The 144,179-nt window shown below is 40.3% G+C and overlaps 2 protein-coding genes across 2 annotated transcripts; both read left to right on the top strand.

Annotated features, from left to right (window-relative positions):
- Positions 1 to 51,206: 51,206 nt before the first annotated feature.
- ATP10A (ATPase phospholipid transporting 10A (putative)) lies at positions 51,207 to 118,541 on the top strand (the record flags this gene model as incomplete). Its single annotated transcript, XM_084200994.1, has 17 exons — positions 51,207 to 51,325; positions 56,134 to 56,338; positions 73,752 to 73,837; positions 80,195 to 80,301; positions 80,403 to 80,534; positions 82,867 to 83,000; positions 84,561 to 84,813; positions 95,034 to 95,251; positions 96,741 to 96,935; positions 98,348 to 98,909; positions 104,164 to 104,267; positions 104,439 to 104,565; positions 106,650 to 106,834; positions 108,204 to 108,525; positions 110,616 to 110,692; positions 114,006 to 114,131; positions 118,326 to 118,541. 17 exons carry the CDS (start codon positions 51,207 to 51,209, stop codon positions 118,539 to 118,541), a joined length of 3,168 nt encoding a protein of 1,055 aa, XP_084057120.1.
- A 1,741-nt stretch (positions 118,542 to 120,282) lies between these two features.
- Positions 120,283 to 123,132, top strand: LOC311166246 (phospholipid-transporting ATPase VA-like). Its single transcript, XM_084226111.1, has 4 exons — positions 120,283 to 120,815; positions 120,906 to 121,010; positions 121,356 to 121,543; positions 122,198 to 123,132. The coding sequence occupies exons 1-4, from the start codon at positions 120,714 to 120,716 to the stop codon at positions 122,901 to 122,903; spliced, it is 1,101 nt and encodes a 366-aa protein (XP_084082237.1). The 5' UTR covers positions 120,283 to 120,713; the 3' UTR covers positions 122,904 to 123,132.
- Positions 123,133 to 144,179: the final 21,047 nt, after the last annotated feature.

Here is a 144,179-nt window from a genome sequence, read left to right as displayed (position 1 = left end):
AGAAGACCTTCAGGTAATGAACCCTTCTGGAACAGCCCTGCAACAGCCCCCCTCAGCCGTATGTTTGTTAGTGGGTAGTATTTCACAGAGTCACAGAATGTTTGGGGTGCAAGGGACCCCTGGAAATCATTTAGTCATTTGCTCCTTAGCAAAAGGACTACAAGCTCTGCAGAAGTTCACTGGAGACAACTACAAACTGAGGTTTCTTTCAATATAAAGGGCTAATAATTCTGACAGGTTTTCCCAATTAACTAAAACCATTTCAGGGAACCCAGTGTTAAACTCTCATTTAGATAGCAGAAATGCCAGGTTTCTTCCATCTGCACATTTTTTAGTCTTTTGAGGAAATTATGCCTGGGATAAGATAACCACATTAACCATAATGCTACTTACTCATTTTTCCCGCATCTTTTCCTATGCATGGCTTCTGTCATAGGAGGCACAACCAGTGATAAAAGACAATTATAGCACAGCATTTTTCCAAGGTAGTTTTTGGCTGCAATTTTGCTTCCAAACTTATCATCTGCATTCAGACACCTGGCACTGTTCTAAAGCAGACAAAATGGTTCAAGACTATGGAACTGGTAAATGGCTGTAGACAGGTCTAAAGTATATTATTTTTAAGAAGCTCCTTGCTCAGAATGAAAAATGACATCAGTTATTCAAGTGTGAGCCAAAATAAATCCATTTTTAAATGGTGATGTTTCTCACTGAATAAAAATTGAAGGACCATACTCAGACAACGGAGAACAGCCACCTACTTATGGCATGTCAGAATAGGAGTAAGTGACTCACTCACCCACCTACATTCCAAGGACACCAGGGCCTGATGTCTCTATCACAAAGTTGTCACAACACTGAATTTAGACAAACAGTTTTTCCTGCTGCCCACAGTCTGTACAGTGCTTACCGCTTGCTCACTTTTCCAGGTCATCAATTCCTAAAATACCTCAAGGTGAAAATGAGTGGGAGTGACACTACACAAACACTTCCCTTTTATTAGTAAGCCTGTACTAATATTTGCTTTAAAATCTGTTTGTTGATAAATGCTAATTAAATACCAGCTCAAAGCTTTTTTTTTTACCTTTTCCTGGGGTCTTTTGGACTCCTTAATTTGCAGGGCAAACAACAAATCTCACCTAAAGTTTTCTGTAAGGTGAATAAAACCACCACTAGAGGAAAAAAAAAAAAGATCATTTTATACAGTGGGAAGAAAGTGGATAGAAACATCTGGTGCAGAGGGATGAGTTCCCAGCTGTGCCACAATTTGTGGAGGATGTGAAAATGCAGTACAGCAGTGTCTTTTTTGTGTGATGGCCAAAATTCTGCAAAGAATATTCTATCTGTAAAGAGATTCAAGGACTAGTTCATCCAACAAAAGATCAGCAAATGCTTCCTGAGCTTTCTTTATTCTTTGAGAGGCAAGTATCTGCCAGGAGTTAGTGCCCTCCCTAATTCTGCTGAGTGTTACATGGATGTGAAAATTAGGGTGAATGCTGTCTGCAGGTAAGAAAAATCAGTTTCTTTGTTCACTGTGTGGACTAAGAAAATTAGGTGAAGAAGACAATATAAATGAAAGACATAAAACTCATGGGTTAAACAGAAGTGTGAAAGGACAGAAATTCAGCCTCAGAGGCTACCTGTATAATAATCAATCAAATATGCCAGGCCCAATCTCTGCAGGCTATTAGCACAGTAGTATTCACTTTTGAAGAGCTGAACTGTCTCTTTTATAATCCCCTCCCAAAAATCTGGTACACATTATGGTCCAAGCCATTGGCCATCGCTTGAAAGAGTGGTAGGTGGCATCAACCAAAATAATATTTGGGACCAAAAACTGAGCTAAAAATTAACCATTCCAGGCGATCATATGCCCATGGTTTATTTCTGCTTTGTTTTTAAGCATGGAGGAGTCAAGGAATACAGACTTCTGCACCAAGGATTGCATCAGTCAAACTGAGTCACGTCATATTGACATAACATATTCTCATGTAAGTTCAGTTTTGCAGAAAAACCTCATAGCTTCATGCATACCTGGTAAAAGGTGGGATTTCAGGCGTGGCAGTCAGTGACCATCATGTCATGACAATAGATGAAGCCCCTTTTATGAAGCACTCCTTACTTTCTGGGTTCTTAGATCCTCACTCAGATGTTAAATCCTCAGTACACCAGCACAAGTGTAACCCCTCAGGCTCACCCTGCATGCACAGCAGAACCAGAAGCTCCTCTGTCCCTCTGACACAGAGAGACATCTTTTCCATCCCAAATCAGCTCCCTTGTGGTGAATGGTTTCTTAGCACTGAAGCTGGAGGGTAACTCTTCAGCTCCAGGGGCATTGTGTAAATTGTTGATCATTTCAGTATAAACAGGCACAGCAGTGGAACTGCAGCTCGAGTCTGGGTGCCTCCTCTTGCCACTCTCTCTCCTCATTGACATAGCTTTGGAATCTGAAGAGGGATTAGGTGGTTTTGACTGGTTTTAAGCAGAGAACAAATAAGTGCTGTAGGATTTGAACCAGTTTGTTCTGTAAATGACAGGTGATGAAAATTAATTATCCTTAAGCCCCCAAATACTCAGATTGTATTATTAGTTGAGAATATCAGTATTCATATAAATACTAAAGCAGGAATTTAGAACTGATTACATGAAAATAAGTTCCAACATTCCAAATGCTATGTGACAAGTAAAAAAAGACCTAAATATGCTATTTTTCTTCTGTATATTATGGGAGCTTAGGGAATCAAAAAATTCACTTTTATATGCCTTGCATTAGCAGTCTGATACAAAAATGCTCATATCCAGGAAATAGGAAAATAATTTTCTGAGTGCAGGCAGGAGATACCAAAAAGTGTGTGGAGAATGTGACAAAAAAGATCAGAGTACACAGAACAAATGGTGGTGAGGTGAAATTCAAAAATATGGGTAAGTTTGAGAGAAATTATAGAGGCCAAAGCAGGAGAGTGAGTGAGGAAGAGCAGAGAGCCATGGCCATGGCATGAGTTTAGGAGATATTCTTATTAACCTCTGAAGTGCAGAAAGCTAAATTTATGCTAAGTGTTGCATGAGACAGTTTGGTGTTGATAGGCTACATTTGGGCACACTGTTCATACTCCAGTTGCACATTAAATTGAGAAAACTCCACTTCTGCTGATAGAACTTGTTGCTGACCTTATGAGAAAAAAATTCATTCTGAAAAAAAGCACTTTTGCTGATACGTCTTAAAGCACTTTTGCTGATATGTCTTAATCCATACTAGAGGGTTCTGTTGGCAGAGCTGTGCTGGCTGCAGATCACACTTCAGCACTCCCCTGATTGATGCACATACCTTGCAACAGTTTGTCATGCTGCTGGCCAAGGTCTGTGTTAGGAAAAAGGGAGTTAGAGGAGCAGGAAAGGAGGGTCAGAAAGCAGAAGAGCAGAGAGATTTTCATCCTGTAACCAAGCAAAGAGTGAGTAACAGTGGATAAAAAAATCAACAAATCAAGAACAAACAGAATAAGCAGTACTCACCAGGGTTTGTTTTTTTTTTTTTTTAAGTGTGTTTTTCATTGCTGTGTTAGCTATCTGGTGTTTTGTTGAAAGAGAATTATAAACTATATTCTTTCTTAATATGGAACATAGTAGCTAGCCTGCAAACTTGAAAGGCAGCTTGTGGCTGTTGAATGCACGGACCTTTAAAAATGGTGGACTCATGCTTCATTACACATAAAAATTACTTTATTTTGATCAAAACATTGAGTTGCTATTGTAACTCTCCTCCACCCTTTAAATTTATTATGCTGGCTGCTCTTCAGATTTCTCCTAACTACTCTTGATACACCACCCTTTCACTGGCATTCCTTCTGTTTTCCCACACCTTATTTATTTAAAACATTAGTTATCTCAAGTCCCCTGCTTTTCTTGCAAGCAAGGGATACAGGAGCTTGAGTTGCAGTATGAAATAACAGCCTTTGCTTAATGAATGTAACTAAATTACTGGAAGAAAGCAATGGCCTACAGAAATCTCTCAGATTACAATATCATTACTACACACAACAGATTACTACATCGCTGAACAACATCAAAAGTCACACTTTGCAGAGATCAATCCAGTGTGTGTCCACAGAGACTGTGTATGCATACAATGGGTGCATGTGTGTGTTCATATTGTGCACATATGGTGGGTGCTGTATATTATATATAGAGCCTATTTATGGTCACTCTCATTCAGGTCGGCATTAGTAGTGTTACCTGATAATGTAAAAACACAGACAATAAAAACCTGCTTAAATTAAGGCCAGCAGGGAAGAGTAAGTAGGGAAAGGAAAGAAACATGGATCACTGATACAGCTGACAAAGCAGACACAGCAATTTCCCAAGTCAATAAACCAGCACAGCACCATGGAAGCACTGTTATGGGGAAGTGGTTGGAACTTTCATCTTCTGGACAACAGGGTGGAAGGAATATCAATTTTTTCCACCACTGAGAGTTACTTTCAGATCAGAAGAGAGCCAGCACTAATCCTCTGTTTTTCCAAACATAGCAAAAGCTAGTTTATTATAAAAAGCCTCCCCTCCCATTTTAATATACTGTCCTATATACAAGTCTTACAGAATCTTAATATTTAGTTCACTAGTGAATGCTGAATTAGAAGGCATCTTTCAGCTGTTTCTGTGATATACATTCTCTGACATAACTGATGCTCACATACACACTACTGTCATACAACCTTGACTAGCTACTGCCTGCTACATCATGGAGAGGTCTACGGAACAGTCACTACACACAGAGGATTACACCAGGAAAAAGACCCAAACAAATTACCAAAAAACAAATAATGAGTCTCTCTGAATCGTTATAGGTTTTTAATCTGTTGGAAAATTATAGGGAATTTGTAAGTTAGAATTGGTCTCTCTACCCACTTCAGTAGAAGTCAGATCACATCTATTCTAGCACTCCAGAAACACCTGGTTAAATAGTTGTTAAAAGCAAGTCTCCACTGAAGTTCATTAGTTTTAGTAGGCCAAAAGGATGAATTATGCTTATGGTCAGTGGCATATAATATAAACAGAGACAGTAAGTTTGACATTCACCACAGTGTTCTTAAAAGTATGTAGCAAACAAATGTATGTTTGGATCTAGGCATTCGGACATGAATTTGGACACAAGGATTAAAACCAGGACTAGTCAGAAGCTTGTGTTGCTCTACTACAAGTAATTTTCTACTCTGGACTATATTAATTTATAGATAGTCTGAACTAGTCCCAAAGCACTCCTTTACTTGAAATATTTTTCAGGATGCAAATTACTAAAATACTGCATTTGCCAGTTTCTCTGGTGATACTAGCAGACACATTAAGAAGCCTACAAGCTTCCAGACCAGCTAGAATGGCCCCAGCTACCAAGACGAGTGCTGCAGAGTCAAGGATCCCATACATTAGGGCATCCCTTGCTGCCGGGGCAAGTAGAAAAGCAGACTGGGCAAACCCCGCCTTAAGCAGTATCATAAGACTCCTGACAAACCCAGCAGTTGCCACTGAAAATGTTGCCTTAATTTCAGCAGAAGCTCTCCAGGCTACTAGATTCCAACAAAGCAGTCAGGCTCAATGAACCAGATTTTTTCCCAATCAGTTCTACTTATAGATGAGTTCCCCAAAGGCGGGAAAGTCACCCTTTCACTGTCCTGCTGTTGAGGTTTTTTCTTCCTTTTCTTTTCAAATCTGGTTGTTTACAGCCCATTTACACCATTTTGTACTAAGCCTGGCCATTCTGAGTCAGCTCTAGGCAGGAGACAATCAATCAGTGCTGCCCTAGACCCTCAGCAGACTGAAAGCAGCACCCGGCTTTCCAGAACTAGTAAGAGCCTGCAGCTACTTTGCATCTGAGCTGAATGAAAGTCTTGTTTTACCGTGCAGAGTCACAAAATCCAGAGGCAAATCTGACTCTAGTGACTAGCCAGCAAGAAAACATTGGCTTGCACAACTTTCTCTTAAAGCAATCCTGACTAACAACCAAATAGCAAAAGAGCCCTAGCTTCCCTTTGTTAATTCTCCAGCGAAGGCACAGCAAGCTCTCCTCAGACAAATTCTTGTAAAATCTCAAGTATCTTTAATTAGCTTTTTTGGGCAAAGTTTTTAAGAAATCTAGATATAGAAAAATATAAGCATGACAAGTCATTAAATATCTCTTAATTTGAAGAGACACACAATTTGCTATTCAGGAACAATATTCTGAGTCAGTATTTTTTTTCTAGAGAGATGTGAAATATGTTTTGACTCCACACATACAGGAAATCCCACAGCAGCTCGTATAAGAAAATCACTTCAAGTCCTTGGTGTAAAAAATTACCAGGATTTTAAAAAGTCATAGAATTGCTTTAAGAATCACAGCATTTCCAAAAACATTAAGTCTTTTTATATTCTCTTTATTTTCTGTTGCTTTTTTCCAACCATGTTTTTTTGCCTTAGCAAGCTGAGCTTGTTGCAAGATCCCATTATGCAAGGATATTCAGCTTTAAGAACAGCAACAAATACTGTGAGACTCACCATGAAATAGCAAGAGTTGGCAGCTCCACAGTAAGGATATTAACTTTCATTTCCTCACAAACTGCAGTTTCTATAAATAGCGTGTCTGTTTTGACTCCTGCAGTTAATTACATAGGTTTTCCTGCATTTCCTCTTCTGCAGTGTCCCTGTGTATGTTAGCTGATGGACTGAAGCAATGCTTATGGATTTCCCCCTGTAAATGCCTCGGATATTAAAAAAAAGCATTTCTGCGAGTGGGGAGGTTAAGTAGGTAAAGAGCTGTCTCTGACTTCCCACTGCTTAAGGGGACAATTTGCCGCTGTGTATTATCATTTTTGGCTGGTGTGCCAGGCACATCTGAGTGACCACAAGTTTCTCACATGGCTGGGGTTTCTCTGGCACTCATCTTGTATAGTGAGTGCCCCATGCAATTCAGCCTTGTCTTTTACAGTGGAGTGTTGGTTGCTCTGCTGTGGACTGGCTTAGGCAAGATATAAAGGAACAAGTTTACTTTGCCTAGCTTTGGATACCACCAAGGAAACACCTTCCTCTGCACTAATCACTTATGACTTCTGCAGTCAGTGGAAAATGAAGTGCTTTTTTGAGCATGGCTTCAGTGATCCATTTACCTACTGACACATTTTGGGATGTTCTTGGTGTCCTAGAAGTGGCAGTCTTTCTCCACCAACTGTGGCAGCACTTTTTCAGTTGAGATTACTAGAGGAAACTTCCAGATCTAACAGCTCTAAATGCTGATCAATAGCTCTGTATGCTATTCCTTACATCTCAAATATTACTAGTTATTAAGCATTTGAAAAGTGGTGTTTTTCACTAATACCATGTCTACAAGCTAACTACAGATACCTGAATGTTTTATGTCTTTAATTTAAAGCTGTCCTACACCTTGACTAGTTTTTTATCTAGTTTATTATACAGTACTACCAATTTCCAAATCTGCCATCCCTGAGGCTTAACAGGCCAGTTGGTTCATTTGCCAGGGGTCTGCATGCAAACAGGGTCATAGAAAGGACACGGCTGTTCAGGTGGTGGAGGAGAGGACAAGGCAGCCCTCTACTCCCTGAACAAGCTTCTTTCCACACAAGACACCAATCAAATGTATGCATTCCACAGTGTTGTAGCCTCCTTCCCCCTCCAGCCCCCTGCACACCAGACAGCCTCTATGAATCCCTCATCAGAAACAGCTGGGAACAGCTGGGTGTGGTGGAGCAGATCCTGCAACATGTACCTGGAAGGATGTGAGATGCAGGTGCCCTCAGTGCATGATAGAAGGGAAAAGCATTTCAGTGAAATGTATGCAGAATGTGAGAAGCTTGCTAGGTAGCACTGCTCTTGCTTCCAAAAGGTAGAAGCTGCTCCTCAATAATGTCTTATCATTGCACTGAAAAGGCCCAGCAGGCTGCTCAGGCCCTGAACAGGATCGACTTCCCTTAGTACTGCAAAACTGAGCACACCTCCTTGTCACATGGCTCCTGCACACCTTGGGACACAAATCTCCCCTCTCTGCCAATTGAGAAACAAAGGAGTGGAATTTCTCTGGATGTAGGCAGAGTTGTGCTCAATGGCTCCATGTCCAGGTGGAGGTCATTGATGGGTGGTGTCCCCAAGGGCTCTGTCTTGGGACCAGTATTCCTCCATATCTTCATCAATATCTTCATCAATTACATGGATAGTGAGATTGAGTCGCCAAGGTGACACGAAGTTGCATGGTACAGTTGACATGACTGAAGGAGGGAATGCCATCCTGAGAGACCTGGAAAACCTTGGCCCACAGGAACATCATGAGGTTCAACAAGACCAAGTGAAAGGTGCTGCATCAGGGTCAGAGCAATCCCAGAGATGAGTACAGAGTGGGAGAACTTATTGAAAGCAGCCCTGCAGAGAGCGACTAGGGGGTGGAGGAAAAACTGGACATGACCTGTCAATATGCACCTGCAGCCACAAGTCAACCACATTCTGGGCTGAATGAAAGGAGGTGTGGCCAGCAGGTCAAGGGAGGTCATTCTGCCCCTCTACTCCACTCTTGTGAGACTCCACCTGAAGGATTGTGTCCAGCTCTGGAGTGAGTCCTCAGCACAAGAAAGACAGGGACCTGTTTGAACGGGACCAGAGGAGGGGCATGAAGATGATCAGGGGGCTGGAACACCTCTTCTAAAAAGTCAGGATGAGACAGTTGGGGTTGATCGGTCTGGAGAAGAGAATGCTCTGGGGAGACCTCATTGGATTCTTCCAGTACTAAAAGGGGGTTTATAAAAAAGAGGGATAGTAACTTTTTACATGGGCAAATATTGACAGAACATGGGGGAACGGTTCTAAACTAAAAAACAAGAGATTGCAAAGTTACGAAGAAATTCTTTACAGAGGCGCTGGGACAGGTTGCCCAGAGAAGCTGTGGATGCCCCATCCCTGGCAGGATGCTCAAGATCAGTTTGAATGGGGCCCTGAGCAACCTGTTCTTGTGGGTGGCATCCCTGCCCATGATGGTGAGATCAGAACTAGATGATCTTTAAGGTCCCTTCCAGCCCAAGCCATTCTATGATTCTGTGAGACTGGTTGTGGTGTATATATACATTAACACACACAGACACTCACATACAGCTTCTGTATGCGCATGCGTGCGTGTGTGTGTATCTACGTATCTCCTGCAGACTAGAAGGAAATGAGGAATAATGCCATTTTGGCTGCTGTCTCGCCTCATCAAATTCTGGCATTTTCAGCAGGCTGTTCACACTGAAAGCCTCTTGCCTTTTTTCTGCTTGTTCAAAACATGTATGCCTGTCCCCTTTACAGGAAGCCAGATGGGATACGCCTCATCTGCAAAGGGCAGAACAGATTTTGTCTGATGTGTGGTACCATGTCTTTACAGTTATTTTTATAGTTCTTAAAGTCCTAGATTCCAACTAAGGCCTCTGGGTGGTTCCATAATATTAAGCATGTTAATATTAAAATAACTTCTCTGGACCAAAGGAGAATCACGAGTAACTTGACAGATGTTTCTGGCAATGTCCAACACAGGAAATCTTTATTTTAGGATCATATAAATATTACAAAAGTGGCCTAGTAAATTAGACTATGTTAAAATTAGGTTTGCTTCACTTTCTTATGATAGGAAGAAGCTAATTGTTAAAATGGAATAATGGTAACTACAAGCTTTCAAAAAACATGACAAGTCAAATCAGGAGTTATATCAGTCATTTATCTCTATGTCTATGGTGTTTTCATCCTTAGCATGCAGGCGGATGCCAATTTCCAATTGTTTCACACAACCATCAGGCTAAAGGCATTTTTTGGTTGATGTAATGATTCTTGCATACTGACAAAACCTCATGCCAAAAAAATAGTTCAAATGTAATCAGGGCTGAGGACCCTGAGAAGAAGAATAAAACTGGTTATCTGGTCTCTGAGCAACCAGCCTGTTCACACAACAGTTCAATAGTTCAATAATGATTTCAAGCTCTAGCACGTGTGGCATCTAAAAGTTGGCCAAGTTAATACAGTATCTTGGGCCAGAAAATCCTGTAGTTCCTTCGAGCCTTAAAGGCAGTGCTATACCTTAAGGCTCAGCTTTTAGTGGTCCAGGCTATCAAAGAGCTCACTAGGTATATCACCGGCATAAGTGATCCTTAGAATATCTCTCCTTTTTCAATTTTAGCCTTTGATCTGAAGAAAATGTGCACAGTTGAAAAAAAGGAGTTAGGCACAGGGAAAGGCTTTGGAGAGAGCTTGAATTTCAAGAGATATTGAGCATCAGAGGCTGGATTCAGGTTAATGGCAAGAGAAATAAGAGAGCAGATACCAAGCAATATGTAGTGAGATGAAGGACACTGAGAAAAAGCCATGTGACAACAAAGGAAGAGTTCTGGATGGGAAGGAGACATCAATGGGTGCAGGGAGCAATTAGAGCACAGAGCAATCTGCAGACATCACCTGGGTTTAGTGCTTCACTGCAATGACCCTGAAAAACAGTAAAGAGTCCACATTTTAGTTCAGGTTATCTGGCAAATCTAGTCTTTGGCTCTTGGCTCCTCTGGCTTTTCAAAACAGTTTGCTTCTGTTTCTTGAGGGTGATACTTTGTAGGATCCATGAATCATCCAGAATGCTTTTAAGCCAATTTCTTTTCACCTCTTTTCCTCCAGAAGACTCCATAAAAAGGAGATGCAGGTGTACTGCAGTTGACAACAAAAGCAACATACTTGTCCTTTTGTTTTCAAAAGCTAAAGCCAGACTTGTGCATGTGTATTTTGTACCAGTTGAAAGCTGAATTTGCTGCCTGCCTGCCTCTTATTCCAACCTCACATACTTGAACTGTGTGGGCAGGGAGAGGTCAGATATGAGTTTAGATACAAATAATCTTGCTTTCTCAAACCCTTTCTTCAGAGTTTTATTTGCAAATGGAAAGACTAAATTCTTGGGAGTGTCTAAACTGACAAAATTTTTGGCTAGAAAAGCCTAACAAACATTAGCTTTTAAAGGCTTTTTGAAGTAAGGTTAACTCTTGTTTTTATTTATCATGAATTACATTTTGTCAGGATTTAGTACAAATATCCAGAATTTTGGATTCCTCATGTGACTACACAGAAAGCTGAGGGGTGCCACATCCTTTCCACGTGGCACTCCCTTGCAATACTTTAGCTTGCCTGTATCAGTTAAAAAGCAATTTACTAGCAACAAAGAAAGTCCTGGTCAATGACAGGAGAAGAGCTTTTTAGCTCTTGACCAGTGTGGGGGGGGCATACTTTCTACTTTTATTTTATGGTGAAAATTTACAAGGGTGGCACTTAACTCTGCCAATACATACTCAAATACAAAGGCTTTAAATTGCTTTTAAATAAACAATTTAGCAAACAAATGCATAATTTTTCAGAGGCTTCCACCCAACTGTTTATTATCTTTCTGCTGCTATATCTGTTTGCAAAACTCAGCTGATGGGAATTACATAAAAACTTTCAGCTTCTGTTCAATATCTTTAAGTGTCTCTCCTGTTATTCTGTTCCAAAAGAAATCTTGCTAATGTGAATCCTGAGCAGTCCAAAACTATGCAAGTAAAACAGGTTTTAAAGTCTAGCCCACTGACTTATAGACAATTTCTTATAATTGTGGGATTGTAACTGACAATTTTGGGATATCTGGTGTCACAGGTTTGGTCCAATACCACTAGGTGTAAGTGGTATCCTTAAATAGCATCCCAGGTTAGGCCCTCCAGACTTGCACAGGTATTTTCCTTAAACAAGTAGCTTAAGGGGAATGTGAGAATTGTCTTTTACCTTGCCTTGAGCACTCTGTTTGAAAGTTTAATGTTACTAAATATTAATTTACTCTCAGTTACTGAAAGTTTACTGAATATGCACTGCTAAACCTGATCTAGACATCATTTTTTGATGATGTACACATCATTTTTATATGGTGGATTCAGTGACTGAGGAACTGGCTTACTTCTCCTCCCAGCACAGGCTCTCACTACTCCACAACACTTGTGTGTGCACCATCTTTCCACGCAGATGTGCTATGCTCATGCCACTTGAGTATACCTGGCAAGCCAGGTGGATCACCTGGCATTGATAAAGATATGAACAGTTTATTCTAAGAGGTGATGTGCTTTGGCAAGACAAAGGAACAAATATTGCTTCTCCTCGACTCTGTGTAAACAAGTTGGAAGGCCATCTAGAGGAAAAATGGAGCCTGAACAGTGTTTCATCTCCTGGAGGCCTGGGATGAACCAGAGACCTACAAAATAGTGGGTTGTAGTGGCTGGCAGGCCAGTGGCAAAAAACCCAGCAATTTACTTTTTGGAGTATCTGCTGCTGCCTGCAAGGAGCCCTTGGATGGATGAAGCTCAGTTTATGGGAATATTACACAATGACAAAAAGTCCTCCTCATCCCATTTCAGCATTTCCAAAGCACGAAAAAGGATGTTTGTTCATTCCAGCTTCCCCTTTAAGTTAACCCAAGTGTAAGCAAACAAACAAACAAACAAACAAAAAATACCCACTGAAAATTGAAATTAGGAGGGATTTTTAAATTTGTCTTGTTTTTTCTTCTCTTAACATTTTGTACTTTTCCTTTATCAACAAAGGAGCAGACTTTGCAAAAAAAAAAAATAACCAAACAAAACCAAAACAGGCCAATTTTCCCTTTTTTCCTGTGCACTAACTAAAACCTTGTTGTGTCTATATTCCAAGAGCTGAGAAACCCAGGAAATCCCTGCTAAATTTGAAGTAGCATCAGAAGAGTAGACAGCAGGATTAGTAAAGGGTTTGTGGCTTCACACAGTACCAGTACCAGGTCATGGGCTGAACTAGCACTTACATAGTGCCTCAGGGGCTGAAAAGGCTCCTAATTAACCGGACCCTTCAAAGAGCAATTGCAAACATAGTGCAAATGGGAGAAGGAAGGATGAAAACACAGCAGCACATACAATCTGTGAGGTTCTGGTAGTAGCTTTTACTTCTTGGTCTTCATGGAATTTGACATGGCAGCATCCGAGGTGTAGGACTAGGTATTTTCCCAGAAAATGCCCCAGTACTGTCCTGACCAGACCTCATATCAAGACTAGATGTTTATACTCTATGCCTATTTTCTGTGACAACAAGAAACATGCTGAAAGGTATGAAGGGCTTGCTTTTGTATTCAGTATAATCCCACCTCGGGATATCACAGGATCAGGACCCCCATAAAATGCATCTGAGCTACAGGTTAGACACAGCCTGGAGTGATCTGTGTCAGCCTTTCAGCTGCCTGCGGAATCCCATATCCAAAGGGTTTGCTCTTAAATCCCAACCTAAAGCCATGCAGTAAAGACTCATGTCACACCTAATAGCAAAAATTTAATTATTCTCTTATCATGTGTTTTTTAAATTTCTGCATTTATTCACTACATCTGTTCACTTGTGATTTTAGACTAAATCTTTCAATCTAAATTATCTTCCCTTCTGTATTTCTTGTCTATCCATCATGACCCATAACCGTATCTTCCTCCAGAAAGCGCAGAGCGTAAACCACAGAGCAAGAGATTGGCATTTTCCAGTCCTTGCTGGTAAGACCTACCCTACCACGAGGGAATAGGAAAATCCACAGAGGAGACCGAGAACGTGCGTTACAGCACACCGCTGCCAGGGCGTGTGCGGAGGTGGCGGTGCCGAATGCTTTCCATCGGAAACCTCCTTTTTCTGGTTCCCACCTGCGGGGCTGTCCCAGGCACCACGGCCGCCGCCAACAGCGCCGGCGTACCAGACAGACGTGAAGAGCTGGCAGATGTTGTGCTCTAGCTTCCAGGCTAAGCACGGGGATGGGTATCAACGTGGCACACGGATTCGGGCAGAAAGCGGGGTGTTTCGCCGTGAGTCAGCTGGTAAAAACTCCCACCAGCTGCTGCTGGGGCACCCTGGATAAAGGCCAGCGCCCAGCGCCGACGCTTCAGCGGGAATTTTCCCTTTCCCCGCTCGAACCTCTTTCCCCGTCCCACACGCAACTCAAAGTCAAAAGCCGGCGCTAAAGTGTGCTGCCGGGTGTGTACGGCGGGCCGGGCCGGCGCTCGGGGCAGGCTGTGCGCGGAAGGGCCGCTCCCGTTTCCCTCTCCCCCGGCCCTGCCGGACGGCGGCCCCCGCATCCCCCGCGCCCGGGACGGGGAGAGGCCCGCGGGAGGAGGGCTCGGCTCCCCGCCTGCACACGTCCCCTCCCCGGCCAGGAGGAGGAGTAGAAAGCGAGAGAGGTCCCGACTGAGCGGCTAGGAGCGGGTTCGAGAGAGCCCTCCTCCCCCCGCCCGCCCCTGAGGGGAAGAGGAAAGGAGAGCCGTGGCGGGCGGCGGAGGATGATAACTTAGGGCCGTGCCTGCCCGTGGGAGCTGCCCGCCCTGCCCGGGTAGGACACCGGGGCGGCAGCGATGTCCCAGGGCACGGCAGGAGGAGAGGGAGCGCCCCAGGTGCTGCCGGAGGGGAAGGAGAGGCAGAGGAAGAGGAGGCGGAGGAAGAAGAAGGAGAGTAAAACGCGGCTGGTGCGCTCCAGCCTGCTGTCACCTGAGGCCGAGCCGGAGAAGTCCAAGGGGACGGTCCTGGCCTGCAACCGGCTCAAGACCACCAAGTACACGGCGTTGTCCTTCCTGCCCAAGAACCTCTTCGAGCAGTTCCACCGCCTGGCCAACGTCTACTTTGTGTTCATCGCCCTCCTCAACTTCGTGCCAGCCGTCAATGCCTTCCAGCCGGAGCTGGCCTTGGCCCCCGTGCTCTTCATTTTGGCGGTGACCGCCATCAAGGACCTCTGGGAGGATTACAGCCGCTACCGCTCCGACAAGGAGATCAACCACATGGAGTGCCTGGTGTACAGCAGGTGAGGCAGGGCGGGTGAGGGCACGGCAGCGCCCTGGTGGCACACAGCGCTGGGGTCCCGCCTGGCGCCAGCTCCCAGAGGACGCAGGGCACTGAGCAGGTCCATTCAAGCAGGGCTTGCGTTTCCACTTTAAGTGCATAGGAACTTCCAGTTCTCATGGAACTGGTGTCTCCCAACTCTTAACTCAGAAATGCGGGAGTTCATACAGTCCTGTACCTACAGGTGAAAGTGATTCCGCTCTGACCGGTGGGGTCTGGCAGTAAATCACTTTATGCAAACACTTCCCAGCGTGTGCAGTAAATTACACTCGTGTACAGTTTCAGGCATTAATTTCATTATAATAACATGAGAACTCATGCAGTCTGCTATTAAATCTTCAATGAGTGAAGAAAGGATAGGGGCCAGAGGTTTCTGAATTTCAGTTAGGTGTGTGAGATTCCATGACACGAAATTGATGAACCCAAACTTTGCCTTTCTAAAGAATGAGCCAGTCTTTCCATTGAACATTTACTTTTAAGCGAATGTTTTTAATATATCAAGTGTCATCATCCCCTGTGACCGCTATTTCCCAGTGCTCGTGATGGAGCATTAGGTCATTTATGTCTCTCAGAATCAGTTTTTCTAATGATCTGGACAATACATTTAGAGCCTTACTGTTTGTAAATCAGACTGAAATGACTTTTGCATCAACATTTATGTGCTTAGAAACCAGCTTTACAAAATTTTTGGTTTGCTTTCCTCCAAGTGCCAGTCATCTCCTAGTAGTCTAAGGCTAAGGTATTCTGGGGAATGAGAGAAGAATATATTCTCTGAGAAAGCAGATTCAGTTTCATTTCTGATGCTTCTAAGTCTAAAAGAAATTAAACACGTGCCAAGAAACTTACACTTGGATTCCACAGACTGTCTGGGAGGGTCTGGGCTGACGTAAGCATGAGACAGAGAGCAACTCTCCTATTGCAGGAAAGGCATGAGAAAAAAAATACACTGAAAAAGAACTCAGAAAAGGCTGCATTTCCAACATCAGCAGACTCAGCTTGTTATTTCACAGACGGTATCACATAAGAAACCCAGGGATATTCCTCCACCAGTAGATATGCATGCATGAAAACATAAGTAAAATGGCCTTATTTCTGTAAACGAAACCAAAAACAACACAGTCAAGTCACGCATGTAGCTACTGCTAGCCTGTGCCTAGTGCCTGGCTTGTCTGTAGAACTCTGAACACTTCTGGTGTTGAGGAAGATTGATTGCAGAAGGTCTTGTAAGGGGCTATTCATGCAGAAAGTAAAACAGTGATAATAAGGATGGGTAATCTAACCTTTTCCAAACAAAATCAGCTGAGAAATAAGCTCTTGTGTCTCCTAGGTTGAAAAGCACTAAGTGCCCAGTGCAGAAGATGTTTAAAATATTAACAAATACCAATACTGGGATATTAATTCTGGAATGTTTTTCCCCCAGCAATTTTCCAATCCCTCTCTGCTGCCAAAAAGTAAACATGACTATGAGAAAAGGTGTACCTTTGATGTTAATATCACTTGAAGTCTTTTGTGAGTCGCAGCTAAGTGCACTACCCTTTGTCATGCTTGTGCTTTTACAGAGTAAGTCAGAATTGTTCCTTTTACTGCAGAGTTCAGATTGCTGCTGAGCGACACACAGATTAATTTGGGAGTGGTTTTCCTTTGCATTGGCATCAAAGGCCCATGTCAGCTGAATCCCTGTGGGGCAAAAAACATGGAAGTGTGAGAGCTCTGTTACCTATTTAGACACAGCTTTCTGGCTGGATGCAGAGCTGAAGGGTGTGTGCTTACAGCCTGCAACAGAAGCGTGGTCCCCAGCAGCAGCTCACCTATTTTCACCTTCCAGCAGTCCCTAGGGAAGGCTTCCCTCCCGCAATTAAAAAATACACCCAAAACATGTGGTTAAAGTAATTTGCTCACATGTTTTTAATCTGCCCACTTTTTGTTCTTTTGTAGCTTTTTATAAACTCCACCAAGTCACCTTTTTAAACACCCTCCAGCTCCAGTGAGCGAGATGAGACTAGAAACTTGCTACTTCTGCAGATAAGAGCTAAGATTCTTGCAAACTCCTGTGACGGGGTACCAAGATTGAGAGATTTGTATCAAGGTCATTGAAGTTGCTGGGCGTGAGTTCAGAAAAGCTGTTTTCTTAGAGAGGTGTCATGCCAGGAGAAACACAAGGGATTGATCCTGACTTTTACTTTGTTTCCTTAGTCTCTTTGTTTCTGTAAAAATGTTGAATTGTGTCACATAAGGAAGTAATAAATGACAGCTTTCTCCTCAGATGGATTTAATGCTGATCCCTTATCAGTTTTACTACCTTTTGAGCACACCAGACTGTCTCTGCCTCCCCCTACTTGCCACTTCCTTGTGGTAGGGACAGACTCATGCAAATGCTGTCCTCGATAGAAATGCTGCTGTAGGTTAATGAACACTGCTGCAGTCCTGTGTTGCCCTAGCACTGTCAGGGAGCAGTAACTCTTGCTGGTCAGTCATTCACAGCTTGGAAAGAGGCCTTCTTCAAGATGGGATGTGTCTGAGTTCCGGGACTCTGTGCTGTGATGGGCTCCCTTTCCTGCCAGCCTTCCATACAGATGCTACAGCCGCCTCAAATACAGACTGCAGCATTCAAACACTGCAGCAAAATAATGTTGAATTATAAGTCAGCAAATGGAGGCAGGGACTTTTGCTTCAATAGTAGAGAAAAGCCCTCTGTTTCATGTTCCTTGTTGTTTAGTCACCAAGTAAAGATTCAGGTTGGATACTGTGTGTTCTGCCATGTATCTTTTTTATGTATAATCTATACATGCTTTCCTGGCTGCTGAAGTACCTGTCCTCTGTTAGATACAGGCAGCATTTAGTGATGCAAAAGCTGCAGGATAGAGAGAATGTAGGATAGGCAGAGCCTAGGGCAGCTCATCAGGAGGAGGTTCTACACGGCTCCAGCAGTGCCTGGTGCTCTGGCACAGCCCATGCAGGCAGATCATGTCAAGAACTGGTCTGGGGCAAAATACTGTTCTCTGCTCTGCTGACTGCTTGACAGCTGGCCTTCTGCCTCCTGCCTGCCCAGTGGACTCAGATGACCCGTTCTCATACAGCCACTTGGAATCAATGACTCTGTGGCTCAGAGTTGGCAACATTTATGAGACAACAAAACAGCAAAGGATGATGCAACCTAAAGTAAGAAGTTGAAGAGCAATGCAACTTGTTTTGACAGAAAGAAGACAGTTTTCATTTAGGAATCCTGGATGTTGTGGAGAGTGGAAAATACCTCAGAAGATCATTGCTTTCTAGAGTCAGATGGAAAGGGAAAAGACCTGATTCTTTGAATAAATTGAAAGAAGCTATTGAGTTTGAATTGGCAGCTTATGTCAAGGAGTGAAACACACAGGAGAATTGCAGACTTGTGTTGCTCTGTGATGGACTTTGCAGGTCTGTCTATAAGAGCAGGCAGTGTTTTGAGGAAGATTTCTTAGCCAAGAGGAGCTAATAGGGCCTCTCTCCAGAGGCCTTTAGGGCACCTCTCTCATTTGGCGATGCAGAGGAAATGAGGCACGTACTTTAGGAGGATGGCTTTGCAGGTCACCTAGAATTTCAATTCTGTACAGCTGCTTAAGCTAGGAATGCTGGATAACAGCCAAAACTCTTAGTTGATTTAAATGGAGGGAAGTTACAAAGGCATTAGAGCCTAGCCTGCAGAAAATTGTTTTTGCAAACCTGTGATTACCTTAGTCTCCTCTCTTTGTTCCTCTTCCTCATTTCTATCACCCGTGGATTGAGGTTGAAGATTGGAGATTATAAATTTGCAATCCTAACAGCGAAATCTGTGTTACTATCTTGGACTTGGGAGGATGGAAGGGTGATGTTTTTCTTTGCAGTTACTGTCCTCCAGTGCTCACCGGCTCTCATTGGAGTTGTGGATGGCACATGTAAATGTCTGCTGTTAAATATTTGATAGAACTAAATTTGTCACTGGGGCAGAAGCTTTGATTTCAATGTGCTGTTACAAAATATGGTATATGTTTACATGACATGTAAATAGAAGATGAATAGTGATAACTACAATCACGGCAAATAATGGCACTTGTCCATCACAGAATTACATTTTATTGCTGTCTCAGGGCTGTGCTGGTGAAATAATCTCTGCTAACATTTTTCTAGGAGCCATATCTTGAAAACCAAAGGGCTTTGCTTTTTAAATCTATTCTTTAACTCTTGCTGTGTCCATCAAAGAGTACTGCTAAAGAGTGTAATACCTCTACTTACTGATCAGAGAGTGATAAACTGCTTCTTGTGTCAACCTGTGACTTAGAAAATCCATGAAAAATTGCAGTTTATGATTGGATACTTGTCACCCCTGAGGTGTGGAAAAAGTTTAATGGTGCATTCAGACAGCTATCAAAGCAGCCTGTTTTACATTAAATGTTAATTTCTTTCTGCAAAACTGAAGGGGCGGAGAGCAGAGAGTTTGATGTGGGCAACGTTTCCTATCATTTCAAAAATACATTCCCTTCTTCCCTTTGCCAACCCACCTGTGAAAGTAATTCCAGCCTTGGAAGAAAAAGATACAGTAGTATTACCAAATCCTCATGAAGGCAGAGTAGATCCCACTCATGGCCTCAAAAATAGCCAGATGATGACTTGCTTGCAACCACTTCGCCTCTTAGGTGCCTTATTTTGTAGGCAACACCAGTCAAATTAGGTTGTATCTCCCACTACTACCATAATCAGGAGCAGCTTCTTGTCCCAAAACATGCTGGCAGATAAGACATTTCTCAGTAAAAGAAACAAGCTTGTCCCCCTTCCAAAACACACATATCACTAGATGTGATTCAAAAGGAAACTACCTGGGATTAGTCAGTTTCCTTTGTGAGTGAATTTGGTGCATAAAGAGCTAAAAGCAGAAAGTACTGGTCTGAATCTGTTGAAGTCAATGTTCTTCCTTGAGTTTCAAAAAGATGCATCTCTGTTCATCTTACTGTGTCTTTGTGCTTCACTTCAGTTTGAGCCGGGATGGCAATGAATAAACTCAGTGAGCGATGCAGTAGAGGCTCCTCTGTTAGACTGATAGGGAGCGGTTTTATTCTGCAGTAGAGTTTATCCAAGTAGCAAGGGATGTCTGTGCTAATCTTCTGAGATGTAGCCAGCTGGAATGCACAGGAGAACCCATCTCTCTGTCCAACTGTATGTATGCAGTTTATTTGCTGTTCAGTGTAGGGTAAATTTTCTAAGTGCCTGAGCTTCTTTATTGGAAAAGAAAAATGCTTGACTCTTGTTGCTAAGCTCTTTCATTTGTATTGGATGTCATGAGAGCTGTTGTAGGCTGTTTCACATGCCTCTGGCTGACTGCCAAAGAAGATGCTGTTAATCTGCACTGAAAGACCTGGTGATGCCCCCAAATAAATTTTTGTTGTTACACGCTGCCCCTCTGGAGAGACACCATAGTCTCTTGTGCTAAGCAGACCACAGCCCAGAATTATAGGTAGCCACCTTATATGCAGATCTCCTTGCTGTTGTGTGTCTTTATTAACTTGAGATCACAATTATTGTTAGAGGTGGCCAAAGAATAACAGTTCTATTTGATTTTGTCAGAGTGGATTTCCAAAGAAAATACACAAAAGAAGAGAATTGCATGTAGTGTTAAACTTTGCCTGGTACTGTGGTTCCACCTTCCATGTGTCACGTAGTCAGCAGAACTGAAAACCAGAATCGAAACCCTTGACAACTATGCAAAAATCAATAATTATGGAACTGCTTACTAGCTAGCATGGCATAACTTAGCCAGAACATTCCTCTCACAAGCAGATCAGTCCTCCAGAAATACTAATTAGAGAAAGAAAGGTCCCTGTCACTGGGAAGGACTTTTACAAGTACCTTCTCCAGGCTTACACAACCCTCATGGGTGGGCAGGTTGCTTTCCTTGACTCAGCACCAGGAGAAGTCCAAGTGCCACATCTCCCTGCTGAGTAATCCAGTATGCCTCCAATTTGTGGGGTAGTTACTCTATGCAAGAGCAGTCCCAGGGATACCTCTCCTGTTTCCCTGCAGCACCAGGCCTTTTGGGAATGTGATACTTTTGTGTATGGACACAGTAAGGTCAATGCAACTGAAAATACGAATGCTGCACAGCTTCAGGATTAAATCCAGTTTGCAGGATTTATGCAGGCTTGGTTTTAGTAATTGCATATATTGAAAGCAAGTAAGTTCATGAAAAGCAGAACAATTTCTTTCACTTCACGTAGTTGTGGAGGTGAACCAGTTTCAATGGCTTACCTTCAGCCTTAGTGCTCTTACTTTGGGAGTTAATGTGGCTGTGGTAGCAGCCAGTCATGTTTGTACCCAGAAGAGATCCTCAGCAGGAACTTGATTTGTACCCACTGGCACTGCCTCACTTTGTCTCAGCAGAATGTGGAAGCAAGACAAGATTCTCCATGCAGTGGACCAGGGAGAGTGCATTTCAGTGAATGGCATAAAGTGAGGAGCCTGCTAAAAACCAGGACAGTTGCCTCTCATGGGTAAATTTAGTAGTTATTGGCAGCAACTTCCTCTGTTGCACATCAAGCACAAAAGTTGACTCACTGCCAAAATTCAGCCACAATGCATACTTGTGAAAGATGCTAGCTTATAGCTTCTCCTAAGCAGGTGCTAGTGATGGTGTGCAGGGGAGAAGAAATGCAAAGGAGGAGGTTGAATACCCCTAACATTGAGATCAACTGAGAAAATGTACATTTCCAAATATGTCTTTGATTCTGAAAAATCAGATAAAGCAAACCTCAGATTTAGTTGGAAATGACCTGCATGTTTCTGAGCGAACTCGTTTAATCTTTGCCGTCTGTACAGGAAGTGGGAGTGAGGGGGCTTCAAAGAGCTTACAGTGCCTGTCAGATGTGAGCTGAGAGGAGCATCTTTCTCTTTTTTACTGTTTCAAGGATACAGATACATAGCCTGTCCATAACAGGCTAGCCAGTCAGCTAATAGGGTGTTCTGTCCTGTGGACTGCTGGGGATAATCTACCCCTTTGGAGCTGTCAAACTACCATGTAGTTCTTTGCCCCAACAGGGGCAATATTTAACTCTGTTTCAGAACAGTTGCAAGTGAACATCTCTGCCATGGTTAGCCCACATCCTTCAGGCCACACTGGTTAAAGGACAGTCCTAAACTGGCAAGGCATGTGTTTTCGAGGGTGGGAAACATCTTCCATCTCCAGTGCTATTTTGTCTGACCACGATTTCTCAAGAGTGACAAGTAGGTCACTCTTCAGTTCAGTGGCCAACATTTGCATCATGCCCAGTCATTTTATAAACCCAGCCTCTGCTGGAGATTTATTTTAACAGGCATGGAGGTCACTTGTTTTGTTTTTATGTTCTGGTTGTCTGGAAATAGTGACCTACTTCAAGGAAGAGTTTAACTCCTTGAGTGATAACTGACTTCAGTTCTTACATGTTTGTGCTGCCACATCAACACTGAGTGTGTGAACACTATCACAGAATGTTTGGTATTTCTGTATTTTCCATGGAGGTTTTAGTTCTGACTTTTTGAATAAAAAGAGAAAGTCCACTATGAAGTGACAGCTCTTGTAAGCAGAGGTCTTTTATCTTTGTGTATTATCTTATGCTTCCTGGGCTTTTTCTGGGTCTCACAGCCATATACCTATATCCTCAGCTCCTGTCTGTTCACCTTCCCACCTTCCATGAGCAACCTGAATATGCCTGTTTGGGCCATGTTAGCTGATTTTATGTGTTCACTAGCAAGTCACTGGGAAAAAGTTGTTGTGAAATCTCCCAAAATATTGACGCCAACACAGGAAAGTCAGAACAGCAGTCACCTTAATACATCTGTGAGTATGTTTTCAATATCTAGACATGGAATAAGATGCCTTAGAAAATTTGCCAGTGAACAAGTTTTGAAATTTTAGCAGGCAGATCAGCAGCCAAACCCTTAGAGATGCAGAAAGTTCATTAATTATGTTAGAAAGATGTAACCTGTTTTGGGTGAAAGTAGATTATAAGAAATCAAGTATAATCCTCCTAAGTTTGATCCCGCAGTTGTAGCGCATTATTTTTGAATTGGCCTACACTTACATTTGGAGTTTTGGATGGTTCTTGTATTTTCTTTTTCTCCCTTTTTAGGATTCTCGTTGTCAGCTTCTCCTTGCTATACTTCTCTCTGCTGTATAACTGCAGAGCTGCGAAGCTAAAGCCTGATATTACACCCTTTACCAGAATAAAGACATATATTGGTTTTATCTGGATGTTTGAGAGCAGGTGGATCTTCCTTCCTTCACAGTCCTAGGTTCCAGTTTTATCAGAGAAGCATGGACTGGCACACCTATTTCCCAAGAGAGCCACTGATTTGCATCTTGACTCTTCTGCAAATGCCAGTAGTTGCTTCCCCTGTAAACAGTAGTGAGCCAATGATTGTAGCTCCCTTGCAAGAAGCCTTCTTTAGTGCTAATTACATTCTCTCTTACCTGACAAGGGCCTTTCCTAAAGGAATTTGTAATATTCTTTCTGGAATATGAGGTGAGATTCATTTCACGTGTCTTTTAGCTAAAAGGTACATGTCCAGTCCGACCAAATCATCTATGCTTGTGCCAAAATCCGTGGAGAGCATTGAATGGTTTCAGGATGGAAGGGGAAATCTTTCCAGCTTATTTGAGACATTTACGTTAGGTAAGTTTGAATCAAGAGGCTCTTACCACTCTCCAGTGGTGATACAGGTGAAGCTGAACTAGATGGTCACTTACACAGCTAAGTTTAGGTGAGATGAATCCCATTAGTAAACTTAGAGGGGATAGATTTTACTTTCTCTCAATTAACACTCCATATGATTTTTTTGACTGTAAAAGAGTAAGTAGCTTATCCTGCTCAATATACTTAGTGATTTATTTAAGAACTATTATTTGAGAGTCATAGATATGAGTAAGTTCACCTGTCAGGTGAAGGGGCTAACCAAATATCCACTGTTTCATCTCCTGCCACGTTCTGCCTTCAGCAATAGCCATTAATTTATTTTTCCTACCCCTACAATATATCACGGTGTTGAGAAACGATATAAGATTAGATGTTGTCAATGAATAATTTTCTTCTTTGAATGACTGATTATATCTGCATTTCTGCAATGTTTGGAGTTTTCCAGACTGTCTTCATAATGTAGGGAATCTTGGTATTTTGGGATCTTATTTTTTCTTTAACTTCTAAAGTTCAGAGGGCAGTTGTGTGTTGGACATAATCATGGATGCTACAAGAATGAAAGTGGGGCTTCGTCGTCAGGTGTCTCATAAATATCAGATAAGGCTTCTGGGTTTTGCCCAATAGGTTGAGATGTTCAGACTTGCAGGTGATATTGCTGGGTGATCAGGGATTGAATCAGAGGGATCAATGGCAAAATTCTTCTCCTGATTTTGAGAACTGTGGTTACCAATTTCTATGCTGGAATTTCAGTGTCCATCAATATAGGAGCACAGGCTCTTGCAGATATACCATGGAGCCATATAAGAGGTGCAGTGGCATAAGACATCATGACACTGTTTGCTGTCTTCAGAGCCCTGAAATCTGTTTGTCTAATTGCAGCATTTGACACTCTGCTCTTCCTGATCCTTTTAGGCTTAAATATCCTGAATCCCATCAGGTTTTTCTTACATCTATCCCTCCTTTATTTTCAGTGTAGTTCCCTGCGTGTCTGCTTTTTTGTGGATCCTGGCTGTGTGGAAGCTCTTCTTGCTGTCAGATCCTGTGGGAGCCTTCTTAAATTCAGGCTCAACAGAAAGGGTGTACCACAGCTAAGCCAGCCATCAGTCTAGCAGTACTGGTGTTCAGTCTGCTACATCCAGTTTCCAGGAGTCCAGTTTAAAGTCTGTAATAGACTTTTATGGACTGAACAATCCATGACATATTTTCAGGAATACCACAGTGGACTGATATCTGCCAGCTCATGCCACAAAAGTGTGTGTGAGACCAGTAAGAGCCATCTGCAAAGAATATTGCAGTGCAGGACACCCAGACTGGCAGTGTATCTCCGCACGTAGAGCTAACAAAGCTAGCACTGAAATATCATCTAGGTTGGAAACCCAACAACCAGTGGATTTTTTTTTTTATTTGCAAAGTGTTTGGTTTTTAATGTGGTTTTTATTTTGTTGGTTTTGTGTGTGTGTATGTATTTGCTTTTTTCTTCCAGTTAAGAAAAAGTAGAAATTATCATTTAATACCCCAGTTTCAAAACTGTTGAAGAATCAGCCTGATCTCTACCAATTTCACTAAAGATTAAACTAATGAGAAAACTTCTGTCCAAAATACTTATTTCCTTTTAAACAGCATTACTGAAGAAGAATCTAGAATGATTAATAGTGTGTTTGAAGCACATACAGTCTCTAACTTTTAAAGCCTTTGCTCTGCATTTAAGTGTAAGATTTCCCTAAAATTCCCTGTGGTTGTTCTAAATTCACTTCTCCTTGGAATGCAGTGAGCAGAAAAGGGGGAGAGTTCCTGAGTTTATTTTCAATGGCATTTGGTTTGGCTTGGAGGATTTTTGTAATGCTAATTTGGTCTTTCCATATTAATTCATGTTCTTCCTCTGCTGCTCCTAAATTGGAAACTTTCCATTTTACATCTGGCAGTCTTGTCTTTAGTTGTTTAACCTTTATGCTTTATCACTAGAAATAGCTGTTTTGTGCATGGAATTCAGCCTCTTAGTCATAATAACATTCCATTCAGCTCTCCTATCTGGCAACTTCTAGAAAGGTTTTCAAGTTTGGGTGGGGTTTTTTTGTTTTGGTTTGCTTTTTTAACCACCATTTGCATTTGCAGAAAGCATGCCTGAGTTGACAGTGCTGCACCCTAGCAAAATTTTCAAGCAAGAAAACTACAAGGCATACTCTTTACCGCTGGTAAGGGAGTATAGAAAGACAACCAAATGTAGACACAGAAGTGGTCAAGACCTGTGATCCATTGTCCCTGCTAGTTGAGCAGTGTACAAATTAGATGCAAACTTGATTGGTGAGTGCTTGGGAGCACAGTTTTTATTTTTGCAGTTACTGAGCATATATCCCATATGCCCAAGACATCTTTGGGATATGTCCTCACTGATGTCTAACTCCTTTCTGACCTGCACTTGTAACTCACGAGCTCCAGTTAGATTCCACAGCAGTTCATTCCACCGAGAGCACAGACAACATGAAAACATAGTCTGTGAAGGAGAGGTTCTCAGTCAGTGTTTTCTGTAACTTTTATTACTGTGCTGTAATTACTTTACACCTGTGCATGGTTAATGGAGCTCTAAGGTGATGTGCAATATGCACGAGGTATTTAGAAACCTTAGTCTTTGCATCTCTTTGCCCAAGTCTAACTCAAATAAGAGGCAAAACCCAGAAGAAGAGGTCTGTCAAGTTCTTTTAAGTGTGACTTCTTACGCAGCTGGTTACAGGAGTGCCAGTTCTTAAAACTGTCAGCTGTGAAAGGTGTGTTTATGCAGCACACACTGAGCACGAATCACGGCTGTCCCAGCTGGTGTATCTCAACACCCTCAGAGCCCCATGCAGAGGGGCTTGCTGCTCTGGAAGCAGTTTGGGTCATTACTTCTGTCCTGTCTGTTAGCAGAGTGTGTCAGCTCAAACATGGCCAAGTTCACATGACTAACATTTTCTGTTTGTGGATGGGGCACAGCTGGTAGGGACAACCCTGCACCCTCCTCTGATTTATTGTCCTTAGACTGATAAAACCCAGTAAGGAAAAAATGTTCAGTAAATGCATATACAAATTACATGGCTCTGCTTAATTTGGGGGGGTTATTTCAATTTAACTGTGACCAAATGTATAGCAAACCATGTATCTGGCAGTTAATGCAGCACTATTTCCTTAATAACTTTGGATCAGAAAGTAAATTTGATGAAATAAAATCCTGTCAAACATCCTTTTCTTTTTAAGACATGCACAGATAATAAGTGTGATTTGCTACATCAGCACATACCAAATTACCAGGAGACTGATGATTCAGGGTTGAAAAGCAAATGAAACAAGCTGGCTATAAGCTTAAGATATTCAAGTGAAGCAGATGTAAGCAAGTGCTACTGCCAGTAGTTATCCTTATATCATATTTCTGCCATCTTAATTTATTTTTACTGAGAACTTAAGTGGAAAAGCTGCTGTTGAATTCTTAGGAACACAACACAACATTCTTAGGAGTTTTATGAAGCTTCAAAAAAGTCGCCTGTTCATGTCACAGCAGCATAGGCAGCTCATGTTCCACAGTAATGTTTACCCTGCAAGAAGTCTGCAGGAGAACTCTATTTGAGCCATGAGTTTTCACCTGGCTTTCAGAAATAAGACACTTTTTGCAAGTCAGACCTTCCAGATGATTTAAAGGATCACCTTCCATGGCCTTAAACATCGCTGGCTTTCACACTTGACGTCTGTGTGCATCTGTCTCTATTGTAGGGTCCCTGGTGATTTGTGTGGGGAACTCAGAGGCATGTTCATTCCACCCTGAAGGTCTGCATGGGTGCTGCAGCAAGCTGCTGTGTTGGTGTGGGCACAGCCCTACACAGAATGCCTCTGATGAGCATCTCTGAGCTGCTCAGTAAGCACTGACAGCCAGCGTGAGATGCTTGGCACAGTCACGCTGCTTGGAGAGGAAAGCTCGCTGTACAGCCCTTGGTTCAAAAGGCTCCAACTGGAGTTTCAGGATTATTTTGCGCTTCAGAAGACTCTCTGAGTCTCATTTACATACACCAATCAAGTAGAAATATTGAGGTTGCAATGTTTACAGCTGTATATAGCGCCGTGAAATCAACAGTCCTTGGACTGAGAAAGTATTAAAAAATATAATTGGGAGTTTAATAAGTCTTTAAATGGATATAAGTGTAGTCATAGTTTTTTCTCTGTAAGGAAGCAGAGGTGTTTTTTAAACATCAGTAGGGTGCTTTACAACAGGGTAGGTACAAGAGAAAATGGCCAAGGTGACAGTTTTGCTGTCTTGTCAAGAGAAAGTGTGGATTCACACATAGCAAGTTAGCAGTTTGTATGCTGGGACAGCTGTCTTCTTGCATAGCTGCACTATATCAAGAAATCTCTGAGCAATGGACAGCAAACAGCCACTTTTGGGGAGCCATGATAAAATAGCAGAGATAGGTCTTTTTTCCACAGGCCTTCAGTGTCCAGAAACTGATGGCCGAAATAACTAGTGTTTTCATGGTATTGAAGATAGGCAACACACAACAGCCAAGAAATTGGAAATCCAGTATTTTTGTCATATCCTGGGATTATTCTTTGGCCAGCTCAAACATTTGGTCCTGGTTTTACATTTCCAAGAGAGGCACTTTACTTCTCAAGTTGTGTTTTGAACTCTCTGGGCACAGAGAGGGCTGATGGTTGACAAAGAGTTCAGTCTGCAAGGGTGGTACAGGCAGTTCTTAATTCAACCTGCTAGGAGAAGGAAGAACAGAGCCAAACTTCATGCATCAGTAGCAGTGATTCTGTCTCCTGTTTCAGGTTATTAAAATAACTCTTCAGTGGTTTTTTAAAAGGCATTTTCCTAAATGCTCTCTAATGCCCATAATAACTTTAGATGCTGGGAAGTAAATATTTTTTTGCTACTGGTAAGTTTGTTTTGTTTTGTTTTGTTTTCCCTCCACTTGGCAAACACTGGTATTTGGGGGGTTTTGTATTCTGTTTTGGTTGTTCTTCTATAATATTTTGGATGAACTAGAAATTAGCTTTGCTACCAACACCTTGCAGATATACACACACAAAATACTTTAACTTGCCAAAACAAGTTATTTTTTGCATCAGAATTCTTGAGTTTATTTTCTGCTTACGTGTTTTCACAAACACAATGCTTCTTCCCAGCTGCTGTGGGAAGAACAAGACATTGTATCTGCAAGATTGAAAAACCAGTCGCTTTTTAGTTAGTACTGTAGAGATCAGCTATGGAAGTTGAAGAAAAATATGTAAAATTTCATTATTACAAGGCCCCTTAAGACCAATGTTAAGATAAACTAAAAGCTAAGGAAAAGACAAATGTGGTTCCAGCCTTTAATATCAGTAAAATTAATTTTTAGTGCTTTATATCTGGGTCTTGAAATGAGCCCTGGGAATAAACTAGGGCTCTGGGGTTTTGATTTACATCTAACTCTTGATTTCTTTTTTGATTGACACTTTTCTATATCATGACAAATTAATTTCACCTCACAAGCACATTAACTCCTTCCAGCAAGGTGGGAAATCTATGCAAAAATCAGCAGTCCCAAGGCAAGCTATATCGTCCCCCCAAGTTAGAGCTTCAAGGGGATCAGTGAATGAAGATGTGCTTACTGTTTCCATCCTGTTCACCCAGAACACTTTTAAGTAACCCATTTGTGCAAGAAATGTGTTCCCTCCTGCCCCTTTTTTCCTTTTCTTGTTTGGTCTAGTGTCTTGCTGAATTGCTTAAAGGATTTGGCAATTATTTTTGGAAAGAGGACAGTGTTAAATCTTAAAGACACTTAAAGGGAGTTACCAGGTCTCCACTCGGGTCTTCAAAAGGCAAGTTGCACGACCCTTCCTGTGTGTCAGTCATAGTCCTCAAAATGGGAAAACTGTGATTTATTTCACAGAGTTTTTGCAGTTTGAGGCAGGGCTTTTAAAAGAGGTCTTTGTTGTGATTTGATTCCCCTTAAAGCCGAATGAGAGTTCAGAGTTTTGATTTTCTCATTTCAGCAATATTCAAATCTGCTATCTTATGCGAAAATGTCTGTTTTGGTTTATTCTTGGACTTTTGGGTTGTGATTTGATTTCACTACCGTTTCAAATGGAGTAGCAAATAGGTTATGGGAAAATTACGGTTTCAGTTATAAAGAAATCTGTATCTACCATCTGTAAGGGCCAGATGAGTATCAACACTACTGTGGTAAATGGATTATCATTATTGTACTTCTCCCACAATCCTCAGGGAAACTCTGAAATAAAAAAAAAAAGTTAAAAGGGCATTGTCAGGCACCCCAGAAAAAAAAGGTGATTATTTAGTTAAGACAAAACAAAACATTTGGAGGTGCCATGTGCAGAAATAACCACTTCAGAAATGCCTCTTTACTGAAGAAATGTTACTGCGCAATAACAGTTGCCAGCTGGTAGAGATGGAACACTTTGGAAGTGGAGGTGCAATTCAGAATAAAAACGTATGTACAGTAACAAATTACAGGCAGAAAGAGAGAATATTTCAAGTTCTCCATCATGTTTCTGAGCTACAAATAATCCTGTGAAATATTTGTTCCAAAGGTCAAATAAAAAAAGACTTCAAAGCAAAAAGGGTAATACTAAAACTGCCTCTAGAATGTTTATTCTGAAAATATTTCAGGAGTTGAGAAACTTTTCTCATGTAATAGTCTTACAGGTTTTAACTCTAGGTAATGGGGAGTTCTGCAAACACCCAGGCATGAGGATCACTTACACCGTCAGCCTGAAAACAAGGGGGAGTGGTTTTGGAAAACTTGTTTGAAGAAGGTGCTGATAAGTGAGGGAAAAGCTAAGCCAAAGTCAGTGCTCACTTACCTTCCCTAGGGTTGGACTGTGCAACAGTTTTAAACTCCAAGATTAGATTGGACATTAAGAAGAGATTCTTTAAGGGCGGTGAGTCGCTGGAACAGATTGCCCAAAGAAGCTGTGGGGGCCCCATGCCTGGAAGTGTTCAAGGCCAGGTTGGATGGGGCTTTAAGCAACCTGGTTCAGTTGAAGGCATCCCAGCCCACAGCTGAGAGGTTGGACTAGACTGTCTTTGAAGATCCTTTCCAGTCTAAACGATTCTCTAATTATATGCAGCAAAATGAAGGACTTGAACATGAATATCTGCTCAGAGGCAAAGCTGGGATTCTCAGAAAGGGTGAGATTAAGGCATAAATTAGCTTCTGTATCCACCTGCCAAACTTTCTTTGTGTTGTTGAAGTTGCTTGGTGTTCTCTGAAACCACCTAGATCAACCTGAGATTTCTCTTGCAAGTCTTTAGCCATTTGTATATTAGTCATCCAGTCCCACTAAACTGGTAGTCCTTCACACTGTCCTGGACAAAAAGATGGGCATCTCCAGAGAGCTGTCCTATCCATCTTCTGCTAAGAAGAATCACCCACCAAAGTGTCCTCTCCCCTCTTGCCATCTGATATGGAGACATCTAAGCAAGTAGGACAGATGAACTCCCTCACATCTGGACAGCTTGAATAAGGTGGAATGAAAACCTTGTGTCACCACAGGGGGGTAGATGTGGCTGTGCATAAAGGTGGTCTTAACAGGACAGTATTTTATTTTTATACTGATGATTAGAATATTGAATCATACTAACAGACACATGCCCTATTTTTTGTGAATATCAAACATTGTTACCAGTTTTAACCAGAATATTAGCAAGTTTTAGGCCTAATTAGTGCTGTTCTATTGCTTTATATAAGCTGGGATGTACAGGTCTTCTCAAGTAGCTGCAAGTATCACTAAGATGCTTTGTAGTACTAAATTCTGTGCTCCATTATAGGCCAAATTTTGTCAAAACTCTTGTATTTGTTAGTGTACCTGGTGTTTTTCTAGCAGTTGTCATGCTTCATTTTTCACTGGAGAGACCTTACTTTTCCTATCAAGTGTGATTGACGCTAGCAAACTGAGCAGCAAGTCCAGACCCAGCCTGCATCAGCACGGTGCCAAGGGAGCCCTCAATGTCAGTCTCGTGTTACCAGTGGATGGAGCCTTTCTTCCTGCATGCCTCTGCCACCATTCTCATTGAAGAAACAGAGCCTTTCAAAAGTTGTTAGCATATCTGAGTCCTACCACTCCTGCAGAGTGGCTTTGGACTGTAGCAGTGCAGGTATAGAAGTACTGGAATGCTGGGGCTCAGCAGTGTTAGAGTTCTCAGCTCTGACAGTCGGCCTGTGTGCTCTTGGACATCTCCTGAAATGCACCCAGCAGTAATTTTCCACCTGCATCTACACAAATCCCAGGAGATGCGGGAGGCATTACACACAGGTTCCGTGAAAGATAAAAACAAGCTTGTTATCAGTAGGCTTGAAGTGCTGGATCTGTACTTCACGAGAAAAATGCTTGCACATAAAAAATAAGAGAAATCACAAAAACCTCTGCTATCACTTATTCCAAGTAAGAGAGTAAATTTCCTGCTGGCTTGCATTTGGGACTGCAACTGCTTCCAGTCTGGGGGCTGAACGCTGCAAAGACTATGAGACAGTCGCCTTATTTGATCCTATCCAGTTCAGCTATTTTGATTCATCTCAGTTAAGTTGCTGCCCCAGCACCCTTTTGCATGATTTTGGAACATTGCAAATATAACAAGTGGATAGACTCTAATTTAGTGAATTCTACTGGAAAAAAAAACCAAAAACTGTATTCAATCATTTCTGTTATCATGCCTACTGCTGTCATGCCATTGTTTATTTCCAGATAGGGCAGTGTTGAACAAAAGAGTTTTTGGTGTTTCTTCAGGTTGAGAAGCTGTAAGTTTATTCTATAAATACAGTCTAAGCTGACTTGTGCATTTTCTTTAAGGAGGGCTGTGTGGCATGCCTCAAATAGGAGGATCTTTACTCAACAGGTAAGGGTGATGAGTTAAGCCTCTTTACTCCAGAGAGTACTTAATTGCTTTCTCTTGGGGGAAAAAAAAAATTGCCTAACAAATAAACAGAAAATGGAAGTGATGTTCCAGCTATCTGTAGAAGGTTCATTTTCACATTGTGCTTCAATCTCATTACAATTTTTGAGGAGTAATATTGGTAGTCAGACATTCCTTGGATGGGAAGTGATTAGAGTGCGAATTGCTGTAGAAAAGCACTATTTCCAGTAATAACACAGCAGGTGTTTTGAAAGAAAGCTGCTTTAACCTTTCAGATTGCAGAGGCATCCCAGTAATTCTAAGAATCACAATCAACAAATGCCTAATTTCACTACTGTTTTCCTAATTAAGAGGGAAAATGGTGTAAGGAACCTGAATTTTAAAGACATTCTCCTACAAATTAGCAATTTCCTATTTCTGATCTGTCACTAGAAATGAAGTCATTTACATGTGGTTTCAAGACCTCCATGCTGGAGCATAGCATGTTGCTAGCATTGATGGGCACACCAGGTACAAAAACCTATGTTTTATCAAAGTCAAAAAAATAGAAAGGCAGTGCACCATGGAAAACAGATTACAGTTAGTGATATCAAGATAATTGTTGTCTGATAATTATGTTGTCTTCAAGACATGGGATGCAACTTTTTAGAAAGATTTCTGCATCATTTACTGTTTGATGTGGAAAATTTTGTGTTAAAGATTACAACTGAGTGCAGAACCTTTTGAAGTTATCCTGGTGGTACAATAAAAAACTTGTACATTGTTTTCTGTCTGAACTTCATTTAGAGTTAGGTCTTAACCAGTATACCTTGTTCTTTCTTTGCCTCATCACTTCCCTCAGAAAGCCCTGCGCTGAGTAGCTCTTAACAAGTTTTGATTAGGTCAATTCTTGTCCTTAATGAATTAATTGAATTGACCCATGGTATAGAAACTTGGCATTATCTCCATTATGCACAAGGTCAAGGTGTAGTTAGGTTTTCCTCCTACATAGCTGCATATTATCTGTTGAGATTACAAAGCAAAATTCTTCGCTTAACTGTTAATCGATTCTTGACAACCCAAATTATGAATAATACCAAAAGAACCTAGAGACTGAATAGCAAAAGTCTCAGTATTCCTAATGGATGCAGGATTAGTTTCATCTTTTAGCATTGTAAAATCGTAAGCATCAGGAGAAATGCAAACAGTTAAAGTAAATGATTCTATTTGTCATGTTTTAAGACCATAGATTACACATTACTTTGCACATGTTCTGTTTTTCACTGCTATATTTTGCCTTATAGCCAGTCATCTATTAATGTAGGGGAAAATTTGCAGTGTCAGACATTGTGCAAGATATTCTGAGCACATTCCCACCCATCCTAGCATAGGGGTTTGTTCAGAGACTCTTGCTTGACAGAAGTCTGAATGCAGCAGAGATCTGCTTCAAAGCACACAGAAATCTCAGTCAAAAACCTCAGTGACATCAGTGAGTTTGGGATAAAGAACTGGAATTTCCTGAAAGGAAAATAAATGGCAAATATTTCTAATTGTAAGTAATTTTAAAGCAGGCCACTTTGTTCTCCAAAATCACTTTTAAGGAGCTGCTAGAGACCAATAACATGTATCATTTGATTAGTTTGATGTCTAGGATATTTTTTTTCCTGCTTACTCGTTTTAGTTGATGGAAAAAAATTATCTGACAAACTTACTCCTGATTGATCACAGATAAATTAAAGAGCTTTGATGTGGCCAGCAAAGCATACTCACTGATCTAATAACAAATACAAATGTTTTTGGAAAAAAAGCTCTTGGGCGTATACTGAAATTACATGTTTGTTTTTCTCCCCTCTTTTGAATAATAAAAAAAATCAGACCTTTTTTTTTCTTTTAGGAATGTTTCCTCAAGCTGATTGTTCTGCTTCAGCTATGCACACACTCTATAGCAGAAGGGATAAACAAGTACAGCTTTGTACTTGTTCCAGAACAAGAAAACCTACATTCAAAACTGTTTTCATAAAAGCCACTGAGAACTTAACCTGTCTTAGGTTGCTCTTGCTTGGCTTTTCTTTCCTGTAAGACTTTCTGATACCAGACTTATTTGCTCTAATAATTCCCAGCTTTAAGGAAGAAGATATAGAGATTAGTAAATTCTCTTGTTTTGTTGTTCCTAAAATTCAAGGGTAAGTTATCAAATTTATGTTCCTCAGGTTTTTGTTAGGCTTTTTTCTATAGAGGGAGGAGCTGTGAATTGCAGCAATGCCTGATGGTAAGTTTCTGTGTGCTCTTTTAGCTGAGCATTTTAAAATTGCTGGTGCTCAGCATATCGGAAAATAAGGTACTGGAAAGACATGAGTGTCAATGACTTACTGAGCTCAGTAAGGACAGAAACTTGCCTGCCAATAGAAGCCCAGGGCTGTCTCGGGTTCCCTGTAATGTCAGGGTCTTCATTTTCAGAAACTTACTGTGTGGCTGAGATGACATGTCGTGTGGCTCATGGCACCCTGTCCATGCTACCTGTCAAACAACCTCCTTCATGAGTGTGCCACACTCTGCCTTGAAGTGCCTGTGCACCCACTGCCCTCCTGTACCATGCCCCAGTCCTCAGAAATCCCATTCTTTCCAGCCTTAGTTTTTTCATGGACACTTCTATACTTGGTCTCATCCAAGGATTTACCCCTTCGTGGTTAAACCCCATTCGCTTCCTCTCAGATTTACTCTGATGGGAGTAATGGAGCAACTCGCTTGGCTTTGTTTTCTTCCCCAAGAAAACCAAACATAGTGGTTTTGGTTTACTTTTAGATCATTGTAAAAAGTCAAAATGAAACCAGAAGCAATGCAGTAATGAACACAGAAGGATCACTAAAAAACTTGAAGTCGTTCTTCACTCTGGATGAAGGCCAGGTTCATTCAAGGCCAGGTTGGATGGGGCCCTGAGCAACCTGATTTAATGCATGACATTCCTGCCGGTGGCAGGGGGCTTGGAACAAGATGATATTTAAGGTCCCTTCCAATCCTAATCATTCTGTGATTCCATGAAGGACTAAAATGATTAGGAAACAACAATTTGAAACAAAAATTATTGTAAACCAGAAAAGCATCCAACTTGTGAAAATGACAATTTGTCTGCCATCAGGCATCTTTAAGATTCAGAGTGTACTGTGAAATAGCCTTCTCTTGAATTTTTCATTCTAAGGTAATCACTGCTTTTCTTCTCTAGTAATTTCATACCCCTCCCTGGACTCTCTGATGCTAATTTTTTGCTGACCTCCTTTCTCCCCCTACTCCCTGGGCCCTGTGTATATACAGCAGGGCCTTGTAGCCTCAAAATATTGCTTCTCTACCTGTCTTTGACACAACAGCTTTTGGAGCACTGGGGTTTGGAAGGGTAAGGCCTCTCTAATACTCAATTTGTAGTAAATTATCAGCTGGTTTTCAAAATGCAAATTCCTGCCTTCCAGCGTTTAAGTTCCATTTAGAAAATTTTGGGTTTAATTTGATCCAGTTGTCATTTTGGTTGGGGAAATAACTTATCTGTGTGCTGAATGAACAGTGGCTGGTTTTATTGAAAACTAGAAGCCCAAGTGGGTTTTTTTGTTATTTTGGTGTTCCTTTTTTTTAATACCCTGAAGCTATCTAGTTAATTTATGTTGTGGCTGACTCCAGAACTTCTAATGAAAGCCAGAAAAGAAAGAAGTTTTTGGGAGACACATAAACCTAATATTAGTTTGGAAGGAGTAAATATTTATCCAGGCAGAAGGAGATGACTTATTTAAAGACTGACCTAATTTATTATTTAGGAAAACCACCTTTCTGTATCCACCCTGCAGCCAAAAACTGTCCTTTTTTCCTTTTTTTTTTTTTTTTTTTTTCTCTAGGGAATATTTTAGTTTAAGAAATGAGCCACACAGCCCAGAATATACTGGCATACTGGCAGGGTCAGTCTCCCAGAATGGAACTACTCATTAAACTCATTTATCCCACTAACAGAGCATTCTGAGTGTGTTATAGTGCATTAGGGACAAAGCTGGATCACTGAAAGGTCACAGCTCTCAGAGCCAGTATGTGTAGTGGAAGTCACTCTGGTCAGGGTTGGGTTTGTACTAACAGTTTCAGAGATGCTTGTCCATGACAGACATCTTCCTTTAGCAGTTCTGTTCAACACCTCATTTCTGAGCTACGTGCCAAGTAAACCTCCAGAAAAATAACTCTTGGAGAATGTGGAGAGGTCAGGGAGGTTGTTTTTGTTTTCCTCATGTCATACTCAGTTAAGGTAAAATAATAGATGAGGCAGGGTATCAAAAACATGGTAGAGTTTCTTATTTGAGGCGGATTGTCTGGTTTTGTTTGTAGGCTTCTTTTTTAATCCTGTGCAGACTGGTGACAATAAGGAGCATTCCTTATTTGCTGGTAGTAATTGAGGTGTTGGGTAGTTTGTGGTCCTAGCTTAGTGAACAGTGGACAGGCCACCATAATTACTGGAAACTGTGATGCTTTCTCAGCCAAAAGGGCTTGCACGGGCTGGAAGAAAGAATTGCTTGCCTCTAGTATAAACATACTCTGTGGCAGAAAGCAGAGGACAGCAGTGTGGTTACACATCCTGTTCCAGTTTCAGCTGAGCACGGAAGGTCTGGTTGCCCAGGACCCCCTTCCACTCCTTCAGCTGCTCAATTTAGCCGCTCTTAAGGTTTCTGCCTAGCATAGTTCAGTCAAAATGTTCCAGAAGAACTCCAACACTTCTAATAGTGGAATTCTTTTTTGTTTCTAACTGACCTGACCTAAGAAGCAGCAGTTGTTCCAGAAATTGAAGTGATGATCAGTCACATCTTACAGGAAGGCAGTGGTGAGCTGTCTGTGGTGAGCTGCAGAAGCTAACCATTGAACTTGCCCCAGCGGTACTCAGAGCAGGCAAGCCCTGTACTTCTAAAGCACCACAGGGCAAACGTGAAGTAACACAAAGTAAGTTTCTATCAACATGTGTGGGTGTTGTGCTGCTTGGGCACAGTAGCAGTCCTGATCTTGTAGCCCCAGTCTAATGGTTAATATTTGTGTATTTGCTGCCCAAATGCAGCAGATGGTCTTCTGAATGGTTTTTCATTCTTTTGCTCTGTCTTTGCCTCTTTATACCACACTTAAAATGCCTTCCCTCTTTCACTTGACAGCTCCAGTATTTGTAAGGTTATCACACCTCTGCAAATGATTTGAATGCACTGTGCAACCTACTGAGTTATTTTTATATTTCCTAATAAAGATCTTGCCGTGTTTGTGTTCTCTGAACTCTGCCCAGATTCTCATCCCTTTCATTCCAGGGACTGCTGAGGTTCCTGGCAATATTTCAAACTGCAGAGCAGTCAGAGGAATAGAAATCCCTGCTATGATGGAATAATCTCTGTGTTTAGCTACAAATTTTGCTGACCTTCAACTGCTGTGTTTAATGGTAGCATTGCCATCTACACCCTCATCTTGTGTGCGTGGGACCTGTGCTTTGGTGTGTTCTCCTGTCCTAACCCCTGTGTCATCTACACCTGTGACATAACCAGTGGATATCTCAGCCCTCTTCCCCACATGGTCTGCAAGTCCATGCTTAAGTGTTGTATTTAGGAGCTTATTTAATTTCTTCTTCATATGCATAATTTTCAGAGGGTTTTCAGGAGAGCAGTTGCATCTTTCTGCAAGCACTGAATTAAGAACTCCTTTCTGAAATGAGAGAGCTGAAATGAAGGAGCTGTCTTAAAACCAAACTCAATACAGCCTAGTGCTAATAAAACCATCAGTTTAATTTAACATGGCTATGCCTGTGTAATAAAGCAGATAGAAGATAACTTACCTCAGTAGGTCCTGTACTTTGTATTTGATAGGTCTAGTTTACCATGATGCATGCACTGCCTACAGATCATTAGCTTTAATGGTGACTAAAACTGGAGTTAGCAAGCATTCCTCTGTGACTCTTTCTTTCTACTGCCTATGCTGTCGTTTATTATTAACCTGTGTCAACAGCCCTTCCAGTAATTTATAAGCCATATCACACTGCTTTTTACACCTGATGCTATTGAAAGTAACATTTTCAGAAAGCTTTTGTGAAATACTATATTGATGACAGCACTTAGTCAGACTTTTATGTCTTGTCTTTTCTTTTTGTACTTTAAAGCTTTTGGAAATGCAATCGCATTTAGAATGACGCCCTTGTAGGTGTTTTTCTGCAGTTGTTTAATGCCAGAAAGGTCAGCCAAAAATCTGCAGTTGTCATCAGTGAGAATTTTGACATGAAACTCTTTGAGAAGTCTGTGATTCTTTTGATGCTGTTCTTCATTCTGACATTTAATGTATTTCATGTGTTATACCATCACCCTAAAAATATGATTGCAAGTTTTGAAACTCATAGTCTTTTTTTAAGCTAAAAAAAAAAGCCCAACCAAACCCAAGAAGATTTTGAGTATATCTGTATACTCTATTACTGGTAACAAAATCTAGACTCACATCTCTCATAATGCCACTTCAGTTAATAGATGTAATTTTGACCACCATAATAAGTTCACATCTTTACATAAACTCCAGTTTCTCAGAGACTGCAAAAAAAAATTTTTTTTAGTTAAAAATTGGCCAGACACTATAAAATAATAATCAGTACAATGCAAGCAGTAGTTTTATTCACAGGAATTTATTAGTATAGCCAAGGACATACATGGTAACTTTGCTGAGTCATCTACTTTAGGACCAGAGTTGAATGAGATGTGTTAACAGTTAAATAGTCTGTAAACAGTCTGTAGACAATTATATCTGTTCTCATTTTTCCACTAAGCTATTTTAAAAAAATAGCATATGATTCTTCTTGAAGAAAGGATTGAATATCTTTGTATAAATAGGAGCCATAGCTTTTTAGTGTAAAGAAATCAGAGAATTTATATTTACCTCCCTAGACTGTAGACATTAATATTGAACTTGGGCTAATTTCTTAGATTTGGTCAAAGTAATTGATTAACCTCAGAGAAACACCTTTTTGTATTTTCTGAGCTACATGCAATAGGTTTTGTTAGACTAGGAATAATAGATCTAGTGATGCTTAGAGATGGTATTCCATCCTCTGTTGAGATACAGACATTCTGTTTGTCAGGAAGCCTTTAAGACGAGTTTCCATTAAAAGCAAAATGACAGCATGATCATTAAAATGTCCTAGGTTTTTTTGGATAGGGAGATTTGCCACCTGAGGAGAATATGCAAACCTACTTATGCAGATTTGTTTAAAGTGAGGTTACATGATTTTAAAATACTTTGTTCCAGTGTTTTATGATCTGGCAACTTTGATTGTTTTCTGCTATTTCATATGTTTCTTTTTAGGAAAAAAAGTGTCATTTTTGTTCTTTTTCACTGTATTTCAGATGATGATGGTTTTAGCCTTGTGCCAAACAATTTATTTTGGTTTAGGCTAACCAGTCAGTTCTAAGCGCAGCCTGTCACTACTTTGACGCTTCTGTAGCTGGTAGATGCTGGAGTTTGGCTAAGGCTCTCTCAGTTTTAGTGCTTTACTGGACAGATTCACAGCCTGTGATAAACGTAAGACTGCCAGAGTCCCACACCCATATTTAAAACCTTCCATTTTTAAGCAGTTAAAGTGCATGTTTGTGACATTCACATTCTCTGAACAGAGACAGACATAATTCTCTCTCTCAAGTTTTTTCCTGGAGAAGCACAGAGATCAAAACAATTCTTACCTCATTTACTACTCCTGTATTTGTGTCCATGTAGAATGCATTCTAGAGATTGTTTATCCAAGCTAACCAATTGGATCCACTTGTGTGGGTCGAGACTCTCAAGCAAAGAATCATGAGTTTTCAGTTAGTAGTTAGTTAAAAGTAAGTATGATGTAATATAATTATAGTATAATATCTCTTTAATATAGTTATAATGTAATATAATATAGTTTTAATAAAGCAAGCATTCATCATTCCAAGGCCATGGAGTCAGATGCCAATCATTCCCAGACTTGGGGTCACCTGATTTTACAATACATGCTAGTTCAAATAAATTGTCACGATACAAATAGGTTTTGCAGTCCAATCTGGGCTTGTGTGGCTTGAAATGACTTGTAATGCTTTGCTGGGGAATTACTGAGTCCAGCCTGAGTGCCAGGTACCTTAGTCCAGCTAAATACTGGGTAACTTTCTGGGTCAGCTGACAGAGCTCTGCTGAGCGCAGCACTGAAGTTTGAGGTGGTTAAGCTGAGTGCAGAACGTTCACTTCACTGCAAGGTTAAATCATTTGAGGCTTTCTAACTCAAAGCAAGCTATCAGTATGTGCATGTGAAAAGACAAAATATTTTCACAGAAAAATGGGATCCTGCTGGATTCCTGCTTTCCCTCATGCTGCCATGATTTACTTGTGTCTCTGTTAGGATTGAAGGAGACACAGAGACTACTGTATCTGGGCTGACCAGCTAGAATGATACAGCCTCATCTTGATTTTGATTGCTTGATTTCTTTACATAAAATTCACTCTAATAAGAAATAGTCTGCTAATAAACCATATTAATTTTAAAATCCCAATCTATGGGTTATATCGTTTTACTTCTATCATTTGGTAAGACTTTTTAGTCTCACCATTCTCAGTTTCCAGATTGATTAAAAATACATTCAAATTCATTCTAAATCAAAGCAGGAAAACTGGATCTATAAATTTTCTGTAATGTTTCCCAATTGAACTGATGTGGAAGTAAAAGTGTGATTGATAACAAAGTCCAGTAGGATTTATTGTACATATTGGGCATACAATTATTCCTGTTTCCTTTACTTTTATATATTATTAAATGTACAGAACTAAAGATGCTTTACCAAGTGAACTAAGGCTGGCTGTGATAGACACAAATAGAGAAATCTCTTTTACCTTCTTGTGTTTTTTGGGAGTAACTGCACAAGTCTCTCTGCTCTGAGGTGGATCTTTGCAGCATTGACAGTAAAGTACATTTTGCTTTAGTCTCTCTCTGAAAACTAGTATGCCCTGTATGTGAAGCAGAATATGAATAGTCCATTGAGATTATCTTTAATGTCTCCTGTCAGCTTGGATGGAAGTCACTTCAGAAGTGCAGCCCTTAACGTATGTGCATGTAAGTTTATTTCACAATCTATATCTCCAAAGACCATTGTGGCCCACAAACTGATAGGGTCTCAAAAACTAACGACAGATCCAGAAGACAGAGCTGCACAGTACTGCCCTGTTTTGCAGGCTAAGCAATAAAGCTCAGAAGTCCCCAGCAAAAATAGAGTCAAAGAGATAATCTTTTATTACTTACCAGCCTTAGTTTCTCCCCACTTTAAAACTGGACTGAATTTTTCCTAAACCAAAACTTCTGTGTTCTTGTTTCAGTTAAATTATTTCCTAATAACCCTTCCTCTATGTTTTCAAGTGGCCAATACTTCCCTTTCTCTGCTTTTAACCTTTTTTACACTTTCCTCCATGTAAATCTCACACTTTTCTGTGTGTGTCTCACGTACCTTTTCTCAATTCTCATACACTTCTCATTTCTCTGTTCCCTTCTAGCAGACTCTTCTGCTGTCTGTCTCTTCATCACTGTCTGACATATGTGTAAAATCAGAGTTCTCCTAGAAAGATATCGATCTGTCCTGGGAGGGATCTGCTTATTGATGCAAAGATGGTAAGAAAGGAGAGAAATTCTTCATTCTTCCTAGTCAAGGGCTAAGGATTACAAGGATTAGGAGCCTTCTTTTAGTCTGAATTGTGAAGTAGTTCTATTTTAACTGCTGGTCTGATTCTGCAGGTACCTTTCCCAAATGTGGCTTCATGCACAAAGTATCAAATGGAGTTTCTTGCAGGACTCCCATTTGGCGATGCTTCAGACTAACTCTGTATTACAAACAATGGTCTGGTCTTTTCCAGTGGGTTGCCAGCTGCAGTGGAGCAGCTTATGGGCAGTAGCACAGGCTGTAAAACCTGTTTGCTCGAGAATGCCTCCCTTTCTAGTGGTCCATTTGATAGTCTCCAGAATCTAAATATTCCTGTCATTAATATGTTCTAACAAAAACTGTTAGAAATTATTATGTATGTGACAAGCCCTTTAACCATTTCAGAACTCAGTGGTTTGCTTTTGTTTTTAGAATTTATCAGGTTGGATTTTTGAAGGCATTCTCTGTAGTCACAGGAAGTATTTGGAGAAGCCTACAGCATTTTCCACTCGGATTAAGATCATGTCGCTATTTCTGCTGTGTCTTGTTTGAAAAGATGAAGGAAAATGATGCTCTGTATGTCAAGTTCTCAAACAAGGTTTTGAGCCAACAGCCATTTTTTTTACTCATCTTAAACAAAAAATGACTAAAGATTCTTTCGAGTGCTTTGTAAAACATTCTACTTATTTTCATGCAGAATAAATTACTATAAAAATGTCAAAGAAAAATGCTTGTTTTGATTACATTAAAAAAAATTTAGATAGCTTAACCTTGAAGAATTTATACATCTTTCTCATACCACACTCTTGCTCTGATGTCATAGCTTATATGTAAGTCAGGTTTCTGAAAGTGCCAGTGGTGTATGGCTTTTGTCTCCTTAGACAGACCAAGCTGTAGGCAGCATACAAGCCAGTAGCATGCTGACAGAGTGACCTCCTGTATTTGGAACGTGTCTAGACTGGATTTCTGTCCTGGTGGCAGAAGTAACTCTTGACATATGTTTACACAAGAAATGGATTGTGTCGAGGGTAGTCGGGAAAGCATTTACAGAATTTGTGCTGTGCATTTACAAAGCAGCTTGGTCTGAACTCGTGCCTGCAGATGAAAAATTATTTTCCTCTGATGAGTAAGATCCACATCACAAGGGGATTGTAACCATGACTTTCAGTTTTAGGAATTTTACAAGCTGGGGTGTCTTCCTTACAAAGGCTTCTCCTTAGTTAACCTCACAGATACGGAGCTAAATGCAATCCACTTAATGTCTAGAAAAGTGTTTTATCCACTAGAAGAGTCCTAAAAACAGATACATAATCAATCAGGAGGTGCTAGCAAGAAAGATCACTGTCTACAGAGATATAGCAATCACTAGATAAGGAGGAGGAAGGTGTTTTGGAGAGGATTTAGCACTCAACTGGATGTAGCAATGAGGAGTCATAGTGTTCAAAGCCATTAATTGCTGCAGATAAAGGAACATGTAAGCAAAACAATTATGGAAAATGGATGGAGAAAAGACTGAAAGTGAATGTCTTGATAAGAGTTTGCTTAAGGGAGAGAAAGAAAGGCACACATTTAAGGTGTGGGTTTTTTAGGATGGGGTTAGGAGTCAAAAATAACTCTCAGTTACAGCTTTGCATAACAGAGTTGAAAATGGTCATGTGCCAGCTCTAAAAAGCTGAGATTCAAATATTTTCATTTCTTTTGAATTTCTTTCAGACTTGTGGGGAAGGGTTCTGGGTAAAAATTGCTTTCATTAGGTCCACTTTTATCTGGATGACTAGACTGGTTTAATTTGGAATACCCTATTGTGAGATCACATTGAAGCTCAGTTTGAAAACTAATACTCTTACCTTTAAACTAGCTTCTGCTTAGAGGTTGTGACACATACGTTTTGGTCTGTGTCTGCCAGGCTGCTTAATACTGGTTTTTCTGTCTATGAACAGGATGGCTGCCACTTGCTGAGGTGCTTCAGATCTCTGGAGCTCTTTTAGCACCTCTTTTAGTCTGCTTGTCCCCCTTCCATGATTCAAACCCTTTGAATAAACATTCTCTGAAATTGCTTGCTCTAAGTTCAGTTTCTGTGTATTTCAAAAACTAGTCACTTTCTTCTTCTGGCTACAAAAAGGACCTTGAATTTTTTTTTTCCCCAGGATATTGAATTTCAGTGTTTTATCATTTTTCCTGCAAGGAAGGTATGAGTGTGAACTACAGAGAAGTTGTCATTATGGAGTTTGGCCAGAAAGAGTGCTTTTCTGCCTGAGTTTAGACGTCTGTTTAGATATGTTTCTGAATTTGGCCAAGATTTGTACCCTGGTTTTGGAGTTCAATGAACAATACGTGAAAATCATGCATGGAATTTTTTTTTTAAATGTTTTTCTAAATGTGAGAACGATATTTGCCAACAAATTATTCAGTCATTTCCAAGAAAGACTGAGCTTGATGAGGTAGCCTTTCATGTAAAAAGAAACAAAGGACAATATCCGTTCCTATTAGTTGGCCTGCTTAAATTTTAAATTCTTCAAAATTAATTAAAAAAAGAGCTCCTGTGAAACAGTGTTCACAGATGACAGTTTTTCTTTGTAATAGGGCAGTAGTGAAGAAGAGTATATTTACAAGCTTTTTAAATATGTACAAATCTGTCAACTAACAAGCTCTTAAAAATATCTGGGTTATAGCTGACAATGATTTTTTAGAAGTGTGGATAATTGCTGTGGGAATTATTATGGTAATATAAACTTCATTTTGAAAATATATTGTCTGGTAAAGTGATGGGAACAGGCTATCAAAATTTGTACTGATGGTGTATTGTTCTTTATAAATTAGCATTTTTATTGATGATAGTTTAGTAGTTGTGGACAAGTGGAAAAGATGATGTGCTTCCCTGCAGAACTCTATAATTACAAGGTCTCTGAAGAACTATGTTAACAGGTTGAGATGTACTGTCTGCATGAGCTGACTGTATCTCATAATGCCATTGGAATTATGAGCTACATAATTCATAGTCATTTTGATTGTAAATCAGTGGGACAGGGAAGGACTGCATTTCTCTCTGTGAAAACATTATTGTGAAAAGTATTGTTCTAGCTTAGTATTTCATATTCAACTATACTCATTGACTGGGTATGTTTGGAATACTAATGAAGACCATCATCCTTATATCAGAGGAAACAGCAGGTAGTGTGAAAACAGTCAAGTTGACATTAAAAGCTATAATTGAATTTTTATCCCGATTTTTTTTAATGTAGATACCTGCAGTATCAGTCTAGTTTTGAATCTGAACTACTCAAATGTTACTAAAGGCAACCTACATTTCCTTTAAATAGTAGGGTTTTACATTTCCTGGTTCTCACTTCTTCAATATCTCTATTATTTACTTTCACCAAGAATTTTGAATATAAAATTTGCATCTCTAGGCATACTTGTTTTGACTCAAACCTTCAAAGATTCATATCACTGCATATGATTTGCATGGAGTTTGGTCTTCTAATTCTTCTTTGATGGAAGTGAGGAACATTTTTTATATTCTGTGAATTTCTGCAAGATGGCCTTATATAAGGCTGAATTCAAATTGCATTAGGACTTAGAGCATAGCAAATTGAGGCTTACACACATCCAGATTTCAGTCTAATGTAGGATCCAGCCCAGTCTGTGTACTCGGGTAGGACTGTTGGGAAGTGTTCCCAGGACCCAGTTTAGATGGGACTGTAATGATTGTCATCAAGAAAGCATTTTTGGGAAATACGTCATTATTATTTTACACCAGAATTTTAGAGATTTTCATATTTTTAAATTTTGTTTTGAGAACAATATGCTAATTTAAAAATGTCTTAGTACTAAGATAGAGCCTGAGGCTGTTTGCTTTTCCTTGCATTTGTATTCTTGTCTTGTTGGGGCAAGCAGTGATCCAGAAATGTAAAGACAGGCTGTATAACCTATGAGAGCAGCTAAACACAGAAAAATTGGCCAGATACAGTCTAAGATAAATCACTACATTTAAAACTTTAACTGTGCTTCTCAGATCAGCCTGAAGTACAAGTTAAGGCTTATTCTCTACCAGCTACATGGACAAATTAGGATTCTTGTGAGTTGTAGTGCCCTTTACTGCTCCTTTCCTCTTGTAAATGTACTGATGCTGGAGATGTTTCTGCTTCAGATCAGGGGGTCACAGTGTTTGTGCATCAGATCAGGGATTCGTCATAGAATCATTGAGTCCAGCTTTGTCCAAGATTGGACAAGATTGTTGAGTCCAAGTGTAGCGCTGCCAAGTCTATCACCAAATCATGTCCCCAAGTGCCACATCTGCATGTCTTAAATACCTCCAGGGGTGGTGACACCACAGTTTCCTGAGCAGCCTGTTCCAATGCCTAGCCACCCCTTCACGGAACCAATCTTATTGAACAGCCAAACTAAAACTTCCAGGCACAGCTTGAGGCCATTTCCTCTTGTCCTGTCTCTGGCTGCCTGGGAGAAGAGGACAAACCCCACCTGGCTACAACCTCCTTTCAGGGGAGAGAGCAATTAATTCCCTCTGACCCTTGTTTTCTTGAGACTCAACAACCCCAGCTCTCTCAGCCTCCTCTCATGCTACCTGTGCTCCAGAGCCCTCGCCAGTTCCACTGCACTTCTCTGGACACACTCCAGCACCTCAGTGTCTTTCTTCTCGCACAGTGACTTCATAGAGCTAAATGTAGCATTGCACCCTGGAACCCGCTGAGATCTTAGCATGTACTCAGTATTTTTCCTACCCTCAACCTGTACTTTAGATTGTCCAGATGAACACAGATGAGAACATCCAAATGAGATGGATCTCATGGATGGATGTTGCCCAGACAAGAACAGAACTGGAAGGAAAATGTACAACTTAATAGTTTTAGGAGGACCTGGAGAAGGCTGAACACTTATATCTGGTCTGGCATGTTGGTTTTGCCTGTTAAATGTGAAAGTGATGAATTATTAATGTTCTGGTTAATATTAAAATAGCCAAACTGTATTAATTTCTAGAGTGCATTACTGCTGTGATGAGGTAAAATGTGGCCTTCAGAGTTTTAAAGGAGATGTATGGCACAGTTACATACAGAAAAATAGTCTCCCAAGCTGAGTATCACTGAACAACTCCATCAGGACTGTGAATGTAATTAGCTGTGAATACCTTTCCTGAAAAAAATTCTTTCATTTTTTACATGTTTATTTAAAATAACTGGAATATTTTTTTTCAAATAAAAGCAGCTGCACTTCTTAAGAAGTACTTATCTTTAGAAGGTCTTTGTAAATGGCTTTTTGTGTATATTTAGTGAATATATTAATGCTTTTTTTATGTCCTGGGTCAAGCTGTCCTGAGATCAAATGAGGCAGATGTGCAGAACAAGAGGAATGATAAGGAATAAAATTTCCGCTGAAGTGTCTGAAACTTTTAAAGAATGGAATTTTCCTCAGTAATTGGGCAGAGCCATGCTTAATTTACCTTTTAAAATGCACCTTTAAGATATGAAGAGCTCCTTTGGAATGGTCATCTGGTTGCGCTGCCTTAAATGTAGTGGGAATGCACCAAGAGGAGGGTGTAGTCCACCAGATTTGTTCATCTATTTTGCACCTGAATTTTAGGCACTCAGACAGTATTCCTAAGTCTCCTCAAGCCATTAATTATTAGTTTAGAGAACAAGGACCGTGGAAAGCTCCTGCACAGAGCTCAAGTCTTACCAAAATTTGTCACCTAGGTTCTCACTAGGAAGATTTCCTGCTCTTTCTTTAATTGTTTAGGCAGCAGGCACAGATACAGGAGGTTTGTGTCATTGGGTGTCTAATATTTCAGTGAGTTCCCTTCAGCAGGGTGTTATTTCTTCTGTGTTTTCAGAACACCAAGCTCTGCTGAATCTTTTACAGTGGTTTGGAGCAGCACTTTAATGGAAATATTCAATGTTAATATCTGTGATGGCTCTGAAAATCAGGATGAGAATCTTACCTGGCTGAGAGCCAGGCCACATCCAGGCTGTTCTTCCACTTCCACCTCCTTGTGTCATACCATTTAGAAAGCCTCAATACTAACCATGATCTATCTGTCTTGCTCTATATAAAGCAACTGATATTCTTCTCTCCCAATATATGTGTATACTGGTAGAGTGATAGGACTTTTTTAGCATTTTTGGCAGCAAAAGTGCTTGAGGTTGAGAATCATGCCACTTACAGAAACCCTAATACTAGATGTCTCTCTGGAACAGTCTTGTTTTAAAATCAAGTTCTAAAAGACAGCTTTCCTTTCTTCAGTTTGTGTAAAATCTCATTGCATGTTCTGCTTTTATGTTTCATGTTGTTATCACAACAAGTTTCTTGGCTGAAAAAATCATTTATTCTGGGTAGTAAATGTTTCATTATAGTTAACGATAGTGAGGTTTCTTTCAACATGAGGTATAATGGAGATAATACTGCCAAGAGAACTTAAATTACTACTTTCACATTATAAGCCTGAATCTATGAGGTTTCCTGGGTACCTTTTCATAGCAAGTTTCACTAGTAGCAAAAAAATTAGCAGTTTCCAGAAAGTATGAATTGGATAAAAGGCACCTCATCACCACTATACATGCACATTTGCTTCTGGCAGCTGTAACGTACATTTGCACATGCTCATCCTCCTAAAAAGAAAAAAAGGATATTTGAAGTGCGTGAAAATAATAAAATAACGTGAAGATTATGGAGTCTATTTAGAAACTTCAGTTATGGAGAGATTTCATTCTCTTCAGTGTTTCACAAAAACACACTCTACTAATCTGTTTTGTCTGATTAGTATCAGATTCAGAGTCTCTTAGTGATTTATTTTCATAGAAACAGATGTTATCATTTGTGGCGGAATGGAGACATATTCTGGGCATTATGTAACCTCCTTTGGCATTAACTTATGCTACATGTTTTTCCTTCATTTTGCCATAACATTGTAATTGTACCCAAATGGTTCTCAACATGTTTCTGTAGATACTAGACATGTTCAGGCTTTGTGCAGTGTATGCCTTGGTCTCACAGATAGCACTTGTTTTTAAACTCTGAGATCTTCTACACCCATAGTTTTCAAATCATAATCTATACTGATTATAACACAGCAGTTTTGTTCACATATTTCAGTACTGTCTGCCAGCTCTTCTTTTTTAGCTTGTGATGAATTTTGCAACATCTCTGCTTGCCACTGAAGTGTTCATAGAGTGCTATGGGCTGCCTTAGTGGGAGCCCTCTCCACACCAGCAGGTCTAGGGACTGAAGGTGGAGGCTCCAGACCAGGCAAGAGAATGAACTCATGATTTGGGAAAACCGTATGAGCATAAAGGACCTATGGAGTAACAACTAGATGCTGGGGCCTCCCTAAAGATAGTCTGGGCTGATGTGACACTTCTGTGTTTGCCTCAGTTTGATGTTCTCCTTCAGAAGTTGCTGCTCTGTTTGGGCCCTGCTAATTAGCTCCCAAGTTTTTTTAGTGAGCTCGTACCTAACCAGAAGTGTCACAGCACTTGTAGGCAATTGATTGGAACATATTTTAAATCACTGGGAGCAGAGATGTACCTGAATCATTCTTTTGTGCTACCCCAATCTATTTCTACCTCCTGAGATGAAAAGGAAGGACCTGGCTGACATCAAGAACAGATACAAAGTATGCTTTGTACATGCACAACAGCTCTTTGACTGTGTTTTGTGGAGGGCTTTTCTCTTCCACAGACTTAATTTCTTGCTGTTTCTTTAAAATCCTACTGGCCAACCCCAGCTGGCAGGGAAGGCAAAGGAGTCAGATTTCTTTTGAAGTAAAGACGATTGTTACTTCAAAAGCAGGTCAGCGGATGGGCTTGGACTGGGAAATGACATCTTATCTGGATGTTTTGAGAGGCTTGAAAACCTCTGGGTTGCAGCTGGAATGCATGCAGGAAGGGGTATGCTCTATAAGCCAGGTCAAACAGGTTGAACACCCCAAAAAGTACGAGAGAACATCTTCCAAACTTCTGGTTCGTGTGTTTTACAAGCCCTGCTGAGGTGAATGTAGGAGCCTGTGCTGGGACTAAGCTAGGGCAGTACTACTTTGAAGCACGGGTGCCCCAGCCACTGGATCTGATGGAGCGAATCTGCATCAGCCATTCCCACTCATTAACTGTAATTTCTGTCAGTGGAGAAGTACATGAAGTAAGAAATTATTACCTATTAGTCCCCATCCTCTCAATTCAATATAAAATTTCTAGCATGCAGACCTTACACAAGTGGAACAGTTTACAGCTGCATCACCTTCATATGTCTTTGCCAAGTATTGCTTATGATAATTTTCCCAAACTAAAAAAGATATTCTAGAGAAAAAGCAAGACATATTTTATCTTAAGTTATTGTTATATACACACACACGCATATATATGTATGCTATCTTAAGTAATTTTTTAAAATTCCTTATTGAGCCGAAGAAGTTAAAATGCATTCAAAAGAAGTAAACAATTATTTTTGTGATTTCTGAATTGAGACAGTTTGAAAATCTTCAGCCTTTTGTAGATATCAAGTGATATTAAGTGTAGATATCAAGACAGACTTGATAGTCTGTCTTCTGGACACTCTGCATGTCCAGAAAGCAAAATTATGAGCATGATCTTTATCAGCTCATGTTGCAAAGGAGACCAGAAGAAGAAAAAGCATAACAAATATGAAAAGAAAATGTCATTTATGAGTTTCTGTGTTTATAAATTAGAAACTATCATTTTTTAAAAAAATAACCAATAGTTTTGGTTTGTTCAACTTTTGCTGAACAAAGTAGCAGTTTTGCTGCTAACTGAAGTCAGTCTCAAATTTGACACTCACCTGCAAGCTGTTCTTCAAAACGGAGCATTGGCCAAATATATGCAATAGACTAATGGTAGACTACTACAAATTTTTAATAGCAAAGAAAGTATTTTTCTATGTGTCCATACACTTGAAAGGCTGTTTCAGACTTTTTGTGTGTATATTCAAGAGCAGATATGCTGGGATCAGTGTGCTTTATCATTACAATTAGATTTTTCTCAGGGCCACATTTGCTGTTGGCCAACAAAAGTGTTGATGTCAACGCCGCGGCTGTATCAGCTGACTTTTGAGCTATTCATCTTTATATTTCTGTCAATGTTTACCTGTAACAACATGCTCAGAAATGTGAAAGCACTGGAAAGTTCTACTTCCAATTGTGGCAGAGACAAGCATGAAGATTTACGTGACTGTGGGTTTAAACCACAGCTGACAGATACATCCTTTGCGTGCAAGTATGTTGATAAAGATTAGGCTGTGTGCAGGAGGATGCACATTTTTAATATTTGACTTCAACAGAACACATTACAGTAGCTGGGCATAGTGTGTCTGAAATTAATAGCTCATCATTGTGATTTAACTAGAGAATAACAACAATATCTATTCCTTCTGCAGAATGGCATTAGTTCAAGGCAGAATATTGATTTGTAGGACTTTTATCTAACTCTCCTATCTAACTATCTAATGAAAGATTTAGTATCTCTGACCTCTACCTGTGGTTCGTCATGGTTTGAGGTATTCATCTCTTGTAGCATCAGACTTAAGTATATTGTGGGTAATAAAATGTATCTTCAGGCTCATGATAAATGAGGGCGTGTAGAGCTAGAGTTGTGGGGTGTCAGCTTCTCACCTAGATATCCATGTCACAGTTTCCTGTGACCATTGTAGGGGACTGGACTCACTGAGATGCTGCCTCCCATTCCTGTGTTCCTGCCAGAATTCTTTGAGCTTTTCTACAAGATATTCCAGGAGGTTTGATGATGTTGAAGTAAACTTGCCAAAAGCTTTTGTTAATAAGTCCCTGCAAACAGTGCCTGCAGCTGTCACAAATGAGTGGTTTAGGCCACTTCAAGAGTAACTGTCAAAGGTATTACCAAAAGCAGGTTTTAATATAAATTTGTGAAAGAATGACTTAAAAGAGTTCGATGGCAAGGTTCATTTTACTACAAGGTTCATATTACTACAGAGATGAAGCATACAGGAAAAGTAGAATTATAATGAATTTTGCATATTTTTACACAAGGACCAGGGTAAGGGTACAGAGGGTAAGGGAGATCTCCCTGTCGAGTCCTGAGTTATGGAGTGGGCCCCCTTGCTTTCTAAACTTGAGATGCAGCCTGGGTGTGGCTGAGTCCAGTCTAAGGCTCCGACCTGGGAAATGGTTTAGGTCTGAAGGATTTAACAGCACTCAGTAATTGACTAATTTAATATTTACAAATTGATTAAATAGGACTAACTTTAACCCAAATAATAACTCAGTTATCTGTAGGGTGTTTAAATCAATTCATACATGCACGCTCACAGACACAAAGATGTGTGTGTGCATGTGTGTGTATATATTTATATATAGGCACAAAGGTACTTGTTAAAAGTTCCACTTTGTTTCACTGCAGTGTCAGTGAATTAGTCACATGGAATGTCTTGGCATTTCTCAATGGGAGAGGCTTGAGTGTCGAGGACTGGGGGTGTTGGCCCATGCCAGTTCATCAGCTTTTGGTGACAGTCCTCTGAGTCTTGATAGTTTGCTAGCTCTGAGTGGCATCCCACTCTGAGGGACATGGTGGTACAGCCTGCTGTGGTCTGGTAGAATTCAAAGGGCCTCACATAGGACCACTGTCTATAAGGTCACAAGATGACTGGCATTTTTTTCATTAGTCCATTTCCATCCTGACTGTAACCCAAGTTGATAATTACTGAAATTATTCAAGAGCCCCGTTTCATTGGAGTTATGATTCAGGTGGGTGATGTTCCAAGGGCATTAGGGAGTGACTGATTATTTCTCATTGCCCTCCTTGGTCAGACGGCACATGTGCCTGATATGAACACTGCCACTCCACCTTAGCTGTCCAAAGGTTCCTGGTATGGTCAAGGACCATTTCACTGCCCAACTCATTACACAAAAGCCAAGGCCTAGCGAGAATTATTGAAATTGTAGGACAGGCTTGAGGAGGTAGAGCAGACCCCATGGGGGTAGGGAATGCACCACCACAGAAGCCCTGTACTGAGACTGCAGAAGACTGCCATCCTTTTGGGCTCTTTCTCTTGTAGAAAGTCTGGCTTTTCTAACTCTTTATATTATGTAATCTTACTGGCACAATATAACAGGAAGAATAAACATTTAGTAGGTAATATAAAACTTGGACAACAAAGTCCTGTCTCTGCAGAATCAATAGAAAAAACCTTATCAATGGGGTTACTTGGTGTGTTTGTACTGGCTGCAAAATATGATGGGTGTCTCAAGGTGAGTTAAACTGCATGTTCAGAGGACTAGGCTGAGAATGGTAAAGGAAGGCTTCATAGGGCCTGATTTAGTCATGCTCCAGGTAGTTTCTGAACCAGCCCACGTGAAGACTGTATCATTCCATACTCTGCAGAGAAGGCTTGCAGTGACCACTCACTGGCTGCAGTGAGACAAATCTCAGTTCAGAGCTCTGCTAGAGGACACAGAGCAACCCAGTGTAAAGAGGATTAGGAGGTAATTTTCCATGAAGACAGTAATCTTCCAACCACTATTGACCCTTGTTAGCAAAGAGCTGATCAAGTGGAATATGGGGCCAAATTGTTCCCGTGTGCCTAATGAAGGGGGCTGTGCCCTGGGCCCTGGTGCATATCCAAGAGGTCTTACATTCATAGATTTATTGAATCATAGAATGATTTGGCTTGGTAAGGACCTTTAAAGATTGCTTAGTCCAATACTCCTGCCAGGAGCAGGGACACTCTTCAATATATTAGGTTGCTCAAAGCCCCATTTTGAACACTTGGAGGGACAGGGCATCCACAGCTTCACTGGGCAACCTGTTCTAGTGTCCCAGCAGCCTCACCATAAGAAATTTCTCCTTTATGTTTAATCTAAACCTATCCTTTTTCAGTTTAAAACCATTACCCCTTGTCCTGTGGCTATCAGCACTGGTAATAATTGTGTTTTTTACAAGTCCCCTTTATATACTGAAAGACTACAAGAAGGTCTCCCTGCAACCTTCTGTTTTCCAGGCTGAACAACTTCATTTATTCCAGCAAAGCCATTTGGCCTTGTGTTGCTTAATATCCACCCTTCCTGCCACCGTGTATATAGTTGTGGCAGTTGCTAAGCATGTGAGGGATGAGGAAATGCTAAAATAGCAATGCTATTTCAAACAATAGAAATTAAATAAAAAATAGTAGTGCTTATAGCATAGTATGGGACTATTTGCTATTTTTATCCTGCTCGTGCTTTTGTGCTGCTGCTCCTTGTACAAGCATTTGTACATCACCCAGTTTCACAGTTAAATTAAAAAGGATGAAGAACAACAGACACATTTAAAGGGATTTGGAGTTACAGACTGCAGAGCTAACAAACCCTTCAGATCTGCAGTGCGGTAATTTGTACTGTATTATGGCACACTGGGTTTCAAAGCAATTCATACTCATTAGCAGAGAAAGTTAAATGTTTGTTTCAGCCTGATTATGAAGAAAATGTGTAATTTCAGCACCTAGTAGGTGTATTACTTGCTTTGTTAGAGATTATCATGTTTTACATTTGGTATGTACTAATCCTTTTCAGGTTTTATCAAAATAGAAATCACAGCTATAATTTTCATTCTTCCCCTTATAAACTGGATGTTAAAGTGAAGAAATTTTGGGGGATATAACCTGATCTGATACCTGACCCTTTATTGTTCAGGATTTTGGCTAAATACATGAATAAATGCCAATTTAGTTACTAATTCCTCTAACATCAGTGAAGGCATAACTGTCAGTGACTCCAAAGTAACAACATTGTCAGGATTTCCCTGTTTCCACTTTGTTGCAAATCTATTCACATTACTGCTGAAAGTGATGTTTTTTAAAATAATGTACTTTAAACAAGATAAAACAGCTGCTGCCTCCTTTCCCCACCCCTCATCAGAATCCCATTCTGCCAGTTAAAGTGCTGTCCCAGGAGACAGTCTCTGGTGACAGTGCCAGCATCGACAATTATCTTGGTCTTCACAGAGCAGAAAGCCTTCTAATGGCTTAGAAAAGTGTCAGTATATTAGCTTCCCATTTTCAGGAGGTATTTTAACAAGTCAGTATTGGGGCTGTTTTGAAATTGATTTCTTTCAAAATCACAACAGAATAAATCACTTTCCACAAATGCTTCCACAAATGCCAAGAAAGACGTGAGTCTGTGCCTGCTGTAAAACTAAAACCTGGTATTTTAGCTCAAATTAATTAAACAGTCACCTGTTCCTTCTTCCTCTTGATCTCAAGAAAAAGTTAAAAATTAAAAAAGTAGCAAACTAGCATGGCGTTCAAAAATAGAAAGATTTAGTGTTTGTACTCCAAAATGAAAGGGAGGTAACTAAGCAGGAATCAGCTATGTAACAGACAGCACTCTGGCTAGAAAGGGAATAGCATAGAAATACTTAAAAGAAATTCAAGTCTCCTTTCCCAGTAGAGTAGTTAGGATTGCATTTTACCCCACAACATGTCCTTGTAGTTCTAGATTTAGTAATGAAATTCCTCTCAATTAGGGATCTTTGTCCAGCTATGATGTGCAGCAGTATACAGAGTTTCTTCCTGTTGGAAAAAGGAAACAAGGGGAAGCTATGTGAGGGTGCATCAGAGGGTGGCACGTGAAGGGAGAACATTTAGGAGCTATTCCAAGCAGGTGTCCTGGGCCCAGACTTGTTCTCATGTCTCCTAAAAGTGACTCCTTTTGACAGAGTATGGGCACGCCTCTCCTTCTTGGGGTCATATGGGTGACTCAGAGCATACAGGGAGAGAAAGGAGAATGTGTGAAGCTCCTGTTTACCCTGCTTAGTCAAGTCTGAGATCAACATGTTTTAATCTAGATCTTAAAAGAGGATCTTGGTAACCCAGACCTGTTTCTGAGTCACTGGGAAATGGCCTCTTGGCACTCTGCATTGACTTTTCCCAGGGTAACTCGAGAGTTCCTGATCTTCCAAAGGCACTCCTGTAACAGGTACTCCTGTTACAAACCAAACCAGATTTATCAAAAGCATCTCATTCTGTGCAATCGTTTTCATTAAAAGGCTTGTATGGATTTTTTTTTTTTTTCCAGAACTGAGAAGAAATATATAAGCAGATACTGGAAAGAAGTGAAAGTCGGAGACTTTGTGCAGCTTCGCTGTAATGAAATTATACCTGCTGACATATTGCTACTCTCCTCAAGTGATCCTGATGGGCTGTGCCACATAGAAACAGCCAACCTGGATGGTGAAACTAACCTAAAACAAAGACAGGTGGTGAGGAGGTTCTTAGAGCTGGTAAGTCTCCATTCCTAAATCACATTTAGGATAAGAATTCCTTTCAAGAAAATAGTTGGTTACCAGTATGCTCCACACCAGCTAAATCTGCTTGATCTAATAGTGCTGATGAACTACTGTTATGGTTGTCATTAAAATGCTAGACTTGCCAACAACTGACCTCATCATAGTATCAGAAGTTTTACCATCATTTTTCCCTGAATCTGAATAGGAATTATTTGGGGCAATTGTGTGTGGTTGGAAAATGTTGGAGGATTTTAATGGCTTCTATTGTAGCTTGATTCTTGAACACATTTTAAATGCCCATGGAGAAGACACTTAAATATAAACATGTACTTTTCCTGCCTACAAACCAGATCAGTTTCAATTAGGAGTCTGCCTCAAACTCTGTGTTGGAGAATATCCCTCCAGCACTTGGAGCATTAAAGCTTGTAAGATTTAAAGGGACAGCAAGCATTCGTTCTGGACGTATCTGTGCTCAAAAACTGTTTTACTGCTCTCTCACTGTGCTTATCTCTCCCCAACAGCACTATTTTGAAACAAAACATAATCCAGATCAGTTACTGACCGCAGAATTAGAGGAAATTACCTGAAGTTTTACTTGCTTTAATGATCTTATTGAAATAGTATTTATTTGTATGCCCTCCTCTCCCATCCCTCTTGCCAGCTAACTCCAGCTTCCTGTATTTGTCAGGAAAAAAAATATTTTTTAGAACTCAGCTACATTGGTTCTCCCAGTAGTACTTCTAATTTGAGGGATTTTGCAAACAATGGGAGCTGTTGCCCTTACCACTGTCATCAAAGGTAACTACAGAAGCCTGTGGTTGTATTGAGAAAGATCAGCATTAATGAAGTTATTATCCAGCCAACAGGATGAAAGTCAATGTGCCCTCCAAATAGTTGTTTATGGTAGGTAGACCTTTTCTCTAAATAGCTTGTAAAAATGTGAGATAAGGACTTATTTAATGATCAGTGATTTCCACACAGAATTTAGATATGACATGACACCTACCACTGTGGCAACAAGCTCAATCAGCTACGGGCCAAATGTTTCAAAAACTCTTATTGTTTCAAAGTTAATTGAATTGCTGCTCAAACCTCCCATCCTGTTCCTGCTGAGAGGAAATCTCTCCCATTGGATAGAGCTTCAGGGAAGTGCTCTGATGATGTATCACAGTTTTCTGCCAATGCAGACTTCTTATGTGACTTCAGGTACATTATATAGGACAAAAACTGTATGTTTCCGTTAGGTAACTGAACACAGGTGTGGTTTTGCATTTGTGGGTACAGTTATAAGCTAAGGCCACAATCCAGCTCTGTCTCAAAGGGAAGGCATCAGGTCCTCCACTCATCTACAGCAGATAGTTGGATTTCTGTGATCTGAGACCACTGGGCACACATCATTAGGTGTTGGTAAACACGGTGGAAAGAGTTGATATGTCCAACTACAAATTGTCAGGAAACTGGCTTTGAAGACCCTTGCTGCCCGAAGAAGTTCCTTATACTGTCTTGGGATCCCCAGTTCCATGGCAGCAGGGTATTGATTCAGTATTCCTGGAAGCTGTCAGGCTGAGAGGACACCTGCCAGCCCTACAGTCTGCCCTGCTCCTGTGAGCTGTAGCACCTGGACGTGTGCCTGAGCCCATCAGTTGTGGAGTCACTTCTGTGTCTTCAACCAGCGATCCCATGCAGGCATTAACACAGCAGGAAAACCAGCAGGGAGTACCCCAGCAACATTATCTTTGGCATACTCAATGAGGTTTAAATTGCTGATCCAAACCAGGCAGCTAAAGACTTCAGCTCTGGAGTTTGTACAGTTTGGCAAGACCTGCAGCCTTTAGGCTGTTGTGTGGAAGTGAGTGGCCATTTCCTCCTCAAACAGGTTAAAGATTATCAAAGACTCAACTGGCCCTCATTGAGGAAGAAGGCTGAGGAAATAGTTCCTGCCTAGGGAAGCATAGCTATCTCTATGTGCCAAGCACATCACAGTATATGTGGCATGGCTAGCTCACCTGCTACCATGCTTTACTGAGGAAATTAGTTGTCTTGTAGATACTTGCAGTCAGCTTTGTAGACACCTAGCATACCTTGGATGTCCAGCCCATCCTCCTTCCATATCTTAGTTCTTTGTATCATAAGATGATTATGGAACTTTTCTACCTCAGGAGGGTGTTCAGAAAAATGTGGATAAATATTTTTTAAAAATAAATTTTAGATCACAAGGTGCCAAGCTACAGTAGCTGTGAGGTCCATAGTAAATTGTCAGGGATTAAACTGAGGTCAGTGACAAAAAGCTCATTCATTCCAATGAAAACAGGACTGGTCCTCATGGAGGCAAGTATTGAAAGAGAACTTGTAAGAAAACCACATGTGATTACCTTCCCTCTCTTAAAATAGCTGAGAAAGCAGGAAATATCCAAGCCTGGGTTCCTACATCAACTGAGTTGTAGGCAAAGTGCACACTTGCAAGTAAGAAGTCTTCAGCAGCTGCAGCATCACAGAATCTCTCTATAACAGCACCCCATACGTTATCCAGCAGAATACTTGCCATCCTCATTAAAATCCTGGCCAAAACCTCTCTAAGCATACTGTTAATTTAATTCATGCAGCAGCATTAGCTTTCACACTCCATACTAGTAAGGATAGGCTCTTGCTGATTCTTGAAGCTATTGCCTTGCTGAGAGACACTCAGCAGTGGGATGGAGGGGGGTGCTCAAAAAATGTTGGATGAATAGTAGGAGGACAGCCAAGTAGCATGGAATAAGAAGGTGATGCCTGTCTGTTGGGCTGAAGTTCACTTCCTATCTGGATATGTCTTAAGTTGTCACAACTGGAGAGAACTTAGTGCTAGATCTTGTAAAACACTTTGGATGACCAATATTTTCTTGCACCTAATGCTAACCCCTCTTTTGCCAAGCCTCAGAGAAGCCTATTCCCAAGTCTTTTACAAGACCTGCATCCCAACCTGTTCATGCATTGGCTGAGAATGCTTTTACATTTTTGTATTAACACTCTTCTCAGAAGAACAACTCTCAGTTATGTTTACTGCTGTTTGGTTCTGTGTCATTCTGCAGCCTTGTTGTTCAAGCAGGAAAACAAAGAGATAAATTATGTAGTCCTGACCCTCTCTTTCCCACACTGCTAAGCACTTTCCCGACCTCCCTTAGAGAGTGACGTGCCTTGTCATGTGGCTTATCACAGGACAAAACCCAGATTTTTGGGAAGCTTCTTTTCAAAGTATCAGCTGTTAATAGCTGTCTTTGAATAATGTCTCTGTATCAGTATCTCAAGTTTTTAAAAGAAACTTTTACAAAGGTTGGCTTGTCTGTGCTTCGTATTTAAGCTGATAACTTTGGAGCACATGCCTGTGAAGCAGGTCAATGAAGGATAGCTATTTCTATACCTGTCACTCAGCTGGGCATGGGAATGGAGTGGGGGTGGCAGCAGGAACTGTTGTTTTAAGCTAATGCTGTGCTTTCTTTACTCTGTTCCTGCCTTGTGTGCACCCACACAATTTACAGCCCCGCAGGTCTGTGCTGAGCTCTCAGACAGCCTGGTTCCCAATTTGGGATCGCTGAAGTGGCGTGTGCACTGGGCAGTCCTCTTGCAGCCACGTTTTCTCCAAAGGCCAGCAAGGCCAGCACTGTTAGGCTGGGTACAGCTGTCCTCTGGAACACTGTTCCTCCAGCGTCTTCTGAAAGATCTTTGTGTGTTTCTTTTCAGCAGTAACAGCATATAAGGTCCATAGTCTCAGAGAGGAAAAGGTCTTACAGTTTCCCTCTTCCAAACCTTTGTTCAGAAAAGTAGCATTCTGAAACCTTTCTAGCCTGATTCTTGCAGAAGCAATAAGAAATTATAGAAGCTTTTCTCTATCCTTGTCTCTGGTGCTTTTCAAGCATTACTTTACTCTGAACATATGCTCAGAAGGTCCAGGATCAGCATTTGTGGGCTTGGATTGCATCTCCCCACTTGTGAATTCCAGGAAACTATTTTCCTTTATAGTGCAAGTGACCATAAATATTGCTTATTTTAGTGCTGCTTTGAGTTGCCTGAGTAATTTATAGTAGACTGGGAACATACTGCTTGTTAGCTTTGCATGTTTGTTAACGAATGCAGTCTGTCAGACATAAACCTGTACTTTGTGTACGTGATTCTACACCTTATCAATGCACAAGCTGTGAGAAGAGTCACTGATACATTCCTCTGGCTTCCATGTCTGAAGACACCAGTTTGAATTATACCTTGTTGTTGTAGACTGAAAATAGACAAGAGAAAAGAAAGTCACTCTGTGAGTAGATTAAAAAAAGAAAACAGGAGATTTTACAAAGGCCTTGACATTTTTTCCTCCAAGACTTTAAATACTGTGTTCTTGTTATTCTGCTACTACAGCAACAGGATGTGTTAGAAATGTTTAAAATAGCCATAGACATACTTCTGCATGCTATGTTTTTAAAACCAACAGGATAGTGGACTGTCTTCACCCTGAAATACACATCAGGTTCATGTGTGCAGCATGATTCACTGGCAAGTGCAGCTAGGAGTAAGCACTTTGCTAAACTCCACTGTTTGTGGTCTAACAGTGTTAGCCATGACCAGTAAACATCTCTTGGAAAAAAAAAAACAAAACCCAAACCAACTCTTTGTATTGGTATTCTGGGTATTCTGCCCATTTCCTCCTAATTTCAAACCCACCCTCACTGCTGCCAAGTCACAGCAGCCATTTCTGGTTCACTGGATCTAGCAGAAGACACGGTAGGCAGGAGGAATCAATGTGTTTTCTGTGCTACTCTGCAAGCTGCCGTGCCACCACACCCTCTGCAGTTGCTTATGGAATGTTTTCCATCCATCTGAGACGTCATGTCAGCCGCTCTTCAGAGAGTGGATAAGCAGATACAGCTCGGGCTGGGAGAGCTCAAAACTCCCTTTCAGATTTCATAAACTTGATTTAGGATATTTTGATAGTATGAATCTAGACTCATGAAAAACATTTACATTTCCGTGCTCCACTGTTTTTACTCAGTATGCCTTTTAACAAAATCCACAAAGACTCACTGTGGATTCTGGAGCAGCTTATGGTTTATTAACCACTGCCCCTGTCCTGTATGTTTATGTGGAAAGCTTCAGTTCAGCTGAAAGCTAAGCTAAATGTAGCAGCTGCCATCCCCTGTGAGAAGGTGCGTGTATCCCTGTGGGGCTGGTAGGGGGTAGGAGATGCATTTTTTTCCTTCTCATTTTCTCCTAAGAGTAGAACTTCATTCAAAGCAAACTTATTACTAGCATGATTAGACAGGTTTAGATAAGCCTTGCAAATTACTTTGTCACTGCTTATTTACTTTGTCTGAAAAGCATATCTCAATTTGGTGTCTGCCTGTTTGGGAGGTTCATTTGCATGCAGACTAGCACCAAAATAACTGATGAATCTGATTTCCTCACAAGTCAGTTTGTGAACACTTCTGGAATATGTATAAATGCAGAGCCTATGCTTACTGCAGGCATATTTTTTCATCAGTCCCAGCCTGGAAGTTGGGCTAAATTGACAGATCCAGCTTTCATTCCAGCCCTTCCTGGTCCTGCACAGCTGGACTTAGAGAAACAGTCCCACAGCTCCCTGTTCCAAGCATTAAGCCATTTATACAATGTCTTTATTCCCCTGTGAGTCCCAGGCAGAAGCTAGCCCAGAAGAGAAGGTTGGTTTCTAGAAGGGCTGCGCTGTAAGTCTGACTTGGTGGATCCAGGCTGCTGTGTGTATGAGGTACTATGGCAAGGGCCGCTCATGCTGATTGTGTGTAAACAGCTCAGAGGGCAGCCTTGGTATCTCAGTGTAGATGTTGCTTTTGCATTCAGTTTTTTCACACACTCAAAGAAAAAAAAAATTTAAAAAAAGAGAAAATAAAGCAATTTTCAAATGTTAGTTTAGCCTAAACTGAGCTAAGATTTCTTGTGCAGCGATCTACATTGTCTAAACTAGCCCACTTGGAGAGAACAGTTGAAGTTAAACCAACTCAACTTCCATGCAGACTAGTTTTCAACTTACCTGTTGATATGAGCTTCTTATCTAAAAGAGTCTGAATGAGTCTTCTACAGCAAGACAAAAGCGGTGTAGGTATATTCTCCCTGTTATTTCTTGTCTGTCTAGTACCCTCAGGCAACCATCCACCTGCAATTAGTGGGAATAGTACACTATTATAATCTAGTAGATAGGAATTAATCAGCATACTCCTTGGTTTTTTGCCTCAGTGTTGTTTTGACTGTGAGTATTTTAATAAGGGAGAATCAGGCCACAAAAACAGCAACTGCCTCTCTAGCATCTTTTGGGAGTTATCCCTTGTGCAGTTCTTTTTTTTCAGTATTTTGAGAAGGTATTCAGAGGTGATGAAAATTGGCTTGAAAATCCAGACATGCACATGTTAAAACATCAGATTAGTGCTCCATCCCACAGGTGTTGCCAAAAATTAATTTTCCCAAGGGAAAAAAAAAAGTTTAAAAAATGAACCAAACAAGCAAAAGTAAACAATGGTTTCTGCAATGCACTACCAGAATATTAAATTAAAACCTACTGGTTTTGAGTTTTACAGTTTAGGTGAAGATTTTAGAGAACAAAGTCCTGTAAAAAGACTTGTGTTTGTCAATGCAAGATTCAAGCATGTCACACCCTGAGAAAGACTTTTGTCTGAGGTAATGCCTTGAACATTCAGTACATTTCTTTGATAGGGGTTAATTGTTATTAAAATCTCTACACCTATATTGTTGTATCTTTTTTTGGATAGTGTCTTGTTCAGAGATGACTTCTGTGGAAACTGTGGACATGTCTAGTTGAAGAGGAAGCAACTGCTGTCTCTCTAACAGAGAAACAAACATGTAAGAGATGCGTGCAGACCGACCTGGTGCAGAGAATGACCCAAATCGGTGCTGTGGCAAACTCCGTCTGAGCTAAACGTGCTAAAGGAAGGCTGAGAACAATTTTTCACTCCACAGCTAACCATGGCACTTAGTCAGCAGTCCCACACTGGGTGGCATGGGGAAATAAAAAAAAACTCAAGAGTGATGGTTCACTTCCTCCTTGGTCAGCTTTGGGCACCGTTATCACCTCCTTCTAGTTTCCATTGCACAGGTGTCCAGGCCACAAGTTTGCATTTTGAGAGAGCTTCATTAGAGAGACAGAGAATTTGAATAACTGTAAGAGAAAATTTTGGCTCTAGTAATCTAAGCAATAGCAGGGAGGGGGAGAGCAGATGAAGAGTCCTGAGAGTTTGAAGAGTGCTAAGTAGTTGACTTTTGCCATTAGCATTAGTTGTTTGGTTTTGTCTTTAACTGTAGGTTAAAGGGGCCAAATGGATGAATCTAAGTTTGAGTGTCATGACTCTGAAGGACTTCTCATCCCTAGGGTAATCCTTCCAGCGCTGGTGGAACAGTGGTGAATCCATGTAAGGAAATGTATTATGCCAGTGCTTGTGCTGCATTAAAACTCTATAGAGGCAGGAAATTTCATTCTCTGTATCAATAACCCAGGATTTCTCCGTTTTGCTGTTTCCCTGAAAAAGTACTAAAAAACAAAAGAGCATTTCAGGTCCATAGAAAAAATAAAATGCTATACTGCTTTCCTGTTATAGAAAAGTAAACATTTACATTTAAAGCAAGTTAAGAAGATTTTCCTTTTTTTTTTCTGTCTTGACTTTTCTGATATAGCCTAATTCAATTTTACTGAATAAATGTTTATTTCTAGAACTGTTTATTCCTTAGCCATTCACTGGCCTGAGAACAGGAAATACCTGGAATATATGTTCTTGGAAATGAGTTTTTGCAATGTAGCACAGAGAACTCATGATTTTATGGCCAGGATTTTCAAGCTGGAAACACGTCATGTTACACTGGTCTCTGAAACCACATCCCCAGATGGCAGTATCAGTGGTTAGGAAGGGATGGAAAGACCTTCTTTTCCAGAGCAGAAGGGTTCTCAGTATTGAGCCATATATAACTCCAGTTACATTGGTATGGTCTCACTTTACTTTGAGAGTACTGAGGTGGAGAAGGGGTCCTCTTTTTCTGCCAAAAAAGGGAGAGGAACAGTATGAGGAACTCCTGTATTTATTTCAGCATCAAGGATGTGAACTCTCATCCCACTTCTCTTTTCTCCACCTGCTGCTAACCTCCAAGTCTTTTACACAGTTTAGTGGTGTTAATCCATGGTGGTCATTAGAAATTTGCATTGAAATGTTAGTTACATGGGAAGTGGCTGGCTGTATGTCTCAAAACTGATATTTCAATGAAACCATGAACATTTCTTTTCATTGGTTATACTTGGGTTCATACTTTCAAGCTCTGCTATGACTCTGTGATGGTCAGATACTTTCCATCACGTGTGTGTGCTCATGAGAGAGAGAGAGCTGTGGTTGTCCTGCAGGTACGTGACTGGACAAGATACTCTTGTCCACGCAGTGCTATAATGCTTACACTTCTGTTTGCTGTTGAATTAAAAATATCAGTAGTGCATGGAGTTTTATAGACAGCAGTGCTAGTACCCTAATTCAGCTTTCTTGATGGTACAGAAAATAGACTGGTTTACATCAAAGCAGAGAACACAGCCTTTTGGCTTCCAAGAAAAAGAGAATTTGACTAAGATGCAACATGTTTCAAAAATGCGTATTAGTTGTCTTAAGCATTTTCCCTTCCTCTCATGAACTTTTCCAAGCTTCTCTACATACTATATTTTTTTGTATGACTTGATTTAAAAACAGATTGAAAACTATATCCCAAATGGCCTCATACACCTGTACAGCAATGTGGCCTGCACGGCTGAGATCATGGGGATCTGACTTACAGGCCTCTGCAGTGTAATAGGAAGGGCTGAAAATGACTTTGTCCTGCTGGTAGCTGCATGGAGGTAGGTCATGTCAGCTACTAAGAAACAAAAAGCTGTCTCCTGGTACTTCATAGGACGTTTGTGGTCTCTAGGTTAGATAACTAATAATGACATGGAAGAAAAATGAAACAAACTGTTTCATCAACTGATGTTCTGCCTATTGGTCTTTTGTGTGACATTTGTTCTCATTGGTTGCCCTTCAACATCTCACATTTTTTGAATGCTTATAATAATAAATATATGCATAAGAATCCTATAATCATGGAGTAATTTGGGTTCTAAGGAAACCTTTAAAGATCATTTAATCCAACATTCCTGCCAAAGGCAGGGACATCTTTCATTAGATCAATGTTCTCAAAGCCTTGTTTGACTTGAATCTGAAACCTCAGTGATGGGATATCCACCACTTCTCTAGGCAAACTGTTTCAGTATTTTACCATCCTTTTAGTAAAAAATGTATATTTTTGTCTAATCTAAATCTACGCTCAGTTTAAAAATGCTGCCCCTTGTCCTGTCACTGCAAGCCTTGGTAAAAGTCTCTCCTGGTCTTTCTTAAAAGCTGCTTTTATTTATTGAAAGGTCTCAATGAGGTCTCTCTGGAGCCTTCTCCAGGTTCAACCACAACTCCCTCAACCATTCTTCATAGGAGAAGTGTTCCAGTTCTCAGATCCTTTTTGTGGCTCTCCCGAAACCAGTCATCCCTGTTACATGTCTTATTTATACCAGAGCTGGACACAGCACTCCTGGTGGGGTCTCATGAGAGTAGTAGGGAGTAGAAGGGAAGAATCACCTTTCTCAACTTGCTGGCAACACTTTTTTGATGCAACCCAGGATACAGCTGGCTTTCTGGGTTGTCAGCACACAGTTCTAGCTCATGGCCAATTTTTCATCCATTGGTATCTCCAGCACTACTCCCCAGGGCTGCTGTCAATCCATTCATCCCCCAGTCTGTATTGATATTGGTAATTGCCCCAACCCACATGCACATGGCCTTATTCATGAGGTTGTATAGACCCTTCCCTCCAGCATGCCAAACACACCACGCAGCTTGGTGAGTGCATTCAGTTCTACTGTCTGTGTCACTGATGAATAGTACTGGTCCCCAGTACAAACCCTGGAGGATCACCATTCATTACTGATTTCCATCTGGATACCAAACCATTGACTATAACTCTTTGGATGTGGCCATCCAGCCAATTCCTTACCCATTTAACAGGCCAAATCGAAGCAAAAGACTGTATCAAAGCAGAAGTCCAAGTAGTTGATTTCTACACAGAGGGTAAGACAGGTGGTGAGGAAAGCCTGCCCAGGAGTAAGAGACTCTGCTGTGCTGCTATGATCTAATTCAACACGTATATTCATATACATATACTTACTCATGCATGTTTGATTTCCACACTTACCTGAACAAAGCATGCAGACTACTGAAGACAAGACTATGCAGGCACTTGTAGTGCCTGAAGTATGAGGCTGTCTAGAGAGCTAAAAAGGGAAGCAAACCTCAGTCTCTGCCATAACGATGCATTTTCGTTCCCCTCAGCTCATTTGCTAGTTTTGGAACTGACAAGGCCATTGTGAGTTTCGTTTCATAAGATTCATGCAATCAGCTGGTGTCTGAAAAATAAAACACCCTTGAATTCCTTGAGAAGGTGTTCTTCATTTTGCTAGTGAGATGGTGTTCTTCATTTTGCTAGTGCTCTCAATCAACTTTAACATGCTGATTTAGAAGAAGCTTATTCAGTAGACTAGATAGCAAATGCAAATAGACCAGAGGGGAAGCTGCTAACCAAAGTTTTCTGCAGCCATCCCAACTTCCCCCCTGTTCTGTGTATGCCAACCACAGCCTGCTGCCCTCAGACCGACTGTTAATCTTCACAGCTGCATCTCCACCCTCTCTGCAGAGCTTAAAGACAAGAACAGGAACAGCTGGGATTAAGTGGAAAAAGTTCATTCTGAATGCCATGTTTGCAGTAGAACAGGCATGTGGTGGTTAATGTTGATAAAAAATATGAATCCAAGAGAAGACAGCATGCCAGTGTCCAGCTTGGGGAGTTTTCACTTGATTGTAACACCTTCTCACGCTGGAGATGCTCATGCAAAGGCTGACAAAACTGTGATAGTGCTGATATAAATACTGCCCTGTAGTATTTGGAATAAAAGGTGTCTTTTCATTAGGACTGCTTCTTTTCCTCTCTGCCCCCCTGCAGTTTCCAGGGCCTGGAGTCTCTCAGTTTCTTAGGCAATTGCTGTATGCTACAGGTTTCCCTCACATCCTGGAGGCATTTCTTAAACATGATACTTTGTAAGGTGAAGCTGCTTTTATCCAGATTCCCTGTCTCCAGGCTGAGGTAGGGTCATCAAGCTTTGGTGTGTTTAACTGCATCCTGACACTGCAGCTGCTACTGTTAGGTTTTACTGTTCACAAGAAAACCCTTACATTACTAACCACTCTTTCCCGTCAGGACTCCAATGTTTTGGGTTTTATTTGTGGAATGATGTAAGAGCAGTGCTTGGCATTTCTCTCTTCTGGGTAAAGGATCTTAGTCCTTCCCATAGCCATTTCTTCTGGCAGAACTTCATCCCACAAGAAGTCAGACTGTCCAGCAGTCTGGACTAGAACAGGAGCAGGACGAGGTATATTCAGAAGCTGACCTGAGCTGTTGTGCTAGTACTTTTAAATGACTGTGCAATGTTTTTGTCACTAATCAACGGCAGTTTTCTTCCAGCATACAAGAAATGGAGCAGAAAAGCTGCCAGAAATCTTCCCAGAAAGGAGAAAGCATGGAGAGTGGGGAGAGTTACATCTGTCTGTGAGCATGAAGTAAGAGGCCTCTGCAGTAGCAGTGTGGGTTGTAACACAGAGTTTTGAGGGTCCTTGAGAGTCTTGGTTTGTGGTTTAGTTGAAGCACTGAGCTAATACTGAGGTTGGCTCTTAAAGACTATGCACCCATTCATTTATTTCAGGGACTGGCCTTTGGAACAGGCAGATACCACTTTCTTAATTGTCCAGATCGAGGTGTGTATTTCAGCCTTGACATACACTGTTCCCTTACAACTCTCCAGCACTACTATAGTCCATAAATGAATTCATTCATGCCACCATAATTTTCAGTGCATTGCTAAGAGTGGTCATCATCCTGAGGGACATTAAAACTTGAATGTTTGCATTTTCATTTTTATTGAATTTTAGTTTTTTTGGTACTTTTGTTCTGTGACTGACTAGCAGCAGTTTCTTCAGCTGGCTGTTACAGAATTATTGAGATCTTCCTCCTAGGCCTTGCAAGCAATACATTTTCTTTCCTGCAACCTGGATATTGCACTGTTCCCTCATATTATTTTCTGCAAAGAGGAAAACTTTGGTCAGCCAGAGGAAGATCAGCTTCCTAAAATGTATTTGACTTGCTCAGTTGTGCCAGTGTTTCTGAGTAATGAACATGTGTTACTTTAAAACAAACAATACTGAAAAAAGTCCAATTATAGTAGTAATTATAAGTGCGAAAAACAGAATAGTTAAATTCTGATGTACAGCTGGATCTTCTTAGTTTCTAAACAGCATAGATCCAACTGTTTCTCCCTTTTCTTGTGAATTAGTGGGACAGATAAATTATACCATAGAGACTAATGCAGTTCAGACATGAAAACATTTCAGTCTTCCAGTATATAAACAGTTCATATGCTTCGAATGCATAACATCAGTATGTAATTCCAGTTGCACACTAATAAAAGGTCAGATTAATTTTATATGATAAAGGCAGCGTACTGCTATATAAAAGCAGTAACAGGATGGACCAATGCATTAACAGGCTGAGTTCTTAGTGCATTTAAAAGCTTTTAAACTGGAAAAGCTATTTTTGTGGCTCAGGCAGATTTTTGTCTATTAAATATTTTCTTTGAGTTGTCCCCATGACTCCATTTCTCCTTTTTTTTGTTTCCTCCAGACATACATGCCAAAACAAATCCCAGAGCCCTCATCAGCCCTGCACTGCAGGGAGAAGTCTGGATAAGATCCCCAGCCTAGCCAGTAAACACAATGTGATAAGCGGGTAGCTGTCACTGTCACCCAAGGGCATCCTGGGTGCCCATTGCTGCCCTGTTGGAGGGAAGGACTGAACATCAAAGTCAGGTTTCTGCAGCAGTAAAGTAGGGCAGATGAATAAAGGAAAACATTTTAATAACTATGCATTATTAATATCACTAGCAGGCTCTTAAATCACCCATACAACAGGCATTTAATGAGGGGAAATATGTTGTTTGAACATTGTGTAATTGTCAAACTGACTCATCTGGCATGCTTTGCTTCTTGAGCTATGACAGTTTCGTGAGGTTGCCAGCAGAACTGAAAAGGTTGGCATTTCACTGTGGAGATTCAGAATCATCTTACAGCTGAAGCTACAAAGTCATATTGGAGACAGCTAAATTCAGTCTGCTTTTTTTGTGACAAATCTTTATACTGTCTTCATCTGTCTACCTGTTGGTTTCCCACTCTATAAAGACATTGTAACATTTTCTTCCCCTCAATGCTTCGTCTTTTTAGGGTATAAGACACAGCCCAATTATTGCAGACCTAAGATATTGTTTTAAATGGAACCTTTTGTCAGATTTAATAGCTAGTGCATTGTTAAAAGGCTAGTCACAAAACCCTTTGCATCTGCAATTTGACTTTAATTTGAAATTCAACTTCGAAGGAATCAATATTTAGCAGGTTTTTGCAGTTTGACTAGATCTGCTTATGTAAGGAAAACAAGCTTTTCCATTGCTGCATTTAGACTAAGAATGAATTTCCTGAGGCTTTGAGAAAGTGGAAGAAATAGGATATATGTATAGGATGGTAAACATTTTTCTAGCAAGAGGAGTCTTGGAGAAATGAAATACATTCTATGGAATCCCTGAGTATATAAAATACGCAATGTAAGTGTCACCATGTGTCCTCTTGACAAACTTCAAACTTTCAGAAATACCTATGAAGGTATTTTGACTTTCTCAGAAGTCAGCATTTTTTTTCCAAGAAAAGCAGTGGACTAAAGCTATCTTAGCAAAATCAAAAAGTGAAGTCAGGGATCTGATGGAAATCAGTTTCTTATTGAATCAAAGCCCTTTTTAATTTTTTTTTCTTTTCCTGTTTTTTTTTTCATTTTGATATGACATAATATGGCAGAAGAGTTGAGCAAAAAGTGGATTTTACTCCTCCAATGTATCTCAAACATAATTTAACACTCTTCTGAAGCATAGTAAATTATTAGAGCATGGGTCTGGGCTTCAGATTAAGCACTACCTAGTAGCAAAACATCTGCCTTGAGTGAAAGCAGTAAGTTTTGCTTTACTTTATTTTATGGGGGCTTATCCTTTGAAATAGTCATAGTGAGTAAAATGCACATTGTAGCAAAAGTAGAACTGATTGTTCAACAGAAATAATCTGACTGACATGAGCAGAATTTAGCCCTGGCCTTTGCTACCCTACAGTTTTGTAAAATACTCTGGGGAACTTATGTGCAATCAATGAATCTCTCCCCAGTTTTTATCAGCCAGAGGCAGTTGCTCAGGCCAGTGGTGCACTAGGCAGAAGTTTGGGACAGCTGCTGAGGTACCAGATAAAAAAATGATATATGCCTTCAGAAAATTAAAAAAATGCCCCCAGCTGCTTTTTCTGTATGACCCAGCCTTGTTGGTGTGCACAGGGGGGTGATGAGAACACCATGGAAGTCAAGATTTCAGGGAGATGAGGCATCTCAGATTGCAGTCTGTCTAGGCATGGAGCTTTTCATCCCTCTTGGTACTGGGACAGCTTTAAGTAAGTAAGTAAGATACACAAAATCAGGCACATCAGGTAACTACTGCACAAAGGTCTGGGCCAGTTTGATGTTTGACCATGTTTTGATCTTGTTTCTTGTGTCTTAACAGTGATGCAGAAATTCAGTGTAAGAGAAAAATAAAGGTAGTGGCGGAGATTTTTTTTTCATGGACTTTTACCAAGAAAAAAGAGCAAATCTGTGTGCTGTAAAAGCAACAGTTTTGGCTTTAACTTCTGTCACGCTGCAGCTTCTCTTAGCTGCTAATACATGAGAACATCATCACAGTTTGTGTTTCAATTGATGCCTAAGTGTGAGTATCAGCATTAAAAAGAGCTAAACTTTGATCATTGTGAAATCTTACATTAAATGTGTGCTTCTTTGTAACCACTGAAAGCAGTCACACACAGGCTGTGTTTAACATATTTGTTCTTTCATTTACCAAAAGGTATTTTCATATCAAAACAGTGTCATCAGCTGTAATATACAGTGTATATTTGTCCTTCCATTTCACTGGGAAGAAATGGAGCAGTTTGATTTATTAATATACCAAAGAGCTTTTGCCATAAATCAGAATTCATCAGCTTTTTTTTCCTTACATAAACTACTATTCTAATTGGATTTTCACTCCCAGATATTATCTGGGTAAAGACCATAATAACATATTTCAAGTTAATTGTAACAGAACACAAATATACTGGCAGATTTAATGATAGAGGACTTTTAGTTCCAAAACTGAGTCATAAATGAAAAGAAATCAACAAACAAAGGAGGGAGAAAGACAATATTGCATGGTACTCATGGGGAGGTCGGGTACATTTAGTCCTTTCTGACCTTGACAAGATCTATCTTTTTTTGTGAAGACTTTAGGAGGCTCTAGATTTAAGTACCTTTTTTTAATCTTTATTTGTGACATATAAATCTTAGTGGCAGGTTTTCTTAGCAGAAAGGGAATTCAGCTGTCCAACTGTTCTAGAAGGTTGTGTGTCCAACCACACTCTCTCTTCTGAGTTCAGCAGCCATACAAAACCTGCATTTGATTACATTGGGCTTTATTATTAGGTGTCTCTAGGATTCCCTCACAGACATTCATCAAAGATGTTAGGATTTTTTTCTTTTCTCTTTTAAGACCATTGAATGAAAATTTGTGCTCAATTAAATGTGTTATATATATTATGTTACAATAAGGAGAAAGGAAATGTTTCCCATTCCATCCAATTTATAAATGTAGTTTAGGCTACAGTGGTGAATATTTGTAGATTGTTTTTTGTATACCTTTTATTTTTTTTCTTCCGCCAAGGAACATACTGGGACAAGGAAGGAAAAGATCATCTGGGACAACAGGCAGGTGGTGTTTCTTGCTAAGGCTCAGGTTCTTGTCTGCCAAGCTTGATGTAATTTGCGGAGTCTGATTCTCAGCAAAGCAGTCTCAACTCAGAGTTGTCCTTTGTTTTTACTACTTTTTTTCCCCTTGTTTACAAGCTGAATTCTGCGCGTCAGAATTTTTTATTCCTCCAGTGGGCTGTATCTGTCTCTAAGTGACAGCCCATTTTCACAGTTCTCTTTATCATCTCATGTTTCTTGAAAATACAGAAAAGGTTTTCAAAAGTCTCAGGTGTGGGTGGTTTGAATTGTCACGTATATAGTGTAAGTCTGTCTTTCTTCCAGGTGTAACCAGCAGAAAAATGGAGGGTGTTGGTTTTGATCCTGACATATCCTCTAGTTTCTTTTATCTCTTACTCAAAATCTGGTTTCTTTCACCTGAATAGAGTCAACATCAAAAAACCCCAGAGACATCTGTGTGTTTCAGAGAAACGGGCAATAAGATTGTTGTCCTGTGATTACTGGTTCTCAGTCGACCATTCTCACAAGTTTACTCTAAAAAGTAGTGGTTGGGGTCCTCAGAAGCTCAGCAAAACCTTTATGAAACATAATATATGAAGTGCTGTCACTACTGAAAACTTAATAATATGATAATTCATGATTAGTTCTTTGCTTCAAATGCTATGCAAAGCAGTTTTATAGAAGTCATCCTCACTGACGGAGATAAACAGCCTTCTCTGTAGCACCGGGATCAGATATGTCTGTTTTCAATGTGTAGTTTGAGCTAGCAAAAAAAGGAGAACCTTGATTTTTATTTAACAAAGTAATTCTGCTGTGATAGGATGTTTGTCCTCAAACACAACAAGGTGCTAACTGCAGGTAAACTTAAATAGTCAGCAACAATACCAGTTTCAGAGTAATTAGTTAGACAATCAAGAAGGTTTTTAAGTGATAATTAAGAAAAAGTTATTCTGCCATATGTGTAATTTACTATAGTAGACTAATTCATCTCTGTTGGCATAAAGCAATTAAGAAGGCTTGCTAATATTTCAAAAGCTCATGCTAGCTTTTTGATAATTGGCAGTGAATTGACTTCTATTGTTTTAAATTTTCACTGGCTTCACTGAACATGAAGGATAATGATAATGTTTAAGATTTTGAGATTTTCAGGTAAGTTTCACTTTTCCACTGCAGACCAAAATCATTTGGCATATTCCAGTTGCAGAACAGAAGTGATCCTTGTAAGGGAGATTTTCGGAGGCATCTTTGGAATTTTTTTTCTCCAGGTCCCTTTGATTTTCAGTGCCAGTGGTCTGCATCTTTGCTTTCATTGCCTTTGGAAAAAAAATGGACTTTGTAATATTTTAAAAACTAGAAAAGAAAGTGATTTTGGATATAATTTTCATGCCTTTGCTCTAAATAATGAACACTCTTATTATTCTAGGACTCGGAATTTGACCCCTTGAAGTTCACCAGTGTGATTGAATGTGAGAAGCCAAACAATGACTTAAGTAGGTTTCGAGGTTACATGTGAGTATTTCATATAGTATCCTTCAGTATGCACTCCTTTTCTGTAATATGAAATAAAATAAATGCTTGTTTGCTTTGCACTGTCTTCTGTAAGTTGCATCATCATCACCACATCTAAATAGGGCTTCATATTTAAGGCTCTTTTAGAGGATCCTCTCTTCAAGGTGAGATGGGAACCTCATATTTCCATTCCTTAGGATGGATTTATTTGCTACCTTCAATCAGCTTACACTACACAAATGAATGTATGAAGCACTGCATTTACAGGCACTCTTCTCCTTTTTCTCCATGGATTAAAAAAACCCATCTGGAAATGGGAAGAAATAGAAAACAAGTCCAAGAGAGGCAACAAACAAGCACAATCTGTTGTGCACTTTCATGAGGACGGGTCTATCAAATGTTTCTTTTAATACATGTGTCATTGAAGAAAATCAGAAGGCAAAACTGATATTTCTCCAGCTATGGCACTGTTCCTTTCTTCTCATTCAGATAAAATGAAATTATTGGCTCACGAGATGGGTATGCCTGTACATTACCACGTCACCTATGTTCACTTGACTTAATTCTAAACAAACAGAACTACATTAACAGGGTGCTCATCTCTGGCCAATCAATCCTGCTCAGAAATAAATGTTTTAGGATGTGCAAATGTTTTAGGATTTGCTTATTATGTAGCCTGGTCTGTAGTGTAAAGGTATGTTGATTGTGGTGGCTTAGGAGATGCATTCTTGCATGACTTATTTTTCTACAGTCTGTTAACCACGTGGAGAGTGAGAGCCCAGGATACATAATTTTTGCCCAAATTTTAATGACGAGAGTTAAACTGACACTAATTCCATTTGAAATACAATGATTTACCACCCATGTTGATTAGGAGTGATAAGCAGTATTAAATTGTGTAAATGTCACAAGGTAAATTGCTGGAGCTCAGGGAGTTTTTTATAGTGATGCCATTTACCACCATAGTTACTACTCTCAGATGTCACAGATTGTGTAGGATGTACTGTCAACTGGTGTAAATCAGGACAGTTTCTTTAAACTACATCAAGTTGTAGTGTGGGAAAATGTGTTCCTTTATTTAGCAGCACAAAGATCTACAGTTCATGTGAAGAAAACAGTTTAGTATGAGACATTACTGCATGAGGGTGTGTACTAGAGAGCCTGCTCTACTGTAGACATGCCATTTCCAGATATGGAAATGGAAAGTTTGGCAGGTTTTCTAGCACACTTTATGTGTGAATCTTAGTCCCCAAAATATTGAGCAGAATACTGTAGAAAATATGCATAATTTTTTCTTCTATTATATATGTACTTATTTACTCCACGTGGAAAAGGCCTGTGGCATGTAAGTTACAGAACCATTTGAAATACATAGCAGAAAACATGGTATTATCTTTTCGACGACTGTTGTTTAGTATTGATTCTTTGTATTTTATTGTTTCACAAATGATGAGAATATGTTTTGACACAAATTTTGAATCTGGCAGAAAGCATCAGGTGATTTCCACCTCTCATCAGCTGTGTTCCAAGAGATTTACAGCTAAAGGCCCATGGGGCATTAGAATTAGAGAGTGGGGAGCAACCCCTCAACAAATAAATTCTCAGTCCCCTAATTTATCACAGAAGGCAGCTTTTCCCCCCACTTTTTAGAGTTCCTTCATTAGTATAATGGAATCAGGAGTCTATTTCAAATCATACATTAACAATATGAATAGCAATTAACATATCCAAATTGAAACATGGCATTGTCATGTCAAACTCAGATCTTATTTCTTGTTCAAAATTTTACCAGTAGCTGCTGCTTGAAATAATGGATCAGATAGCTACCAGCAATAATAGCTCGACTGAAATGATACCAAAATATTAAATAGGAATCCCATGAAATGATAGGCTTTACATATGTAAAAAGCTGTGCTGAAGCATTACTACTAAATTTTCCTAGACATTTTGACCACTTAGTATGTTTCCAGTTTTGATTCAGATTTTTTTTTCCTGTATGAAATGTGGTCTTTGGTTTTTATGTCTGCGCTGACAAATCTTTCAGGAAATAGAAATATTTTTGTGTGTGTATGCTGTAAACATGTAAAAAATTCTGTTTCTTACAGTTTTCCTGAAACCAAATCACTCCAGGTAGCCAATGTAGCACAGGCAGGCAAGGATAAAAGGAGTCATGATATTAAAAAAAAAAAAAGATACTTCAGAGTGCATTGAGATGGGCCTAGCCCCATCCTATATCTTAAAAAGTGTACATGCACATTACTGCATCTGAATTCTTCAGCTGTGTTGCCACAATCTGCATTGAACACACTTGGGGTGTGCAGATGCACAGGCAGACTGCCAGTTTTATTCAGGTGCTTGCTTTAACTCTCTTTTGCAGTTTCTGCACTCCCAAAATAACCCAAGGACATTCCTTCACTTTTATTTCCCCTATAAACATATTTTGTGTAAGAGGAATAGAGCAAATGCCCCCTGCCCATATGTGTCTAGCCAGATTATGTACAGCATGCATGGCAAATATTCAAAAATCCAATTCCAGGTTCCAAAAATAGCAATATTTGCTTTAAAATCTTGTTTGTACCTTTTTGTGTGTATATGGGCAAGGGAAAAAGAGAAGTTGTAACTGGGAATCTGACTTTTCAGCTTTTTGAAAATAATAATTTTATTCTTAGACCAGAACATAAAATTTTATCTGATCATACCAAAATAAGTACAGTTTGGAATTGGAAGAAGAAGAAGAAGGAGATGAATACATGTGTGTATTTCTGTTTCAATGGTTTTCATAAGTTAACAAACCCAAATTAATAGAAAACCATGTTACAACTTTTTAAAGTAAAAACAAACATAAATCTATAGTGATGTCTCTTTAATGTGCTATAGTAACAGCTCCAATCCTGGAGTAAAAAACCAAAGCAACCTAGAGACTAATTTGCATCAATTGAGAGTCAGGAAGTTTCTGACTGATAACATTCATTAATATCATGTTTAAGATTGTTGAATATTTTCTTTGGGAGTGTCAAACCTTGGAAAGTAATGCCAGCTCTACCATTTCTTTTGTAAGACACTTGATAAACCAACATTTGAAAGAAAATACTCTCTCTTGAATACAGTTATCATTGGTTACCTTGTTATGTAATGCAGGTAGACACATAAGTTAACAAGTAAGTTAACAAGACACATAAGTAACAAGTTAAAACATAGTAGAAAGCAGAAGTGAGCTACCAGGGTAATTTTTGCATTGCTGTATTAAACCAGAGGCTTACTTCTGTATAAAGACTTTCAGAGTGCTGTAGCATAATAGTAGTTAACTGCAAATGATCTGCCCACTTCTCCTAATTTGTGGTTCATTTGTATTTTAGATGTGAAAATACCACATTTTTGCAGTGTCATCCGTGTGAGAAATTGCAGAGAAAAGGAGCATTGCACCCACACTTGCCAGTGCATTTCCTCATGGCTTAGCCTTTTCATTCCAGGCATCTGAGTGGCTTCAGCCAGACACTCTTCTAAAGAATGACACAGAAAATTTTCCTTCTTTGCCTGTAACTTACACAGAAAGGGGAAAAACAGACTCTTCAGCCTCTGTAACAAGCTTAAGGTTTATAACTCTGCAGGGCTAGAAATGGGAACTAGGCTGTCTCTCCACCCAGACTCAAAGTTTACAATTGGCAGGTTTGTTATCAAAGTGAGCAGTTTTATCTAACTCTAGTTTCCATTATTTTTTAATCCAGACTTTTATGTCTGCAATTTTTCCTTCCTTTTATCATCAGTGCCCAACTGTTTTATGTGTATGTTGTGTTACTGAGTCACTGGGAGTGACTGTAGACAAGAGGCAAATGATGAGTTTCCTCCAGCCTCTGTTGGCTTCTTTCTTCCAGATTTTGATTTCATCCATGTTTTCTAAAGGGCTGGTGAGCAACAGTTGAGTTCTCTGACTTCATTTGGGTATGGGAAAGTAAAAAGCAGTACCAAATGCACGTAAGGATGAGATGTGGCTAAACCTGTGGGTAAGGGCAGTAGATTGGGGTTTTAACACCTACAGGTTAACTTCAGATGTTACACAATTGTTTTGGAGTTGTTTTGTAAGCTAAGCTAGTAAGAACAGATACATCATTTTATAGAACAAATATACAAGTAATTATATATGAAGTTTGCCATGTGCAATATACCTGGCATAGTCCACTGTTACTGTGAAGTGTAAAAAATTAACAAAGCTTATAAAACTATAAGCCAGAGTAAGTACCACTTAAGTAGGTATATCTCTAAAATGTCACATTTATTAATAGGAATCGTAACTGTCATTTGGAGATTTTATTGGAAATTCAGACATTCTCATGATTTATAAGAAAGCCTAATGCAGAATTTACCCTTAAAAATCAGAGGACTGACAGAATTCTAGTAGCAGTGTAATTTTGACAGTATGGATTCATTAAGAAATTATTTCCCATAGTTCAAGCACAGACAAATTGACACCTACTGACATTCTGCCAGAGGGATGTTGGGCAGCCCCCCAACTATGCTGCTTTGGCAAAGGTGAGACAGTGGGTTAAGGAGGTTTGCTGAAAAGAACAGAAGTAAAAACTCTGTTCTTCTATCTGAGACTGGCAGGGAGGATGGGCTGAGCAGGGGAAGTTGTCTCCTGACTAAAAAACCACCTTTGACTTTCGTGTCAGAATTGCAAATTTGGTGTTATCCACTTCTTTCTTTCTCTGCTTCTGGCCTCTAGTCAGATGTTATCACTGCAGCTGCTACCTCAGAAGTCAAACCCAATGCTTCTTCTCCATCCCTGCAGAGAAAAGCTAAGCATAATTGTTGAAGCACCAATACTTTTAATATATATGTATATATTTTGAGCAGAGGGTGGGTATAGGATATTGTGCTGAACTAAAAAAGGCTGTATATGTGTGTGTATATATACACAGGTATATTCTGTTCACTAAAAACATTGACTATTGAGGTTATGGAGCATAAGCAGCATTACAAAATATTCTGCAAGTACTCTTACTAGACTGGGACAAGTACAGAGAACTCACTAATGTGAACCTTTTCTTCTTACAAATATCAGAGTATTTGGTGTAGTTCCTAGGCCTGAGATCCTAGAAGTATGTAATTCAATTACAGTTTTGGTTCTCATTTAGAAAAAGAGAAGAACCTAACAGGGAAAGCATGTATATATAACCCAGATGTGAAGGCTTAGAAAATAGGAAGCAAATAAAAAGAACTCCACCTTTATAAAAAGGACAATTTTAAGCCAGTTTGCAGATTTCAGGGGACAAAGGATTTTAAGTGCTCAATCCAGGTAGGCATAAGATTTGGTGTTGCAGCAGCACAATGTTAATTTTAGTGTAGCATATTGAAAGTGTGATGGTTTTGATGGTCTGAAAGAGAGGACAACATTTAAACAATCCAGACTTGCTTTAGTCTTCTCTGAGGCATTGGGGTACTTCAGTTGATAAAATGAAATTTTATTCATTTGAAAGGGGTTTTAAATTATTTTTTGATTTGTCTTTTTTAGATAGTAAAAATTCTAATACCATTTTTAATTGCCATTATTTTTTAGCATTTCCTTGTTAATTCTCATAAGGCTATTTTCTGTATTTCTCTGTCAGATGAAATTTCAGTTGGTCCATGCCCAGCAGATAATAAGTTGTAGAAATGTAACTTCATTCCGGTTTTCTGCTGTGTTTTGGTGTTAGTCAACAAGAATCCTCAGGGTGCAGGCCATCCTTAGATAGTTGGTGAGACAGTTCTGAAAACAATTTCTCTTGTTCTCACTGATACATGGAATAAAAACACAGAATATTTTTCCTTTTTTTTCACTGAACTGATGTGTCTTATCCCTGGCACATCTTCTTTAGTATCACTACTCCTGAAGCACAGCCATTTCCCAATTTCACCATCTTGCTTTCTAGGATTTCTTTAGTAAGCACATGTGAGTAGTGGGTTAATTCTGTCGAGTACACAGCTGTCTTTAGGTGGGCTGGATTAACTGTGATTGCTCAGTCAGTTTCCACATGCACAGGAAGCCCAGTGCATTTTCCAAGCATTAGCTAGGCTGCACACATGCTGTCGGTTTGGCCCACGTATCTCTAGTGAGCATTTGTCCAGGACATTTGTATATCCAACAGCAACTGGTGCTGCTCCAGCTGAGCTGATGCATGTCAGGGATCCTTGGGTAAGTAATCTCAAAGTCCAACAGAGAACCTTCCCAGGAGGAGGATCCAATGAAATATTTTGCCATCAAATAAAAATAACTTCTTTAACACTGAAGGTGTTTCCTGGGGTTGTTGTATTTCAAGCATGATGTAACAAGCTTGATGTTTTGACATGCTGTGTTTTGTTCTCTTTTTAAATTTTCTGTAGTATTCATAAAAGTGGAAAAAAGGATGGACTGTTCAAAGAGAATCTTTTGTTACGTGGATGTACCATTAGAAACACAGAAGAAGTTGCAGGAATAGTAATCTATGCAGGTAAGAGCTACTTTTCTGTCTTACAGGGCATACCACCTTTTTATAGCTATAAAATAATCGCCATGTTCCATATGACATGTTTGGTGCAATTCTTTCTGCAGGGCATGAGACCAAAGCCTTGTTAAATAATAATGGGCCGCGTTACAAGCGCAGTAAGCTGGAAAGGCAGATGAATGCTGATGTCCTTTGGTGTGTCCTCATACTTCTAATCATGTGTCTGTTTACTGCCATTGGTAAGTGCTCTTCACTAGTAGAAGCACTGCTGTTTAAGTTAAGTATTACACTGTCTTGGGATTCATGCACTTAGCTTTATCAAAAACATACATGTCTGCCAAAACATAAAATCCTTAAAGCTGTCTCCATACTTATTTTTGTCAAAAATTAAAATGTCTTGATACACAACCTGATCTAAATACCTTCTTAATCTCAATGAAATATATGCTATTAGTACCAGAGATTTGAAGGCTTAGATTATACTACCCTGGATAGCATCCAAAAATGTCAAGGCTGAAAAAGCTCCTAGTTTATATGTAGTCCCCTCAAAATTACAGGTGGTAGAGTGTAACTTGTCATTAATCAGGCAGTAGAGTAATTTATGAGGAGAGAGTAAACAAAATCTGCACAGTGGTATTCTCCAGTACTACTTATTAAATTAAGAGCACAGTGCACAACATGGACTCACTGTCCCTAAGACTGCAGTCATCACGTAGAAGAAATAAACAAAAGTCTGCATACTCTCTAAACTTCTGGGCGTGTTTAAGGAAATGCTGCAGTTCAGGTTATGTCTCCTCAGGCCTTTTTTCTGTTCATTTGTGAGAAAGAATTGAGTTTTACATTTGGCACAAAAAAGATTTTTTTGAATATATGGCATGTGAATTCCATTTCCTTAATATTTGTGTGTTCTGTAATGTTTGCATGTGAGTCATATGGCATAAACACCAGAATGTTTCTTAACAACCACGATGTAATTTAATAACAATCTTATGCCACTTTAATACGTCTTTGTGCCTTTTTCCAGGTATTGTTAAATGCTTAAAGATGAGTATTTCCAGTTGTGAACCAGCCAGCTTATTTGTTCCCACTGAGTTCATGACACACTTTTGTAGTCTCTCAGTGTTGGGGGGCCCAGTCCTCAGGGCTGAGGTGTCGTGGTGAGGGTTCATAGCAGGGAGCTGCTGCCTGCAGCTGTCCCCTCTGGCAGTGCCCCCGGGTGTCCCCAGGGCAGCAGCAGCGGGGGTGCCCTGGGGGTGCCTTCAGCCCTGCTGGGGCTGCCCAGAGGTGGCACTCAGTATGTGACAGACAAGTGCACCTTCCCTTCTGTCCCGTCTGCCACAAGGCTCGAAGCCGCCAGCAGAGGGCCAGAGCAAACTGCTCGAGGTGCTGACAGCCACAAACAGCTGGAAAGAAATTTGCTCGAGCCCTTTGAGTTGGCAGGTGCTCTGTAGAAATCAGGCCATGTAAGCATCTTCTCTCAGTAAAGTGTAACTGGAGATATGACACTTAATTCTTTCGAAAATCTAAAGGCATTTATAAAACAGCCCTTAATGTAGGTCATTCTCAGTGTGGAGCTTTCTGTTTTTGCTCTCAAGAATAAAAATATATACATCAATAAAGACATCGTGTGTGTGATTTCATATTGGTAGTATAGGGACAAAATAATGTGCTCACTTATGTGTTTTTATTTTTCAAGCACTCAGTACTGGGTTTATGCATCAATATGTAAAGGATCTTGTCGAAGCATGATTTACAGAAGATTACTTTTAAAGTAGACCTTTGTCCTTTAGTTCTGATTTTCAGAATCAGAAAAATGTTCACTATATAGTGATAGTTTTAATGCTTTTTAGTGCAGAAGAATTTTCCCTTGTTTTTTACACCTTAAAAACATCAGGCATACCATTTTAGGGATTTTAGGATTTTAAATCTTAATGCTGTACTTAAAAAAACAATGTTCTGTCTCTTTTGCAAGAATGTAATTTTCCTAAAACAATAAAAATCTTACCTTTATTTAGTTATCAGCACAATCAATTAAAAAAACCCATTTGAGCAAGACTTAGAATTTTTTTTTGCTCTTCATTCCTCAGCTTCCGTGCTGTTGACTCTATTGATACTGTTATTTCATTAGTTCTCTGCATGTGGTGGCCATAATTCACACAGTAAAATTAAAGTTTCTTCTAAAGCTAGTTTACAGATAGCTGACTGGTGATATATCTAGTACAGTCAGTTGAGTTCTTTCATTTTAACACTCAGCATATCATTGAAATTGATCATTTATTTTCTGAAGGAGTGTCATTTTCTTTGGTGATGAATTTAGACTAGCCAGCTCACTTTATTTAGATAAAGTTATGAGAAATTAGTCTTGCATGGCTTAAGGACAGCCAAAGCCCTTTCTCAAACCCCAAAGCTCAAGGCAGAAAAACCCATGGGTTTGGGGCATTTTTCAGAAGTCATGCAGAATATTTGAAAACAAATAACAATTTTCCACATAACTCTTAAGAACAAAGTCATACCTTAAGCATTTTTGCTTGGACCTAATTTGCTTTTTTCTCTCTTCCAATTTTTCTTCAGGTCACGGTCTATGGGTATGGCAATATGGTGAGAAGAAGAAACCAATTTTTGATGTTCCAGGGCCCAATGGCAAATATTTGTCACCTGTTTTAGCTTCAGTGTATTTATTTCTGACGATGATCATAGTGTTCCAGGTAATCAATTTGTGCATGCTGTCACCTCTGTTCCTAGTTGGCTGCAATAAAGTAATATATATGCAATATATGTAGTACTCGTTTCACCCCTAAGGCATGTAAGAAGCTAATCAAGCACTAAAAAGTTCCCAGAGGGTTGTAATCAGTAGCACAGGGAGGCCTGTCACTGGTGATGCCCCAAAGGTTCAATACTGGGCCTGGTGTTGTTTAACTTATTCACCAATAACTTGTATGAAGGGCAGATGCCTCCTCAGCAAGTTCACTGTCACCAAGCTGGGAGGAGTGGCCAATACCCCAGAGGGCTGTGTTCAGAAGAACCTTGGCATGTTGGAGAGAATGCTCAGAGGACTGCCTGAAATTCAACAAAGGCAAGTGCAGGGTCCTGCACCTGGGGAGGAACAACCCCATGAACCAGAAACTCTTCCTCTCTACCCACTGTGGAGCAACACCTCAAAGACTGGGGATGCCACTTTGGGTACAGTGTTCTATGAAAATAAAATTTATACTTTTTTACAGCTTTTCAGATATATTTCTCTTCACAAAGCCATATGTCAGCCAGATAACAAACTATGTTAAAAGTTTCTTAGTGCTGAGGAGAAATATCTTGGATGGTGAAAGTGGTTAAGTTCAGAGAATAAAGGAACCTCATGTCACTGAGATATATGGAAGTTTTCCTAGTGGGACACTGGAGGAGGTTGCTTTACTGGAGGCAGAAACTTGTTTATAAAAGGGAATGAAAAAGACTGTTAAAATACTTTTTACCCTGAGGGATTGGGTTATGATACTGGTTAAGAAAACTCACCACTGATTTCTTTAAACAACTACATTTCACTGTCGTTTGGTTTAAATGACCATATTCGCCGCCCACAGCCATGCTATAATTTCTCCCACGTATCTAATTCAGAAAACTAAACAATGTATGCAGTCAGGAATCTCTAACCATGAAAAAAAAATCTGCAGAGAAAAACTCATGTATAAATTCGGTATTTTATGTAGTTTTGACAATCCTCAAGAAACAGTTGAAAATCTTTTCAAGTCTCCTTCTTCAGCACTTATAAAATGTGATCTTCATTCAAATAATTTGCAGTACAAAAGTCAAGGCCAAAGATATTGTTCCTATGGAGAGATTAACATTTCTCATTTTGTTTCTTGTATTCCTGCAAAGTGAATTTATAAACAGTCTATTTATGCAGAACAATTTTATTCAATCCTTTCACATCTACAGTATTCTGATGTATGGTCTGTTTGGGTCAGGATTTTTTTTTTCTTTTCCTTCCCCAACTAGTTTAAAGCTCAGCTTATTAGCCTAAGAAATATTTGCTTCTGTCCATGTTTTGATAATCTGTTTTCTAGACATAATAATGCATTCCAGCTCTGCAATTCACCATAGGTTTTCCTCATCTAACACAGTAAATAAACTCTTTAAACAAGATAATAACTTTAGAGTAGATGTTTAAAGTACATAGCATCTTTATGTTAGAACTAGAGTTAACTAGCTTTAATAATTGATTGTGTTCTTGCTTCTGTTTTCTCCTAATTCTTTCGTTTTGTGTACTCTAGGTTCTGATTCCTATTTCTTTGTATGTATCTATTGAAATAGTTAAAATCTGCCAAGTATACTTTATTCATCAAGATAAAGATTTATATGATGAAGAAACAGACTCTCAACTGCAGTGCCGAGCTTTAAATATCACAGAAGACTTGGGTCAGGTGCAGTTTATCTTTTCAGACAAGACTGGGACCCTGACTGAAAACAAGATGGTTTTCCGAAGATGTACTGTTTCTGGAATAGAATATTCCCATGATGACAACGGTGAGCTCATGGTCATGTTTTCCATCTAACAGTTGTACTTTGCACAAACTGAAGTAGTCATTAAAGTTGCTGTAATCTTAAATCAAAAAGGAAAACAAAAGAAATTTAACAGCTGTTGTCAGATCAGTGTAATTCGATGGCTGTGTTCAGCTAGCAATGACTATTTTACCAGAGTGTTCTGTAATATCTACAGTATGTTGTCAAGACATTTAAAGCTTCTGGCTCTAACTCCTGATGTAATAAAGCACTTGAGTGCATGGCTGATCTAGGAGAATTGAATGTTGCTGCTGATATCCCACTTCTTTGGTGTGTTTGAAGAATACAATGTAAAATAACTCTTAAAGCATACAGCCAGATTAGTGTCTGATTGAATACCTGCAATGAGATTATCCTTTTGTACTGAGAAATAAGTGCAGAGATACCAGTTTTCATATTAACAAGAAACATAATTGTGTAGAATTGCGTATTTTATGTTACTTTTGTCAGAGTCTTTGCAGTGTTGCTATGTGCAAAGTGTCTGTCTCAGGTATGTTTGCTCTGTGAACACTGCAGTGGAGAGAATATCCACATTCAAGTATCAGCCTCTTAAAACAGTAAAAGATTACTATTTTTCATAAGGCAGTGTGAGAGTTGTCATCCCTGTGTTATTTCTTCATCCTTTTAAAATTATGATTTCCTATTTTTCAATGTTTGTGTTATTTCTCTCTAACATACTATCATTATCATTTTTGAAAGAACAGATCTTAACTCTTCAAATCATATTCTGTATGCTGGAAAATATTGACAACTACAGTATTCTTTTTTGCAAAAAATAAGTTTCTTGTTCTACACAACATATAAAGATCTCTGATTAGGAGGTTTTCTCAAAGAACACTAGAGAATTTCAGCTTACAAATAAGATACAGAATAAGATAAAGAATCAAAATAAACTGGGAACTCTAAAACATGCTTTAGAAAGATGACAAGATCTTAAACCGGAGAAGGATATTTTGAAGTAGTGGATTGTTCTTTTTTTTCTCCTACTTTAAAGTAGTACTGAGACCTTACATTTAAGGCACTTTTTTCCAAGAAACTGACCTTTTGGTAGTGTTACCAGTGTTATGGAAAGGACTTAGGGAGAACCTGTGACTTTCTACCTCTGTACAGTATGTAAGAAAGAATTAGAACTTAGAGTATGTTACTGGATTCCTAAATCTGCTTGTGACACTCTGATTATTCATTCTTTTTTGCTTCTTCTCTGCCAGTGATTGTTTGCTTGCTTATACTAATTTCAGAGTGTATTCTGTTCCTCTCAAGAATGATTATTGCCAATTAAAACAGTTCAGAAAAGTTATTTTTATGAGGTTGGTATCATCTGATATGTCAGCTGAACTCAGGCCCTTAAGTTTGAGTGTTGAATGTTCAGATCTTTTTTATTCAGATGTAGTGAATTTAACAGAAAACTATGTTTGTGCATGCTTTCCTCTTATGATTTCGTATTACAATATAAAAGTTAATGAAAACAGAGTGAATGTCACTACAAACAAAAGTGCCAGATACACAAACAGATTGATTTTTTCAGTCCTTCTTTCCACCTATGGCTTTGTTTGGGCTTCATTGTGACTCCAGTCAGTATAAAATTTCTGACAAATATAATTTTTAAATTGACACAGAATATTTACACAGCATTTTATTCTTTTGTTGTTTTCCCTCTAAGGGAAATAGGTCTTTCTCTATAAGTCTTTATATAAATTGTGATAATTTCTATTTATTTTGTTCTTGATAATCAGTATAAATACCACAATAAATACTATGCTTCATTCAAGTATTCTGTTAACTCTCTTCTGCAGTTTGATTTTATAACCATCTGTTATCTTTTCTGCTGCTGCAGCCTTCTTGTTTAGATATGATAAAATGTCTATCACAGCTCTTTCTGGTTTTAGGGTGTGCATCAACAACATTTCATTGCTGTGTGCTTACTTGAAAATTATTTGCCAGCCACCTTTCTGTGTCTGAATTTCCTGCATACATTACAACTGATGCCATCCTGCTCTGCACCTCAGGTTTTGCTGAAGATTTTGCAAAATAAAAAATTCTAAAATCTTTCACTTAGGGGGTGATCTGAGTCTGCCATATATGCTAGAAAATCAAGTAAAATGCATTTGCCTTTTTTTGATCTGTTTCAAAGATGACACATATCCAAATATTTTTTTTCATGCACAGTGGTTTATTTCTTGGAATCAAACTTTGAGTAGCATTTTATATGAAGAAATTAATTTAAAATTATTGTACATAGGTCAGGATGCAAAAGCTGCCACTAGCAGGTCATTTTCCACTGTAAAAGTAGATGTCTAAGGATGGAAGCTTGTTCTGAGCTCTTTGATTTAAGTTTGTTTGTCTGCTATGGTGGGGTAGCAGTGCCTGTCATTCCAGTTGCTTGACCCTGCTCATGATAAGGTCCTGTTTTCAGTTTTGGATAGCTGCACAAAACTTTTAACTAGTCTTTCAAATTTGTCATGCCAGATGTTTGCCTCAGGCGTAAATTTTAGGAGAGAAATTTCAGTTATAACAGCACCATTCAGCCATATCCAAGAACAAAGCTAAGATGTATGAGACTTTTTTTCCCATGGCAAGATTTTCTGGATTTTTTCTACTGAAGTCCGTTGGAGGCCCTATATTCTTGGGCTAAGCCATGCACACACACAGAGCAGGAGAGGTATGTCTACACTGGCAAATTGAAGTCTGAAATTTCTGAACTTTTGAACTTTTATTCTCTTTTAAAGCATTTTCTTCTGCATAATCTAGGACTACTGCATATCTGTTAATTACTCAACCAACAGATTGTGAATAGCCATCATAAATTTTCTCTATGATGCTTTATAAGCTCTTCTCCCTAAAATTTATTCAGAGTTATGAGAAATTATCCCATTTTTTTTCTGTTCTACATGCTGCTATACTGCATTTGACATTGTCATATCTCAGTTCCTTGCACTCAGGGAGTGCATTAGCAATCCATATGAGTTCCCTGACATGTAGATTGATCTTTCCCTTCTTCTTCTCCCTATACATGCAGTACACAATTTTGGGAATTTGGGAGCTACTTTAAAGGTGTATGCTATGCTGTGTTCAGTTTGGTGTATTTGAGGCAGCATGTCTGTTTCTTGAGTGGTGGGATTATCCTTTTTTTCCTTGTAAATTCATACCACAAAGCTGTATAAATTCCCCATGTGAAAGGTGAGCTTTATGATTATGAGGGAGAGTTCTGTTTTGCATCAGACATGGACGTGTTAATTATGATTTTCATCACAGAGGTTTATGCAGACCTTGTGCAGGGTTGAAGCAATTATTACATGCTTTAACAAAAAAACACAAACCCTGAGTGAGACTTAATACATTTTTAGGTATGGGAAGCAAGTTTTCATGAATGTTCTGGAGAAAACATTGTCCTCCAGAATTCTCCATAAGCTCCAAGTTTCTTATGACTGGTGGATGGCGCTTTGCCTAGGAGTATTGCATTGTTATAGTCTAGACAAGAGGAGACAAAAGCATAAATAAAAGAGGGCAATAAATTGCACTAGTGTGAGACAGAATCAGCTGGAGGTAGTGCGAAGTATTACTCATAGGCTCTACTATGCAAAAGCTTAGCACTGAAGAGGAATCCAGGAATGTAGCATATGTAATAATAGTTCCATGATGGAAGCACTATGAAATACTCATCATGTTGAGGTCATTTACAGTATTTGGGTGGTGGATTATGCACTGATTTGGATCAAACTATGGGAATTTGCACTGCACATTAAGATCCTGTGGAGACTATATTGACGAGGATGGGATACTAGTTGCCTAATTGCTGATATTTGCATGGATAGTAGTCTGATAAGATTACCGTTACTGGAGAAAATTAAACATTTGTGGGATGTCATTTGTCAGATTTTTTTTTTAGGTATCTATGACGGTTCTCTAATACGTGCCTATTTCTCTGTTGTGTAGAATTCTCTGTACAGACAAAGAGAATTCCCACCTCCCATCTGTATGGCTATTATCTTCTCCAAAGGTTCTTCTTAACTGGCAGAGTGTTAATTCAGGAGCAGGGTATGCCATGGACCTCTCCATGTAGAAGAATGATTGTCCCATTCATATTTACAGAATACCCATTGGCACTATACTCTGCTTAAATCCCAGAATTACTCTTCCAATCAGTACTACCTTCTAGCCCAAAAGAATCTTAGCACACACAAAAAAAAAAGAGAAAATGTCAGTGTTCTTCATTCAGGCTAGGAGACAGCTCCTGACAATTCTTAGAACTGGCCATGCCCAAAGTTTGCCTGCTAATCCCAGAGACAGCAGGTGCCCAAAAGCCCACTGTGCTTCTGAAAATCCTTACATGATTTAGCTACAACCAGATGGTCTTGGCCTGACATTTGTCGTAGTTGTTTTCCAAATGCTGCATTAATCACCCTCTTGCCTATGGGATGTGATCTCTGTTTTTCTAGTTTTAGCTACCCATTGTATGAAGTTGTTGACCAAACACAAATTGAATCTCCATAAATACAACCACACAAATCTGAAAAATCTGAATTTTTCATTCTTTGAATTCCTCCCCTTTCCTTCCAATAGACAACATAAGAATAAGAGCAGTTTATGGAAGTGAAGGTAGATTATAAAAACCTCAGTGATTTTCTCTTGTTTAACAAAGTTTCTTAATCACTAAATCTGAGAGAAAGAGTTTCTTACTGCTGTCCAGTTTTTCTTGATGAAGGTTGGCTAGCAACTAATTTTTACAGGAAAATACATTATGTTAAAAAAAAATCTTTCCTACTTAAGAGAGCTGTTTTGTAGTGGAATTTTGTCACTCTTTTTGTGTGCAGTCATGAGAACATAGTCCAGCCATATTAGAGAATAATTTTTTCTTTAAGATATAGAAATTGAAAAACCTTTTCCATAAATGCAGTGGTTGCTTCCAAAGGGATTTCTCATCTGCTACCTTTAAAATCTGACGAGTTTCAGAAATCAGGATAGTCCATCTAGCCTTTCCTGGAAAGCTGAAAATCTTTAGCAGAACTAGGTGCTTCAGGCATTCTGTGTAGCTTTATTGTAGTTTCTCTTTACCTTTCTTACTGCTTTTTTAAAAATTTCTGATTGGTAACTAAGGAGAGAGCCAGTATGAGCAGATGTAAACTCAGTACACAGGGAGTGAGTGTCCCATTTTAAATCCTATAAAAGACAGAATAACACATCCCTAGAGGCAAGTACTGCTCCTCTCTAACCATATACCTACACTGACAATTTCTCTGAAAAATCTCAAGAAAAAAAGGAATTATCTCAGTTTTTGAGTAAAGGGTTCTTAACAAAGGACTTAAGGTTATTAAGCCCTTGGGGATGTCAAAAGGTTAGAGGAAGGGAAATATTGAAGCTTTCTTATGTCAAGGCTTACTCTTATGGGCAAGTTCTTACAAAGTAAATTAAGATTATGTTAGCCAACTCGTACAAATTTATAGCATTCTAGCTGCTTGTCTCAATCTTTATGTAGACACTAGAGTGCACTTCAGAGTGAAATAAACTTGCACTTATGAAATAATAAGGAAATAAGGTGCTGTGATGCTGTAAGTGCTGCACATACAGATTTACTTAGTGACAGTTCAGTAGCAGCCTTATTGACTGGTTTGAGGCAAAATGGAATTTTTCCATGGTGAAATAGTGCCCACACAATGGGACTGCTCAAGTATTCTGGCTTGAGGGGTCTGCAGTTTTATGCTGCTGGAAGGGAAATTCTTTACAGGTTCCCAATCTCACATTTCAGGTTAGTGGAACATCTGGCTGTGTGGCAACAGTGTCTCTGCCAGCCTGCAAAATGGACTCCTTGTCTTAGAGCATATATGGCATGGAAGGTAAAACAGAAAAAAAAAAACCAAAATCACAATGAAATTAAAGAAAAGGATTTTTAAAATAAAAGAATTTATCTTCAAGAAGATAAAGAATTTATCTTCTCAATACTTGGCAGCTATTACAGGAGTTTTATTTATAGCTTCTTCCATCTTATGAAAGATAGAAGAAGGTTAATGGAATAAGTATTAACTGTTGTTTCTTCTTTATGTCATAAATATAAAGTGGAGTACAGGATAGTGAAATCTGACTTTCATAAATTGCATTTCTGTGTTACCAAAGTTGTTTGTGTCTTTGCCCTTAATAAGAAACTGGATAGAAAAAAAGATCAAGGCCATCAATTTTTAGTGCTGAAACTGAAAAGTATCCCAAAACAATGTCTCTCAGGTTATAATGTTCACAGGAAAAGGTTCTCAATTGGAGGGAGCTGAGTGGGTGGAGAGAACAGCATGTTCTCGGAGAGGCACGCACTGCACAGCTGAAGCAGTGTGACCCTTAGCCATAGCATAACGATTGAACCACGTTTCTTTATTTCTTCAAACTCTTTAATTCTTGCTGCATAATGTGTAAGACTGCACTTGAGAAAATGTTGAAAGGTGCTCAGGCTTGTTTTTTGTTGTTGCTATCAGGTTTCCCTTGGTATAAACTGAAATAACACCATTTGTATCAAAAGAATTGCATTTGATTTGGTTAAATGAGATTCTAGTCTTGTTCCTACTTTCCCTTTTCCTCCTTTTTCTCAGGGGCAAGGACAATTAAATGGATGTGTTACAATAAAACCTGTATAGGGAGCAAGAGATAGCTATTATTACAGAGACTAAAAAGAACCAGTGTATCAGTGTAAGGCTGATAGATAAACTGCTGCATTAGGAAACAGCTTTTGCTATGTTGAATAAACAAAATATGTTTAGATGTAATGCAAAAAAGAAGAGAGCAATAAGGAATCCAGAGATATGATATGCAGGCATAACTGTGTGTTGTATATGAAAAGCATTCTCTGCTTAACCATAGGGTTTTTATACAGGGAATAAAATTATATTCAGTTCAGGATCTTTGAGGTCTTATATCTCAAGACATATTTTCAGAGCAGAAACCTAAAGTAGGTGTGATTATTAAAGAAAATGTATCCTTTAAAAAAAACCTTTGCTTGGAAGGGAGTTAGACCAACTAAGTGGCATATTTTGCAAAGCTGAAATAATTGTAACATCCCTTTCCCTGTCAAAGGATGTTACCTGTTATGAGAAGAAGCAGGACAGATTTCTGTCAGCCTAGCATTCAAATGTCCAGCATCTATGGTGAAAATATTAACCCTATGGCACATCCAAACATTTCTTATGCTTTTCCTGAGAGTAGCCATGTCCATATGTGGCACCAGCTCTGCTGAGACTGGTTTTGCTGCTGAGGGCTCTAGAGAAAATGAGCCACAAAAATGTTTTCCTTACGATTGATTTAAATCTTAAATGTTGATAAAGTGTGGAAAACTGTACTGCTGTGTCATCTTGAGCAATGTTTTTTGAGCCTGATGTTAAGCAGCATGTAGCAAGGAGCCTGCAGAAGATCATGAAGGCAGAAGTTGCTCTGTCTGACTGGGCACTGCCCTCACACAGGGCTCATCCTGGGGTGTGCACTCCATCATACCTCCCCAGTGGAGAGAAGGACAAAAGCCCTTCAGTGTGACGCTCCATTCTGCTTCTTGAGGCATCATCTTAAATTAACATACTGTGATAGCCACATGGCTCCTTCCTTCCTTCCTTCCTTCCTTCCTTCCTTCCTTCCTTCCTTCCTTCCTTCCTTCCTTCCTTCCTTCCTTCCTTCCGCCACTTCCGCCACTTCCGCCACTTCCGCCACTTCCGCCACTTCCGCCACTTCCGCCACTTCCGCCACTTCCGCCACTTCCGCCACTTCCTTCCGCCCGCCACTTCCTTCCGCCCGCCACTTCCTTCCGCCCGCCACTTCCTTCCGCCCGCCACTTACTTCCTTCCGCCACTTCCTTCCGCCACTTCCTTCCGCCACTTCCGCCACTTCCTTCTCCCCCCCTCCCTCCCCTTCCTTCCTGATCCAGGGCCTGGATCTCTGCTTACTGGGTACTGCAGTTCAGTTTGGGCTCTCAGTGTAGACTGCTTCTGATATAGACAAACCTATAATCAGGTGAATTAAATTCACACTATAGGTATCTGCATTTCCACTGGGAAAATACACAGAAGCTTACAGAGCAGAAGAAAGTGGGAACTAGTTGGCAGGAGTGATGGGAGAGGTTAGAACTGCACTGGCCCAAAGCACATGCATGAAATTGCAGGAAGCAGCCTTTGGAGGTGAAATGAACTTCATTTACTTGCAGCTCATTAGCGTGCAACAGATGGACCAAGGAGACCAGTGGCCTCCCTAATTCTTTGAGCTGTCCTGTAGGTTCTGTAATACAAATCAGAGAACTAGGCAGGTCCTGAAAGGATAAGGCAACAGTGCTGTGCTATTCTCTTGGAAGCTGTGTGGCTCAAGGAGCAGCTGCCTACACAGCAGTGAAGGTGATGTTGCTCAACCTCTTTCCCATACATGGCACAGAGGAACATGTATCCCACCAAATAATGCTAATGAAGGAAACTCCCCAGTCATTCACCATTGATCTACAGCAGCCTCAGGACCTGGGCTGCAGGGCTCTGTTCATGCTGTGGGGCAGAAGTGAACTGCAGTGTGTCCTTTGTGTTTCCAAGTGTGCTATGGTCCTTTCTACATCCATGGTCTGAATTTTTTGCCAGAGTGCAGTGGAGGAGTTGCATACTTAGGCACAGAGTTAGAGCAGTGAGCAAGGGAGCAGTCACAGCCAGGTCTGAGAAGCTCCCATTTCCCGGTGTTTCAAATGGAGTTAAAGAACCTCTGATGCATGATACTGTAGTGATAGAGCTATCACCATGTACTGTGTGTGGTCTGCTTTCAACTCCTCCAGCTGCTTTTTGACAGCTAAAACATGTTTGGAAATTGCTGTGGATATTGAGGGTGGGTTTTTCTTTGTTTGTAAAGCTAGCTACATTAAAAGCGATCATGGGCCAAACTCACCCTATATAATGCAATATTATTCTCAGGAAGTATTTTGAAATAATTTCTTTGTTTGCTAAAGGCCTAAATAATTAACTTACGTGCTAGTGATTTATCCTTTGCTATTAGGAAAATCTAATTTGTTACACTGGAGAACCAAAGCAAACTGAGCCACATGTAACTTGTACTGTATGTTGTGGATTATTTTGAAAGCATAATGAAAAGCTTTTCAATTAATACATAATGAAGGAATAAATAGATACCTGTTAGAGTGGCATTTGCCTGCCTAATGAATCACCCAGATTACTAAATGCCCATGATCTTCAGGAATGAAAAAATATGTTGCACATATTTTTGTATATAGCCTGTACAACAGGCTGTTGTACAGCCTGTCATTAGAGGGGCAGGATTCCACGGCTGTTTCACACCTCTGCTTTTTGTTTCCTTTTTGATTTCTCTATATCCGACTGCCAGGATTGTTTTCTAGCATTAATTGGCTTGGTTGGATTCTTCACTGAGGAAGTATTCATCTAAAATGTATCATTTGGAAGAACTGATTCCGTGTAAACCAGGAATTGGTCACTGCAGCAGATGGTGATAGGAACAAGTGTAGCTGTAGATGAGGGTTCCCTGCTTTTCATACTGCATACTGCATTGTCCTGTCTGTCATGCAGAGAAGAAGGGACAGGCTCCACAGTGGTTTTAACACTAGACTAGCAGTCAAGAATCTAGGTTCATGTCTCCACTCTGCAGCAAATAGCCCTGAGCTTAAGCAAGGCTTTAATGCTGTCTGTACCTCATCTCTGTGTGTAAAACAAAGACAGAAGTGCTCTGTAGGTATACTGTTCTGGGTACATTTCAGGTGCCAGTAACTGGTACTCAGTAAATGTGACATTTTGGCTGGAAAATACTTAATTTTAAATTTCTGTTGGAAATGACATGAAAAATTTCTGGATTGTTTATTTCCTACTCGGATTTCAAGTGAAGACCAAATTATTTGGTTGATTTCATCAGGCAGAGCTGGAGAATAGTCTTCAGGGATGCACTGAATTACTGCAGAGTCTAACTGCCTTTCAGAGAGAATGTGATGATAAGGGAGGCAGTGCCTTGTGTTACATTTCTAATTATGTTATCTGCATCCTCCATTAGATACTACCATTCAATTAAGACTACACTATATCTCCTGGTAATGGAGATTATTACTGAGAAAGCCCAGCATAATATTAAAATCAGATCACCTGAAAAAAAGTCATCTTGTCCCTCTCCCTCTTTCTAAGCCATTTTAACATGTGCAACATTTGTCCCTCTTTTTTTTTTTTTACCGTTAGCCAAACGCTTAGCAATGTACCAAGAACCTGATTCAGAAGAAGAAGAGGCAGCCCCAAAAGGAGGAACTCTGTCCCAGCGGGACAGTATCTGCAGCCATCAGAGCATCAAAGTGATACACAGGAGCCAGAGCACCAAAACCCACCGGCGCACAGGGAGCAGAGCTGAAGCAAAAAGAGCAAGCATACTCTCAAAGCACACTGCATTCAGTAGCCCAATGGTAAGTCATGAGAACTAAATGCACAGTGTCCTGTATCTTGTAATAGAGACATGTCTTGGAAAGGAAAAGGTGAAGAAATCCATAGCACATTGTGTGGCTCTTTATAGATTTCATCTTGGTGTTTTTACTTCTGTAGTCACAGCTGTTTGTACAAAAACAATGAAGTGTTGGCATAGATCTTATCTAAATGCCTTGTCTGTGCGAACAAGCTGAAGGTAAAGACAATATGAAACGTTGGTTTGAATTATAATTTGAGTTTGGAAAGAAAATGTATGTCTTACTTTTATCTACAGAAGCTGAGAATAGCATTGGGTCAAGGACTTGAATTGTTCTGCATATGCAAATTCTTTTCTCTTTCGTCAGAGGATTTTAAAACTGTCAAGAGCTGGGGTGGACACCATGTATCACAATTCTTAGACACTGTTGACATATACCATAGCATAGTTTTTACTGTCTTTCAGTAGTTATCAGTCAACTGCATGTGTTGTATTTTAAAAACTAAACATCTTTACATTTCAAAATGTTGGTGACTTTATGTCCTTAAAACTTCATTTGATTATTTTATAATGTTGTGACTCTCTTTAAGTTTTACATCAACTAAATGGTAATAAGAGGAGAGAGGAGCCAAATTGTGTCCATTATGGGGTTTTGCATTGTTGCACTGTTGACAAAAATTCACCCTTAAAGCAAATTACAAATATAGACGAAGAAAGATGCTATTTGCACTGGTGGAATTTCTTGATTTCATTTAAGAAGAGTAAGCTCTTTTGATAAAATTCCAAGCTGCAGATTTTATACATAGAGTTCTTTGGTTGCTCATATTCATCAGCTGCTGAGCATCAAGAGATAAAATTCTACTGAGAAAAGAGGCTTAGATCAGTTTATCTTTTAATCTTTTGTATCCTTGCCTCCCTCTGTGTTACAAAATACTGGAGTTTGCTCTGAAAAGAATTATATTGAATAAGTGGAAAATACTGATGAAATAGACTTGAAAGGGCTTAATGTTTCAGTGTAAAAAACCCTCATGAATTAACTTCAGATGAGTGGATGGTTGTTGTTCTCTAAGAAACAATTGAAGATGGTTTCATTTTCTTGTGCTGATGTAAAGCTAAACTTTAAATGTCATTGCTGTCTATTTTTTCCACACCTCTGGTCTCTGCAGTGTACCATACTTTAGTATTAGATAATAAATGTCTTGAATTAAACAGAAAAGAGGGAGGAAAATTAGGATGTAACTCTCCTCCTTTCCACTACCTCCAAAGTAGATAAATATTGCTGCTATAAATATTTCACATCATTTCTACCAGTAGGCTTATTGTTAACTGTTTATTGTCTAGAATGGGTGAGTTACAGTTCTCTCCACCTCTACTCTGTAGTGTAAGACCACCCCAAAACTCTTGATATTGACACTGCTTTGGATGCTTTAATTGCATGTAGCTGCTTTGGAAATGTAGAAGCACAGATATTAATCACTGGTATTTGTTACTAGGAGAAGGACATCACGCCTGACCCCAGATTGTTAGAAAAGGTGAATGAATGTGCAAAGCATCTGGAGGTCATGAGGAGCCACGAGCAGCCGTTATCCCATCTGAGTCCAGAACTGTGCGACGTTTTCGACTTCTTCATAGCTTTGACTATATGTAACACAGTCGTGGTCACTGCACCTAATCAGCCCCGACAGAAGGTAAGTTAAAGAAAAAGGAGAAAGAGTTCAGGCTTCTTTTGCCTTGATACTAAATTATCTGGTAAGCTAGGGAAATGAAAACCTCCTGTTCTAGTGAGAAACAACTGGAGTTGTGATGACTTGTAGAACTGAGTGAGTTTAATAATGCATTAGCTGAATGGAGTGTGTCAGCTATTTCACTTGCCTCCATGACAAGATGTTCTTTCATTGACAATTTCAAGATACTTCTGAAACTCTGCAGATTTCTTGTAATTTATTCATTTAATAAGCATAAATATGTAAGCATGTGTGGCAACTAATTTGTAATGTGCGAAACTTACCAGAAAGGGATATAAGCTGTCAGTGAATAAATATTTCATATATGTGGATTAAATTAAGAAAAGGGTGAGACATTTTTTAAAAGTTTAAAAAGAGAAATAAACTTGAAAAACATCACTTAAAACTTTCAAATTATGTAAAAGATGCATCTTAAGCTTATTATGAGAAATAATGATCGTTAGTGGTTGAATTGGCCTGTAACTAGTGTAATTGATGAATGAGAATTTCAAGAATGCCTTCCCAAGATGATCTGTAAGACAAAACTATAATGGAATGTAACATTAAAGCTCGCCAGCAGCTGGAATTTCCATTCTGGAGAAAACTCTGCGCTTTGCTTCTGTTCCAGATTGGAATAAAAAGTGAACTAGTCTGCAAAGTGATGTGGTTTTGTGCCAAGGAAGCATTTGGAGAATGCTCAGTTTGGCTGTTTCAGGAATGCTACACTGTTATACAATAATATAATATATATTACTATGAATATGCTATTACTAGTAATGCTACTGTATCTTTAGAACAGATTTGTGTGAACTAAGATGAATGGTAAGTTTGAAGCAAAATGCTTCAATGCTGAAAGCCACAGGGGAAATTACTTGTTGCAAACACATGTCTTTTGAGAATATTTTCAACGTTGGCATATTCTTATTAAACTTTACTTCTGCAAGAATCTACCCTTCTCAGTAGAAAAATACTGCATTAACTTTTTTATCACTACCTTCATGGAATATGCATGAAGGATGACAAGTTCATACTAATGGTGGGTTCTAGTATGCATTGCTGATGGTGATGGTGCAACATTGATAGACTATCCATTAGTCATATCTGAAGAGGTGAAAGAAGAAAAAATTGTTTTAATATAAACATATGTGCTTTCATACACAGGTATAATTCTGAAGTTCTAGTGAGGTTTTTTTTGTTGTTGTTAAGTCAGTGTTGTCCATTTACTTTCCTTTCTCAAAATACAAATACCATTACTTTTTGCCCTCAAAGAAATTTTATTCTTTAGTTGGAGATGCTTAGACTGACTGTCAGTGTCAGAATTCTTGTACAGCTTTTCTTTGGCATTTTTTTCATTGCTGGGTTTTCTTCATCTCAAGGTTAGAGACCGATTTGAGCTAAAATCTCCAGTAAAAACCATTGAAGACTTCATACGAAGATTCACGCCAAGCCGCTTGACCTCTGGATCTAACAGCAGCAGTTCCTCTAGTCTAGCTACAAGCAAATCAATGCACAGATTTGGTCTGAGCACGCTTTCATCTACATCTACGGATAGCACTTTATTAAAACTGGAAGAGAAGCTGGCATACTCTGCACAGATGAATAACAATGGCTACAGCTCCCAGCAGGGCAGGACAGCTGTGGGGGGCACACCTGAGGAAGGAGAACTCCGTTATGAAGCAGAGAGTCCGGATGAAGCTGCTCTGGTCTATGCAGCAAGGGCCTATAACTGTTCTCTGGTTGGAAGGCTGTCTGACCAGGTATCAGTGGAGCTACCTCACCTGGGAACCTTAAGCTTTGAAGTATTACATACGCTGGGCTTTGATTCCGTCAGGAAGAGGATGTCAGTAGTGGTCAGGCATCCTCTCACAGATGAAATAAATGTTTACACTAAAGGAGCAGATTCAGTTGTTATGGATCTTCTTCTCCCCTGCTCTTCAGGTACACTTCTTACTTACCTTTGGGGGGTGGGGAGGCAGTTAATTGCTGAAGATCTCGTAATATCTTACTGCCTTGTCTAGAAAGTAGATTTGCATGCTTTTAATTTTGTAGAATGGCAACCATTACCCTTCTTTTATAATACTCTGTAATTATTGCAAATTTTCTGTAAGAAATTACTGGTTCCTTACCTCACAAGAACGAGTGAAGATAATTTCTGTAGAAGATCTTCTACTTGCAAGCTGTATTTTAAAGGAATTTCTTACAATTCAGCCAAAGCAATTTACCTTTATTTAGAAAAACCTGCCTGGCAGTGCTTGGGCAGTTGAATATTTTATATGAAACTGAAGTACTTTTTATTGCTGCTTCCCTTTGTTTCATTTGTAAGGCCTTACATCCTTTTGCTGAAATATGTTGCATTAAGCAGCACATTTTTTCATGTTTAACTATAATGCTAAAGGGCAATGTGAATCAATCAGCCATCAAAACAGAAAGATTGTGGCAAAAGACATAAAGATGCTGTTCAGACAAGAAATCTTTGCTTCAAATACATAATTGACTAGCAAGCAACAGACATGTAGCTGTGAACATGGAATTTCCCTAAAGCATGGGGAATTCTTCAGCACCCATGTGTCCTAGGAAGCAGAGACAACTTTAGCTAATTGCTAATAGCTAATTGTAATCAGTTGGTTTCAAGAAGAATCCTGTAAGTTTTCAGAACTGAGAGGAAACTCATGGGTTTCAGTTTGAATTAATCAGTTTGCATCTAATTTACTGTATTTTCAACACTGAATTTCATGCAGTGTTTAAAGATTACCCCAATATGAATGGACAGAGCCCCAAAGTGCTAAAGGTACTTCCCATGTTTCCCTAAAGCATTGACTTTGTGGTTATTTTGACATTAGTTGGAGTAAACAATTGTGAAAGGCTTACACTGTGTAATTTTAGTTCAACAAAACACAGAAAAAATGTTGGCATTAGTTTTCTGGTTTCAGCCATATAAATCAAAGCTGAGCCAAAAAAATTAAGAACAACTTGTTCTTAACTAACAACAAAGTATTCATGAATAATTTCCTAGCAAAGATCTGATCACACAGAAGCCACGTAGAGCATCTATGGAAACTTCTTTCCTTCCAAACTACTAATAGAGAATTTTTAGCACTGAAAATTTCTAATACCAAGAAAATAGTGACTGGAAATTAGTTTTTCAAAATGAGAACTAAACATTCAGCAAAGAAAAAATATTTTATGCCTGGTCTTAAATTTTTTGCCACCTTATAGCAGAGTGTGTTCAAAGCTGAAATGTCCATTCACAGTAGACTCAATGGATTAAGGAATTTTCAGGGAAATTCCAGGCAGGTCTAGGACCCACCTAGGTAAAAACAGTAAGGCCAGTTAGAAAATTTAAAAATTATGACATTATCAAAGGTGATATATGCTGGAGAAGAGTTCCTGAAGGTTACTGTGGGAACGAGCAGTGTCTGTAGCTGGGCAAATACAGATTCCACCATCATTACCGGCAAGCAAATTGAAAGTGGTTCTGAAATTGTGTGGGAAGTTTTTGTTTTGATTTGGTTTTTTTGGTTGTTTGGGGTTTCTTTAGCCCAAATTGAACTATGAGTTCTGGTGTGCTTTGCTTTTGCAAGCAATGTAAAGTGCAGCTACTAGAACACCATAAGCAGTTCCCCTTGTTTTTTCTAGTCCTCTTAAGCCCCTGCTGGCTTCAGTAATTCTGCATGTTTCAGCAGATCTGTCTGTAAAGCATTTGACGTTTCTCTTGAGTATCTTTCACGCCTGGAACTGAATTTGCTGCCTGAAGTATCCTAGTGTCAATGGATGTAGAGGGAGCCTAAAAAGATTTATGCTGTGGCTGTTATCTGTATTGTGGGATCTGTCATTGGTTTTATCCAGTTCACTGGTGATGGTGGAACATGTGTGTGAGAGGAGATGTAATGCTACAAGAATTCAGTCATTTATCATTTTAAGGAAATGACTAAAAAGTGAATGGACACAACAGCTAATCCCACAACTTGGTCTTTGCTCTCTTAGTGCTTCAGGGACATGTGAACTGTACACTAGTCAAGCATGTGTCTTGAGACTTCTGCCCTTAGACTGAAGGACCAAGGCAGCACCATGTCTCCCTAAGAGTAATCTCCCAGCTCAAACACCACATGGCATGAAACAAAGATTCCTGTTTGGAAGGATAAGTATTTTGGAGTATGATGAGAGAAACAGCCTGAAATCAGAAGCAGAAGTATTATGCTTTAGCTTCCTTGTGTCTTATAGAAAAGTATAAATAGTCATGAGCCTCAGAATTTAAAAAGATTATGAATCGACTCCATTTGCTCTGCCTGTATATCTAGTTAAGACTGTGGAACCTAGTGTATTCTGATAGCAAACAGATATTTCCAAAAGCCTTGAAATGATTCCCGAGAGTGTATTGTTTTTACTTTATCTCAACAGTCACCATGTTCATAAATAAGAAAGTTACTGTGTGAGTCAATACCCAGCTCGCACAGGAGCTGTGAACATCAATCATTGAGAAAACAATGACTGCACTGCCTTGCTGCAGCTCGAGATTATGGAAGAAAATAAAGAAGCAGAAGGCTACTAGCTCTCTATCATTCTTCTGGAGGGGACTGCCTTGCTGTTTTTCACTGACATGGGGCATGTGGTCACACTGCTCAGAGCAGACACTGCATCCCAGCTAAAAAAAATCTCGACAACTGGGTTTTGTCTGCAAGAGATTCTTTCCCTCCTTGTAACTTCTGAGCACAAGATAAATCTCAGGTAGGACTGATAAGGCATATGAACAGCTGTAAAGGGCTTTAGCTGTCATTGGTATGCTGGAAATGAGAACTTGCACAGAAAATAGTGTACACATCTCTACTTGTAGAGGTATGAGCATTTAACATTATGATCACTGCATTAGCACCTGAGGTATTCAGAGAGAGCTGAAGTGATTAACACCACTTAACCTTAAAGGGATAGAAACAGCTTTTGATGTGCCGAAGCACCTATTGAAGTTTGCACCATTTGAAGCCAGTGAGCCACTGAAACAGCCACTCCCATAAGATAATTTCATGTGGGATATGCAACAAATATGTCATTTTTCTCCAGAATGTTAATGTATCACAATAAATAAATAAAGCTTGCCTGCTTTATTGTTCTAAAGTTAAAAAAAAACCCTCGCTAATACAAGAAGCCTCAAAGAAGGTTTGCTGCAGTACTTCTCCCAGAAAAGAAAATTCTTATGTTATACTGCAAAGTCGCATGTGCCAAAAAGGTCATAATGTACTAACAGAAAAATAGCAAAATGAAACTGCATTAGGCTGCTGGTTCCTTACATGCATATTTCCATATATAGTGTAAGAAAGGGCTTTCCAATTGCAAGTAATACTTGTAGAGATGTCCTTCTGGAATAATATATCTGTATGGTCCCTTTGAGACAATCAAGGGTGATAGCATAGGTAGTATTAATAGGTAGATGGACATGCCCATGAGAATATTCCTACCAGTCAGCATTCACCACATGACCTTAATCAGATGGAGCTGAAATGAACATATGCAGGAAATACCACAATCTTCACAGAGTCCCTTAGGAGCAACTGTGTACCTATACTCTCAGCTTTGCAGACCTAGAGAGGACAGAAAACTCTTTAAAGGTGAGAAAGTAGCTGTATGGTGAGTTAAATGTTCTGATACATGGTTGAGATAAATGGAACAAGAACCAAATACTTGGATTCCCAACTCACAGTTCCCTTATTTCTACAAAATCAATACATGTATGAGTTTGTGCTGGAGCATCTGAAGGCCCAATTATGCGCTCTGCTGCTGTATAAACATGAAAGTGCTGAATGCTATGTAACTTTATAGACAGATATATGTATGCAGTCAACATATAGCAAGATCAATTACAGTGGGTAAATGGGCACTGAAAAGTATAAACAGTAAGATACTTATGCCATCTCATTTATATACCTGTATTAAGTGCTTAGTATAATGGCATAGTGCCCACAGGCTCTGAGAGCTGAGAACATTCAGTGCTGTATGTAGTAGGTCTCTTGAGCTGCCCAGACTTTGGGTGAGGAGGGGTCACCTGACTCAGTGACTGGTTACTGTGCAGGTACCAGTAACTCAATAAGTGAACTTAGGAACAGCTCCATTTATAGAATTATATCCTGAAATGGTTCTACATCCCCCTTAAATATTCAGACTTTAGTAAAAAAAGGTGTATTAAATCAGGGAGTAGGAAAACCTGCCAGAAGATACCAGTCATTCTCACTCAATGGCTCCAATCTAAAAATTCCCCCCCCCCTTGTATGTTTACTAAAGTGCTAATCTTGAAATTCATATTTTTAAAGATTACTACCACAGTACCTTTTTCATGAACTTGTCTCAATCCTAGATGACAAAAAAGATGCATTATCACTTGTTTTTAATTTTTGGAGACATCATTTCATGGATGGAACAAAATGTGCTGCCATCATATTTAGTACTCTATGTTGATCACAGAGTGAGCACAGTGCACCAGTCCCAGCTAAGGAGAGAAAAGAAACAGATGCTCAGTCCTCATTTTGAGTAGTTACACATGGCTTTAAGTGAAGGATAAAGCTAAGTGGAAGTTTTGCTGATGCATCTGAGGTAGAAGCTAGTTGTGAGGTCTGCAAGTGCAAATTCTGCTCTAAAAGAAATCGCAGTCACACCCAGGACTTATTTGTTGATTCAGGCTGATAGGAAGTATCAGTACAGCATAACAGACAAAAGGACCTTCATGCACTTAGATATTCAAAACAGAGCACTGTTTCCACTTCTTTTCAGATATTAGCCTTGGTGGAAGACTAAGTGCTATTTTTAAGTGTTGTTTTTCTGCACATGATGAGCTGTGGAGAAGCAGAAAAAACATTTGCTAGTAGCGTATTTGAAATCATACTTCTATTTCTGACAGTATTGTTTGCTGTGAAGATTATCATGATTTCTTAAAATACTCAGGTGAAAGAAATACTTGAGTAAAATAAAGGTCTTCCTCACATACATTCACAGTGACTTTTTTAAAGAAGGAAAACAGAAAAGAGAACAAAAAGATTAAAAAAAAACCAAAACCAACTTGAGTTTCCCAGGAAGTATCAACACATCTTTAAAAGTATCAGTTATAAAGTGCTGGTACAGTAAGCACTGTATACAAGGTATTATTCTCTGAGGCAATTCAGCTGCTGTTATTTTTCAACAAGTAATTTATGGTTTTATTCTTATCTAGATGACCCTCGGGGAAAACATCAAAAAAAAATCCGAAGCAAAACCCAGAATTACCTTAATCTTTATGCTGTAGATGGGCTGCGAACTCTCTGTATTGCAAAAAGAGTAAGTAAATACAGGCTTTTACTTTGCTTTTAAGGAGAGTCTTTACAAAGATTACTGAAGGTATTTATTATTTTATTGTTCTTGATTCATAACTGCTTTTTCATTTTATTCAGTAAAGTATGAATGCTTTTGCATCATATTGACTGTGCCCTCACATACTCTTTGTAATAGGTTCTCAGCAAGGAAGAGTATGGCTGTTGGTTAAAAACTCATTTAGAAGCAGAATCCTCTATTGAAAATCGTGAAGAACTTCTGTTTCAGTCAGCACTGCGGTTAGAGAAGAATCTGCATCTGCTAGGTAATGAAATTAGAGCTGGACATGAAATTAAAATGTGATAAAAATTCTGAAAGCTTGGCTACAAAATCCGTTCTTTCCCTTAAATTGTTTCTGACAGTATAGAAATTGGCTTTTGTGGGACTTTATCATGGCTGTCATGTGCAGCACCACAAAGGAATAGGATATAATTAACATAAAAGACATACCCTGTTTTCCTTACTCCTGCCAACATTTTATCACTAGTGAAGTAAGTGGAGTAATACCAGGGATGCATTTGACACAATATCCTAAATGGGGACTGCTGCTCTAAAGAAGAGGAGGACTTGGCCCAAGCTGTATACAGAATTTCATTAGTTCAGTGCTGCTTCAAGGTGTCAGAGACTTCCCTGACTCCAGGGGCATCAGAGACCCACACAAAGCAAAGCTCACAAACTGCATCTGTAAGAGGCATCAATTTTCGTATACGTCAGGTTCAGCACATCCACTCAGGGCCTGTGAATTCTGTGGCAAAAAGTTGCAGTTAAAACCAGTGTATGTAAAAAAGTATTGCAAGAGCTAAATACTATTCTTTTGAGCTGAGATGTTGAAAGACCTTCACTAATTGCCAGCATGGATCTGGAAGACAGATTTACCACACCCAACTTTTAATGCATCTACTACAAATCTCTAAGACTCAACATACAACCAATGGGGAGACAAAAAAAGTGCAGTTCATTTGGTCTGACTTAGATATCTGCTTTAGGATTAGAGGAATCATGCCCTCAAAGTGTCTGATTCTCTTCCTTGGCTTAAAGGGGGGCATGAGTTGCCTAATTCAGACCAAAGTAATCAAGATCCCACCATGGGTATACCTGTTGCCTCTGACTGCAGTCTGAGCTAAAAGAAAAAAAAAAAAAAAAAAAGTGAGCTCTGGCCAGTAGTTAACTATCACTTCAGTCATTTCCCAAGAACCTCATGCTGTGGTTTGTAGCTTGCAATGATCAGTCATTGCAATTTGGTTGTGGGAATAAAAATTCAGCCTGTAATATATTTTCTTTATTTGAATAGCAATACCTTTCCCAACACTGCCCTAAGAATGTTTTTTCATGTGAATGACTGGTGCTCAGACTTAAGGGGACTTTTGTTAATTGTTTTTTTTCAAGGAAGAACCATAGAAGAAATAATTAGCTGAGAAAAGTTTGTTTTGTTTTTCCTGTTGTTCCAGGTAACTTGTGTGACTGTCACTTCCTCATTTGCTAGTGGCAGGGCTTGCATTTCCTCACGTTGAATCTCTCTGACACTCAGTGGAACACCGATGGTGACAGGGGTGACATTGAGCTTGGTCCTGAGTGGCTTTTTGCCACTTTTCATATATATGAAAATCTTGTCTCTGTCAATTGATTTATGTAAGCTTAAAACAGATACCCAATGTCTTGTAACAGGTAGAAAGATGCATTGAAAGCATGAAAATACACATTTTACTGTCACATCACGGTCAACAGATTTATGATTTATTCTCTGCTATATCTCATTTGGTCAGCAGCATCTTTCTGCAAGAGCCAGGAGCAGCAACAAGGCACTAAAAGGTTTATGTTTGCAGTCTAATCTGCTGTTGCCAAGCTGCAGTCCTGCTGTTAGTCTCCTTCAAAAGAGGAATTTCTAGTAACCCACTATCTTCTTGCTGAGAAAAGGCAGTTAAGACCTTTAGGAGCTGAAAGGATCTCCAAGAACCAATAGCTTCTCTAGCAACATACAGTGCAGATAATATAGATATAGAACATAGAGACAATAAGCCTTGTGAACCTCTGGAACTAGGAGTGGCATCTGGTGGCTTTTGACATTTGGAATTCTGTATTTGTTATTTACAACTCTTTACCACAGCTACTTTCCTTTCTTCTTCCTCAATACCCCCAAAAAGCTGCCCAAATCTTGCAACCATTGGTATTTCAGCTGTCTCCCAGTAGAAGTGGCTGCTGGTCTGGTTGGTTTGGGTTTTGGTTTTTTGTTCGGTTTTTTTTGTTGTTGTGGTTTTTTGGGTTTTTTTTTTTGTAGTCTAAGCTTAAAATTCAAGGGCAACCCTAGATGTTCATTTAATATGGAATGTTTTGCTTTTCTTATGTGCTTAGGTGTAACGGGCATAGAGGACCGTTTGCAGGATGGTGTTCCAGAAACCATTGCAAGCTTGCGCAAAGCTGGGTTGCAGATTTGGGTTCTTACTGGAGACAAGCAAGAAACAGCTGTTAATATTGCATATGCCTGCAAGCTACTAGATCACGATGAAGAAATCATCACTTTGAATGCTGAATCACCAGTAAGGAGATCCAATATACAAGTTGACTAATTAACTAGTTTTGCTTTATTTTCAATTTGTGCAATTAAAAGTTTGATGGCTTTTTTCCTTTTCTTTTTTTTTCTTTTTTTTTTTGCTTCTTTTTCTGCTTCAGCTATAATTTTCAGGTAGGACATGTCTTTGAATGCTTTTCAGTGAATCATCCTTCTAAACCAAAGCCTCATGTGTCATTACCTTACTGAAAACATGTAACTGTGTGCAGTGAACTCCACCATGAATGAAAATATGCCATAGCAGCATAAATCACTTTCTTTGGTATGCATTCTCAAAACATCCCTATTTCTGTGTATTGGCAGTAATGGGTCTAAAAGCAACCTGTTATTAAGTACATGTTGAGAAAGAAAGCAATTAATAACCTGTTGAGAAATTGTGCTTTATTTTATGCCACTGAAATGTAGTATTTAGATAACTCAGTCATTCATGTTTTCTCAGGTGGCTTTTTCTCTGGAGATAGAAGCAATATTTAAATTTTGATGCTAACAGTGAGAGGCAGAAAACCATATCTACAGTAATGCCTTGCTTCCTAACAGACCTTTTCTAATCCTTCTGAATTACTGATCTTTCCTGTGCTCAACTTGTTGCAAGCAGTCACAGAGTTTACTGATATGGTCTAACATACAAGGAACCAGACTGATAGTGCTGTAGTCCTTTTATGGGTTGATTAAATTGGACTTCAGATCAGCAGAGGAGAGGTAGGCCATCAGTATTCAGCTCCAGTTTCTTTCAAAAAGGAAGAAAAGATAACAGCAATTTCCATTCTTGGGTGCATCAACTGAACTGGTAAATTAATTTTCCATGGTTTTTCTTTTTAGTCATACTTTGAGACCTATACTGTAAGACCTATAGCGTTTCTTTTAAATGTTCTTATATTCTCAATAACATCTTCTAGCTGAGTATGGCTAGGAGAGAGATTTCAGCTTAAATAACCTTTAATTGGCCTTTAACAATGCATAACTCTTTGATCTGACTTGTGGGCGTATACATGGTGTTCATCACCATAATGGTGTTCATCACCATACTTAACTTGGTACCAATTATATATCATTTCTCAGCACTGTTATTCTGAGAAGGAGCTAAAAGAAATTTAGCATACAAAAGTGCATGTTAAAGAAGAATTAGATTTTAAGCCTTTCTTCTCTTTACTGTTGTCATACTTTCTGCAAGAGTTAAGTGTGTTCAGAACAAGTAGAAGATTATTAGAAATTAAAACTTTAATAGCACAGCAAATAATACATTCACCATATTAGTTATGCCTAAACATACAGCAAACAGAAGCCTTTGGATACATGTTCTTTTCTCTCAAGTATTTTTATTTTGAATTTCTTTTCAGGAGACATGTGCTGTCTTGCTGGAACAGTGTCTGCAATGCGTAGAGTCTAAATTTTCAAACAACACAATAGACGGAGCTACTGGAAACATGACTGTTGGGTTCACCCCTCTCTATCCACCCTCTTCCTCTGTGCTTTCCAGCTTGGGCCTCGTCATTGATGGAAGGACTCTAGCTTATGCCCTGGAACCCGCGCTAGAAGATAAATTCCTTGCACTAGCCAAGCGATGCCGTTCAGTCCTGTGTTGTCGCTCTACCCCACTCCAAAAGAGCATGGTAGTGAAACTAGTCAGAGACAAACTCAAAGCAATGACCTTGGCAATAGGTAAATACCTCAGTTTATACTAGTCTGCCTTGATGTATACTGTGTCTTAAATTATTTTTTTTTTGACGTGTAGCAGGACCCTCCCAGCTGCCCCACAACTGAAGCAGCCTTTCAGTTTTGTCTGAAAACATCTGGAACAATTCTAATATATTTATTCTAACATACTCACTCAAAACCAGGATAGAGCTCTGGAGTAGTATTTGGGATTTCTTCTTACAGAAGTTAGGTAATCAGGACCCAGTTATGCTAAGAGGTTTTGACATGTCTGAACACAGCTGTGAAGAACTGGGTTATCTTATGCTGTGCAAAACACCATTTTTCGATCACTGTATTACACCAAAAAAATTTGTGCTCAGTGCTGTTTCATCCAATCATGCCTAAACTCAAGGTTCTGTGTTTATCATCACAAGTCAGCCATACAGCACAGGCTATGGCCTTGTCATTATAGAGAGTGGATTTACAACTGGTATCATAGCAACACTTACACTTCCCACCTAATCACTCAATTGGCAAAGGGGAGACTTTGGCAGTCCATCTCTCTTAAGTTTGACAGAATCTTCCATGTTTCTATGATTTTTACACAAGTCAATCAGCTCTTCTTTCCCTATCTCAAGTTTAGGTTCATGTTTCATTTGAAGATATGATTTCAGCATATACAGTCACAAATACACTTGTTTTCATCTACGTGTATTGGTTAATTATATCTAGAACACATATGGGTGGGACCTGCCCATGAGAAAGTACATATAATAATTGCCAGACTTGTGTGACATCAACATCACCAAATATGTGCTGATTATCACAATCTTCATGCTTATTATATCTTGCTCAAATATGCTTCCCTCCTACCGAATTTATATCTTTGGCTAACTGACTGTAGACATAATCATTTGCATATGTTGTAAAAACATCTGGCTCATTAACTTGAATTATCCAGAATGCTTAAAAATACTAGTGGAGACTGGACAGCTTGTATGTTCATTCTTTCTATGCATCTTGAGCCTACAAGTTGAGCTTAAGCTCCTGCTCTGGCTTAAAGCCTAGCTGTATGCATCCTCCCTTTTAGCCAACATGAGCTAACTTAGGTTGTAGCCTGGAGAAAAGGAGACTCAGGGGTGACCTTTTCACTCTCTACAATTTCCTGAAAGGAAGGACTAGTTCCTTGTAGTCAGGTGGGGGTTGGTCTCTCTCTCCAGGCAGCAGCTGATGGAACGAGAGGACACAGTCTTAAACTGCACCAAAGGGAATATAAATTGGATGTTAGGAAAAAGTTTTTATGGAAAGAGTGATAAAGTACTGGAATGGCCTGCCCAGGGAGTTGATGGAGTCATCACCCCTGGTTGCGTTTAAAAAAGGATTGGATATGGCACTCGTTGCTATGGTTTAGTTAAGGTGTTAGGGCACAGGTTGGACTTGATGATCTTGAAGATCTCTTCCAACCTTGTGATTCTGTGATTCTGTATCACACAGTCACAAAGACATCAGCTTTGTCTGGTGAGTGGATACCACTCTTACATGTGCCAACAGCAGGGAAACTGGTGACATGTGGTGTGCACCTCAGCCACTGAAGTTTTGGTCAACCCTACTCTCTTGACTTTTTATTTCGTTCATCTTCTTTTTAACTTTTTTTTAGTATTTTTACAGTGTAGACATTTTCATTGGCTTTAGGCCTTCTTGCACATTTAATTCTTAGTCATACCTGATTGCAGGCAGACTCTTAGTCAGGAAGCAGAAGTATTGGGGATGCTTATTCTCATCTTTCTACTGTTTACTATTGGTGCAGTTCAAGCCTGATATGTGAATTTTAGGTATTATTAAAAAGAGATGGATTTGTTTTGTTGTTACTTTCCTGTTATAAAAAGGTCTGAAAAGACCAGAATGTCTTGGAAACTTTGCAAGTTTTGAACCTTATATTCTAAAGGTGTATCCTCTCCTACTGCACATCTCCTTTACTATACCCAACCAACAGTAAATGTCTCTCTTAAGTATACTCAACCAACGCTCAATAACAACTGTTTTTCCTTTGTTTTGTTGCTGCCAGCTGTTGTTGGTCTGCTAGTGACATCAAAACTGCATTTTGTCATCTTTAGGTGATGGTGCTAATGATGTCAGCATGATCCAAGTGGCAGATGTTGGTGTGGGGATCTCTGGTCAAGAAGGCATGCAGGTAATGTAGCTCATCCAGTGGAAAGCACTCCCATGAGGGCATGAAACAGCCACTTCCTATAGGTCAGATTGTTCAGACTGCCTCTGGATAGTCAGCATAAATAAAGGAAAAGCAGCAAGTTGTGCTGAGTTTTGTTTTATAAGGGCTCTCTCAGCTTGAGTTTAAGCTTACACTTGTTCTGAGATCCATGAGTGTTTACAAACACTCTGCCTTCTCAGAAAATTGAACTTATCAAATCTCTCTAAGCAATATGATTAAAGAAATAATTAGCTAAATAATTGTTTAAAGGAGAAAAAAAGCTCAGCTATGCATTATTTAGGAAATAAAGGTTCATCTTATTCCCCTGTCTCCTGTATTGCTTGGTATGCTTCTTCTATGGAGTGGCTGCACAAGCCAGTACAACTGATGTAGCTATTTGTATGGTGTGGTGGTGACCCTTAGCCCAGCCACCCACACATCTCACTCACTCAGCTTATTCAGACAGCAAAACAGTAAATAAAGTAGAAATTGTGGCCCTTTGCAGTACCACTGCTCCTTACACCTTAAAGCAAGTCTTGGTTTGGCCACATTTCCAATCACAGGGTGAGGGTGCTTGCCTTGTAGTCTTCTGAATGTGTTCTACCTGTGATTACTGCATTTAGCAAAGTATGAGAGGCACTTCTCCGATCCCCAGAAGAGAGGATGTATATGTATAGGATGTATGTATTATTTCAGCCTCCTCTACTGCTAGTGCAGATCAGTTGCAGTGTTAGGACCAGACGTGGCAGTAAGACACAGAGAATGAGGAGGGTACCTGATTTCCACAACATGCCTTGTATTTGGGCAGGCTGATTGCAAGAGAAAACAGAGTAGCTGAGTATATGTCAAATAGCTCTACCAGGAAAGTGGGAAGTGTTTCCATCCTGAGGACCTGAGCAGATGAGCATGCTCCTTAACTTAGTTACCAGTGGGTGGTTCTCTGACCCAAATTGCATTTTTTGGAACATGGGCTGGATGTTTTGCTCAAAAGGGAAGAGGCCTCCCTCACACAGTGCACAAGTTGGCTGTACAGTTTTATTTCATGGGATTTCATGAATGCTGTAATTTATTTGGGTCAACACACAAACTTATAAAACAAAAATTTAAGTGAGCTATGAACTTGGGTATCAGCTTTATGCATTTTCTGACTCCAGATCAGCAGAAGCTAGGACAGGTCACTGGAGAAAAGTCAGTGTATATTTTTCTTATTTATCATACACTTTTCAGTGTGTATGCGTCTTCAAATCCTGCAGGCAGTCCAAGCTCCAGAGAGCTCAGAGAAGTCTGGTTTTGTGGGCTCCCCTCCAAATCCCCTCAAAAAAATATGCTGCAAACATTTTTCTTGGGTCTTATCACTTCTTATGAACTTACCAATAAGCTCCATCATCTATGTATTAATTCAGATACTTTTTTCCCTAATGCAGACATAAACTGTTCATAGCATTTTTTTGACTCCTTGCCCCTTTATACCACTTTCAGTTCAGCTCATACACTTACAATAACTGGTCCTCAAATCCCCTGGCTTTTGCAGTGTATCCAGGTCTGAAAGCTGTTTTCTCATTAACTCATTAAACTACCTGGTTTTATTTCTTAATGAAAGTTCAGCAGAGTGGAAAATGTTTATGGATCCCTTCCCTTACTGAGAGTCCTAAGGAGCCACACAGACCTCTTTACTATAAACAACTGTCAGAAATGTACACATGCAGGTACTCAGAAGGTGTTGAGCATTTAGATGCCTAAGACAGCAATACTGTCTGATTTATTTTCTTTCCACATTCTGTGGAAGCATGTGGAGCTGGAAGAAAAAAAAAAAAATGTGAAAATCAAGTGGGTATTTTGAGCCTAAGTAAACATGCAAATGTAATTGGATAACATATCTTTCTCTCTATGTTCCTCACCATAATAAAAATGGAATAAAAAAAGAAAAAAATCGTGACACTTCTCACAGCCTGCTGAGAAGTACTGTGTTAGAAGCACAAATGAAGCTAGCAGTTTTGTTTTGACATTGGAATAGGCTGAGATGGGGTGGAGGACAAGGAAGCAGACATAGCATAGCTGTTTTCTCCTCAAACTGCAAGATAGCTGTATGTCTGCAAGACAAATCAGATTCCAGTGCAGGGAGGTTATAACAAGTGTTTCTCAGTACCTGAGAAATCCTAGGATGTGTCAACATATTAAAAAGTGTCTCAGTCCTCATATAGATCTACTGCTTAAATTGCAATGTGTTTTTGCACCTTCTCTTGCATACTCTTTTAGAGTTTATTTTATTAGCTTCTACAAGCACCTACTTGGGGAAACTGAGCCCTGTTGATGTTTTACCAAGAAAGAGAATTAGGAAAACTTAAAAGGAAATATGTCTCTTGTTTAAAAATACAGCCAAAATATACCCAGCAGAGTGTAAGGAAGATACTGCTCCTTTGGAGGTTTTCACCTTTCCTCCTGTTTTTGCTGAACTGAATTGTGAGAAGAAAGGTGATACCAAAACAGAAAATGAAATATAAAATAATACTAAATTAAATCTTCATGGGATCTTAAGGATAAGGAAAATCATGAAACACCCATGATAACACAAGTAGGTCTCATCTAGATGTGCAGTACCCTGAAATTTAGTCAGAATTAGAGAGAAACTGTGATTCATTTTGTCAATGTCATCTGACAGTCTGCACAATCCCAGAGGACTCTCATCTAGTGTGATTTTTTCTCATACACAGTTACAGAAAATGTGTGATTTTAAAAATCCCTCAAAATACTGATATCTCAGGACAGCCAAGTAAACTGTATAAACCAGGTCTGCAAATTAAATTAAAACTAATATTTTTATTGTTTTTTCTTTTAAAGTTAAATCATTATGATGCAACCACTTAATTGTGCTGTCCTTATCTTATTCTCTGGAAATTAATTTTGCCCTGTAAGTACGCTGTAGTTTTTACAGAGAAAGATACAGCCACCAAGGTCTTCACACATGAACCCTGGGCCTTCGTGCTCGTGCAACTGCAATTGCAATTGCCAGCCATTCTCCCACCTCCTGCTTTTTGTTGTTGCTCATCACCACCTGCAATGTAGGCTGTAATCTCCTCTGGGTGAGGACCGGGTTGCGTGCGTGTCCTGCCGAGCTGCCGCGTTTGCCCATGGATATTTCAGATCCATACAGCAGTAGCTGCACTTCATAAGCACTGTCACAAATTCCATGAGTACAACTTCCACTGCCCATAGGAGTCGAGAAGATGACTAGATTCATGGTTAGTGTTGAAGGTGGTGCTTTACAATAATGATTCCAACCTTTGTTTCATTAAAGGCGGTGATGGCAAGTGACTTTGCAATCCCGAGGTTCAGACATTTGGAGAAGCTTTTGCTTGTTCATGGCCACTGGTGTTATTCCCGACTCGCCAACATGGTGCTGTATTTCTTCTACAAAAATGCAGTAAGTGTTTGACTTGGCAGCTTTATGGCACCACATGTTTCCAGGGTTTATTTTGTGCTAAGTGAGCATTAGGTCAGCCTTCAAATGGTTTATAAATAAGCTGCAAAGAAATTTGCAGAGCTGAAAGACAGCTGGCTGCCATTTGCAGAAATACGGGACCCACTCCATAACAGCTACAGTGTGCTGCTGAATGTGCAAATTAGGTAACACAAATAACAAGCACTGCTGAAGAAAAGTTTCTTTACTGAGCAGTTTTGCAGAATTTAGCTGGCTGGATACAGGAGTCTTCAATGCCAAAGTCATCCAGCACTGGTCCCAAGTAGCAGTTAAGTGTGTTTTCTCTTCCTGACTGTATCTCATCATTGTTTATGAATCACTGTACATATTTCCTTGTGACTTGAGATAATTTGAGTCCTCTCTGTGTCTCAGATGCAGAGACTGGGAAGGTTTTTTTCCTTGGTTTATCTTATTTCCAACTAATCAAAAGAGTTCATTAGAAAGGAAGCTCACGGTGGTAAAGAGCAGACGACGGGTCTGTGTTTCCTCCCTGGTGTATGAAACAGGACTCAATCCAGTACTGGGCATCGAGCCAGAAGCAGCTCAACTCCTTGGCCTCAACAAAGGCCCTTTGCATTGATCTTGGAGTACAAAGATGATTGATTGAAAACAGCCTAACAAGGAAACCAAGAATACCACCAGCTGGGTGGGAGTCACTGGCAGGCACATCATTTTGCTCACTTGCAGCAGCTACAAATCACTTTGGGAGCAAGGCATATGAAGAAGCAAGAAAAAGAGGAAAGACAGAGCTCTCATATCTCTGTTTGCTTCAAAGGGCAATGTATGAATTGTGTGCAGGAGACTGGATTTTGTCCTCAGTACCAGAAGAAAAGTGGCTTTCAATTTTGTAAAAGTTGCTTTCCAATTTTAATCTAATCCTCAGTTTTTATCAGAAGAAAACCATTATTTGCTCAAAATTTTGAACATCACCAGAATACCTAAGGGTGCTAAAGGATTAATGAAGTGCCTTTTTGTTAAAATAAGCATGTTAAAATACATTCTGTTGTCAGAGCAGGGACTGCATGCAAGTGCCCTTTCAGACACAGAAGAAAGAAGAGACTTTGCAATCTGAGCTGCTGCTTGAGTCAGAAATAGCAAGCAGATTTAAGTTATGCTGCACTGAGTGGAGAGCCACCTGTTGAAGTACAGCAGTGAAACGTGGTGGTGTTAAGATGCATCAGTTTTAAGGCTTAATCCTGAATGATGGTGAACATCTGTACTCCCACCCCCAGTGCTGGATGTTTCCCATTGACTATCAAATCTGAACTTCCAAGAGCTGTATGCATAGCCATCTTATATTAAAAATTTAAAAAATAAACCCAGAAGCAATGCGCATACGACACTCCAGTAATCAGCAGCCAGAGATGCTGCTTATACATCAATGCTTTTGTTCAGCTTGGGTAAAATCTTCCATTTTCTGTGGTACAACTGCCCTTGATTACAAGTATTACTTCTCATGCCATTTTTAATAAGATATTTTCAGAAGCTACTGCCTCAAGGCTAGAAAATAACTGAAGAGATCTCTTTGTGCTGGCTGTGTTTCGGCAGCCTTCAAAGCTTCCTGAGAAATACTTGTTGCTTCTGACTCAAAACTGTAGTTGGATATCCAGCATATAGACATGAATTTGCCTGACACAGTGCCTGCCCTTAAGGAAAGATTGCTAAAAATGGAAAGATAGGAGCACCTGAACCTTCTGCAAGGAGACTGTTCTGGATGATTCTCCACACAGAGTCAAGATAGCTACACTGCAGATGTTCTGCAAGTTTTCTGTTTGCTCAAGTGGTTTCTTTTCCCCCTTTGTTCATACTATGAAATTTTCAATTCTCCACTAGAACCTAGCTAATTTAAAATTTAAAATTCACATTGCTGCAAAAGCATTTCAAAACTTAGATGACTTATCCAAGAAGTTGTTTAGCTTCATGGAGATGATAAAAATGCAAGTAAAATATAAACTAAAAGATAGCATGACTGGCAATATCTGAGCTTGATGAAAAGGGATTTCACATAAACAAAATTTTACCTGCACATCTTCTTCCTGTTTATACATTGTCTCTGCAAGGCAGCACTGAAAATTTTCTAACATATACTTCATTCACTGAGAAATTCTCTCTGGGACCACATTCACAAAACAGTCTCATCTGGCAGGGGAGGAAGGGAAACCTTTTTTACTTAAAATCTTTATGTAAATTTGTTTTGTCTTTTTCAGAGAGGTATTACACAGAGGCAAGGGAGAACATTTGAAATAAAAAACTTGTTTAATACAAAATAAAATTTCAGGAGAAAAAAAAAATCTAATTTAAACCTCGTTTATTTGTAAAGCTTTCTTCAACAGCCCTATTAAGACCCATAGCAGAGCTGGTAGGAAGACTTTCAGCTGACTTTATTTTCATCAAACTACCTTTTTTTGCCACATTTTTTCCAAGACAGGTTAGCAAGTCTCTAGAGAGAAAATTCACCATGTCCAGCGTTAGTTGCATTTTGTTTTAAAGCAACAAGAAAAAAGTACTTAAATTCACATATTTATTGTAATTTCTTTTTGAGAAATTACTCAGGAATTTTTTTTTGTTTGTTTTGGTGTGGAGAAGAAATAATTTTCAAAATATGTTCCATTTTGGAATGAAACTGCCATGTCCCAGACAACTGTACTGAAGAGGGTAAGCTTTGGTAACTCAGTCTTGTTTGGGCCATAGGAAGATATTTTTCTTGAATTACATTTACAGAAACATTTCTAGAGGTTGTGCTTACAAAAGTACTACAATTTAACTTTCCCTAGGGTAATTTATAGAATGGGCTCACTAACAGTGAGGTGTATTTGCTGCTCATATACAAGCCACTTCAATGTAGTGCGTAAACTTTCCCTGAGCATTTATCTACTTTATGAATATATGTGTGTGTGTATATATATATATACACAGTATATGCAGTACACATATGTACATTTGTGTACTGCAGGACTTTCCTCTCATTCTGTGGCAATTCCCCTTTACAAGACAGTTTACTCTCCTTAAAGCAGCTTTCACTGACTAAGCACACCATAGCCTTTTTTTCTTCCTATGCTTAATTTTCAACCACATTTAGCCACACAGATAGAACAGATCTGTATTTTCCTCTGTATATCTAAAATTCATGAAGGATTAGCATTCTCCATCTGACTGAAAGCTTTTTGAGAACAGAATACAAAAAGAAGAGGAAGTGAAAGGAGAGGTCATGTTATTTCCCATCTTCATCATTAAAAGGAGGAAAACCCTCAACAGTTTCCAACAGTTTTCTGCTTCTTATTTACAAAGAATAATACAAATTTTAGCTTTAGGAGATCCAAGCCTGGAAATTTATTTCCTTCTCTAGGAAGCTGGCTATCTTTTTCTAGGCCTCAAATCCTTCATCAGCATCTGAAATCAGCACCTTTATTGAACCCTCTGGATTCTCCATGCTGAAGACATTGTAGAAAAAATTAGTTGTGTGGTTTGTTTCTTTTTGGGTGATTCTAACCCAAGCAGATGAACAACCTCTCTGCATCCCTGTATGCAGCTGATTTCTTCCTTGAGCTGAAGAAGAAGGGAGATTGAGAAATCTTTACAGCTCTGCTAATTTGCTGAGTGTCAAAGCACAAAGACTGAATAGTGAAGACAGTTTTTCTAGACCTTACAGTTTCACCTTCCTTACTGCTACTGGTCTCATGTTGATCTTGAGAAAAAGCTCTGCATTTATCTGTTTTAGACTGTAGAAGTCTCCCAAAACATCTCCGGCCAGCAGAGGATATTATTGTGGCAATTCTTGTTCTTACAGTAGTAGTGTAAGTGCTGTGACATCAGTACTCATTTACCTAGAGATAAATGGTGGTTGGGAGAGCTTTTTACAGTGTTTCACTTGAACTGAAAGTGAATTTTGTGTGATGCCCAAGATCTAAGGTTGCAGCAGCACAAAGACTTGCAGGTGTGCCAGATGTTTGCAGCTTAGCCAAGTGTCCATGCATCAGGAAGTGAGTTAAAGAACAGGTATCCTCACAAGGATTGCTCACGTGTTCAGCATGCATAGATAAGTCCTTGCAGAGCTGGAATCAGAATGGTTTCAAAACACAGTGGGATGATGATCCTCCTTACCTTGTTATATTCACAGCATTGCTTGCTCTGTTTCAGATGTTTGTGGCCCTTCTCTTCTGGTACCAGTTCTACTGCGGGTTTTCTGGCTCATCAATGATTGATCAGTGGTATCTGATCTTCTTTAATTTATTCTTCTCTTCTCTTCCACAACTGGTTACTGGTGTGCTGGATAAGGATGTTCCAGCTGAAGTGTTAATTGAGGCACCTCAGCTTTATAAAAGTGGACAGAATATGGAGGTAAAAACTTCTTGATTGCTGCAGTTTCTTTCCTAAACATCTTTAGTTTCAACTGAAAACCAGCCCTGCTCCCAAAGGATAGATGAGTGGTAAATACAATCTGAGAAGTCAGTGTTATTACTCTGTGATACTTCCTCTGAGTCAAAATGCCAAAAGTACACCTAAACAAAAGACACACTAACAAAAAAAGCCCAACCAGCCATGTTTTTAATATCTGTCAGGAGAGAAGGCTGGATGATTTAATTCAATCTAAATTGAACATCTCCTTCATGGTCTAGGCTCACAAAACCAAAAAAATAAAACAGATTGCACTTTGTAGCTAGTGCAGGCTTTTACAGAGCAACCTCACAGTACTCATTCAAAACTTCAGTTCCCATCCCTTTGCAAAAAGAGAAAGATGGCCTTGGTAGTAAGCACGATAAACTTAGTCTCTGAGGGAGGTAGCCACAGATGACAGATTCAGCTGAAATATCAGTTGAAAACACCTTGTCCCCATCTGCTTGAATTGCACAGTGAAAACAAAAGGAATTGCAGGAGGAATTTGAGCCAAACCATTCCTGGTAATTACAGGTACAGTGTAAAAATCTTGGGAAAATCTTGCTCTTTGGCAAAACTATCTATATGGGGACTTTGTTTCAAAGGCAAAAGCCTTCTTAAAAATGTCTTACAAAGCTGTCCTCTGAGAGGACACAGTAAGTGGTTTTTGCCTCCAAGTGTACACCTGTATTTGGTACCCCACACATGTAGTGGCATTGCTAGATACTGTCCTGGAAAGATGAAAGGAGAATTTGAGTAAAACTTATTTTAGTCCATTAGTCCAAACTCTGTCCTTTTCATCTGTTGTTTTCTGTTTTCTACATTTCTTCTGTTTCAGTGCATCACACTTGAAAGATCTGTACTATTAATACCTTCCTCTCTTGCACATTTTTAGGATGATAGAAGTCTTGTAATGCCTTAAGGCTTGTTGGGAGGTTATGTCTGCCTGCCTTCAGCTGGCAAACTGAGAAGTCTCCCAGGTTTACAGAACAGTTATTTCTCATAGAGAAGCCCAGAAATCATTCTAAGTTTGTTTGTTTGTTTGTTTGTTTGTTTGGGGGGTTTTGTTTGTTTGTTTGTTGGGTTTTTTTAATCTCTTGATCATATTCCCTTTATAGTTACCTAAAAAGGGATTTAAAAAACTTAAAAATCTTGTTTGAGGTGGGATATCTTTCAAAAAGGGCCTATAGTATTATAGAATAGTTTAGATGGCCCTGGAGGCCATCTGGTCCAGACCCCTGGTCAAAACAGCTTCAGACTGGGATGAGGTTTCTCAGGTTTTTACTAGTCCAGTTCTGAATGTCTCCAGCACTGGAGATTCCACAATCCCTCTGAGCAGCCTGATGTAGTTTAACCATGTTAGTTCAGGAGGCCAAGTAACACCATAATTCTTTCTAAGCATCTTTCCATTCCCACTTTTAGTCTGCAATTATATTTTCCACAAAACGAAGAAGACCTGATCAACCCAGTTGTTGGAGATGTAGAATATATACCAAAATTATATAAACATTTTTCCACTTATAAACTATTTTTCCTTATATCTAGGTCCCTTATATGACCATCCATATCCCTGCAATTGTATATTACTGTGAACCAAGATGTTAGCTTAATATTGGTTTTTAGCAACCAATTTTATGCACATAGAGATATGTGTGTATATATATATATATGTTTTATATAAATATTTGTAGCATATTTGCTGCATGAATTGCCACTAAAGACCTTTGTTTTAGATGTTCTCTAAGTACATGTGCATTTCTGTTTTCTGCCAATAAATACCCTGTGCTTGTGTTTATGTTTATGTGATGTAGAACCCATATATTCATGTTCATTAGTGGTCTGACTGTAGTGCATAAAAAAGGGCACCTTCAGAAATGTTTCCTGAACTGAGCATCAGATTAAAATTGCTCCTCTGCAAGAAAAAAAACCAAACAAACTAAAAAAAAAAAACCCAAAAAAACCCACAAAACCCAACCAAAGAACTTCAGAATGACTTGCAGGTAGGCTGTTCATGCTTCATCCCCCAGGGTAGCTAAATGATTGGCAAAGTTATGAAGCTATTTTCCCAAGCCCTTAAAACTGCCCTTGAAATGTCCCCCTCAAAATACCTGTCCTGTCAGAGAGGATCTTCATTATTATCTGATTTTCTTAATGTTTTTTTTAATGACACAGGAGTACCAACCACACATGTTTTGGATGAACATGATTGATGCTATGTATCAAAGCCTGGTTTGCTTCTTCATCCCCTATTTTGTAAGTGTTTGGTTTAAGCCATTCTATTTCAAGCATTTGGAGGAGAACTGGCAACACAGCTTGGACTAAATTCTGTCTTCTTTCTTACAGACTTACTATGATTCAGAGGTGGATATCTTCTCCTGGGGAACTCCCATCACCACAATAGCTCTTTTCACCATCATCCTGCATTTGGCTATTGAAACCAAAACTTGGGTAAGGTACCCACAGCCTACATAGATGTATGCCAGCCACTGGCATAGACATAATTCTTCTCTTAGTGCTACCTTTCAAAAACATAAGATGGTTGCTCCTTTCCCTCAGCACATTCTGTTTTTAGTAGGCATTTTTAAAAAACATAGAAAGGGTTTTAAAATATGATCTGCAAACAGCTTTGTAGTGTTGTATTTATAAGAATTTTTAAATATACAAGGCTCTAAACTCATTGCTGTGCAAGGATTTGACTCTAGAAATTAAGAAGTTTTAATTTAAATCACAGCAAACTTCTCAGAATATAAAGAATCATACTTATGTTGTTGATTTTTTTGGTTTCTGTTCTAGACTTTTTTCCACTGGTCATCTTGCATCTTCAGTATAATTTTATTTTTCTTTGTGGCTCTGGTTTACAATGCTTCTTGCCCAGTCTGCCATCCTCCATCCAATCCCTACTGGACCATGGAAAGGCTGATGGGAGACCCTATGTTCTATTTCACTTGCATTATATCACCAGTTGTTGCATTACTGCCCAGGTATTGTATCTTCTCTCGTGTCTTTTTTTGTATGTAAAGGCACTTCATGCATATGATTGGGAGAGCAAGAACATTTTCCACTCCCCATCTTTTCTTTCAGCAGCTGATTATTTGAAATCAGGTTCTCTAACCTATTCTGTGCTCCTGGCCACAGGAACAGACCACAGCTCCTGGCCAAGGACCACAGGAATGGGATACTTGTAGACTGTTGGTCAAACCTCCTGGCCATGCAGAGGTTTGCTACCCTGTGAGGTTTTCTGTGATGCTTCTGGATCCAGTCCATCCTCACATAAAATGCACAGTACCCAAATTCTGCTAGCATGTTGTGAACATACTTGCTTATTTGTAGATGTAGGAAACTTGCTCTGCAGACCTATTTCCATTGCCTTTCCTCATCAGGAAAGATGAAAGACAAGGTGGATCACTGGCTAAAGATACAGATTTATTACACTGCCTAATTAAGTTAGTAATCAAAATATTAGCACAGCATCCAGAGCTATCCATCTGCAAGCCTCCTAGTGTGGAGCATAGGAACAGCCCATAGAACTGTCTTATTTTTCTGGGTTGTACTTTTGTTTTGGAAGTTTTCCCTTAATAACGTATTGGGTATTTCCTTCTTTCATTTCTTCTCACATACCTGTTGTCATCTTGCAGATTCCTGTACAGAACCCTTCAGGGAACACTATTCCCATCCCAGCTTCAGCTTGGACGCCAGTGGAGCAAACTGCCCCCAGAGACTCGTGCCCAGCTTTTCACCCAGTTGAATGTGAAGGAGACGATGTGTCAGACACGACTCTTTGCAGACAGCTTCTCCCCGAGCCTTGGGTCAAATGCCAGTGATTGTTACAAGGCTGATAACCAAAGCATTCCTTTGCCAACCTCTCCTCAAACAGGGGAGTCACTTCTCCGAGAGGACACAAAGGCAGACCATAAAACAGATCAGACTGTGGCTGCCTCTCCCCAGGGTGCTGTGTTGTATGAGGAAAACAAGCTCCCCTCATCTGCAAGCGGTCTGGAAAGGGCCATGGGGTGTCATGAGGTTCAATGTGGCACTTCAGAGGTGGAGTCGTTGCCTGTGGGAACAACATTCCCATGGAGCTCAGCAGTCGACCAAGCAGACTTCAGTTTGTTGAAGTGGATCACATCAACTCCGCTGTTCAGCCACATTGGGACTGTTTTACAGGTGTCATCAAGCAGTTTACAAAATGAAGCACAGGACAGTATGTGTGTGCTTGGCTCTTCTTTGCATGTGGACTTCAGAGGCTTAAAAGAAGAGAGCTCAAATAACTTGCAGGACAAAATGAAAGGAACCCCAACTGATTGTTGTAAAAATGACAATTCTGAGACCACCTTTTTATGACGTGGGCCATAAATATATTTATATATTTTCTATTTGCACACATTTATAGTGAGATTACTCTATTTGTTTCCAAGCGTGAAACAGAAAATCAAAGGTACAGAATGATTATTTAAGAATGTTTAAATACAGTTTATTAAGAGCTTTAAATATAAAAAGAAACACTTGAAAGTTCCATTTATATTGTTTTATTTTTTCATCTCATTTTGTAAAGAAATGCCTTTTCTTTATTTTTCAGATGCTTCTCTTTTATTCTGACACATACTGTAAAAGCAAAGGATCTATCTACCATATTCGAAAGGATTAGATTCAGCAACAATTATTGATATCATTATAGGCCATTCAGTAATCAAGGAAGAAAAACCATGATAATAAAGAGTCACTATATTCCATCCATCATCTGCTTGCCAGTGTATTTTGTCACTGAGGCAAAGCTATGGAATTATTATACACCTCTCTGTAATGTTAACAATATCTTACCACCGCATTAATAATACTGATATTTTATAAATGACACCATGTTCAGATATTGCAGCCATAGCATTTGATGTGTCATGATAAGACAATAAATAAATGACCATCCATATTGCAAAGTGACTTCCCAGTCTGGCATTAATTGTAACTCAGCCCTTCCCTTGGAGCTGCTGGTGTTTGGCTGGGCACGGCCTTATATGATGCTGTACAAAAAGCTTGCTGCTTGTTTGTAAGGGAGGATTTGGTGGCAAAGAACTGGTGCCTCATGTCTGCTGTAGAGTTTGAGCTGGGAAGCCCGTGACCTTGGGTGCTGGAGCACTACCACAGCCACTGCTACTGAAGAGGTCTCTTCTGCTTGCAGGTGGGGTGAAGGACTGGCAGAGTGCAATTTTGTGAGACACCTTTGCTGTGGTTTCAGTCAGTTTAAATCGAGTCCTTGGGGGTGGTGAAGCCGAATGACCAGCTGTGAGGGTATGTGCTAAGCAGAGCTATTTGAGCCTGGCGCAAAGCAGGCTATGTCCAGCCCCAAAAGCAGGAAGCTGCACTGCTTTTTGAGGTTATCTCTGAGCCCACCTCACGTGGTTGTAAACCCCAGACTGCCAGTGGTACATGGGTGTGCAGCTGCCCTGTGCCAGCCTGATGGATCCCAGGGGCTTTAGCCTGGAATGCTGCTTGGTTCCTTCACACCTGGTCACCATGACACATGTGAACTATCTGCTGCACTTCTTTTCCTCATTGCAGGCTTTCATGAACGTTTTATTGCTTGCCATCAGTTTTTCTGAGGCCACAACTTGTTCGTGCCATGCTCTGTGCCTGGCAACCTGCCTGCCACGTGGATTGCCTCAGCGTGGTAAGACTCAGTACCTACCATCTGTCACTTGCTAATTCACTCAGGATCCTTTTTTTTTTTCCAAAGATTTATATACACTGGCCTCTTTCCCAAAGGCTGAATTGATAATATGATACTGTAAAGTGCCAATGAAAGGAAGAGATGAAAGCAATGTAAATAAGAGCAGTCAGCCTGTAAATATGTTTCCCTCATGAAACATGACACATCCACATTTAACTAAACTGCATTTTGGGATTAGAATTGACTAGGGACAGGGGAAAGGCACTAAGGGACTCACTGTTGCAGCCTCCTGTGAACAGCTTTGAGCATGATTGATTTGAAAAAAATGAAGCTGAACTTCTTCCTTTTACCCTTGAGATAAAGAGGAACACTGGTTTATATGTATGGGTTTAGTGGAGGAAAGCACACCTATTAACTCATCTATTACTGGCTGAAAACATGCTGGCACTCCTCTGCTCCATAAATTGTGATAGAAATGGGGCAGTTTGAGTGGCCACTCTGTTTCCACAAGGTAGGTGGGCATCTGCCAACATCTGTCAGTGCCAACAGGAGCCAGGAGTGTGTGTCTTGGCACCGCCCTCTGAAGCAGGGCAGATGCTGCACTGTCACAGCACTCTCCACTCACTGGTGAAGAGCCTGCAGGGCTCGGCTCAGCTGCAGAAACCTCCTTTGCTAAGGTCTCTAGCTGCAGGACACAGCCCCTCTTAGGTATCTCTGCTTGCTCTACCAGCCTGCTCAGTCTTGACAGTAACTGTTGGGAGGACTTTGCAGGTTATCTTCTTGCAAGGTTAGCTGGCTGTATTTAACACGTCCTGCAGAGATTGCCATTGTAAATAACTCATCTGTGTGGAGATGCAGCGTCTTTTAATGTCAGAGGAGAACTCAAAAGACACTTTGAAATGTGCAAATGTTGCCATCTGGTTAGAAACCTTCATCTGCTTATAAAACAGGATCTCACAGAAGGACACAGAGTCAGATGCCAGGTGGGCAGAGTTCATAGGTTTGCAGGATGTTAAATTCAGTCTAAGAGTGTCACGGGGTCATAGCAGGAGCCTGCTAGGGATGTTGCAGGTGTGTGCCCTCTCTCAGTTACTGTAGCAGCCCTAACAGCCAGGTGAGTATCTCCTGAGCTTATTGACTCCTCTGCATCAGGAGTCACCTCCTTTTCACAGCAGGACTGGTGTCCCACAGGCCTTTGTGGGATTTGCTGGCAGCAGAAAGGGCTGGAGCATCACTGGGGTTTGGCTCAAGGCTGTACTTCATTATACTCTTTTCAGAAAGAACCTAAATTCCTCTCTGGCCCTGCCCTTGCAATACAAGATTTGGTTTAGTTGTTGTGCCTTCAGTGTTTCAAAGATTATTTTTGTAGGTAATGGAAGGATTTGTAGGAATGGAAGGATTCCTTTGGGACTGAGAGGTGCTCATGCACTGCCAGATAGATGTGTTAAGTTGCCACTGTGGGTGTGAGTTGTACATCTGCATCATATATTTAGGGAAACTGTAGGTCTCAATCCTCAGCTGCTGTAACATCATAGCATTTCCAGTATCTGCTAGCTGACTTACCCCAGCTGGGAATCAAGCCTCTGAACTGCTCTATTTTGTTGCAAAATAAAAATTTTTTGAAAATCTTTAGAGATTTATTTTGAAATACCTATGGTGTAAATTAATCCCTTCATACTAAAAGATAAAATATCCTTATTGAGGCAGCAATCCTTAAAAAATGCATTAGTTTAATCTTAAATAAATCAAATGATCCTGCTGTCCTGAATGGAGCAGTGGCCTCAGCAGGGTAGCTGGTGTGCCTACAGATGGGTAGGAAGATGTGCCACACTGAGGCCAACATGTGCCAAACCCGCACAGAGAGTTACCTGAAGGCAAGGACCAGGTTGGCTGGATGTTAGCGAGCAAGTTCTCCATTTTCTTTTGGGAGATACATTGTAAAATAACATCAATAAAATGTAATTTAAACCACAGTTTAGAGGGGAAAAAAGCCCAAACATTTCACATTTGGAAAGAAAATATTAAGCAAACTAATTATTTACATTTTTAATCAGTTCTCCCTTCAGCAGCCAGAAGACAAACACATCAAAGCATGTTACTTGCTGGGTTTTAGGACTTGTCAACATTTTGAAGCTGCTATTAATATTTGAAATATTTTAGCTAAATAAACACTAATTGCTTTTTGAAGCTGTATACATAGATTTTAATAAAATAGGAAAAACCTATAAAGTTATTCCTGTTGGTGCAGTTGAGCAGTTGTTGTGTCAGGCAAAACAAAGCTTTAAATGCGTGAGGCTAATCCACAAAAAGCATGCAACTATTTATGAAAAGATTCCACAAAGCAATTAAAACAGTACCCATGTTTGGTCTTTTACCAACAACAGCCCCCAGTACACTGTTTGAAATATTTGCACTGAATCCTGCAAGCACTTCTGTGTCTGCTTGATGTTGCTGGCTGAAGTAGTGCAGATGAAATTAATGACTGAGAAGAAGAGAGCTGTGAATTAAGCATCACAGAGTTCCATACTTCTTAGTCTTATTTATGTGAACCAACTTCTCAGTGATTTATCCATTTCCAAAATTCCTTCTGGATGTATAAAGATCTTTTAGAAACAGCCAGGAGTGTTCGATCAGCACGGCTCTCTAATCTCAGAAATTATATCTCACACATATGCCAGGGCACTGGAACTGGGCATATAACTGTCAAAACAGGAACAAAACAACTTTCCAGTGTTTTTTCCAGGCTTTTCCAGCTATACAACACTGTTCTGTGTGCTCAGTCATGAATCTGCTTGCCACCCTCCTGTTCTGGCTGCGAAACCACAGCCATACACCCTGAATAAAATTTCCTCAGACCTTTTCATATTACTCAGAGACTGCTCTTGCTTCTATTACATGACTTCCTCAATGACCTTGCATTGAACACTGACTTATCATTTATTCACACCCAATTCACTGCTCAGGGCAGCAGTCTGTGCTTGCTCCCAGTACATCTCCTGAAGGCTCTACCCACTTAATCAACAAGCACTGCTTTGTTGTGCCTTCAGCCACCTTTCTAGTGTCATGCTTGCTTTTTGCTCCACTCCAGGCTTATACATCCTAAACATCACTGACTGCCCAATCCACACACACACAAGATATGGAGGATTTGAGAAGGTTTACTCCTTCAAGTTGCCATATAAAAGGGTTCTGCATGAATAGTGGTTTCAGTAAATGGAGATGTTCAGCTCAAAATAAACTGTCAGAACTGTGTGTGCTTGAATCATCTGGGAGTGACAATTTATAAAACATAAACATAAAATTGCATCAAATCTTGAACTAAATTAATGTATTTTTTAAAGTCTCATGCTTTTGCAGCAGCTGGTTCTTGATCCAGACTGATCTATGCCTTGGGCATTTTTCAGCCCAGCGCTAAATGCAGCCATGTGCTTTTGTAAGGGAGCACACATGGAACTTCTGTAAATATTGCTGATAAAGCCATGCACTGTGATGAAAGTCACTGCAGAAACCATGAGAAGCAGGAGCATGCAGGTGTAGCAAAGTGGGGAAGGAAAGGCGCTGCTGGATGCTATTCAGAAGTCCTATGGCTGGTGGAGAGATAAGGGGATCTTCAGAGCTTCCCAACTGCCTTATTTTGCCTTTGCAAAGATTCTGCCCATTGCCCTCTCTGCCTGCTGGTAGACTTGACCCCATTAAGCTTGAATTTTACTGGAGCTGTACCACAAGCTAATTTGGTTTGTTACTTGCAGCTGAGAATGGATAAACTGAACTGAACTAATGCTGACTCAGATGCAGGTAGGTCAGCACTTGCTTTGCAAACAGGAATGTGCTGGCTGTGCCCTGGCCAGGAGCTCTCCCCAGCCAGGGACCAGGGCAGGTCCCACTACTGGTCCCACAGTTCCACCCTGTGTTGAAAACCAGGACAGGAGCCACAGCAAAGGGACCCCGGTGCCCTCTCAGGACAAGCAGCCCTTCCCTGCTCATTAGGCTGAGACCACAGATTTGTCTGCTTTGTCCTGGCAGTCACCAGGAAGGGAAGCAACAGATAACATGGCAGAGAAACTTCCTGCTCCATCAGGAATCCCCTGTGCCATTGCATAGAAGCCTCCATGTTTCTCTCCCATGCTCTCCAATATGAATGCTGGCCATGGGAAAGCCCCTGGGATGGCTGCACTTCCTGCAATGGAAGATGCTATGGGGAGTCCCCTCCTAAAGGGCCCCTGAAGCACCTGAACTGTGGCCACTGCCCCAGGGGTGAGGCACCTTTGCCAGCAGGAACAGCTCCACTGCTCACCCCATGTGCCTCTCACTGAGGGCCCTTTCTGTGGAAGGAGACTCTGTGCAGTATCTTCAGCTGAAAGATGCAACAGCTAAATGTTTTGCCCTGTCTTAAGAGGTATTCAACAGGTAAAGATTTACAAATGCCTCTGGGTCTGGGCACCCATATCTAGAAAAGGGTTTTCCAAATCTCCTGGGCTGTGAAACCCTGCAGTGCATCACACACTCAAGGGGATCATGGTGCCTTGTGTGCTTTAAAATTTCCTGTGGTTTCCTAGTAGCCTGACCACCCCTAAATCTCAAAATCTAGAATTAGAAGCCACTGTTGAAAATGCCAACTGTGCCATGAGGACTATGCTTTATTTACATGGAAGAAGAGCAGTTGAAAGAAAATACTAACTTTTAAGGAAGGTTTTTCTATATATCTGCATAAGGAATTATCTCTATTTTGAGCAGAAACTTCCATGTGGCTTTGAGTACAGATATTTGCTCTGTGCAGTAATGTCTCCCTTGATACATGAAGTGCAGTGCTACATAAATCCTTCCAAGATGAGATTTAGCATATCCTCACCAGGGTGGGCAAAGACAGACGGGTCCTGCAGCCAGCTCTGCTGCTGGAAGGACTTTAATTGAGTCAGCTCTCAAAAGTCCTGCTTCATCAGCTCATCTTGCATAGTGCCTGTCTGAGATGTGGCCCTGTGCAAGGCACAACTAAACAAGAACCTTCTGAAAAGCAGGTTAAAGGCATCAGCATTTAGCTTGCTCATGGCTTTTGAAGCATGGAAACACACAACGCATGGAAATAGTCTGTTAATGAACACTAAATGCTTGAAAGAGCCTTCTGAGAGACTTGGAAAAGTGTCAGTGAAGAGCTGGCCAAGGTGAATAAAAGCTGCTCAAACTGGGTGGAGTGCCCATTCCCTCCATAGGGAGACATGCTGGGACCTAAATTCCTCTTCATCATCTGGGCAGTTCCCCTAGCCAGGATGGGGTGCCGGTTTCCAGAGGCAGTGTTGATTCAGAGCTGGAGCAAGGGGCCTCTCACTTTGGCCCCACAGCCCCTAAACACAGCACTACTGTAGCTACTGTTCCTGGCCCAAAATTCCCCATGGTATATTGCTGGTGCTTGTTCATCACATTTCCCAAAAGCTGCACATTTTTAAGTCTCCAGTTTATTCCTGGACCATCCACTTTACGTGCATGAAGGCACTGAATTGTCCCTGCAGCCAGACTTGCTTGAATACAATTCCTACCTTTTCACCCTTCCTCCCTTTCCTTCCCAAAACACAATGCCCACAAAAATCTACTTGGACTTTCAGAAACCCAAACCACAGCAGAGATATTGCTCACCATGAACACACCTAGAAACAAAGCAGAAATGTAATAATGAAAACAGCTGAGATGCCTCTTGTTTGGATAGTATTTTGGCTGACAGGTCCTTCACACCCCCCACAACTGCCCACTACTGAAGGGCCTGACGCTGATTCTTATCCTATTCTTTATGTGCAAATGCTGGAAAATTTGAGAGCAAGAAGGGCGATATTGAGCTTTTCACTTTAAAAACCTGAAAATGCAAAGCTCTTCCTTTTTTTCCTTTTTTTTTTTTAAATCAAATTGCTGATGAAAATGTGGGGGTTATATTTACAAAAAACCCAAATTACCAACAAACTCTCAATCAATCGTGTGTACTGTTAGAGCTGCACAAACCATTTTTATCCCGAGTGGGCTGGGTGTTTGCAGTTTGTAAGATCCCTGTCATTTTGCAGACACAATTATCTTCATAGCTGGATTGTTTTGCTTAACACTTAAGAACTCAATAAAACCATTATAGCTAAGAGCTCTTTGTAAGATGATGGAAATAGAAAGTTTGAGTTGGCATCATCTGGAAACCGAGGGCAAATGATGACATCATGGGAGGCATTACAGGCAAAGATTCCTGGGGGCCCATGGAAATTACCTGTCAGTATGAGGTACCAAGACCTGCAGTTCAACTGAAGTTTTCTGAGTTTTGAAGATTAAGAGCAAATTAATTCATTAGATCCAAATGCACTGGTGGTCTCTGCAACCATCAAAAACAGGTGGCAGCATTTCCTGTCCATTGAGTGCTGCTTTCAGCAAGGCCCACAGTGCAAGAAAGCCAGGCTCTTGGATTATTCAGTGCTAAAGAGAGAAAGAAAGATGTCAGCTTTTCCAAAAATACCCCAAGTGGTTTCAGTGTGTTCAGCTGGCTGCTGTTGTAGCCCACCAGCCACCGCCCTCTTGCCAGATGGCTCCGGCTCATCCGGGACTGGAGTTGAGCGGTGACTCCTCTCATGAGGTTTTGGGGACACAGCAAATGCTGAGAGGTCTCAGTGGGTACCTCTGCCCCTACCTGTCCTCAGGAAGAGGTCACAGTAAGAGTGGGGCACTGTCCCAGCCCTCTCCCAGCCCTTGGCAAACCTGCACCTTCTCCACTGCATGGAGCACCCCACACATTGCCCTCCAGAGGTAGTGACAGAAGCAAAGTCATGTCCAAATACATTTCCAAACGAGCACCCATGGACCATGGACCCCACAGCTCCCTGCTCTCATCCTAGTCTGATATAAACATTCACTGGGATCTTGCTCCAGCCAATTTTACTTCTCCACATAGCATTACCACCATTTCATCCCATTCACTCCTGCCAGGGTTTGCTCTTTGTCCTGGGGGCCCTTTAGAAAAATAAAATATAAAATATCCTATTTTTGGGAAGGGCGACTGACAAAGGACAGCTCTGGGACACAAGTCTTAAATCTGTGTGCGCCAGGAGGTGCTTTACCAGTGAACAATTTGACAGGTACAGGTGCTCCACCAGTATTTTCCATTCTGTAGAATGTGCAGAGAAAACCTGCTTAAAGATTTAATAAGATTCATCCCATCTCCTTCTCTTCTCCAGCACCGCTCTGAGTGTGGAATTCTCCTGCCTGGCATCCCTGTGCCAGGGACAGCTCTTCAGCTCATCATCCTTGTCCATCATCAAGGATGGGCCCACAGCTGGAGCCTCCAGCACAGTCTGGATGTCACTGTCTCTGGCTGGGCCAGGGCAGGGGTAACTCTGTGCTCAGGAGCTGTCACAGCCCACTGCTGTGTTTTGAAGAGGAGAACACTTTCATTTTTCAAAGAAAGCAGAAGGAAACATGCAGGCTTTATCATGTTTAAATAATAGACTTTTGAACACTACTTAGAGGTAATTCAGTGTTGTCTGAAGAGAAAAGTAATTTACATTTTCTTTGTTTGGTGTTTGTTTGGAGCAGGAAAAAAACCCCAAGAAACATAAGTGACTGTATTACCACACTGTAGCCTTTTCTTTTTAACCACCTGCTTGAAGTCCAAAAAGCCCTTGTATCCTTCTATTCCCACTCCTGCCTTTCATTTCCAGCCACTTGTTATCTTCAAAGAGAAAGTGCTTCTGCATAGAGGGAGGGAAAAAAAGTTCACCAAAAAAAAAAAAAAAAAAAAAAAAAAGCCTGTATATTTATTTGAAAGCAATAAAGCAATGTGGAGATTTTAAACCTCTAACTAGGTGTCTTGAGACAAAAGCTCAGCTTCAAGGGTCTCCAAGCAGGAAAACCACATTTTGCTCCGTACAGAGTCAAAAAAGAAAGTGTCAACTAAAATCTTTAATATGAATTGTATTTGCTTCAGATTTAAAGGAGACTTATCCTTAAGAGACTTGTTTGAGACAGGTTTGTGAAGACTATTTAAAAGGTCGGGATATTTTCACACCGCTGTTAATCTGGAAAAAGACCATACTACATTGAAAACTGAGCTTCCCAAAATAGCACACACACTGCAAACTCATCCTGTACGTAATTATTACTTTTGTACCACCCTCCCCTGCCCCCATTTCTAAGGGTGTGGCTTTCTCCAGCCCGAGGGTCCCCAGGGTCCCTGGGCAGCCCAGGGGCACACCCAGGGGCTGGGTGGTGCCTGGGCACAGCCAGTGCCTGTCTGTGCCAGGCTGTGACAAACCCCCAAAACAAACCAGCACACAAAGGCAGGCTTGTCTGCTGCCCCTTGCCAGTCCCTCAGAGTTTCCTATGCAGCTTATCCCTGGCAGTGCAGGGCAAGCAGACAGGCTTTAGACCCAATAAAGAAATAACACAAAAGCCAGGAGAAAAAGAGTAATAGTGGGGAGATTTTTTTTTTCCTATCAGTAAAAAAGAAAAAAGATGCTACAATGCTGCTGAGTTTTAGTAAGGTGTTTTCTTTCTTTTCATCTCCTTGATAAACGTGTGGCACCATAAATCTTGGCACCATAAATCTTGGCACTCAGCATTCCTCTCTGCAGTCCTTTGTAACCAAAGAGGAGACACGTCTGTACAGTGCTCGAGGAGTGAGCCATCTCCCTGCTCTAAATTACCCCAGTACATACATTCAGTCAAAGGCCACAACTGAATGAACAATAAACCACTCCACTCACTTTTTGCTGCCATCTCTGCACGAGCCAGGGAGGGCTGGTTGGGAAGGCAGCACCTTTCTCCTGCACCAGCACAGCCAGAAAGAGGAAATGAATTCTGCTGCAGTGACAGGGCAGCAGGCTGTATAGACATGATGGGATCCAGCAGGATGGTACAGGATGCTGTGGGGTGCCACAGGATGGAGCAGAACCTGGTGGAGGACGAGATGTGCTTGTGCCACAGATGCTGCCGTGGGCTCTCCAGGCTACTGGCAGGGACAGGATGTCACCCCTGCAGAGGCAGCTGCCATCATCCCTGTGTAACTTCCTGATGTGTGGATAAAAGCCCAGTGCAGGTGCAGAGGAGCTGGGCACTCAGGGCTGTTTGAGCCCCCCCAGAGCACAGATGCCAGGCTCACTCCCTTGTACAGGACCTGAGGGGGTGCAGGCAGGCTGAGATGAATGCGTTCGTGTCCCAGGCATATTTCTCATCTTGCTGGAAAGGGCAGCACCACTTGGCATCTCATTTTGGCACCCAGCAAGGCTGCCTCTTGTATCTGCAGGCCAGAGCAAATTTCCTCAAGGCCCGTGTAAGAATTATAGACTGAACTGATCATCTATCAGACCACCAGGATGGAGGCACCCTGCTTGTTTCAGCCACTGGACCAGGAGGAAAACTGACTGATGACTCCCACTCAAACCATGAAATGAAACCCAGCAGGCACACAGCAGCTTCCTGACTCTCATGCCACCTCTCACCTCATGGCCAAAAAGTCCCAAACACCTCTCCAGACAGAAATTCTCCTTTGGGAAGCACCCAACAGCAGCAACAGCAACCCCTTCTTGTTTGTTCCACACGTGCTTGCTCCAAGAAGGTAACAAGCTTGATACCAAAGCAGCGCCTTCCATTGATTGTCAACTTGGGATGTGGCGCAACAAAAAAAAGCAAAAAAGGCTGAACTAGACACACAGACTGACACTACCCTAAAAGGGAAGTTTTTATGCTCAACATCCAGCCTCTGCATCTGTGGAGACACACACACACACACACACACACACACACACACCCCCCTCCTCTTTTCAGGCCCTTGTTCACAATCATCCATCTCGTTCCACCAACCTGAGAAGGCACATTGATTGAACAATGAAGCTATAGTTAGCTGGGAGAAGCTTGATCCTTTTTTTTCCTGTTACTCCACAAGATACCTTAACTTGGGGACACTCTAGAAATTTTTTCCATAACTCATACAAATTTGTATGATTTTTTTTTTATTATCAAACTACCATCACTTTATTTTGCTTTCTTGCAAGTTAATTGATTAATTTGGGCTTGTCTAGAAATGTCATGTTTCATTTTAATTTTGTGTTGGGTTTTGCATGGTAAGGTTTTGTCAGTGGGGGACTGCAGGGGTGGTTCTGTGAGAAAGTGCCAGGCACTTCCTTTGTGTCCAGTGAGGTCAGTGCCATCCAGCTCCAGTAAAGATCTGCTGCTGTCAAAGGCTGAGCCCATTGCTGACAGTGGGATAACAGATTCAAGAATGGACAAAAATTCCTGCTCAGCAGTAGCTGAAACCCAGCAGTGAGAATATGTGAGAGCAGCCGCCCTGCAGCGGCTGAGGCCAGTGAAGCAGGACAGGTCCTGCCCCTGCAGCCTGTGGCAAAGCCCGTGGAGAGGCAGCCGTGCCCCTGCAGCCACGGAGGGCTTCCTGCCAGGGCAGGATACCCAGAGCAGGTTGTGATCCCGTGGGATCCTGTGGGCAGGACCTGTGCCATGGGTCCCTGTTGGTCACAGGCGCTGCCAGCAGACCTGCTCCAGCCTGGGAGCCACGCTGGGGTAACTGCTCCTGAAGGACTGCACGCCACGGGAGGCACCCGCGCTGAAACAGCTTATGTGGGAAGGACTTGTGCTGGAGAAGAACATGAAATACTGAGGTTGAGCCTGGGAAGAAGAAAGAGGTGAGGGGAAGCTGTTTTAAAACTTGGGTTTGTTCCTCATTACCCTAGTTTTATTTGGTTGATAATAAATTATAATAAACTAAACTAATTTCCTCAAACTCTTTTGCTGGTGAGTGATTTCTCCCTGCCATTATCCTGACCCACAATCTGGTTTTTATGTTTTTCTCCCCTGTGTCCAGCTGAGGAGGAGAGAGATAGAGCAGCCTTGGTGGGTACCTGGTATCCAGTCAGGGTCAGCTCACCACACATTTATTCATCTACTCAGTAAAATACCATCAGCTTTTTCAAATGCTTGTTTCCCTTTAAAATATCCAAAAGAAAATAAATTAGGTACTTTTTCATTCCTTTGCTGTCAGCTGTATTGATTTAGGAAGGTACCAGCTGATTTCTGTGCATTTTTAAAATTATTATTTTCTGACTGAGGTACCTCTACAGTTACTGGCCACAACACTCCCTTGAGGTAGATCCAGAACCCAGAACATGGCAGTGCATGACTACAAAGCATCCCACCCCAAATACTGCTTTTAAGCCTGGCCACTCCCTTGTTTTTCCATTTTTTATTTTTTGGGTGGCCTGTATTCATATTTGGTTATTGAAGGAAAACTTCTGCCTGAGGAGTGGATCCTTCCTCATGCTCTTAAAAAATGAGAGCCCTGTTTTATTCCCTCCTCTCACTGTAGGAGTCTATAGTCTGAGCCTTGCTCCATGAGAAAATTCCCACTCTTCTGGGCAGCACTCTGCATATAACAAAATCTAGGAACATTTTTGCATTCCCTCAACAGAGCTGCCTTTATTCTTAGGAGCCTGTCATCCTCCTGGGCAGTGTCACTGCTGGGGATACCCTGGCAGCATAAAAAAGGCCAGCAGGGCCTGATTCAGAGTAGATTAAAGAGGGGTTTTGCTATCAGAAATTTTGACAAGAAGGGTTTTTCAGAGTATGGTCACTTGTGGCAGTCAGGTCATCTGACAAAAGATAAGGGATTTAGGGGGCTTGAGCTGAAGCACTGCCCCTCCTTATGCCCAGGTTTGTCCTATTTCCTTCAGCCACTGGCTGAAAAGGTTCCTTTGTGCCAATAAAAACCCCTTTATTAGCTGTGTGCTTACTTGAAGCTCTGAAAATACTGCCTGGGGTATTTAGATCACAACTACATCATGCAACTGGGGAAGTCTGTGGGAAACACTGCATTTTGCTGCTGCTTTTTCTTTTTTTTTTTTTTTAGGAATGCCTGTGGCAGTACAGCCAAAAATTCTGCTTTCTAGGAGGGTGACATGTGCTTGGACCAGGTCTGTGGGAGTGAGGCTGCAAAGCCACCATGGGCCATAACATCAGAGGAGCTTCACAGCGTTAAAGAAAACTCAGCAAAGATTTCCTTCCTGGGGAATGATCAGGGTCTGAGCCCACCCTGGGCAGATGCAAAATACAGGGTGCCAAAACTCCCACTTCCAGGCTGAAAATTCCTGCCCTTCTCCTGAACATGAAATGCCTAAAAAAAAAAAAAAAAAAAAAGATAAAAAATCGACACTACCTGAGTGTCAGGGCTGCTGCTGTAAGGGCAGGGGATCACCAGGAGTGCAAAAGCATGACCTGCATGAGGAAACCTGGGAGGGTGGCTGTTCCACACAGGGGAAGTCCTGCACCAGGGGAAGTCCTGCAGTGACCAGCAAGAACTACTTCTCTCGGAGGAAGTTATGGCTAGTGGTGAGAAACTTGCTGGATCTCTGGGCTTCATCCATGTTGCTCCTGCCCTGAAGATTTGGAGACCAACAGTGGCATAAGAATTTTTCTGTATAATACTTGCCCAGAAACTGAATTCAGTATTTTCCCTTTTCACCTTCCCTCAACCCCATGCCCTCCCAATCTCTCCTTGGGAAAATATCTCCAACAGGGCTTTAATGTATTTTCTTTCCTGGGAATCACTTTCTTCTTGCTAGCAAAAGGTGGAAAAATGGAGCTGCCCTTGCTGAGAGATTTTTAAGCCCCAAAACACCACCCTGGGGATGTTTCAGCAGCTGTGTCTGAACACAGGGCTGAGGGTGCTCCCCAGAGCCCTCTGAGAATGTCACTCTTTCAGCTCAGTCTGTGAGAGAAGTGCAGGATGAGGCCAGAAACCAAACACCAGGCAGAAATCCTGCAGCTTAACTAAGAAGCAAAACTCTGCTTTCTCTGGAGCAGCACCTCACTGCCCCAAAATGAGCAGGAATTCATGGCAGGAATTGTCCTGGGTTTCTCTTCATGAAATAGTACAGACAGGGCCATTTATTCTTGAGGTTAGTAACAGAAGCAATCCTGCACTTTTGTTTGTGCTAAAAAAGCAGATTTTTTTCCAAGTTTCACCAGTTTCTGGTTGAAGTTTTGGACTGAGGCCATCACTGAGATGTGAGGAGGCAGAGCTGAACCTGTGCTGCTGCTATCAGTGGTAGCACACAGCAGCTGCCATGCCCTGAGATGGCTGGAGTGCCTGCACAATGCCAAAGCACAGAACCCCTGTGCTCTTTACATTAACCAGCAGCACAATCTGCACTCCTGCATGCAGGGCTAGGCAGAGACTGGCTCCACACCTTCAGGTTTCTTTCCTGCTTGTCCAAAATGCATGCATGCCATATTTCCTGGGGGAGAACTTGCTTTTGCTTCTCAACCCCGCTCAAAAAGCTGCTTAAGGTGAGGACAGCAAAAAACCTCTGTATTCCCTTTTCCCCCTTTAGCATTAAATAGAACACAAACAAGAAAACAGATTAAATAACATGCCTTTCAGGGCATATGTTGCATAATACTATAGAGAGCACAAGCTTTTAAAGCAAATCTCTCCACTAAAATTAAAACAAACTGCTCTAAATAGCATTTTCTAGGCTCAGCGGGGGCAGGGGGATGCCGATTTCCATGCTACTCCTCTACAGCTTGTTAGCAGGCATTGAGAAACATATGCACTTTCCTTAAAAAATGCAGTTAGGCAGTTATTATCCAGCCTTCAAATTATCTGGCAACCTGTGCACTTGCATCACCATGGCAAGGATATTCTGCACCCTCTTGCGTGCAGGTGTACAGAAAAGAAATAAATCAGAGTTTTATCCTTTTTTTTTTTTTGTCCCAGCTCTCAGCACCTGGCCCTCGGCCCAAGGTACAGATGGGGAGGTTGGTCCAGAAGCTGCATGTCTGTGGTGCATGTAGTTATTTGTCAGTGGGGCTTGTTTTCATCCCTGCAGGGGCAATAATATAAAAAGCTGCATCAAGACTGAGATGAGATAAGAAACTGCAGAGGGTCTGGAGTCTTAGGGAGGCAGATGGGACATTAGCAGTTGGAAATGACATGGGGTTTTTCCAAAATCCACATGTTCCAACTAGATTTTTGCAAACCATGCACATCTTTCTGAAGAACTTTTTCCCCAAAAAATTTAAAAACTTAGGGCCTTAAAAGTTTATAGTGTTAAAGCATTAAACACTTCCATTTTTTTAATTTTTGAGAAGTTGATGGTAACAGAAATCCAAGTACGGGTATCCCAAGGAGAGAAGAAAATCATGATTAATGAATGTTATTTTCAGAAAACAACCTGAATTTAGGGCTCAATAACATCTTTATAACCCTGTGTCTTGCAACTTAGCAGGACCTGAAGCAAATACTATGCCTGACTTCCATTGCCTTATATCCCTTAGCCGGAAAACACCAAGAAAAGCTGAAGGACTTTCAGAGGTAGCCCTGTACCCTTAGCATCAACATTTCTCAAACCTCTCCCTCAGTGTGAGAGCAAAAACAAAGTGCAATGTGAAATCCCAGACAGAGTAATTTTCATCCCAGTCATCTTCCAGCAGAGACCCTGTGTGATTTCAAAGGGCAATAGTGACCCATATATATTTTGATAACTAAAGTATGCACTATGTTTGCCCAACTAAAGCACTTTTGAAATCTTGCTGCTTTGAATTGTATTTTGACTGCATGGAGAGACAAGGTTTTCCACATTTTGCTGCTGTATTTTCACCCAGAGGGGCATTTTGTTCCATAGCAATACTTTAATGATTTTAGCAACATTTAACTCATCATGGAGCATAATCATAGAAAACATCTAGTTACTTGGTGGAGATGGTAAACTGGAAGAAACACACAAAAGGAAGGAGAAGAAAGGGGCTGAGCCTAGAGAGGTACAGGAGCTGCCAGTTGCATTCTGAAACTACAGACTTTCTCTGGTAAAAGGTAAAAAGCAGAGTACTGGATTTCTGGGACAAAAATACGACTAAGAGATTTGATTCTTGATCTTTGGGGCTACAAGTCCTGCAAAGATGTAGAGATGATTGCCTTTAGCAATGAGCAGCAGAAAGCTTTAATTTGTAGCAGGAATTCCTTTTGGTACCTATTTGGTTTGTAGACATAATTCAGAGGCTTTTTACATGGTTAAACTGAAGATACTTGCTCTAAAAATAATTAAAACTGGACCTGAATATCATCTAGTGCTCCGGGGACCATCCAGACTTCCCCAATCTGCCTTGTTTGCATACCAAGCTCAATTACATCGATTTTCACTCACTTCATTATCTTTAAGGTGGAGAAGGCAGCTTAAGCCCTGTGTCAAGGGGATGAATGCTGTTGGTCAGCACAGTGGTTCTCAGCCAAGTTCCCTGAAGGGCTGTAAATGTCCTGCCTCCAAGACACTGCTGGCTGGACTTCCCAGCTGAGCAACCAAGAACACACCCAAGGTAAGCACTCAAAAAGGACCAAGGTTTCTTATTTCAGGTGCACCCCTCCCAGTCCCAAGCTCTTCATCCTTTTTAAAAGGATCTAAATGATGAGTATTACTCCCCACTGTCAGATCAGAGGCTTTCCTGGAGAGGGTTTCCTTGTTAGAAAAACAAGATTGTCACAGGCTTTGTGCCAAGGCTGGAGGACATCCCTTGGGCTGGTTGTGAAGTGCTTTCAGGTTCTGCTTCAGAGGACTATCAAGAGTGCTTGAAGGGATTCAAGGAAAATGTTGCACCCCCAGAGACCCCCACAGCAGCAGTTTGGCTCCCATCTACTCTTGGATGTGCAAATTGCTCCATGCAACTATTTATCAACCCCTCTTCAGCTCTACCAAGTTCCTTTGATTAGGCTGAGTGCGTTATATAGTAATAACCCTCTCCAGTACTTTGGAAAACCTGCTCCAGCAGAGCTGTGGTTTGCTGTTGTCAGTGAAGGTACTGGAAAGAGATACCTGCTTCTCTCTTCATTGTAGAGGAAATTTCCACTGTTCCTGTAGAATGATAAAGTGAACCTTAAAGGAAAAAGTGTATTTCTGAGGATTTTTCTCTTCATTTAAAAAGTTAGTGTTGTGAGCGCCAGCACACCACAGCAATCTGGTTGTGCTTGGGAATTGCAGGGATCAGCATGTCCATCCTGGGGCAGCTGTGTAAGCTTGGGAAAAGGACACTCAGGAATGCCTGGTGTTTTGAGAGAGCTGCATGTGCCCCAGTGTAGTGGCTGCCATACCCTGGAGGGTGTTTGGAGGCAGAGGCAGCACCAGGGCAGGTGCAAGGGAGCAGCTGCCCCCAGCAAGCAGGGGGGTGGCCCATCTCTCAGGGATTGATCACTCCCACTGCTCAGTTATGTGGTCTGTACCTACACATGTAAGGGCTTGAGCTGCAACAATCTGTGGGGACACATTTAAGCCTCCTTGAAAACACTCACTCTTACTTTTATCCTGCCACTGCATTTGCCAAGGCACGACATCCTGCTGCTCCTTTTGATGTTGCTGCTGTGATCAGACCTAGGCTATCCATCCATCCAGACTGCCAGTGCCCCATTTGCTGGTTCCAATACAGGTTTTCCAAAGTACTGGAGAGGGTTATTGCTATATAATGCACTCAGTCTAATCAAAGGATCTTGGTAGGGCTGCAGAGGGGTTGATGGAGCTTCCCCAGGGGAAAGTCATCTGCTTGGACCTGGCCTTACAAGCAAGGAGTGATATTTATTCACTCTATTACAAGACAAGAATAAGCTGTCTGGAGCAGATCCAAGCTGACCTGCTTCGCTACTGGAGAAAATGCATCCAATCAAACTGTTGCACGTGCCTCTGCTCCCAGCCATTAGTGAGAATTAGTATTTCTCATGCAACCTCCTCCTCTCATTTTGTCTTCAGACGCTGGCACTGGGCTGGTGAGCTGATCCTGCTAGCTGGCCTGAAGGTTGCATCCCCTGGCTTGTTTTACACTGTGGGAGTGCTCTGCTGCAAATGTGGGAAGTGAGGACCACTTCCTAATGGCAGAAGGAACTAACCAAGGCATGCAGGTAGAAAATGCACCACAGCACCTGCTCTCTGCCTTCCCACAGAAAAGCAGCCTTTCCCCTCTCCAAATGTCCCACGTTGCATTGACATGAGCAGTCCCAGAGGTGAGTCCCACTTATTGGAGGAAAGCAGGCTGTGTGGTTTTTGCAACTTACACCTCTGATTCTGTTACAGGAGAGAAAAGTGCTTTTATTGCCCAATTCTCATGAGTCTAGCACCTGGATGTCTTGCCTGTTGTTTTCACCAAGCACATTTTTTCAGTGTGCTGGGTCTCACCTGCCTCAAAGCATAAATACAGTTAAAGTGTGATTCACAAAATATGCTTTCCCTACTGCTCACAAAAAATGGTAAGGGGATAGCTTTGTCCTGGCATGTAATAAAAAGTCAATATATTTCCTCAAAAGTTTTAAATCAAACTTGTTTTCCAGTCAACCCTCCTTTCTGAAAATCAAAAGCCTTCCTCTTTCATAAGAAATTCAAGACAACAAAACCCTGGTATATTTTAAGCAGAAAATAATATTTCCCATAAGGACTGGAAAGCAAGTCACAAGGCATACCTCCCTTTTTCTTCTGTGGTATTCACAGACCTACGTACAACATACATTTTGGGAGCAGATAACCAGAAAACTACACTGCATAATTCACATTTGTGGACTTGTCTGTGACAACAGAGATAGGCTGGACTAATTTCCCTCTGAGCCTTTCTGAGCTGCAGAAGGCTTGAGCCCATGTAAGGCTGTCTGAGGCAAGGATCCCACTCCTGCTTTGCATGGGGGTGTCCATTTCACACATTTATTTCTCCATATTTTTTCAGTGTTTGTGGAAATAGATCAATATCATCCAGCTCTGGGAATATCTGGGATATGACCCAGCACAGAAAGGACATCAGCCTGTTAGAGTGAGTCCAAAGAAGGGCTACCATTTTGTTTAGAACATCTCTCTCAAGTTGATGGGGCACGCTTCCTACAGGGAAAGGCTGAGAGATTTGGAATTGTTCAGCCTGGAAAAGAGAAGATTGAGGTCTTCCAGCACCTGAAGGGAACCTACAAGAAAAACAGAGAGAGGAACTTTTCACAAGAGTGATTGTACCAGGCTTCAAACTGAAAGAGAGTAGGATTAGATCAGATATTATGAAGAAATTCTTTACTATGAGAGTGCTGAGGCACTGGAACAGGTGCCCAGAGAAACTTCCAGGGATGCCCCATCCCTGGAAGTATTCAAGGCCAGGTTGGATGGAGCTCTAATCAGCCTGGTCTAGTGGAAGGTGTCCCTGCCCATGGAACAAGGGTTGGAACAAGATGATCTCTAAGGTCATTCTATGATTCCATGCCATAGGTACAGGTACAGGTATAGATATAGATAAACTTTTTTTTATAGTAAGATACACTTTTCCTCTTAGGAGATAAATAAATGTAGCTAGGGATGCCTGACTATACCAGCCTCCAGAAATATATATATATATTCACACAGACACATGTTGTCTATGTGTAATACTAAAGGAAGATTACTTTCAAGCTTCCTCTGTTTCATAAGTGCCTCAGCAGAACTGCATAAACAAGCACAATACAAGGATATAAAGGGTGTGGGAGTAATTTTTTATAACAGACAGTAACACAAGTAGCTGATAACAGCAAAAAAGAAGTGATTGCCTCAGAAACTGGAAGACTCTATAGCGGAATGGTGCATTTTCTCCTTTTTGACCTCAAGAGCATTCAGGAGTAAAAGGTGGTTGTCCTGCTTTGCTGTCTCATTCAAATCTGGTGCTGCAGCTGAATTTGAGCACTGAACCTGTGCTCAAGGATGCGTTTCTCTCCCATTTCTGCTCTTGTTTGCAGAGAGTCAGAGAGTATTAAATATTACCAAAAAAGGATGCCAAAATTAAATTCTCAGAGGAAGGCATTTTTCAAAGATTATTCATCATTGATAATAATCTCATCTAGTAATATTTAGGGTGAAAAAAAATCAGAAGCATTTCAGCTGGTACCTGAGTTCCATGAATGCTCAAATTAAGGAAGCTTAGAAGTGAAGGGTATGTTATCAATAGTAATCATGTTAATAGATGTGATTGCTGATGGATGTGGCTGATGGCCTTGCAAATATTGAGTAAAATTCCCTTCTTTTCCCTTTTTTAAAAAATATATTGCTTGGCACAGCTATCACTCTCATTTTTCTGAACAGGTTTCAGGGCAGTGTGGTCTCTGTGACATTGACATGGTGTAATGAGGCCAGTGTAGCCTCAACAGACCACATTGTCTCTCTGTGAAGCACCTCCCACAGCACACCTTGCTGCGCTTCTCCTTAGTAATGACTGATCCACTCCAAGAGAGCTGCCCACTAGATGATATCTGTTACAAATGCTAATACAGCCCATGCTAAGCCAGGACTTGTGTCTGTTCTCCCACTTCACAATGTCACAAAAACATAGGTAACAAATGTTCAGGGGATGAGAAACTGCCCCTTTGCCTGTGGGAAGGGGCAGTGCAAACAGCAGCATCCAGATAACTAGGAACAAAAAGCAAAGTCGGCTCTACAATCCAGCAGACATGCAATGAGCTGAGTCTGTTTGTTATCTGCTGAAGGGACTCTAGATGACTGTGCAAGATCTGAACTTAATGAGATAAATCCCACCCCTGGGAAATCCAGTGCTTTTTCTGTACTGCAATCACTTGGGCTCATGACTCGGGGGTTTTATGCTGCAATAGCCTACACTATCATCTGGTTCCCCACCTTCTGCCATGGGTGCTACACCTGCAAGCAGCATGTCTCTCTTCAAATCTGCCTTGTTTAAATATTTTGCATAATTGTGTATCAAAGTGCTATTTACAAACAACCTGTGAGTTCTGCTATTGACAAGATCCTATTTTGAAGCTATTTTAAGATACAACTAAGCATCTTCTTTTTTTCCCCCAGAAAATATACACTTACAAAAATAATTATTCCTCCCCAGCTCTGAAGTGTGATAACTCAAATTGCAAGATTGCAAACTAAAATAATTTCATTAGGAAGATAAGCCATATCCATCTCTCTTTTTTCGGCACTCTGAATGACTTTAGC

This window comes from Fringilla coelebs (genome assembly GCF_963513975.1).
Source record: "Fringilla coelebs genome assembly, chromosome: 2".
Classification (NCBI taxonomy): Eukaryota; Metazoa; Chordata; class Aves; order Passeriformes; family Fringillidae; genus Fringilla; species Fringilla coelebs.
Note: the sequence above shows the minus strand (reverse complement) of the source record. Positions and strands in the feature narration are given on the sequence as shown.

Excerpts from the sequence above, each read along its gene's own strand:
- LOC311166246 (XM_084226111.1), top strand. The coding sequence starts at position 120,714 with ATGTTTTTTTTAATGACACAGGAGTACCAACCACACATGTTTTGGATG. Across the intron at positions 120,816-120,905 it reads GCTTCTTCATCCCCTATTTT|ACTTACTATGATTCAGAGGT; the intron begins GTAAGTGTTTGG and ends TCTTTCTTACAG. Across the intron at positions 121,011-121,355 it reads CTATTGAAACCAAAACTTGG|ACTTTTTTCCACTGGTCATC; the intron begins GTAAGGTACCCA and ends TTTCTGTTCTAG.